This window comes from Rhinoraja longicauda, chromosome 30 (genome assembly GCF_053455715.1).
Source record: "Rhinoraja longicauda isolate Sanriku21f chromosome 30, sRhiLon1.1, whole genome shotgun sequence".
NCBI classification, from domain to species: Eukaryota; Metazoa; Chordata; class Chondrichthyes; order Rajiformes; family Arhynchobatidae; genus Rhinoraja; species Rhinoraja longicauda.
The window spans coordinates 26,069,553-26,184,926 of NC_135982.1; the positions used below are offsets into that span (position 1 = coordinate 26,069,553).

The following is a 115,374-nucleotide window of genomic DNA, read 5'->3' on the forward strand; positions in this document are numbered from 1 at the left end:
TGTGTGAATCAATCAACTAGCAATGGAGTGGGTCAAATCATATATTCCACACATCCTCACTTGATGGCGCTATTTACCAGTCACCGAATAAGACACACAGGATTGTTACTTTATCTGCTTCACCGGAATGTATCCGTTTCCCTGCTTTAATGCTTAAAATTACACAAACGGGATTTTAGTTTAGTTTAGAGATACAGCGTGGAAATAGGCCCTTTAGTCCATCGAGCCCACGCGAACGAACGATCACTAATTCAAATTATTCCCTTTGTCATGTATTTGTACACTGTAAATGGCTTGATTGTAATCATGCATTGTCTTCCGCTGCCTGGTTAGCACACAACAAATGCTTTTCACTCAGTACCTCAGTACATGTGACAATATACTAAACTCAGGTCTGAAGAAGGGTCTCGACCCGAAACATCACCCATTCCTTCTCTCCTGAGATGCTGCCTGACCTGCTGAGTTACTCCAGCATTTTGTGAATAAATACCTTCGATTTGTACCAGCATCTGCAATTATTTTCTTATATACTAAACTCAACTCAACTTCTACGCATTAGACACGTTAGAGGCAGGAAACAAGTTCCCAATGTTGGGGGAGTCCCGAACCAGGGACCACAGTTTAAGAATAAGGGGTAGGCCATTTCGAACAGAGATGAGGAAAAACTTTTTCAGTCAGAGAGTTGGAATTCTCTGTGGAATTCTCTGCCTCAGAAAGCAGTGGAGGCCAATTCTCTGAATGCATTCAAGAGAGAGCTAGATAGAGCTCTTAAGGACAGCGGAGTCAGGGGGTATGGGGAGAAGGCAGGAACGGGGTACTGATTGAGAATGATCAGCCATGATCACATTGAATGGCGGTGCTGGCTCGAAGGGCCGAATGGCCTACTCCTGCATCTATTGTCTATTGTCATTAGGGACGATTTACAGAAGCCAATTGACCTACAAACTTGCCGTCTTTAGAATGTGGGAGGAAACCGGAGCACCCAAAGGAAACCCACATGGTCACAGGGAGAACATACAAACTCTACACAGACAGCACCCGAGGTCAGGATCGAACCTGTGTCTCTGACGCTGAGGCAGCAGATCTCAATCTGCATTCAGTGGTGATGTCCCATATCTGGATGGTCCATCAACACCATCTATACTCGCACGTTAATTGATAGTTCCTGTTATACCCCAGACAGAGGCAGTTTCTTTAAAGAAAGAGAAGAGAAAATTGCCTTTTAAAATAAAAAGAATTGCTGAAAGGATATTTTTAGGAGCAATCTTAAGCTCAAACTGTGATGGAGTTTATATTAAAAATAAAACTTGTATTCGATTGCAATAATTTAAATTTGAACAAATTTGGGTTGCACAGTGGTGCAGCTGGTAGAGCTGCTGTCTCACAGCGCCAGAGACCCAGGTTTGATCCAGACCTCGTGTGCTGTCTGTGTGGAGTTTGCATGTTCTTCCTATCTCAAAGACGTGCGGGTTTGCAGGTTAATTGGCCTCTGTAAATTGCCCCTCGTGTGTAAGGAGTGGATGAGAAAGTGGGATAATATAGAACTAGTGTGAATGGGTGTTCGATGGTCGGCATGGACTTGGTGGACCGAAGGTCCTGTTTCCATGATGCATCTTTTAAACTTGAAACTACTTACCATTTTTGGGGGGATTGAGTAGGAATAAATTTACTGTTGGGACTGTGACCTTGGTTTGGATTGATAGGTTTTTGTGCAATTGCTCAGTAAGCTTTTCAGAGCTTTTGAAGAATGAGGCAGTGTCATGGTGTGAAAGAGATCCCAGATCCTTCCCCTTGTGTTATGTAGCTGCACCCTGCCTCCATCCACCCTCTTGTTGCTTGGGATCTAGATGTGAAGTCCCAGTGTCTAACGAAACAGAGCAGAACGATTTATATGCCGAGGATAGACAGCTGTTAAGTCACACCAGGTGAGTTATGAGAACTCTACTTTCCACTCTGCATGCTTTTCTATTTCACACACCACAGTAAAACATGGAACTTACTGGAGTTTAAACCCTTCATCACCTACATGTACAAAGTCTGCTTTTAATCAGTTCAATTTACTTTCCATCAATTCAATGGAAGACTTTGCTCATATTGATGAGGTGGATATTATGTGTTTCTCTCAGCAGGAATGTCCCTAATTGGTTCTCTGAGCAAAGACAGCAACTATTAACTACCATAATTAACCACTGCACACTGTAAGCAAATGATAGGTAAATATGCATTAGATTTTGCAGTAGAATTAAGTCTGTAGTGAAGATACGACAGACCGTTCTTGCCAAGATGTTAGAATCATATTATGCACTCAATCTTTTCTTTCACTCCACCGATTATACTTGAGTTTGGCTTGCTAGTATTATCTGATTTGATCAGAGAGCATGCAAAACAAAGCTCTTCACTGTACCTCGGTACATGTGACAACAATAGTACACCCTATTTAGCTCAGTCATAATATTCTCATCTGTGAGGTAGGGTGTGATGGAATCGAGTTTTATTGCACTTCATTCCTGTCCGATGCTCAGCTCTGATGCTATGGAACATCTACCTCTTTTCAAAGGCTGCAAGCTGCAATCTTAATAGTAGGGTCCACCTCAGACACAATCTAGGTGCAGACTGGTGTCAAACAAAGCTGCGTCATCACCCCAACACTGTGCAATTTTAAAATTTGTGCAATACTCCATCTCACTTGCAATGAGCTTTGCGCTGGAGTTGAGCTCATGTATAGGAAACTGTTTGACTTACATTGCTTCCATTCCAGAACCTAGGGCACCTGCAACTTAACATGGATGACACTTGTGTCGGTGTAGGTTCAGACGTTCAACCAATCTCCTTGACTAGTTCACTAAAGCATGCGAGGGAATGGACCTCACAGTAAATTTATGTAAAAACACAAGTCTTCTACCAATTGAGTACAAGTGTCAGGAAGTCATGAAACAACTCTGTGAGACTTTGGGGTATTGTGTGCAGTTCTGGTCACCCCATTATAGGAAGGACATGGAGACTTTGGAGAGGTGCAGAAAAGGTTTACCAAAACGCTGCCTGGATTAGTGGGTCTTCGACACAAGGTGAGGTTAGACAAACTCGGATTGTTTTCTCTGGAATGCCGTAGGTTGAGGGGAGATCTGATAGAAGTATATAAAATTATGAGAGGATATCATGCAATTAAAACACAAGTATGAATTCATTATAGAGTCATAGAGTGATACAGTGTGGAAACAGGCCCTTCAGCCCAACTTGCCCACACCGGCCAATATGTCCCAGCTACACTAGTCCCACCTGCCTGCACTTGGTCCATATCACCCGAAACTTGTCCTATCCGTGTACCTGTCTAACTGTTTATTAAACGTTGGGATAGCCCTCAACTACCTCCTCTGGCAGCTTGTTCCATATACCCACCGCCCTTTGTGTGAAAAAGTTACCCCTCAGATTCCTATTAAATCTTTTCCCCTTCACCTTGAACCTATGTCCTCTGGTCCTCGATTCCCCCACTCTGGGCAAGAGATTACTTGAATTTTATTCAAGTATGAATTATACAATATAGATATAAATATTAGTTACTGCAAATTGGCTACTCTGAAACTTGGCGGAACATCCTATTTGAACAAAACATTGTTTTTACTGAGTTAATATGATCAGCTTCATTGGAGACATGTTAGTGATTTATTAAAAACATTCTTTTCAGACATTACTCCACCTTTTACACTTTGTAAACCAAATGCAAAGGGTAGAAACAAGGAGCTGCAGATGTTGGTTTACAAAAAAGATATAAAGTGTTGTAGTAACTCAGCGGGTCAGTCAGCATCTTTGGAGAACATGGATAGGTTTCGAGTCGAGACCCTTCTTCAAACTGAGGGCTGCCATGAAACAAAGAGCAGCTTGCAATTTTCCTGATGGTTAACATGAGCTTTTAGTCGTTTAATAATTCAAAGTTTGGGTTTCAAAGGAAAGAAATGCACTCTTGCTACATTTTACATTGCAACTGTATGGAGGAAGATTCCTGCCCTTATCAACCAATGCAGCATCTGCAACACAAGCGCTCCATTTTGAGATAAGTGTATAGTTGACCGCAATGCCAAATACTTTACTCAGCACGGTCAGGGAAGAGAGATTAAGAAAATACCACGGCAAGTCTTATTGCGTGATAAATGTTGTTCCACTGTACTAATGCCTTATTGGGAAATTCCAATGTTTTGTCAGGATACTTATAATTCAATGGGATGTTGTTGCTGTTACAGATTCAAGCTAAAATATGTCACTGTTGAATCAGTTTGTTTAAATTCTAATATACTTGCAAATTCAAAACACAATGCTATTCTGAGTTTGAGATGACAGAGACTTAGTGGTGTTTCTCATAACATTATTTTATTTTCCTGAGTTCCTTCCACGGTGGCCTAAGCTGCTGGTTATTTCCTACAGCTTTATATTTTACGGTTCTTATATTCCTTTGTCAATATTCTCTCTCTCATTTCAAAGAACTTGTGTTTCTCTGGTCACATTCTCTCTCTATTTTTATTTATTCCTATCAAAAGGATGGATTCGTCCATTACCATGGAAACCTTGGCCCAACCCTGTTGCTGAAGTTCCCTTTGACCTATCCAGTCCTCCCACATCCTCAGCCTAAACTGAACCATTTTCTCTATTTTATCCCACTGCTAATGAAGGACCTACGACCTACAATGTTAACACTGTTTCTCATTCCACGATGCTGCCTGACGTTTTTTGTAGAGATACAGCGTGCAAACAGGGCCCACCGAGTCCACGCTAACCAGCGATCCCCGTACACTAGTTCTATCCTACAGATTTGGGATATTTTACAGAAGCCAATTAACCTACATACCTGTAGGAAAAAAACTGCAGATGCTGGTTTAAATCGAAGGTAGACACAAAATGCTGGAGTAACTCAGCGGGTCAGGCAGCATCTCCAGAGATGCTGCCTGACCCGCTGAGTTACTCCAGCATTTTGTGTCTACCTAACCTACATACCTGCATGTCAATAGACAATAGACAATAGACAATAGGTGCAGGAGTAGGCCATTCAGCCCTTCGAGCCAGCACCGCCATTCAATGCGATCATGGCTGATCACTCTCAATCAGTACCCCGTTCCTGCCTTCTCCCCATACCCCCTCACTCCGCTATCCTTAAGAGCTCTATCCAGCTCTCTCTTGAAAGCATCCAACGAACTGGCCTCCACTGCCTTCTGAGGCAGAGAATTCCACACCTTCACCACTCTCTGACTGAAAAAGTTCTTCCTCATCTCCGTTCTAAATGGCCTACCCCTTATTCTTATGTCTTTGGAATGTGGAAGGAAACTGGAGTACCCAGAGAAAACCCTTGCGGTCACAGGGAGAATGTACAAACTGCGTACAGACAGCACCCGTAGTCAGGATCGAACCCGGGTCTCCAGTGCAGCATTCGCTGTAAGGCAGCAACTCTACCGCTGCGCCCCGATGTACTATGTTTACCTATTCTGTTGTGCTGCTGCAAGAAAGGATTTCATTGTTCTATCTGGGACAGATGACAAGAAAACACTCTTGACTCTTGGTGGTGTTGGTCAAAGCTGATTCTTGTTGGTTGAGAAACGTTGAGCTTCTTCAGAGATGATGAATTGTTGGACTTGGAGCAAATGTATTACTATGTATTATAAATGTATCACATTTTGTTTCATTGTTTAATACTGACTAGCTAATTAAATTATTGCATTGTATGGGAGGTGCATTCCCAATCTCGTTGTACCCCTGTACAATGACAATAAAGATATATTGTATTGTATTGTATCATGACTGTCTTTGCAAACGGTATCAACCCCCCCAAAAAAGAACCCCCCCCCCCCCCCCCCCTTACCTCAAACCACTTGGGACGAGCTGGAAAAGGCGCTGCACGAAAATGCAAGTCCCAGTCTTCGCGCTCGTGCACGAGAGAGCCGGACGCGCGCTCAAGCTCCCGGGCGCGCCTCGTGACCGCGCACGCTGCCCGGGAGCGCCTCGCGCCCGCGCACGCTGCCCGGGAGCGCCTCGCGCCCGCGCGCGCTGCCCGGGAGCGTCTCGCGTCCGCGCGCGCTGCCCGGGAGCGCCTCGTGCCCGCGCGCGCTGCCCGAGGGCGTCTCGTGCCCGCGCACGCTGCCCGCTGCCGCCCGGCCCGGTGAAAGTGAAGGTGGAGGTGGAGGTGGAGGTGGAGGCCGAGCTGAGGCCTGCGGCAGGTAATGGGCGCCTTTCCCCGCAGTCTCTCCCCGCCCCCCCCCCCCCCTGGGCCTCGGCTCCGGCCCCGGGAGCCTCCTCTCTTCCCCAACCCTTCAGGAGCCGAAGCTGGGCGGCATTAATAATGGTGGCACAAACCAACGCACAGCCACAGGGCAGTGAGGAGACTTTGCCCAGTGTGACCTGCTCTCCCGAGTAAATTATAATCCCGGGAGGGAGTAAATACCTGCAATAATAATAACCCCGGAATATCTTCATCAATTTATAAATTGTAGGGGCAGAATTTGGCCATTCGGCCCATCAATTCTACTCCGCCATTCAATCATGACATGGCTGTTCTGTTCTATCTCCCTCCTAACCCCATTCACCTGCCTTCTCCCCATAACCCCTGCCCTCACACCCGCACTCACTGATCAACAAAGAACAATCTAACTATTTCGGTCTTACAAAATGTCCATTGACTTGGTCTCCGCAGCCGCCTGTGCTGTGGCAATGAAATCCAGAGATTCATCACCATCTTGAGTAAGTTGCATCCTCCACAGTAACTTCTGCTTTCACTGGGCAAACATCCAGCGTCTATTCACTCAGAGAGACCAAAAAGGAGGCCATTCAGCCCATCGGGTCAATGCTAGGGAGTAGCCCGATTTCCCCTCACCTTTTTTCATTTTAGAGATGCAGCACGGAAACAGGCCCTTCGACCCACCGAGTTCGCGCCAACCAACTATCACCCTGTACACTAGCATTATCCTACACAATTTACAGTCTTTACCAAAGCTCATCACCTTACAAACCTATTTATTCACAAAATGCTGGAGTAACTCAGCAGGTCAGGCAGCATCTCGGGAGAGAAGGAATGGGTGACGTTTCGGGTCGAGACCCTTCTTCAGACTGTACCAGCATCTACAGTTATTTTCTTATATTACCTTACAAACCTATACTTCTTTGGAGTGTGGGAGGAAACCGGAGCACCTAGAGAAAATGCACGCGGTCACAGGGAGAACGTAGAGTCCATATATACAGTTCCAGTAGTGAGGATCGAACCCGGGTCTCTGGCATGATTTGGGGCAGCAACTTTACTGCTGCGTCACCATGCTGCCCACTTCTCTGTAATTCCTGAAAAATTCTCACACATGCCCTTCGATTCCCTTTCTTAACTTTAATCTACATTAAATGGTAATTTATAGTGGACAGCAGATCTATTGAGACATGAGTGGAAATTAGAGCATTTGGAAAAAAAACACTTGGTCATGGTGAGAATGTACATACTCCAGCCAATGTCACGATCAAATCTGGGTCTTTAGGTGTAGCAAGGCAGTGGCATTAAGTGTGCTGCCTTATAACAACCACCTTTACCAAGATGAATATTCTGAGTGGGAGACACAAGGAACTGCAGGTGCTGGAATCATGAGCGAAATACAAAGTACTGGACAAATTCAGAGATTCAGGCAGCATCCGTGAAGGAATGGACAGGCAATGTTTCAGGTTTGGATCCTTCTTAAGGGTCTGAAGAAGGATCCTGACCTGAAATGTTGTCTGTCCATTCCATCCACAGATGCTGCCTGACTTGCTGAGTTCTTCCAACACTTGATTAATACCTTGTCTCCTCAGCCTGTACAATTGCTGTCCTTATCTAGCTCATTGTTTTGAATATGTCTTTCCTCAACTGCTAAAATAATCATCGATAAGGTAAAATATCCATGTAAAACCTCTCCTCCTGCCAATCTAGTAGCTGCCCCACTTTGGTAAATATCCCAAGTAATACCCAGGCCCTTGATAAACACACGAAGCAAGAGTCAAGAGATTTTAATTGTCAAATCTATCAAAATCAGAACAATGAAATTCTTACAGCAGCTTAATGAACCTGTAAATACAATCCACACAGTTAATATACACCAATCAGCCAAAACATTATGACCACTGACAGGCGAAGTGAATAACATTGATTGTCTTGTTACAATGGCACCTGTCAAGGGGTGGGATATATTAGGCAGCAAGTGAACAGTCATTTCTTGAAGTTGATGTGTTGGATGCAGGAGAAATGGGCAGGAGAAAAGACCTGAGCGACTTTGACAAGGGCCAAATTGTTATGGCCAGACGACTGGGTCAGAGCATCTCTGAAACGGCAAGGCTTGTGGGGTGCTCCCAGTCAGCAGTGGTGAGTACCTACCGACAGTGTGCTGCATATGGGGCTGCACCCGGAGGACCAACAGCATATTAGGCAGGTGGTCATAATGTTTTGGCTCATCGGGTCGTAATGTTTTGGCTCATCGGGTCGTAATGTTTTGGCTCATCGGGTCGTAATGTTTTGGCTCATCGGTGTATAATAATCAAAAATATATTAAATTAATATTATGGTAACCGTAATACTGCATAAACCAAAGTTCCTAGTGCAAGCAAAGACACAGTCGTTAGAAGGTCATAGTTGGCGTGTAGTGTTCAACAGCCTGATGTTTGCAGGGAAAAGGCTGATCTTGAACCTGGTGGTCACGGTATTCAGCCTCCTTTACCTTCCCAATGGTAGGACTGAAATGAGAGTGTGGCCGGGGCGGTGTGGGTCTTAGATTATGTTGGGTGACCTTTTGAGGCAGAGCCTGCTATATAGATCCCTTTGATGGTGGAGAGGTCAGTACCCTTGATGGACTGGGCAAGGTCTACCATTCTCTGTAGTCTCCATCATGGCTGGGCAGTCAAGTTGCAGAACCGGACCATAATACAATCATTCAGTATATTCTCTATCATGCTAACCCCCGGACAAAAATAATATTCCCTGCACCAGAATGTTGCAGGGAAAAACCTAACTAGCACAATTTACTCATGACCCTGAATCCATGTCTAGGAAATCACATTGTCCATACAAGTAGTGTACAAATCTAACAGGAGGAAAAGTATTGGGCTTTGTGAAAACAGGCCCTTCGGCTCAATTTGCCCACGCCAACCAACATGCCCCATCTACACTTGTCCCACCTGCCTTTGTTTGGCCCATATTCCTCTAAACCCAACTTATCCACGAACCTACCAAATGTTCTTTAAACGTTGTGATAGTACTTGCCTCAACTACCTCCTCCGGCAGCTCGTTCCATATACCCACCATCCTTTGTGTAAAAAAGTTCCTATTAAATCTTTTCCCCCCTCATTTTAAATCTATGTCCTCTGGTTCTTGATTCTCCTTCTCTAGGTAAAAGACTGTGCATTTACCTATCTAATCATCCACTCTATATCTATTCTTCTGTGTGCCTGTGGAAACTTATTGTTGTGTATATTGTGAAGCATGCGACCAGATATGCAGCATATGTTTATGATGGCACCATTATTTATGTGTGCACTGAATCTGTTGTGTTTTCACTCAAATAATGAGAATGTGTGAAAGCAAGATCATTTATGTGTTTAATTGCATTTATATGCCAGTTGATAATTTAGCTTTGAGGCTTTGAGCTGCAACTACTTTGCGAAAGAGATAAACATTTAAGAATTCAAGTTTCCTATTGTATAACCAGAAGGATAACATTGTAGTCCATTGTTAAAAGGTGCTTTCCAGAAACATTGGCTTGATCTCATCTTAAGGTCTGTGTGCAGTTCCTGGAGTAATAGTGAAGTGATACAGAAGAATAGCTTAGCTCCAAATGTGCTCTGTCCCTGGGCTAATAATTTAATATAAAACAATGTCTTGCGTAGCAAAGTGAAGATTAGGTTAGCGATGTCTTGCAGCACTAAATGCATATGTTTTGATTCCAGAGCAAATCGGGTCCAAAATTGTTTAGTTTAGTTTAGAAAAACAATTCGGAAACAGGCCCATCAGCCAGCAATCCCCGCACACTAACGTCATCCTACACAAACTAGGAACAATTTACAATTTTACCAAGCCAATTAGGCTACAACGCTGTACGTCTTTGGAGTGTGGGCGGAAACCAGAGCACCCGGAGAAAACGCACGAGGTCATGGGGAGAACGTACAAACTATACAGATAGCACACGTAGTCAGGATCAAACCTAGGTCTCTGGTGCTGTAAGGCAGCAACTCTACCGCTGCACTGTCATGGCTGCTCTAGTATTTTATGAGGGCTGGGAGAAGGTAAAATAATAAAATGAATGTTATTTTCTCTGATGTGGAAGGATAGCAGAGCAGCCAGAAAAAACGTCGCTGTCACAGGGAGAACATACAATCTCCACACAGACAGCAGTCGAGATCAGGATTGAACCCAGGTCTCTGGCGCTATGAGGCAGTTGCTCTACCAGCTGCACCATTGTAACGCTCTTGCGTGAATTAGTCCATAAACTCTTGAATCGGTAGTTGGTTATGTTGGTTATAACTGGAAAACTGCAAATTGTGAATATTCGTGAAGTTTGACAAATGTTGACAACTCTCGGGACAGATGCTCTTAGATGCCTTTTCTCAATCCCAAAGCTCACTTGAGTTGATTTATTAGGCGATAAATCCCCCTTCTCCGTCTGTCTATCTTCTTGCAGCCAAGCAGCATTTGTGTTCTGAGAAATGAATTGCTTATTAATGTATTACAAATTTATTTAATTAAAATCGCTGAAAACATTAGCGACGCAGTGGTGCTGGTTTCCGACGGGCACAATGATGGATGCACCGCACATCTCTGTCCTCCATACAGCTGGCAAGCTCCTCTTTTGTCTTTCCATTTGCGTCTTCCATCAACGTTCTCAGCATCGTCTTGTTTGGTCGTCCCTGGTTCTGTCTTACATGGGTGGATTCCCATTACAAAGGGATGGCAGGATCGGAAGGTATGAGCTATAGGGAGAGGTTGAGCAGGCTGGGACTCTATTCCTTGGAGTACAGGAGGATGAAGGGTGATCGTATAGAAGTGTACAAAATCACGAGAGGAATAGATCGGGTAGACACACAGTGACTTGTTCAGAGTAAGGGAATCGAGAACCAGAGGACATAGGTTTAGGGTGAAGGGGGAAGATTTAATAAGAATGTGAGGGGTAACATTTTCACATAAAGGTGTGGTGGGTATATGGAACGAACAATGGCCAAGTCAATAGATATTTTATATGTGGAGATTGATGATTTCTTGGTTAGTAAGGATGTCAAAGGCTATAGGCAGGAAAATGGGGTTGAGAGGGAAAGATAGATCAGCCAAGATTGAATGGCGGAGTAGACTTGATGGGCCAAATGGTGTAATTCTGCTTCGACAATTTATGAACTTATGAACTATTATTGGTTGCTGAACAGATTTGGATATCCGTCTCAACAATTCTTCTGAACGTGTGGAGATCTAAGCCTCGTTTTGAGCTATTCTTTCCACAGTTAGATCATATTTCATACACTGTGCAGCCTATCTTGCGAATTTGAAGGTCACAACCTACAAAAAGTTAATGAATAACATTCCAAGTGTTTTGTGGTCGCAAGTTTGAGGATTGTTGTAAGGTAATTGCTTCTTTTCTCATGTTTGCCAGTCTGCGTGTTACCTAAAGTGGATGAAAATTCTTATTGTGGAACATTATGTTCTTAAACCTAATGAGAAAACAGGTACTTGCGTGACGTTTTGAGCTCAAGGATCAAAGTTTAGGTTATTCAGTATTGTTAGCTGAGCCATAATTCAATTTGCAATCGGGCCAGTTTGATATTTTCTGAAGTACATTGTATAAGTTTTGCAGTGGCCTTTGTTTCTTAAGATCAATTAATTGTTGACAGCAGCAGTTGGCACCGAGGCTATGTCGTGTATTGTTGACCTGCTGCACTACCTTTGCAGAACAATAATGGTGTGTGATTTATTGCCACCAGTTCACTGCATAGTAGTCTGGAACTCTTTGTCGAATTGTTTCTGCTATTCTTCCTTTACTCTTTGGTGTATTTACTTAATTTTTTAAGCCATATTTCTTTCTGTTAACAGCAGCTGAAAATGAATCGGTGACTGACCGAGACTGTGCGGATCACAGACCAGTGAAGATGAGCTGTTTGGGTGAAGGCAAAGAGCCACTACAATTGGTCGGCCAACTACTGAGTGAGCCGGGACAGTTTGCTTATGGTGGCCTGTGTGGTGTCACTCTGTCACTGCTGTTTCCTGGAGAGGAACACAGGTTAGTTCCCTCGTGTTCGACACAGCATATTAACGACCTATTTAGCGTTTGACATTTGTACACCTGCAGCAGAGATCATTTGGTACCAACCGTCTCGGAAAAGCAGCCAACATAATCAAAGACTTGTCCCACCCCAGTCATTCCTCCTCCACCCTGCTTCTGTCGGGCAGAAGATACAGAAGCTTGAAAGCGCGCACCACCAGACTCGGGAACAGCTTCTTCCCCTCTGTAGCAGGGTTCAGATGCGAGTTGACCTGCTGAGTTCCTCCAGCATTCTGAATTTTGTATTGAATTATATATGTGTGAATCCTTTTAAAGCAGGTCCAATAAATACATTTGTTTGGTTTTGCAGGCTGTACAGAAAGCGATTTATCGAAGGGCTTGTAGAATGGTTGCAGCTTTCAGAATCCGTCTTGCCCGTCATGGAGGCTTTTGCCAATGGATTGGGTGGGGAAGGTGCAGACACATTTGCCGAACTGCTGCTGAAAGAACCAGCTCTGAAGGACAACCCAATTTTAATCACTCAGGTAAATAGTGAAGCTGATAAGGTCCTGACTCAGATTCGAAATGTCATCTCTCCATGTTCTTCAGAGATGCTGCCTGACCTGCTGAGTTACTCCAGCACCTTGTGCCTATTTTTATTCTGTGTAGTTTTATGGTGTACATTTGCGTCTTCTGACTGAGTATTTTTTGTTCTTGAACTCTTTTTGCCTTCGTGTTAGAAGAGTTCAAACATAGAACTGATTTTTTTTTTCTCTCTGTTTCAGGATCTTGTTTCCTTTTCACTAAAAGATGGTAAGTTCTGGGTTCTCTAACCTCACTGGAGATATACTCACTGGGCTGGGGTACTTACTTTCATCTTCCTTGAGCTCCCCTAGTCTGCTCAACCTCTCCCTAGAGCTCAGGCCCTCAGGTCCTGGCAACATCCTCATAAATCTTCTCTGCCCCCTTTCCAGCATAACTACTTCTGTACTTAATCCACTGGATCCTAGAATTAGGAGGCTGTCAAATCTTAGAACCATTTTCAGCATGCTATTTCAGATTTTGAATTTCTGCCATCACCAAAAATGATTCCACACACATGTTTCTCTGGTGCCTGGACAGTTCATGCTGCCTGGACAGTTCCTTACACACTACATTTAAAAGTGTGGACATATCTCACGTTAGTAACACAATAAAAAAAAGTAAAGATCTGATACCCAAAACTACCCTTGTGGTAAATGATAATTGCCCCATCTCTCCTCCATCAATTCAAAAACAAAATAGGCAGCTTGAATATCCCTGTCAGGAAGATTGGCACGCTGGCATCCACTCTTGCTCCCGCACTACTGAATCTGAGCCAAACTGAGCTTGATGTACTAAATCAAAGAAAACTGTACAGAGCTGACATGGGTTATATATATTTATTTCACAAAATGCTGGAGTAACTCAGCAGGTCAGGCAGCATCTCAGGAGAGAGGAAATGGGTGACGTTTCGGGTCGAGACCCTTCTTCAGACTGATGTCAGGGGCGGGACAAAGGAAGGATATAGGTGGAGACAGGAAGATAGAGGGAGAACTGGAAAGGGGGAGGGGAAGAGAGGGACAGAGGAACTATCTAAAGTTAGAGAAGTCAATGTTCATACCGCTGGGCTGCAAGCTGCCCAAGCGAAATATGAGGTGCTGTTCCTCCAATTTCCGGTGGTCCTCACTATGGCACTGGAGGAGGCCCATGACAGAAAGGTCAGACTGGGAGTGGGAGGAGGAGTTGAAATGCTCAGCCACCGGGAGATCATGTTTGTTGAGGCGGACTGAGCGAAGGTGTTGAGCGAAACGATCGCCGAGCCTGCATTTGGTTTCGCCAATGTAAAGAAGTTGACATCTAGAGCAGCGGATACAATAGATGAGGTTGGAGGAGGTGCAGGTGAACCTCTGTCTCACCTGGAAAGGCTGTTTGGGTCCTTGGATGGAGTTGAGGGGGGAGGTAAAGGGACAGGTGTTGCATCTCCTGCGGTTGCAGGGGAAAGTGCCCCCGGGGATGGGGTGGTTTGGGTAAGAAGGGGCGAGTGGACCAGGGAGTTACGGAGGGAACGGTCTCTGCGGAACGCAGAAAGGGGAGGGGATGGGAAGATGTGGCCAGTAGTGGGGTCCCTTTGGAGGTGACGGAAATGTTGGAGGATGATTTGTTGGATACGCTGGCTGTTGGGGTGGAAGGTGAGAACGAGGGGGATTCTATCCTTGTTACGGGGGTTATATATTTGCTGACAATTCATTTCTATGCCTTGGTGTTCTCTAAACCAAGATTGGATCATTCCCAACATCTTATTGAATGGCAGAACAGACTTGAGAATTTCTATGTTCTTAATTAATTTAATCAAAAATAGTTTGAATGACTTTAGTTTAGAGATACAGTGTGGAAACAGGCACTTTGGGCCACTGGGCACGTCGACCATCAATTACTCGTTCATTCTAGTTGCATGTTATTCCATTTTCGCATCCACTCTCTACACACTCTGGGCAATTTTCAGAGGCCATTTAACCTACAAACCCACACGTCTTTGGGATGTTGGAGGAAACCAGAGCACCTGGAGGAAGCCCTACAGTGTCGCAGGGAGAATGAACAAACTCCACACAGATAGCATCTGAGGTCAGGATCAAACCTAGGTCTCTGGTCAAGTTCACTAAAATGCAGAGCAACGCTTCACTTCTGGAGCTGCGCAAGTAGAGTGCATGTGGAGCCAGCCTTCCTGCACCATACTACATCTTCCTTCTTAACTTCAACAACCCAACTAGTGTGAACGAGTGATCGATGGCTTGGTGGGCCGAGGTCATCGTAGGCTTGGTGGGCCGAAATGCCTGTTTCCATGGTGTATCTTTCAATCAGTCAAAGTTACTGTGATGCCGGGTTTATTTTGCTGTGGCAAAACCATTGAACATCTTCTGCTTGATTTGTTTTCTGCGTTCACAGGACACTACGATGCACGTGCAAGGGCTCTCATCTGTCACATCACCTGGCTCCTGAGAATCCCATTTGAGGAACTGGAGATATTTGAGGAATCATTGGTGAAGACTCTAAAAGAACGTAAAGAAAAAGACACAGAGTAAGAGAGTAAACTAGACTTTTTTAAATTTCAGTGTGTTCTATAATTAGATAATGACTGTCTGAGAATATTTAGAACACTGAACATAGAACAGTACAGCACAGGATAAGGCCCATCAGCCCACAATGTTTGTGCCAAACATAATGCCAAGATAAACTAATATCAACCTGCATGTGATCCATATCCCTCCATTCCCTACCTATCCATGTGCTTATCTAAAAGCCCTATCATATCTACCTCCATCACCTCCCCTGGCAGCATGTTCCAGGACCTCACCACCCGGAGTAAAAAAAACTAATAAAAACTTGCCCAAATGCTTTGGGGAAGGCTAATGTGAACTGCTTAATATTTTCCCCACTTAATTTTACTTTTTAACTTCAACGACCAATCTCCAATCTTTTGACTGATACTGATATATCATATCATATATATACAGCCGGAAACAGGCCTTTTCGGCCCTCCAAGTCCGTGCCGCCCAGTGATCCCCGTACATTAACACTATCCTACACCCACTAGGGACAATTTTTTTTTTTTTTTTTACATTTACCCAGCCAATTAACCTACATACCTGTACGTCTTTGGAGTGTGGGAGGAAACCGAAGATCTCGGAGTAAACCCACGCAGGTCACGGGGAGAACGTACAAACTCCTTACAGTGCAGCACCCGTAGTCAGGATCGAACCTGAGTCTCCGGCGCTGCATTCGCTGTAAAGCAGCAACTCTACCGCTGCGCTACCGTGTGGACTCGATGGGCCAAAGGGCCTGTTCATGCTGTATCTTTCAATCAATCAAAGGATTTGAACTGCACATTGACCCTCTTTCTCTGGAACCCAGGGACATCCGATCCCAAGGGATGAACACCAGGAACTTCAGGATCTTGCATTCTATATTGTATTCATATTTCCATTTGGGAATAAATGTTTATTTTTGTCAATTGGAAATAGTATGAACTCTGATCCAGAAAGAATTGTTCAAGATGAACAATGAATATTAACTAAAGAACATCTATATACTAAAACTCTTGTTTGTTTGTTTGTTTGTTTGTTCCTGAACTACAGCCAAAACGGTACACGATAGCGAGACAATTTTAGGCACACCTTACCATCCTTGGTGCTAATGGAAGAAGTTTCATTGTAATGGAAGAAGTTTCATTGTAATATTTTTAAAGTTATTCACATTTAGGGATGGGGGGGAAGGGAGGGAAGGGGGGACGAGGGAGGATAAGGGGGCTTGAGGGGGATGGAGTGGGGGGAGGGGAAGGGAAGGGGAGTGGGGGAGGTGAGGGTGCAGCACCAATGCAAGAGAGGTTTGGGTCCGACGGGTCCACTTGGTCTAGTTAACTAAAAGACTGACCTCTAATGTACCGGCTGAGTCACTGCATGCTCTTTCTGCATATTACTATGTATATATATATATATACTTGCTAATGCATTATCTTTAACATATCTTTGTTCTTTTATGTATATTTGTTCTCCATCCAACCATGCTATTCACACTGCTGAGTAAAGTAGTTTTAAAACATAATGTTCATACCAAGCAATTGCTACTAAGTTGGAAAAACTGATTTATGCGACTATTATTTGAACAGAGAATTCTCTCGGTAGTGTCTTGAAAGTATTTCACCAGATCTTGGCCCATTATCACTGGCCCCTTTATCAAATGAAATGCTGAATTCCAAGGATTTAGAAATTCCAAGAATTGGTGCAGCTGGTAAACCTGCTGCCTTACAGCGCCAGAGACCAGGGTTCAATCCTGAATTCGGGTGCTGTTTGTGTGGAGTTTACACGTTCTCCCTGTGACCGTGTGGGTTTCCTTCAGGTGATCCGGTTTCCTCCTACATTCCAAAGACATGCCGGTTTTGAGGCTAATCAGCCTCTAAAAAATCATCCCTAGTGTGCAGGGAGTGGATGAGAAAGTGGAATAACATAGAACTAGTGTGAATGGGTGATCGATGGTCGGCATGGATTCCATGGGTCGAAGGGCCTGTTTCCATGCTGTATCTTTCAATTGATTGCAGGATTTGACCCGCACATTGATCTTCTTTCTCAGGAACCCAGGGACAACCAAACCTAAGGGATGAAAGTTTCCCTTATTGAAATGAAAGCAGGAATAGCTGGAAATACTCAGCAGGTCGGGCGACATCTGTGGAGAGAGAAGCAGCAAATGGGTCAGCTAATGGGTCAAGTTGATGATCTCTCATCAGAATAGGGAGTAGAAGCAAAACAAGTTATAAGATGTAGAGAGAGAGCGAGATGGAATGTTGGAGACCGCAAAAGGAAAGGTATGAGATACCTCTGGAGGAGTTAACTGTGAAAAGAGCTGTCATTGATAGATAGTGGTGAGAGGAAACAAGAAAACGTTCCAGTGCGAATGCAGTGTAAGTTGCAAGTACAGTGAGTTAAGGAGAGGAGCAGTGAGACAAATGGGATTGCTTGCCTAAGACCTAGTTTGTATCCAGTAGGCAGAATTACCACCTCTTATGTTGTAATAAGCATAATAAAACATTCAGGATCGTTAGAATTTTTTCTTTTGCATTATTTGCTACAAATAGGCATAGCTTTAATTTTGTTTAGAGATACAGCGCGGAAACAAGCCCTTTGCCCCACCGAATCCGGACTGACCAGCAATTCCCGCACATTAACACTATCCTTCACTAGGGACAATTTTTACATTCATACCAAGTCAATTAACCTACAAACCTGTATGTTTTTGGAGAGTGGGAGGAAACCGAAGTTCTCAGAGAAAACCCACGCGGTCACGGGGAGAATGTACAAACTCCGTACAGACAAGCACCCACAGCCAGGATCAAACCCGGGTCTCTGGCGCTGTAAGCACTGTAAGGCAGCAACTCTACCGCTGTGCCGCCCAGGAAAAGATATAAAGAAAGACTGACCGCACCATCCATCAATGATTACTATTGTATAGATACCTATTTTGTATAGGGGCGTATAACTGAATTTATACTGATGACATATTTTTTCTTAATTGCTTTTCCATAAGGATGACGATCACTGTAAGTATTATTTTAATGCACAACTTTTAAATATTGAGACTTCACCACAATTTTCTTTTTGCTCTTTGTTGTTGCTAGTTTACCTTTGGACTCGTAACTGACCTTGTTTGCTCTTCAACTTTTTCAGAGAATTTGAAATATCTCAGAAGAAAAAAGATCGTAAAAAGAAACTGAAGCGATATTTCCTTATTGGGCTTGCTACAGTAGGTGGTGGAACTGTGATTGGTATGTTGTAACCAAGTTTACGTGACCGTGATGTACATGTTGTACATAAAACCAGGTTATACGGAGTCATAGACTCGTATAGCACGGAATCGAGCCCTTCAGCCCAACTTGTCCATGTCAACCAAGGTATCCCATCGACACTGGTCCCACCCATCTGCCTCCGTTTGGCCCATATTCCCCTAAACCTATCTGTAGCGGCAACTTTAGTCTTCCCTATAAACCCCCAAAGCTTACCGTTTGACAAAGGAAAGGGAGCGATATTTCTTCCACGCAGATAACAACAGAAAGTTCTTCACGACGTCTCAGTATCATGAATCGTTTATTGAAGCAATAATACAAGGATTGGCGTATCCACTGTCATCAATCTGTTTGTTAATCTGATAAGATCTTATTATCTTACCCTCGTTTCTTCGCGACCTGTTACTGCTAAGACCCTATATCTCAGCAGTCTTCATCACGATTCGTATGGCCACAAAAATCTTATTATCTTAGCAGGCTTATTATCTTATTACTGAGTGACCTGCTAACCCTATGTCAGCAGGTTTCTGGTGTGTCACTAAAGCATTACGTCAGTACTGGGTAAATGATACTCATGATCTGGCCCCGCCCAAGGCACCTCCCAGTCCATATACATAAACCAAGTATTAAACTCAAGACAACCCCCTGGTGTCCAAAAAATAATACAGCAGGATACAAAGTAATATAATAACACACAAAAATAAGCTCAAAATGGCTCCTACATTATCCAATCACCTGGGGATAGGTTGATGACTGGATCTAACCAATCTGAAGAAGGGGTTCGACCCGAAACTTCAAGTCTAAAGAAGGGTCTCGACCCGAAACGTCACCCATTCCTTCTCTCCTGAGATGCTGCCTGACCCGCTGAGTTACTCCAGCATTTTGTGTCTACCTTGGATCTAACCAGGTTGATGACTGGCTCTAATGTTGCTTCTAAAACCATGTTATAATGGAGGTTGGGACCATGATTGATATGCGATGAATAAACCCAGAGTGTACCGGGTGAAGCATTTGTGATGGCAATTATAAGACAGGTGCAGCTCCACTGATGTGGGTTTGATCCTGACATCCACGATGTCTGTGAAGTTTGCATGGGTTTCCGCCTGGTGCTCGGGTTTCTTCCCACGGCTCAAAAGACATGCGAGCTGCTTAATTGGCCACTGTAAATTGCTCCTAGTGTGGATGGGTGGGTGAGTTGATGAGAACAGGGGTGGAATAAAACAGGATTAGTGCAAGTAAATGCTTGATGGTTGGGCTGAAGGGCCTATTTCCATGCTGTATCTTTCAACCAATTCAGTCAAAAAAGAAGCAGTATGGAAAACATGATCTATTGTGACCAAGACAATCTGTTGAAACGGGGGCTTCTTGGTGAGGGTTAAAGAAATGGTGGCACACAAGCCCACCCTGGTGGATCTTTACTACATTTCTCTTGGCCATGACCAATATCTGACTTTTGGGAGATGTGATTCTGATAATTAAATTTGTTATAGGAAAGAGAAATGTGCTGTGGGTAATGTAGCTGAGACACATTAAACTACATTGAATCCTGTCTGCATTTGCAATTGGACACAGTAATTATTCTGGAAGCTGTTACAGAGTAATAACAAAACTGTCAGCCAACGCCGTGGGAATGACTGTCCTCTGGCTCATGAGAGCTAGTTTCATGCTAACATGTTTCAACTGGTTGGCAAGAGAAAGACAGATACAGATACTTGCTTTGAAACAGCTTCAAGAAGGCCACACTAGTCTCAATTTCAGCAAAACAGTATTCTCAGTACATTTTGCTCAGTCAGGATAGAGATTTCTCAGATCTTTAAACCAGCACTGACATTTATTTTGATTAAAGTCAGCGAACAGTAGGATTCGAGGTTATTCAATAATATAATTTTTTACTTCAGTTTTGAGGAAGATTTGAGACTGAGTACTGAGTACACAGCGTGGAAACAGACCCTTTGGCCCACCGAGTCCGTGCCGACCAGCGATCACCCCTTGCACCAACACAATCCTACACACTAGGGACAATTTACAAGTTTACCAAAGCCAATTCACCTACAAACCTGTACGTCTTTGGAGTGTGAGAGGAACCGAGAGCAACCGGAGAAAACGCACGCAGTCACCGGGAGAACGTACAAACTCCGTACAGACAGCACCCGTAGTCAGGATCATACCCATGTCTCTGGCGCTGTAAGGCAGCAGCTCTACCACTACGCCATTGTGCTGCCCAAGTGAGTAGACCATAACATGCTCTGCAGGCATCTTGTCTATTAGATGCTTCACATTAAAGTAGACCCATGCATCTTTATACAATGTTTAATTTAGTGTGAAAGAGAGGAACAAAAATCATCCGATTCATGTTTTGATTACCCAAACTAAATAACTGGAAAATGGTGTTGGCTGAGATTCCCTCTAACTATTCTCTGAAGTCATCACACTGAAATGAACTAGATAAAAGTAGTGAATGAGATGAGATTATGTTTAAATAGGTTTACCAGGATGCTGCCTCGATTAGTGGGCATTAACTACAAGGAGAGGTTGGACAAACTTGGATTGTTTTCTGTGGAATTCTGGTCATTGAGGGGAGACCAAATAGAAGTCTATAAAATTGTGAGAGTCATACGTAGGATAGACTGCCAGACACAGATTTAGATTTAGAGATACAGCGCAGAAACAGGCCCTTCGGCCCACCAGGTCCGCGCCGCCCAGCGATCCCCGCACACTAACACTATCCGACACCCACTAGGGACAATTTGTACATTTGCCCAGCCAATTAACCTACATACCTGTACGTCTTTGAAGTATGGGAGGAAACCGAAGATCTCGGAGAAAACCCACTCAGGTCACGGGGAGAACGTGCAAACTCCATACAGACGGCGCCCGTAGTCATGATCGAACCGGAGTCTCCGGCGCTGCATTCGCTGTAAGGCAGCAACTCTACCGCTGCGCTGCCGTGGTGGGTGCTGGGACGTACTGCCTGGGGTGGCAGAGGAGACAGATGCCATCATGGCATTTAAGAGACTTGAATAGGCACATGGATATGCAGGGAATAGAGTGATATGGATCGAGTGCAGGCGATTGAGATTAGTTTATCTTGGCCTCATGTTCAGCATGGACATTGTGGGCCGAATGCCTATCCCTGTGCTGTACTTTTCCATGTCTAATTCTCTATGATACACAGTGACTTATATCAGCAGAATGGGGCTTACAAATCCAAATGTGTCAAGCTATTTCCGATTCCACACGAATACCAATAATCTGTGATATTTGCAATTACAAATGAATTTTGTGATTTAATCCTGGTAGGTCTGCTGGTGAGTCATCAGGTAGATGTCAACTGGAAATAAGTATTATGTATGAGATTAGATGCTGCTTCATGCGTGGAAGCTCATTCTCCGGTGATGATTCATTTCAAAGGAAGCCACATCTTTGAGCTCAATAATACAGTGGCATTAGTACTCAGTTTTCTGCGTGAAGCCGCTAAAGCAGTCTAATTGTTATCCACAGGCCTCACGGGTGGACTTGCCGCTCCACTTGTGGCCGCGGGAGCGGCTGCGATCGTCGGGACTGCAGGAGCAGCGGCAATTGGCTCCACAGCTGGTATCGCCATCATGGCTTCTGTATTTGGGGCAGCGGGAGCAGGCCTGACAGGTAGGTGGTTTGTAATTGCAACGGTCCTTTTCAACGTCACACTGACCAGACTCCCCGCCACAGTCACTTCACGCTGCCTCAGGAACACAGCAACATAATCATGGACCTTTCCCACCCCGGTCATTCCTTCTTCACCCTGCTTCCATTGGGCAGAAGATACAGAAGTTTGAAAATGCGCACCAAGGGGAGACACAGGGAACTGCAGGTGCTGGTTTACAGGGGGGGGGGGGAGAACAAAGTGCTGGAGTAACTCAGCAGGTCAGGCAGCATTTCTGGAAGACATAGATACATAGAAAATAGGTGCAGGAATAGGCCATTCAGCCTTTCGAGCCAGCACCGCCATTCAATGTGATCGTGGCTGATCACCCACAAACAGTACCCCGTTCCTGCCTTCTCCCCATATCCCTTGAGTCCGCTAGGCCTAAGAGCTCTATCTAACTCTCTTTTGAATGCATCCAGTGAATCGGCCTCCACTGCCTTCTGAGGCAGAGAGTTCCACAAATTCACAACTCTCAGGGTTGTGACATGGCTAGGTGATGTTTTTGGGTCAGGACCGTCTTCAGGCTAACTTAAACACCCCTGACCCAAGGTGCATAGTACTTTTAGGGCATGTATTACACCAAGTATTCTCAGGTGTGCATACCTATTGCAGTTCATCACAAAACCCTACATGAAAAATAAAGGCAAATAATCTGTAGAAGGCCAATCAACCCATTTCTTTACCAGGACACGGAGGGAAAAATACATCAGCCGTGATCGGATGGCAAAGTAGACTTGATGGACCGAATGGCCTCATTCTGATCCTAGGTCTTATGGTCTAACATTCCCCAAAATAATTCTATTTCCTCACTGCTTCATCACAGTTGCAATCTCGCCTGGAACACCAAGAATAAAAACTTTATCCCTCTGTACAAACTTACCTGTCAAATTCTCTCTTTTTCTCTCTCTCTTATACACACAAAAAAGAAAAGTGAAAAAAATGACCCATCATCCAAAAAAGCAGAAAGAAAAATCTGATGTCAATTTAGAAAAAAATGGGAAATTGTTCCCTGACTCCCTGAGGCAATCAGGCAAAGCTCCAGGAGATTATAGTAATTTATAAATCCTTCTGTTCCCAACTAACTTACAACATACTCTCTACAATTGAAATTGAGGTCCTGTCTCAAAAATGTTTCCTAGCTTCCTCTTTGAAGGACTGTAGGGAATCCAAACTCACAGTGTACTTTACTAATCTGTTCCAGAAGTTGATCACTCTGAAAAGAAATACATACTACCTATTTGCCTTAGGATTTACATTCATATCCCCAAGTCATACTATCTTCATGCTTCTCAAATAACGTAACCAACTGAATGTAATCTAATCCCTTCATCATTTAAAAAAACCTTAATCACGTCCACTTAGTTTGAATGGCTTTAAACAAAAAAAATGTCCAACTTTTGGACACTACATCGAAAACTGCAAGTCCTAAGACTTTATATTATCTTTCTATCTTCTCAATACCTTCCACTGTACGAGTCAAAATGATATGCAGTACTGAAAATGTGGTTGAGCAAATGCTGTGTGCAGCTGAAGTGGTTGTGTATGCAATAATATCTTAAACTAGGCATGCCCTCCAGCGATATTGCCTGACCCACCGAGTTACTCCAGCACTTTGTGTCTTTTTTTGTAACCAACATCTCCAGTTCCTTGAGCCTGTATCAAAAGCATTTTGGCTTCAGGAGCCTGATTAGATGCTTCGAGGACGTGCATGATAAGATTAAGCCTGGAGATTCACAAGGAACTGCAGAAGTGCTGGAGTAACATAGAAACACAATCAGTGAGTCAGGCAGCATCTCTGGAGAAAAGAAATAGGTGACATTTCTGGTCAGAACCCTTGTTCAGACTCTGAAGCAGGATTCCAACCCGAAATGTCACCTATTCCATTTCTCCAGAGATGCTCCCTGACCTGCAGAGTTACTCCAGCATTTTGTGTCTACCTTCGATTTAAACCAGCATCTGCAATTCCTTTTGGTAGACGCAAAGTGCTGGAGTAACTCAACGGCACAGGCAGCATCTGGACAGAAGAAATGGGTGACGTTTCGGGTCTGAAGAAGGGCCTCGACCCAAAACGTCATCCATTCCTTCTGTCCAGAGATGCTGCCTGTCCCGCTGAGTTACTTCAGCATTTTGTGTTTACCTTCGATTAAAACCTGCATCTGCAGTTCTTTCCTCCCCATCTGCAATTCCTTCCTTACCCAAGTGCTGGAGTAACCCAGAGGGTCTGGCAGCATCAGTGAAAGAAATGGATAGGCGACGTTTCAGGTCAGGATTGAAGATCTGAAGAAGGGTTCTGACCATAAACGCTGCTTATCCATTGATGTTTCACTGGAGTTTCACTTGTATGCCAACTTACCCATTAAAACATCAATAATATTTTGATTCCCCTTAATGCTTGTAAATTATTCCAAGAAATTCTAATCTTTCAAATATTCTTCCTGGCATCTGTTTTAAATTTAACTTTTTGCTCATGATTCTACATTTGAGAGATGCTTTATCTGTACATTTTTTTACTTCTGATAAGTTTTCTTTTTAATTCTACGCTTTGTTATCTGACCTTTTACTTAAAGGCAGTGGTTTAGGTTTATCATTGTCATGTGTACTGAGAAGCAGTGAAAAGCTTTGTTCTGCATGCTATCCAAACAGATCAGATATTACTATACAGAAATACAATCAAGTCAAACTCAAACACAATAGATGAGGCAAAGTGGAAGATACAGAGTGCAGAATATAGTTCTCAGCATCTGAAGAAGGGTTTCATCCCAAAATGCCACCGATTCCTTTTCTCCAGCGATGCAGTCTGCCCCGCTGGGTTACTCCAGCATGTTGTGTCCATCTTTGGTGTAACCCAGCACCTGCAGTTCCTTCTTACACATTGTAGCGCCCAAGTTCCATAGACTGAGACCAATGTCCGCCATGGGGTAGAGGTATAATCTGACAGTACTTTGCTGGTGCTGTATATTTTGTTTTGTTGAATATTACCATTATAAAAACCTAAGATGCTAAAATGCTGTCTCTGGTATCTGCCGGACATCCACATTTCTTGCATAAACACACACTGTTCTGGCTGCATTCTTGTTGGCTTTTCATTAGCTTTGCCACATATTGGCTTTGAAATTGACAACTCTGTTATTAAACCTGGGATACTATTCAAATCTTCTCCTGATTTATTCTCACTCATTGTATATTCATATGGGTTAGTTTTCCAATACAATGCCATAATTTATTTTGCAGTGTAAAAATAAGCCATTAAAGGAGGGAAATGAGGGGAACAAATGATCCACCTTAATTACATTTCCAAATACTACTTTGGTGCCTCATAGCCATTTGGCAACCAAACTATTCCTGAGCCCCTTTTCAATGAGACTGGCAGTGTTAAGCAGTTCTGTATGAACCATTGCCAATTTTATGCTGACAACAGCCTGCCAGCAATTAGGAACTGGATCAGAGACTGCCCAAGCTTCCTGCTACAATGAGAGCGGTCCTGAGCTACTATCTACCTCATTGGAAACCCTCTCAATTTATTTGATCGGACTTTACTGGGCTTTATCGGGCAGTAAAGGTTATTCACATTATTCGCTTTATCATGTTTCTGTACACTGGATGGCTCAATAGTAATCATGTATTGTATTTCCGCTGACTGGGTAGCTGGCAACAAAAGCTTTTCACCGTACCTTGGTACATGTGACAATAAACTCAACTCAAACTCAACTCAACCGCGGCAGATGGGAGATCCTTCTCTATGTACCTCCCACTCCCCTGACATCAGTGTGAAGAAGGGTCGCGACCCAAAACATCACCCATTCCTTCGCTCAGCCTGTCCTGCTGAGTTACTCCAGCATTCTGTGTCTATCTTGGATTTAATCCAGCACCTGCAGTTCCATCCTACACAGTTTATCTTGGCATTATGTTTGGCACGGACATTGTGGGCTCAAGGGCCTGTTCTAGTCCTGCACTGTTCCACATTCACTCCAAGTGGATTAAGAAGTCCAGGGAGCCAGCACACCACCTTATTTCAGGCCAGCATGTTTTACATAATGGATAATGAACTAGTGTGTGACTGAGTCAAAGGTGCTGTGCCATTTATATTCAGTGATGTTGTTTGGATGAACTTACTCACCCCTAATGCAATCATGAGGTGGAGTGTCATTTCGGAATGAAGAATCAGAGATGAATTTGAAGAGGAAAACAATGATATGATTTGGTGCGAAAATGAGTTGGTTTTCTCACTTTATATCTCGTGGTACATAAAGGCAGCTGTGGCAAATCTGCTGATTAAAGAAAGTATTTTTACGAGCATGGCCAAATCTTTAACTTGCTGAAATTTATTGCTGTTTTAAAATTTACTGAATTAAGATTAAACATGTTTTAGCTAAAACGATCTGCTGGTGGCTTATACCTGGCCAAAATTATTTCAATCAAAAGTAAGCTTTGATTGTACTAGCATTAAATAAAGCAAAGTAGTGTGAAAACAGTGCAGATGCTGTAAATCTGAAATAAGAAACAGAAAATGTGAGGAACATTCAGTAGGTTCGACAACATCTGTAGAAAGAGATAAAGAGTTAATGTTTCGATCCCTGTTGCATCAGACCTGAAGCATTAACTTTGTTTCTCTGTTCACAGATGCTGCAGGACATGCTGAGTTTAGTTTACTTTAGACTTTAGAGAATACAGAGTGGAAGCAGGCCCTTCGGCCCATCGGGTCCGCACCAACCGACAATCAACCCATACACTAGCACTATTCTACATGCTAGGGACAATTTACAGAAGCAATTTAACCTACAAACCATTACGTTTTTGGTGTGAGGGAGGAAACTGGAGCACCTGGGGAAAACCCACATAGTCACAGGGAGAACGTTCAAACTCCGTACAGACAGCACCTAGAGTCAGGATCGAACCCGGTTCTCTGGCACTGTAAGGCAGCAACTCTGCCGCTATGCCACTTTACTAATTTCCAGGTTTCTGTCATGAAATATTTCCTGTTATTACAGGAGTCTGCTTTTTTCCGTTTTTTTATCATCAGTTTTGGTATGTAATATTTTTGGTGTAATATTCCTCTGTTAAATCTGATTATCGTTCTCTTCCAGGATACAAAATGAACAAGCGGGTGGGAGCTATTGAAGAGTTTGAGTTTCTTCCTCTAACCGATGGGAACCAACTGCACATCACGATAGCTGTCACTGGCTGGCTATGCACGGGAAAATACGGTACAAAGAATGAAAAGACCAGTTGTCTACTACTTATTACAATTGTATTTGTTCCAGAGCCAAAGTGAGCCGAAGGAAAATGTTTGGAGATATGTTTCAGCTTTCCACTCCAATTATTTGAAAAGTGTTTTCACGCGTAATATTAGGACAGTGTTTCCAATTAATGGTAGGCAGCAATAAACTTAGCTGCTCTTTCCCCCAAGCACGCTCTAATATGAACAAAAATCAGGTGCAGTTATCTTGTTATGACACAAAAGGAGGTAATTTAGCTCTTCGGGTTCATTCTGGTGTCCAGGGTACAATCCCTTGGTTGACTCCCCTGGGTCCTACTGCTCCTCCGGTTGCCTCCAAACGGGGCCCTTAATACCGATAACCACTGGGTCCTACTGCCCTTCTCCAATACTAAGCACACCACTTCTCCTACACTCCACTTCTATACCACCACGCACACCCCTCTCACCTCTGAGCCTCCTTCTGCCCTCCTCTGAACCTGGGTCTTGACTCAGCCCCAACCCCTGCTGGGTTTACACCATCCTCCCCTAACCTCCCTTAGATAGCAATCTGAAGAAGGATCCTGACTCAAATCATCATCTATCCATTCCCTCCACAGATGCTGTCTGACCCGCTGAGCACTCGAGCACTAAGTGTTTTGCATCTGCAATTCCTTGTATCTGCAACCCTATTCTCCCTCTCCTCTTCACCTTGTACCTTTGCAACTATTTTCCCTGTCACCTACCCATCATCTCCCTTTTGATTCTTTTGCCAGTGGCCAATTTACCTGCTAAAACCAAAAAGCCTGGAAGAAAATCATGCGGTCACAGAGAATGTGCAAACTCAGCACAGAAATCACCTGAGGTCGGATCGAACCTCTGTCAAGCTGCCACACTAATCGTTGCACCATCGAACCACCCACGTTTTAGGATCATTCTAATCTAATCCCTGTGATTGTGACTTCGTTCCATGACAAGATATTCGGGAAGTTCCAGGGTACTCTCCCTGAAGATGTAGAATAATGTATTTATCTAAACAAGAGAAGGTACTATTCACCCAAGTGAGGCAAGTGACCAGAAAATGTAGCTGTAGACAAAAGGAAATGCAAATGCTGTAATCTTGCCTAGAACACTGAGTGCTGGAATAACTCAAAGGGTCAGGCAGCACAAAGTGCTGGAATAACTGCCTGATCCTCTGTTAGATACATAGAAAATAGGTGAGGAGTAGGCCATTTGGCCCTTTGAGCCAGCACCGCTATTCAATGTGATGATGGCTGATCATCCACAATCAGTACCCCGTTCCTGCCTTCTCCCCATATCCCTTGATTCTGCTAGCCCGAAGAGCTCTATCTAACTCTCTTTTGAATGCATCCAGTGAATCGGCCTTCACTGCCTTCCGAGGCAGAGAATTCCACAAATTCACTTCTGCAGCATATAACATAGCTGCATTGCTCTCTGCTCCCCCAAACTGATTTTTTTCTCTTTTTATTCTATAGTAATTGAGGAATAAATATGAAAAATAATCTGCTCAAACCAATTAAAATAGCAGTGTTTCTTTTTGGTTCGAACAACATTTCTGCCCAAATAGTATAAAAGGATAGTACTATTTAATGTGGTATTTTCAGTTGACAGGCAGAATCAAATTTAGTTTGAAGAGTTTGTCAGTAATCTTGGATGAGTGAAAAAATGTATTTGACAAGGTTAATAACTATTTCATTTTCCCCCCCTTGAGTCATTTTTGCCTTGGCAAATTTTGGAGCCACTGTGGTTCACGTTATTCTTCATAATGGATTAAACTCAATTACAGATGATGCAGCCTGTTTCTCATGGGAGCTGTCACATAGAAATAGCTATCAGAAAGCAGGGCCGCAACAGATTGCAATGTATTAGCATTCCTGTTGTCAAGGCACTGCTTTGCTTCTCAAGATTAAGGTTTCTGGCAGAATCAGTTTATGCGTTTCCAACTGCAGAACGAGAGAGTAAAGAACCTGAATTCACAAATCATTATGTTTCATCAAAGAATTCCCTGCAAAGCACATCGCACACAATGGATTACTTAGAAATGTGGAGATCGCTGCGATGTAACCAAATTGGGGTCAAAGTTAGCATAGTTCGCTATTGAGGGCGTGCAGTGTAGGTTCACTAGGTTAATTCCCGGAATGGCGGGACTGTCGTATGTTGAAAGGCTGGAGCAATTAGGCTTGTATACACTGGAATTTAGAAGGATGAGGGGGGATCTTATTGAAACATATAAGATAATTAGGGGATTGGACACATTAGAGGCAGGAAACATGTTCCCAATGTTGGGGGAGTCCAGAACAAGGGGCCACAGTTTAAGAATAAGGGGTAGGCCATTTAAAACGGAGATGAGGAAGAACTTTTTCAGTCAGAGAGTGGTGAAGGTGAGGAATTCTCTGCCTCAGAAGGCAGTGGAGGCCAGTTCGTTGGATGCTTTCAAGAGAGAGCTGGATAGAGCTCTTAAGGATAGCGGAGTGAGGGGGTATGGGGAGAAGGCAGGAACGGGGTACTGATTGAGAGTGATCAGCCATGATCGCATTGAATGGCGGTGCTGGCTCGAAGGGCTGAATGGCCTACTCCTGCACCTATTGTCTATAAAACAGAAGTTTAAACACCTGCATTGTAACAGTAACAAGTTACAGTGAGTTATCCTGGAATGTGGAACATAGAACAAAACAGCACAGGAACAGTCCTTTCAGCCCACAATGTCCTCGCCAAACATTGTAGCGTCATACAGTGTGGAAAGAGGCCCTTCGGCCCAGCTTTCCCACACCAACCAACATGTCCCATCAACACTCATCCCATCTGCCTGCATTTGGGCCATATCCCTCCAAAACTATGTGCCTGTTTAAATGTTTCTTAAATGTTGCGATAGTCCCTGCCTCAACTACCTCCTCGGGCAACTTGTTCCATACACCCACCACCCTTTGTGTAACAAAAGTTACCCTTCAGGTTCCTATTAAATCTTTTCCCCGTAACCTTAAACATATGTCCTCTGGTTCTCCATTCCTCCACTTTGGGCAAGAGACTCTGTGCGTCTACCAGATCTATTCGTCTCACAATTTAGTGCACTTCTGTAAGATCACCCCTCATCCTCCTGTGCTCCAAGAAGAGTCCTAGCCTGCTTAACCTCTCCTTATAGCTCAGGCCCCCCGAGTCCTGGCAACATCCTCATAAATCTTCTCTGCACCTAGTTCCCTGCATCAACTATGAGTTCTCTGCATCAACTATGCCAAGTTAAACTAATCTCATCTGGCTGCAAGTGATCCATATCTCCATTCCCTGCATAGATGCCTCTTAAGTGCTCCTATCATTTTTGCTTCCACCACCAGCTCTGGCAGCGTGTTCCAGGCACCCATCATTCTCTGTGTAAATTAAAAAAACACTTGCCCTTCACATCTCTTTAAACTACGTCTCTCTCACTTTAAAGCTATGCTCTCTAGTCTTTGATATTTCCATCTTGGTGGGGGGAAAAAATTCCAACTGTCTATCCCGTCTATGCCCCTCATAATATTATATACTTCTAGCATCTAGTCTTCTAACTGGATGCTAGAAGTCTTCTAACTAGATGCCAAATTGGAAGCGTCCTTGCCTCTGAGTGAGAAAGTCGAGATGTGGTCTCACTCCAGGACTTGTCCATGCAATGGCAGCAGAAGTTGGTGCCATGTGCAGGAGGGCTGCACTGTTGGACGAGGGATTAACCTGTTAAATTTTCTATCACAGACAGACATAAAAGATTTTTTGGCGGCGTTCAAAGGAAAACGGGGCAGTTAATTTGTCTCATTACAGACTAAAACCTGCAGTGCGCAAAGTGGCTGTCCTATTTCGAAATACTCCAACTGCTGTGTGACCACACTTCGAAAATGCTTCATTAGCTGTAATGCACTTTGGAGTGCCCTCGGGGCATGGCAAGTGCTTGAAACAAAGACTGCAAACTCTTTAATGTTCTCCCTAAATCATACATTTGTTCTCTACATGCTCCACCAGGAAGTTTTGAGGCACCATGGCGAAGTCTACTACAATCCAAGGAGCAGTACTGCCTGGCTTGGGAGTCCAAATATTTGATGGAACTGGGTAATGCCCTGGACTCTCTGCTGAATGGTCTGGTTAATATCGTTGCACAGGAAGCTCTGAAGTACACCGTGCTGTCAGGTGAGACTAAGACCTGCAAAGACTGTTAGTTTCTCTTGGGATTTTCAAGAAGGTTCAGCCCTCTTAAGGTATTTGGCACAGAAAAAAATAATTACACTCGGTAGATTTAAAAAGTAATAAATGTTATCCTCGGTACAGGTGACAATAATAAACCTAAACCGATCTTCACTTTTGCACTTGGAAGGTATTGTGACTGCATTGTCGTGGCCAGCCTCTCTACTAACCATTGCTAATGTCATCGACAACCCCTGGGGAGTATGCCTAAGCCGGTCGGCTGAAGTTGGAAAGCATTTGGCCCACATTCTCCTGAGCAGACAGCAGGTAAATGATACATTTCATGTTGAGTAGCCGAGTTTTATTAATGTAAGCAAATGCAATGTCTCTAGATTTACCCAGAACCCATTAATACATTTTTAACGTAAAATACATCCAACATTCGTTAGGACAACACAATGGTGCAGCTGGTAGTGCTGCTGCCTCGCAGCGCCAGAAACCCAGGATCGATCCTGATCCCAGTTGCAGTCTGTGTGGAGTTTGCACGTTCTTCCTGTGACTGTGTGGGTTTGCTCCCACATCCCAAAGATGTGCAGGTTTGTAGATTAATTGGCTTCGGTAATTTGTCCCTAGCGTGTAGGATAGTTAGCCTTTGTAAATTGCCATAGTGTGTAAGGAATGGATGACAACGTGGATAACATAAAACTGGTATGAACGGGTGATCAATGGTCAGCGTGGATTCGGTTGGCCGAAGGGCCTGTTTCCATGCTTTGAAAGATAAAGATCAATCAATTCGGCATGAAAAAACTCCAGTGTTTTACTGAAAGCTTCTTATTGAAAGCTTATTATTCCCTTATTAGAAGTACATTTCCACATTTTTCTTGTATCCAGCATCTCACCCAAATGGCTGTTACCTTGGACAGAGTACCAGCAGAGTATGCAACTTTGCAAAGTGTCAATTTAGATTTTTAAGCTGCTTTGTACAAGTATTTCTTATAGAAGTCGATTTACAGCATACGATTTGCATTTATTTTTGTGCCTTTTGTGTAACAAAACATCCTGATGCTCTGCCCAGGAATGAGATGTGTACATTGATGGTAGAGATGTTATTAGTGCTGAAAGGTTAAGAGATTTTTAGGCCAAGATGGTTGAACATTTTTGACAATGAAAGTGATGTTAATCTATATAAATGTCCTATTGTGCTTTGGAGCCTTGCTTTAAGAGAAGATGCAAGGAGATATTGGGGCTCTGAAGCAAATACTTTTGAAAATAAAGTTTGGCCCACTGAGTCTGCACCGACCAGTGATCGCCCGAACACTAGTTCTATCCCAGACACAAAAGAATCATTGGAGGGGAAGGAAATGAAAAGGTGAATGGACGGAATTCCAGGGTGTTAGATTCTCAGCACTAAAGGTACATCTGCCTCACTGTGCTAACAGGGACAGGTTTGGAGGAATATGTAGACCTTAGAGAATTCAAAGAGAACAGGATGTTACAGAGTTTGGGAGGGTTGTATGCAGTTTTGAAATTTAGGTCGATATGCACAGGCCAGAGGTCTGTATACTTTTTAGTAGATTTAGTGCATGCTGTAATTTTCAAAGATTTGTGCTTTAAGCTTCCAACTCTGGCAATCAACAGCTTTTTAAATTGTACCCTTCTAATTTAGTTTGCCTCTCATTTTCCTTCCAAAGCAGATTGCTTCACTATTAAGCACTATTTCAAAATGTGCCGATTTCCCCAGAACATGTTATGTCATTGCTATTATTCCCTTCACTGCTTTGCCCCATCTGAAAAGTTTTGGAATTATCCTTACTATGTCGAAGCATAGGCCATTAAAATATGCAATTTGCAGGTTCACAGTGCAAGGCAGCAAGCAATTTACTCGGAATACCCCTTATTCAACTGCAAGCCATTTAGTTCAAGTAATCTCAGCTGCCGCGTGAAACAGTCATCAACGTGGCATTCCACAAAACAAGATTCCAAGTGCTACATGGTCCCCATAACTGCCCCATAACAATACTGTTCTTTCCTCCAATTGGATAAATTGTTCTGAGTCAGCTATTCGGGCTGTCCACATATCTAATAATCTACAAAATTTTAATCTGCGGATTTTATTTAAAAATTCAATCACAGTGGCACACCCATAGACTTACTGCCTTAAAGTGCCAGAGGCTCGGGTTCGATTCTATGCTGTCTGTACGGAATTTGTACATTCTCCATGCCATCATGTGGGTTTTCTCCAAGAGCTCCAGCTTCTTCCCACATCCCAGTCGGACGGGTTTGTAAATTGTGTAGGAAGGAACTGCAGATGCTGGTTTAAGCCGAATATAGACACAAAAATCTGGAGTAACTCAGCAGGTCAGAAGCATATCTGAAGAAAAGGAATAGGTGACGTTTCAGGTCAAGACCCTTCTTCAGAATGAGAGTCAGGGGAAAGGGAAACAAGAGATATAGACGGTGATTATATAGAGAGATACAGAAGGAATTAATGAATGATATGCATAAAAAATAACAATGATAAAAGGAGCAGGCCAATGTTAGCTGTGGCCAAGGTGAAAACAAGTTACAGACAATGAGACTCAACAAGATGGCTTTGAACGACTTGGGTGGGGGAGGGACGGAGAGAGAGGGAATGCAAAGGTTACTTGAAGTTAGAGAAATCATTATTTATACTGCTTGGTTACAAGCTGCCAAAGCGAAATAAGAGGTGCTGTTCCTCCAATTTGATTTTGGCCTCACTCTGACAATGGAGGAGGCCCAGGAGGTCTGTGGGAATGGGAAGGCAAATTAAAATGTTTGGCAACTGGGAGATCAGGTCGGCCCAGGCAGACTGGGTTAATTGGTTTTAGTAAATTTTCCTTGTGTATAGGATAGAACTAATGCACAGGCAATCGCTGGTCGGTGTGGACTCAGTGGGCCAAAGGGTTTGTTTCCACACTGTATCGCTAAACTAAACTAGGTGTTCTGGAATGTAGGCTGATGGAATCTTGCGTAGCTAAGAGTAAAATATGTTAATTAAGTGCGTAGGTCTGCCTTGAAATTGTTGGAAATAAAATATACATAACCGTTGCCAAACTGAAATTAAAGTGAATAATACTCCAAGTATATGGTAGGTTTGGCAGAAACTACGTATGACTTATAACACAAATCCATCTTTTGTTTTTTTGAGAAAGAGCTGGATTATGTGAGTAAGAAACTGAAAGTGGTACTTGGTGTTTTTCTCTTTGGCATGACACATTAATGATAGTTTAGCAGCTCCAGCTGAGACTCTTTGAGTTGTTAATACTGGGGATTAGATCGTCTGTGCTGCGAAAAACTTTGATGTTGTATTTATAGTGAAGTATTGTGCATCATTGCCTGCGTAGAAATACCTGCAGGTGTTTTCCTGTATTCCCCCGAAGCAATTTGTATCCTCTTGAGAAGTTTACCTTACATCAGCAGCATATCTACTACTCTCTATCATATTCTACCAAATTTCGACCTAATGTATATATAACTCAACCCCTTCTTTACACCCTGCCTTTGATCTCACCATGTACCTTGAAGAAAATGGGCAGCAGGGTGACGCAGCTGGTAGCACTGCTGCCTCACAGCGCCAGAAACCCGGCTTCGATCCTGACTTCGGATGCTGTCTGTGTGGAGTTTACACATTATCCCTGTGACCGTGTGGGTTTGCTCCAGTTTCCTCCCACATCCCAAAGACATGTGGGTTTATAGGTTAATTATCTTCTGTAAAATTCCCCCCAGTGTGTCGGGAGTGGGTGTGAAATTGAGATAGCGTAGAGCTCGTGTGAAAAAGGGTTATCGACGGTCAGCATGGACTCAGTGGGCTGAAGGGTCTGTTCTATGCTGTCTCTTTCAATTAAAAAAAATGTTCCTCAGTCCTCCCGACATCACGATACCTCTCCCTTCATTATGGTAGTAGTTACCATCGACAGGCATCATTGCAGAATTTCAGCAAGGCTTTTGAACAATTCCCTCACAACCTATGATCTTCAGCACTCGGTTGAGGAGTGTGTACACGGGCCAACGTATTCTCTGTCTTCCATTCATCACACAGCTTCCTGATTTGGACATATAGAGACATTCTTCGCTAATGAAACTCAAACTTCTGGTGCCCCTAATAACTCTCCACACAGCAGCTAAGTTTGGAGATGCAGCATGGGAACATTCTCTTCGGTCCACCGACTCCACGCCGACCATCAATCATCAATTCACACTTGTTCTATGTTATCCCACTTTCGCACCCACTCCCTACATACGAGGGGCAATTTTACAGAAGACAAACAACCTACAAACCTGCACATCTTAGGGATGTGGGAGTAAACCGGAGCACCTAGAGGAAATCCATGCATTCACAGTGAGAACATGCAAACTCCACACAGACAGTATCCGAGGTCAGGATTGAACCCAGGTCTCTGGCACTGTGAATCAGCAGCTCTGCCAGCCGTGCCGAACTCAAACACAAAAATCCATGACTACCTTTATTGTCATTGCCTGTTACAGGCTCCACATTTCTGTGCACTTTGGGTGCAAAACTTTCCCCAATTGCTTACACTTCCAATTACTTCATTGTTAGTTGGTGTCTCCTTCTATCTTTTAACAACACTTTTTAATCATTTGGCATGCTTCTATACTCAGTACTCTGGCCTTCATCAGTCAGAGCATTTTGCAGTTATATAAGATGTTGGTGTGGCCACATTTAGAGTATTGTGTTCAGTTTTGGACACCGTTATAGAAAAGATTTTGTCGAGCTTGAAAGGATTCAGAGAAGATTTACCAGGATGTTTCCAGTACTTGAGGAGAGGTTGAGCAGGCTAGGGCTTTATCATGAGAGGAACAGTTTGGGTAAACGCACACAGTGTCTTGCCTAGATTAGGGGAATCGAGAACCAGAGGACGTAGGTTTAAGGTGAGGGGCGGAAAGATTTAATAGGAACCTGAGGGGTAACTTCTTTACACAGAGGGTGGTGGGTCGATGGAACAAGCTGCTGGAGGAGATATTTGAGGCAGGAACTATCGCAACGTTTAAAAAACATTTAGACAGGTACATGGATAGGATTGGTTTAGAGGGATATGGGCCAAACACAGGCAGGTGGGACTAATATAGATGGGATATGTTGGTCAGTGTGGGCAAGTTGGGCCGATGGACTTGGTTCCACACTGTGTCACTCTATGAATTGTTTTTGACCTTTGACGTTCAGAACAATCTGAACCAGATCTCCCTCTCTCCCTCCAATCTTTTACTTCCTTAGTAGATTTTCTAACCAAAGACCTGTCAGTCGATTAGATACTCAACCAGAGCTCGGTAATATATTGAATGACCTGCTTTTGTAGAGTTTCATTTCACACATGATTAGTGAGCAAATGTATTTTCTCATATTCATTGCCACTGAATATTCCTGTGCTTTCATGTGGCGGTGAGTAAGCAGAATATATCTGAGCGTTTTGTTTCAAGTGTTCTCCAGGTGAGCAAACGGTTCTTTCCTTTGCTCTCGTGCTTGTTTACATAAACTCGACGGCTGCAATGTAGCACTGTGACGCAAAATTATATTTCCAAGCAGCTGACTGCACAGCTTGAAAGGAGTGACGGAATAAACTTACGTTCCCACTTTCTCTCTTTATTGATGTTTTCCACAGGGCAGGAGACCGGTCACGCTGGTCGGTTTTAGCCTTGGTGCACGAGTGATTTACTTCTGCCTCCAGGAGTTGCTTCAAGAGAAAGGTACAGAAAAAAAACCTCTCAATTGACATTAAAAAATGAAGCCAGTAATGGAACCACCCCGTAGGTATGAAGCGGTGGCGCAGTGGCAGAGCTGCTGCCTTACAGCGTCAGAGACCCGGGTTCGATCCTGACTACGGGTGCGGTCTGTACGGAGTTTGCGCATTCTTCCCGTGACCTGAGTGAGTTTACTCTGAGAGCTCCGGTTTCTTCACACGCTCCAAAGACGTGCAGGTTTGTAGGTTCATTGCCATGGTAAAATTGTCCGTAGTGTGCGGGGATCGCAGGTCGGCGCGGACTCGGGCCGAACGACCTTTTACACACGCTATATTTCTAAACTAAACTGAACTTTGTTACTGAAAAGGGAGGGAAGATATACTGGTTCTGACGGGATCTTTTATTAAATTTGTAGGTCAGGCTAAAGTTGAGAAACAAGGAAAAGTTGATTCACAAAGCCTGATCATGCAAGTGCCAACATAGTTTCTCCCATGAGATTGTTTTACTTTAAGATCATCATGTCCTGTATTCCAAATGTTCACATAGTTTACTTTAGAGATACTGCAGGGAAACAGGCCCTTCGGCCCACCGAGTCCATGCTGACCAATGATCACCTATTCCCACCAGCACTATATTATTCCACTTTCTCATCTATTCCTTACACACTAGGGACGATTTACAGAGGCCAAAAAACCTACAAACCTTGTGTAACACTCAGTGGAAGGAAAACGGAGCACCCGGAGGAGACTCACGCGATCACAGATAACGTGCAGACTTCACACAGACATCACCCGAGGTCAGGATTGAACCCGGGTTTCTGGCGCTGTGTGGCACTCTACCAGCTGTGCCACTGTGCTGCAATGTTAGCTTGCTACTAAAGATCAATTTTTAAGTACAATTCGTTTAGCCTGGTGAGGAAAAATGTTTTTTTTTATGGGCAGCACATGCTTCCTCATGTAGCTCAACCCAACAGTTCACAGTTTGCCTTTTAAACTAACCATCCGTCTTGAAGAAAATGGGCAGCACAGGTGTCCAACGGGTTGAACCTGCTGCCTCACCACGCCAGAGACCAGAGTTTGATCCTGACCTTCGGCACTGTCTGTGTGTAATTTGCACATCCTCACTGTGACCTCGTAGGTTTTCTCTGAGTGCACCAGTTTCCTCCCGTATCCCAAACACGTGCGGGTTTGTAGGTTAATTGGCCTCTGTAAATTGTCTCTAATGTGCAGGGAGTGGATAAGAAAGTGAGATAACTGGGAACTAGAGTGAACGGTGATCGATGGTCAGCGTGGACTCAGTAGACTGAAGAGCCTATTTCCAAGCTGTATCTTACAATCAATCAAAAACAAAACATTTTTCAGTCTGTGGTGTAATTTATTAAGAGTAACACAGTCGTTTCTTTAACTTGGCACATTCTACTTTTATGTTCTACGTATTTGAGAAACAATGCAAATCAGTAACTGACAGCATGGATATTTGCATTTTGGTTCCGTTTAAAATAACATTTTTTAATGCTTCCTGTAACCTTTTTTGTTGCTCTCTGAGTACCCACTGTCTTTATTTCTCTTACATATCATTTTGGTCATTTCTGCTTTTTCTAGATTTTAATCCTATAGAAATTCTGGTGCAACCAATCCACCTGGTTTAACTGCTTCTAAAGCATGCTATACTTTGATCCAATCATTCACTTTCATTGGAGCTATGTCTCAGATTGTAATTCAAATACTTACAAACTTCTATAGATGCACCATGGAAAGCATCCTTCTGGGTTCCATCGTAGCGTGGTTTGGGAACAGCTGTACCCTAGACTGCAAGAAATTACAGGGAGTTGTAGATGTAGCCCAGTCCATCACACAGATCAGACTCACCACCATTGACTCTATGTGCACGTCATTCAGTCTTGAAAAAACAGCTGGTATAGTCAAAGGCTTGTCCCATCCCAGCCATTCCTTCTCCCTTTATTTATTCACTCACAAAATGCTGGAGTAACTCAGCAGGTCAGGCAGCATCTCGGGAGAGAAGGAATGGGTGACGTTTCGGGTCGAGACCCTTCTTCAGACTGGTGTCGGGGGTGGGACAAAGGAAGGATATAGGTGGAGACAGGAAGATAGAGGGAGATCTGGGCACAGAGGGGGAGCAGCGAGAGAGCATGTTGCTAAACTCTCGTCGAAGAGAGGAGGAGAACTTCTTCAAAGTGGACATACCTCGAAGAGAAATCGCAGTGGAGCAACCAGTAGTATAAGAAAATAACTGCAGATGCTGGTACAAATATTTATTCACAAAATGCTGGAGTAACTCAGCAGGTCAGGCAGCATCTCGGGAGAGTTTAGCAACATGCTCTCTCGCTGCTCCCCCTCTGTGCCCAGATCTCCCTCTATCTTCCTGTCTCCACCTATATCCTTCCTTTGTCCCACCCCCGACATCAGTCTGAAGAAGGGTCTCGACCCGAAACGTCACCCATTCCTTCTCTCCCGAGATGCTGCCTGACCTGCTGAGTTACTCCAGCATTTTGTGAATAAATATTTGTACCAGCATCTGCAGTTATTTTCTTATACTTCCTTCTCCCTGTTTGAATAGCATGCAAAACAAAGCTTTTCACTGTCTTTCGGTACATGGGACAATATTAAACCTAAACCTAAAAGATCCTGTGATCAAGGACGCCTTTAGTAAGACCTTCTCTGTGTTATTTCCTATGTTCATTCCTCTATGGATCTTGCTAATTTGTTTGCCCCGTATCCGTCTGAAGTCCTTCCCAGCAATTATGAAATAACATTTGTTCTGTTCTTGGGACAATGTTCTGGACAGTTGCCTATCCTTAAAGACAGCAGCATTTGTATTGCGCTTCTCCTCTCCACCTCCCCCACCCTGTTATCACTCTGTGCCTTGGTTGTCATTCCATCCACACTCACTGCAGCCAGTCAGTACATAAAACTTACTGGACAGGACCAGATGCTCTAGTTTATTCTTTGCTGGCACTGGATTTCCCCATAATTGCTGTCAGTTCTGTATTCCCTTGTACCTACATTCCTGTTGACGTCATGTATCAAGGTATTCCTTTAGTTTAGAGATATAACACGGAAACAGGCCCTTCGGCCCACCAAGCCCGCCAGTAATCCCCGCACACTAACACTATCCTACACTATAGGGACAATTTACAATTTTTACCGAAGCCAATTAACCTGCAAACCTGTATGTCTTTGGAGGAAACCGGAGCACCCGGGGAAACCCCTAATGGTCAAGGGGAGAACGTACAAAGTCCATACAGACAGCACCCATAGTCACGATTGAACCCGGCTCTCTGGCACTGTAAGGAAGCAGCTCTTCCGCTGTGCCACCATGCCACCCTTATCCTCACTTTATAAGGATGAATAACCTTACTTTGGATTCTAGCTCAAATGTGCCAGAGAAAGTCAAGGTACAAGTGTGGTCAATAGTGAAAGTTTCACTGTCCAAAATCTCCTACTTTCAGCAGTGTTGAATCACGGCCCAATCTACCATTGCCAACTTTCCGTACATATGTTCCAACAGCAGTTATTTATTTATCTATTTCTTATGCCCGTGAACATGTTACTAAATGATGATTAACAGATGGCTTGAATCTTACTTCCCTCATTCGGTTTATACATTTCGCCTGTTACAGCTCTCTGCGATTTTGTTTTAAATCCAGCTCTTTTCATGTTTGTGTGTTGTTTGTGTGTGAGAGAGCTTGCTTTTTATCCTAATAAAATCAGCAGTGAAATCGCTTTAAAGTAGATATTTCCGAATGTTGAATGTTGGTCATGTTTCCTCTCTCAAATAACATATTTTATCACATGCAGGCAAAGGAGATTGTTTTATCTTGGCATAATGTTCGGTACAGACATTATGGACTGAATGGCCTGTTCCTGTGCTATAAGGTTCAACGTTCTATATTCAAAATTACATATATTTAGAACCGTAGTCCTATAGCATGGAAACAGGCCCTTCAGCCCAACTTGCCCACACCGACCAACATTGCCCCCTCTACACTTGTCCCACCTGCCGGCCTTTGGCCCAAATCCCTCTAAACCTGTCCTATTCATGTACCAATCTAATTGTTTCTTAAACGCTGTGATTGTCCCTGCTTCAACTACCTCCTCTGGCAGCTCTTTCCATACACTCACCACCCTTTGTGTGGAAAAAGTCACCTCTCAGGTTCTTCTTCAATCTTTCCCCCTTCACCTTAAACTTATATCCTCTGGTTCTCGATTCCTCTACTCTCGGCAAGAGATTCTGTGCATCTCCCCGGTCTATTCCTCTCATGGTTTTATACACCTCAAAGAGGATCATTTCTGGTACTTTTTTCTTTCGTTTGAGCTCTTTAGAAGGATTCGAAAAATCCATTGTCCTAGTTTGAAAATCTGAGTTTATAATTGAAACATGTGGGCGATCACCAATTATTGGTCAGGTTGAGGCAGACTACAGCCTTCTGGTTAATTTAAATCCAACGCACCTTGGGAGTGAAGCACTTCCAGCTGATAATATACAGCAAAGTGCTCCTGACCGGCAGAAACCAGCATTTTTCTTGATATTAATGTCCGGCTTTTTCCCTCTTTTGTTTTTGCTTGTGTGTTCCCTGAGATTACAGAAAGTCTGGATTTTTTTTCCAGGCTCACTATGACAGATAGTGTTACAGTTGTTTATTGGCCTCAAAGATAATAACAGCCTGACCTTGAAAGTAATATCTTCCTGATGGTAAAGAGCCATTTGTCCCGAGGACTCTTTGGGAGCTGAAATGTCAGTACACTCCAGGCAGGGTATTATGAAATAATTAGTAAAAATAGCTTGAATTTAATGATACTGCAATTTCTATGAGACTGCGAGGCGGTATGCAGATTAACTAGTTAGCAGTTTTATATTTTCAGACTGGATATTCTATCCCGAATAGCTTTCGCCCTTATTTATCTTTGTGTTGTTCGTTGTAGTAATATGGAGTCTGCGTGCCACAAAGCATGCTTTAATGCCTTGCCAGATGGGGATCAATTGACTAATAATAAATGCTCTGGCTCTCATTTGACTTTGTAAACAGCTGAAAGCAAACAGAATAAAGTTAACCAAAATCCATTGCTTCCCACTTCACTGATTCTTTCCAGCAATAGTTTTGTGTTTCTTAATTCATCGGTGGGGTGCGCGGCCATCCTTGGCAAGAGGGGTACTTATTGCCCATTCCTAATTACCCTTGAACTAGAGCTGCTTGGTCAACCACTTCAAAAGATCTTGAAGGGTCAACCGCATTGGGTTTGATCCTTGGAGTCTCATCCACGTCAGTCTCGATAAAAATGGCTGAAAGGAGCAATTTGTTAGTTTCATGGTTACCGTATCAGATGTTAACTTTTTATTCCAGATTTATTCAATTAACTGAAAAATTCCCCAGCTGTCATGGCTGAATTTACACTCTAGTCTCCAAATATTAGTTCAGGTCTCCATGTTACCAGGCCAGCAACATATTTACTACTTTACCATACTCCGATAGTGTGGCGAAAATTAGTTTTCTGTTTTTGTCAAAATTTTGCCATTTTTAATCTTTTAGCTGGAACATCAAAAACTATTAAACTTCAGGAGTTGTCAAGACGATTTTGTGTGATCATTCCTCTCCAGTTTCAGATCAATGTGGATGTAATGGATTATGAAATAAGGTTAGACTTTAGAGATACTGCGCAAAAAAGGGCCTTCGGCTCACCGTGTCTGTGCCGACCAGCAATCACCCTGTGCATTAACACTATCCTACACACTAGGGACAATTTTACAACTTACCAAAGCCAATTAACCTACAAACCTGAACGTCTTTGGAGAGGGGGAGGAAATGGGAGCACCCAGAGAAAATCCACGCGGTCACAGGGAGAACGTACAAACTTGTGCAGACAGCACTGGATGGAACCAGGGCCTCTGGCGCTGTAAAGCAGCAATTCTACCGCTGCACCACCATTCCCCCCGCTAAAGTTTGAATTAATTTACAATGCTATTGAGTTTCCTCAGCAGTTGTGAAATGCCCCATCTGAAACTGGTGGAAACATCACAAATGCACGATGTTTCTGCCCATTTCAGATACATCACAGGGAATGGCAAATCCTGGCTCAACACTAAACCTTGCCAATGTCAAAACCTTTCAAGGGCATTTCAGAGATTGGAGGAACCTCTGCATTTGTCAGATGAGGCAGATTTGCCGTCTGGAGTTGGCAGCTCTGTTCAGTGTGATTTGCCCTCTGGACCCAGTCCATTGACTGCAGGTATGTGGAGGTTACAAATGACATTCCTGACACATTTCAATAATATCCAACCTAATATCCATGCTTGACGGAAATCAATCGATCTCTGAATAAAAATACATCAATTGATCTGGCATCAGCATCAGTTTGTGCAAATTACATTTTTCTAATTATCTTACAGTGTAGAAGTGTTTCCTACCTGTATTCTAGAAAGTTACACACTTACAGGGGCAGCACAGTGGTGCAGCAGTAGAGCTGCTGCCTTATGAACCAGAGACTCGGGTTCGATCCTGACTATGGGTGCTGTCTGTATAGAGTTTGTACGTTCTCCCTGTGATCACGTGGGTTTTCTCCGGGTGCTCTGGTTTCTTCCCGCATTCCAAAGACTTGCAGGTTTGTAGGTTGATTGGCTTCTGTAAAATTGTCCCTAGTGTGTAGAAGAGAACTAGTGTACAGGTAATTGTTGGTCGGCTTGGACTCGGTGGGCCGAAAGGCCCATTTCCACGCTGTATCTCTAAACTAAATTAAGCTAAACTAAACTAAGCTCTAATGTCCCAAGGTCATAGATTTTGCAGTTAATGGTAATCAATTTTCTCTATCTAGCTTTACAATCCCCCGAAACAGGTGGATGAACGCCTATGGGAATGAAGTAGGTAACCATAATTGAAACTGATTGCTTGCATGCAAGGTAAATCCTGACACCTGTTCGTTGTTCCAAGTACTCTGCTTCCCCTGATGTCATTTCTGTGTATTCCTCGGATAGGATACATCTGTCGATTCCAGGCATTTACATTCAGGCTTGTATGGGAGGCTCTTGTGACCACTAAAATAACAGCTGTCTGGTAGAATCTAAATATTGACTGTCCATGAATTAACTCGTATTGATGGAGTAGGTACTGAATGAAGCAGCTGGGGTGTATATAAACAAATCTGTGGAAGTTAGAACTCTCTCCCCCCTCTGCCCCCTCCCTCTCCCCCCTCTGCCTCCCGCCCTCCTGCTGAGTTACTCTAGCACTTTGTGTTTTTGTTTTGTAAGCCACCATTTGCAGTTCCTTGTATCTCTAAGTTGAGCGATGCTCCATTTTACATTTCAATTGTTTTCTTGCCTGAGTTTAGAATCACAGACGTAACGTCATTAGTGTTGATTTGCTATGAAAAGGTCTCATTTTGGCTTTTAAGACTGCTTCGTATTGAATGAAGGTAGACACAAAGTGCTGGAGTAACTCAGCAGGTCAGGCAGCATCTCTGGAGAAAAGGAATAGGCAACATTTCAGGTCGGAACCCTTCTTCAGACTGAAAGATAGTAATAAGTATGGTGTTACAGTGAAAAGAGATCTTGAATTGGCTATTAATTTTGATGAATTAACAGTGAACGTTAAACATTCCGAAAATAATTGATGTGATCACTCTAATAAGTGACATGTTTTTTTAGACTGAAACAGGGCAAAGATGAAATTGGGATTGGTGGAGTTTAGGTCATTATCAAGCAGAATTCACTTACAATCCATTTGGAATGCCTCACGTGGTGGTGTATAGAGGTTTAGCTTGCCAACTACTTTTTGTTTGTTTGGAAAATTCAAGTTTTGTTCCAGTTTTTGCCTTTTTATTAGATTTTTCCACAAACATTGGCGGTTGCTAGGTTCCTTAGCTGCTGACCTCCCAGCATTCTTGGGGACATCGTCCATATGCTTCGCTTAATTTGTTGACTGGGGCCCTGAGCAACTCGAGGGTAGCACAGCCATGCCCAGTATTGTCCTGTGTAGGAAGGAACTTTTGTTTACACCGAAGATAGACACAAAATGCTGGAGTAACTCAGGGGACAGGGAGCATCTCTGGAGATAAGGAATGGGTGACATTTCAGGTCGTGTGTGAAGAAGGGTCCTGACCCGAAACCTCACCCATTCCTCCTCTCAAGAGATACTGCCTGTCCAGCTGAGTTACTCCAGCATTTTGTGTCTATCTCCAGTATTGTCCTCATTCATTATCCACACAAGACCAGAGTGCTGCCTGGATTGGAGGGTCTCTGCTTCAGGGAAAGGTTGGATAGACTTGGATCGTTTTCTCTGGAACTACAGAGGTTGTGGGGAGACTTGATAGAGGTATGTAAAATTATGAGAGACAGAGATAGGGTGAGAGTCAGAACCTTTTTCCCATGGTGGTAATGTCCAACACTAGAGGGCATAGCCATAAGGTGAGAGGGGAAAAGTTTAGTGGAGATGTACAGGGCAAGTTTTATACAGAGTAGTGGGGGCATGGAGCGCATTGTCAGGGGTGGTGGTGGAGGCTGATAGGATAATGCTGTTTAAGAGGCTTTTAGATAAAGCACATGGAAGTGCAGGGAATTGAGGGATATGGATCATGTGCAGGTAGATGAGATCAGATTAACTTGGCATCAGATTCGGCACAAACATCGTGGGCTGAAGTGTCTGTTCCTGTGCTGTACTGCTCTTTGTTGCTTTGTGCTAATTTCCAGCAGAAGTATTTGAACATTACAATTGGGATCATGAACTCTAGCTAGTTGAGAGGGGCAAAGTTTAAAGGAAATGTCACACAGAGTGGTGGGTGCCTGGAATGCACTGCCAGGGGTGGTGGTGGAGGCAGATACGATAGTGGCTTTTAAGGGACTTTTGGATAGGTACGTGGACATGCAGGGAATGGAGAGAGATGGGTAGGTGCAGGCAGATAAGATTAGTTTATCTTGGCATAATATTCAGTATTGGCAACATGGTCTGAAGGGCCGGTTTCTGTGCTGTACTGTTCCATGTTCTGTATTCTGGTGCTTCTGCTCGTCAGTAATGGGTGCTGACTATTGTGAAATGGAAAACAAGTTTTTTTAGTTTTGGAGATAAAGTGTGGAAACAAGCCCTTTGGCCCACCGAGTCCGAACTGACCAACAATCACCCGTTCACACTAGTTCTATCCCACACGCTAGTGACAATTTATAGAAGCCAATTAACCTATTGACGTGCACGTCTTTGGATAGTGGGAGGAAACCAGAGCACCCGGAGAAAACCCACACAGTCACAGGGAGAACATACAAACTCCGTACTAACAGCACCCGTAGTCAAGATTGAACCCGGGTCTCTGGCGTTGTGAGGCAGCAACTCTATCGTTGAGCCACTGTGCCGCCTCTCAGAGGAAACCCTCCGTAAAACACATACACGTGTGGATGTTGAATCAGGTTGGATTGGGCTTTGCCTGGATAATCTCACGTCCTGGAGAAGTTCCTTACTGTACAGCTGTGACGTCCCTTTGGAATCCAAAGCCCAGGCAGGGTCAACACAGCTGGGAGAAGGTGGGGGAGAAAAAGAGGTGATAAAACTAGTTAATACTGCTTTAAACCTTTATTGTGTCTAAGAGGTACACGTGGATTAAATATTTTACAGAACATAATGATACAAGAGATTTCGAAGAACATAATAATTGGCAGAAGTAAGCCATTCAGCCTCTCGTGTCTGCCACATTATGGCTCTCAGCCTCCAGAGTATTCTTTGACAGAGAGTTCTGAAAGCTCACCACCCTTTGGACCCATAATACAGTAACAAATGCCTTTTATAAACCCAAAAGGGACACATCATTGCGAACTGTGAAGCTCTTTAAAGGACATTTGGTGGGGTGGGAGGTAAAAGTCGGTGCAAGGTCAGGATTCAGGGGTAGAGCGTGTGTGTGGGGTGGGAGCGGGGGTGGGGGGGGGAGGGGAGATGCCGGGGCAAGGTCAGCCAGGATTCAGGGGAAGCGGTTGTGTGTGTGTGTCGGGGGGGGGGGGGGGAGGAGTGCTGGGGAGGGGGAATGAAGGTGTTTGTAGAAATTATCTAAAATTGGATAATTCAGTGTTCATATATCACACTAGTTCTATGTTATTCAATTTTCTCATCTGCCTCATACACACTGGCAACAATTTACAGACACCAAGACAATTTACAGACACTAGATTTAGATCTCTAAATCTAAAAATCAATTAACCTAAAAATCTGCACGTCTTTGGGATGTGGGAGAAAGCATTTTTCGTAGATGCTGTGTAAGTGCAGCTTGTTGCTGGAGTTGTGTGTTACTATCATTACTAATATACTGGCTGCTTATAGAATGCTTTGAAGATCTTGCACAGTTGGCTTATTTATCGTTGGAGATAATCATAATTTCCATACTTCAGCCAAGATAGGTTTAAACTAGGTCCTAGAGCAAAGTATCATCTTCACATGCAGTCACCATCCTTCCTCCTGCTATACACGATGTAAAGAGGCAGTGGAAAATGGCAAGAAAACAAGTTTGTAAATTGCTGCTTAATTTATAAAAGATGACCCACAAAGTTGAACCATAACAGTGATGATGCGTTGCAGTAAAGGGATATGGGAAAGTTATGTATCTCAAATATCTCCTGTGACCACATCAGTACAACAACTCTTGTGTGACGTGTGCAGTATTATTGGGAAACCTCTGATTAAAATGTGAAGCCATCTCACTGCCTGGTGTAGTCACTAGTTCCATTAAATCATCCAAAAATAAAATCAAAAACACTCTTGGCTGCTGCTTTCCCAGTGCCCTTCATTGTTCTTTTCTCCCTGTTCCAATGTTTAACCTCCCCTAATGTAGCAACACTCTTTAAGCTTTAGTGATATAGCACGGAAACAGACCTCCGGCCCACCAAGTCCGCGCCGATCAGCGATCGCCCCACACACTAGCACTATCCTACACACTAGGAACAATTTACAAATTTACCGATGCCAATTATCCTACAAACCTGCAGTTCTTTGGAGTGAGGGAGGAAACTGTAACACCCAGAGAAAACCAACGCGGTCACAGGGAGAACGCGCAAACTCTGTATGGACAACACTCGTAGTCAGGATCAAACCTGGGTCTCAGACGCTGTGCAGCAGCAATACTAACCGCTGCACCGCCTTATCCCTCCATTTCTTTCTTTCTTCTTTGTCCCTCTATACCATCCTCCTTGCCATGTTCCCTCCTTCTCCCGATCGTCTCCCTCTCTCAATATCCTCCTACAGTTCTTAGTGAACTCCTTATCATGGTGCAACACATTTTTCCTCCTCTACAGGAAATATGTGGTCGCATTAGAAAGCGCAGAAATTGTGGCATGGTGGCACAGCGGTAGAGTTGCTGCCTTACAGCTCCAGAGACCCGGGTTCGATCCTTACCGTGGGTGCTGTCTGTGCGGAGTTTGTACGTTCTTCCCGTGACCGCGTGGGTTTTCTCCGGGTGCTCCGGTTTCCTCCCTCACTCCAAAGACATGCAGGTTTGTAGGTTCATTGGCTTGGAAAAATTGTGAATTGTCCCTAGTGCGTAGGATAGTGTTCGTGTGCGGGGATCGCTGATCGGCACGGACTCAGTTGGCCAAAGGCCCTGCTTCTGTGCTGAATCTCTAAACTAAACTAAACTAAAGAGATTTGCCAGGATGTTGCCTGGAATGGAGGGCTTTACTTATAAGGAGAGAATGGATGGTTTATTCTTAGAACATAGGGGCCCAAGGGGGGACCTAACAGAGGATTATAAGAGGGGCATTGGCAGGGTATATAGAGTCTTTTTCCTGGAGTGGCGAGTTGAAAGCATAGGTTTAAAGGAAGAGGGTGGAATTTTAAAGGAGATCTGAGGACAGATTTTCCCACATAGTATTTTGGTTATATTGGAAAAAGTTGCTGGAGTGGTCGAGACAGATAGAAACAAAAACATTTAAAAAGCAAGTGTCAGGTCTTTGGATCGGAAGGGAGTAAAGGGATTAAGGTCAAATGAGATTAGTAAATAGGCATCGGGGTTAGCATGAATGAGTTGGGCCGAAGGGCCTGTTTCTGCGCTGTGCAACTCCAAGACTATTTATTAGCCCCACCTGTCATTGAATGCGAAGGATTTATGGAAATACTGACTAAACCAGGCGATGAAATGGCTTCACATTTTCATCCGAGGTTTTGTGGCCACAGGAGATATTTGAGATAAATACCTTTCCCATAACCCTTTAATAGTCAGGGCTTTTTAAAACTGATCTAATGGTTATGGGGAAGAGTTGAAATTATGCTGGCGCATAGCTGGGTTATATTTTACATCAATATCTGGGATATTAAGTCACTCCCTCACACTTTCCCTGTCGAGCCAAACATGTCTGAATCTGCAGCCAGGTCACAACTCCCTCAGGGTTCGTTTGCAGAGGCAGTGATTTACAACTTGGCAACTTGTACAGTAAAGTTGTCTGCCTGGTTTGTGTAAGTATGATTGTATATTCAGGATCAGATTCTCGCTTTTTCACATGAAGAGAAGTAGCATTCTGTTCCTGAAACTCATGAGCCTTCACATGAATAAAGTGAAACTGAAGCGGACAAGTTTGAATGTAAAATGACAGCTAAGTGGAGTAATCATACAATGTTTATCTATAGAAATGTTATACTGTGACTGGGCTCTGCTGTTCAAACTCTTTCTACAGCAGTGTTATAAGTACAAATGGTATAAGTACAGCCTGCTTGTTACATCATAGGCATTCCACAGCCAACGCCTCTTTAACATTTGGATGCTGTTCTTCCCAACATCTATTTTGTTTAATTATCTATTCTTGTCGAAGATCAAATACATTGTGTGTACTGGGCGGCACGGTGGCACAGCAGTGCCAGAGACCCGGTTCGATCCTGACTATGGGTGCTGTCTGTATGAAATTAGTACGTTGTCCCTGTGACCACGTAGGTTTTCTCTGGGTGCTCCAGTTTCTTCCTACATTCCAAAGACATGCAGGTTTGTAGGTTAATTGGCTTCTGTAAAATTGTCCCTATTGTGTGGGATAGAACTAGTGTAGGGGTGATTGTTGGTCGGCATGGACTCGGTGGGCTGAAGTGCCTGTGTCCATGCTGAATCCTTAAACTAAACCAAACTAAGCTGCTGGTTTTCCCTTATCCATTCTGTTACAAGCAGGAAAAGCTTGCAGGGTTTTCCCAAACATGATTGCCCTTTCATAAATCCATGTTAACTTCGCCCACTTTTCTAAGTGCCTTCAACCACAGTGGAGCAGCTGGTAGAGCTGCTACCTCAGAGCGCCAGAGACCCGGCTTCGATTCTGACCTCATGTGCTGCCTGTGTGGAGTGCGCATATTCTCCCTGTGACCATGTGGGTTTCCTCCGGGTGCTCCAGTTTCTTCCCACGTCCCAAAGACGATTGATTGATCTCTGTAAATTGCCCCCAGTGTGTAGGGAGCGGATGGGAAAGTGGGCTAACATTGAACTACTGTGAACGGGTGATCGATGGTCAGTGTGGACTTGATGGGCCAAATGGTCTGTTTCCATGCTGTATCAATCAATTCAATTAATAAAGAAAACAGCATAGAAACAGGCCCCTCTCGCCCACCGAGTCCAAGCCGACCATCGACCACCCGTTCGCATCAATTCTACGTCATCCCACTTTCTCATCTACTCCTTGCACATCACATCTATGGCATGTTGGAGAAAACCGGTTTTAATGCGGTCATGGAGAACATTCAAAATTCACACAGACGGAACCAAAGGTCAGAATTGATCCCTGGTCTCCACCAGTTGTGCCATTGTGCTGCCTTATTTCCTTGATACTCCTTTACTGAATTCTATTGTGTTTCCATTCCTTCGGCTTACCGCTGTTTTTGGAAACATTATATGTCTTTTCCTTTCATTGTCTGCAATCCTCTTGTAAGCCACAGCGAGACCACTTCTTCCTGTTGTGGTTTAGTGCCTTAAAACAAAATACATATTCCATATGTCACTGAATTATTACAGCATGAACAGAAACCATTCAGCCATCCGGTACCATATTTTCTATTAAAATCAAGAGATAACTTAGAAATACAGGAGAGAGCATTGCTATATCTTCACTAATTCCCCTTCATCCTGTGCCATCAAGGAAAGATTGATGGCACAAAGATTTTATTGCCATTTGTTGGGTTTTATGTATAATTGGCATTAGCATTTGTATTATTTAACAGCACTATTTAACATAGCGCAGTCTGGGTTACATTTATTCAAGAGCTAAACATTTGCCTTACATCACATTCAATATATTGTACGACCTCCTCATAATCAAGAGATTTTCTTCTGTAAGTGGTTGAACTAATTTCGTGAATCGTGATGGTGTTCTTGATCTACAAGATTCACCCCCCGGGCAGCATACATATTGGCATACCAGTTCAGAAGTCCACAGATTGTCAATAATTTATCCGTAAGGTTTCATCAATCCTTCCTTTTGTCTTTTTTTTACAGATAGTGAAGGAATTATTGAAGATGTCGTGTTGCTCGGAGCACCAGTGGAGGGTGGGGCCAAACACTGGAAACCTCTCACAAGAGTGGTTGCAGGTCGTATCATTAATGGATACTCTAGGTACGCAAGAATATCCTGCCCATTAAGGCTACATCTGTGCTAACTCATAACTTTGTTTTGTTTAATTCAAAACTAATAAAATAGAATAATGGATTAAGATAGGAAAGCAAAGCATTGGGATCTAGGGAAGGAAGACAATTTTTGCTTAATAGGATCATTACTTATGGAAGGCAAGGAACTTTACATAGTTTAGCTTAGAAATGCAGCACAGAGAAAGGCCCTTCGACCTGAGTCTGTGCTGACCAGCGATCCCTGCACACTAAAATTATCCTGCACACACGAGACAATTTCCAATTTTACCGAAGCCAATTAACGTAAAAATCCATACGTCTTTGGAGTGTGGGAGGAAACCGGAGCACCCAGTGAAAACCCACGCAGGTCACGGGGAGAACTTAGAAACTCTGTATAGACAGCACCCGTTATCAGAATCGAACCAGGGTCCCCACTAGTTAGTTGAATTAAAAATTTTAAATGAACCATTTGTACAGAAAATGGTGTGCCCTTAATTAGAATGATTTAGGTATTCTATAATAGACATTACATTAAAACAAGAGTGTAAATTTGATGGATTATATTTAATTATATTGGTTAAATATGAATATTGGGCAGGATTATATATATTTTGATGAAACAAGTATTGGAAAACTTCTTGAGGAACTCAGTGGGTCAGACAGAATCTCTGAAGGGAATGGACAGGCAATGTTTTGGGTCGGGACCCTTCTTAAATCTGAATTCCTCCAGCACTTTGTGTTTTCCTCAAAATTCCAGTTCCTCATGCCTCCACAGGAAAACCTCTGGGCTTTTCTTTGAAATAGTGCCTTGTCATCTTCTGCAACCACTTGGGAAGGCAGAAAAGGCCTCATGTGAAAAGATCTGCCACCTTGGAAAGGCAGTTGTATTTCTGAGCTCGAGTCTCTGGAGTGGGTCTTGGAACATGAACTGTCACGTGAAGGCTAGGTTGTTACCGAATGAAGTTCAGCAGATATCCTTGAAAATGTTTAGATGTGCAGAGATTATTAGAGCATGGAATGCTTTGGCAAGGAAGATGAGGTAGAGGTTGCACATTTGTACACGAAATACAAAGGACACAAGTTTAAGTTGAGGGGGAATAATTTAACAGCAACCTGAATGGAAACTTTTTTACACAAAGGGTGGTGGATATATATTTGAACAAGCTGCCAGGGGAGGTAGTTGAAACAGTTGAGGTATCACAACGATTACGAAACATTTGGACACGTACATGGATAGGAAAGGTTTGGAAGGATATGGGCCAAACGCAAGCAGATGCGACTAATGCAGATGGGGTATCTTGGTCGGAATGAGGAAGTTCATAAGTGATAGGACCACAATTAGGTCATTCGGCCCATTAAGTCTACTCCGCCATTCAATCATGGCTAATCTATCTCTCCCTCCTAACCCCATTCTCCTGCCTTCTCCCCATAACTCCTGACACCCATACTAATCAAGAAAATAAAATGGGATGGAGGGAGTTGGGCCGAAGGGCCTGTTTCCACATTGTATGACTCTACGTAAGTCAACGTTTTAAGCAATGGAGTGCACAAGATTGTGTTGCCTGGGGTGGTGGTGGAGACAGTTATGATAGTGGTATTGACGAGGCTTTAAGATAGGCACATGGATATGGAGGGATATGGATCACGTGCAGGAGATTAGTTCAACCCGGCATCATGTTCGACATGGACATCGTGGGCCAAAGGGGCTGTCCATTTGCTGCACTGTTCTGTGGCGCATGTGATAGTTTACTTGAAAAATATGCTATTGTTGTTGAGCTGAGAATGAGCTCAAAGCTGACCTCATTTCAGAAAAGAATATTCAGGCAAAAATTCTTTTTGAGATTCTGCTGATCTCCAAACCATTTAAAAAATAATTACTTTTTCTCTAACAGGGGAGACTGGCTTCTGAATTTTGTCTATCGGAGTTCTTCAATACAGCTGAATGTAGCGGGTCTACAGCCAATTGTTATGAATAATGACAAAATGATTAATGTGGACCTTTCATCCATTGTGAGTACCTTTCTCCTCTTCATAGGATGGCTGTTTTTTTTCTGATGTATTATACTTATTTTAAACTTGTTTAAAATTAAGTTTAGGATGTAACTTGGAGCACTGAAGTTTCGGATGCAAGGACCTTTTCTTTCATTTGAGGCAAGGACTTCATCTCCATTGCAGGTGTTGAGTGTTATCTTCCAGCTGTAGGTAAGAGGTGGGGTTGCAACTGTCCCGTATTAGCTGGGACATCCCGTATTTTGGGCTAAATTGGTTTGACCCGTATGGGACCGCCCTTGACCTGTATTAGGCCCGGGGGGCGCTGTAGGCCCGGACAGTGTAGGTGCAGAGGCCCGGGCGCCGCCTAACGGAGGTTGCGTAACATCCCGGCCCGGGCCGCCACCGTTGGTGGAGCGGAAGCACGTGGCCACTGGCTGGGTGAGGTCACATGGGGCGCATGGCGGTGACGTCACCTTGTCCCTTATTTAGGAGTGAGATAGTTGGCAACCCTATTCAGATGCCACGTTAAATGATTGTACACCAAACACATTTCCTTTGTCCCAGCCTTAGAAGATCCCTGGTGTATTGACGTGAATGTTTCCCACTTCCACTGCTGTCACTGAATTGCAGTTGAAGTTGTGAGCTGCTGAGTTGGGATGTAATGCTGAGGCTTTATAAGGCACTAGTCAGACCACATTTGGAATATTGTGAGCAGTTTTGGGACCATATCTGAGTATGGTCCAGAGAAAATTTATGAGAATGATCCCGGGGATGAATGTGTTAATGTATGATGAGCGTTTGACAGCTCTGGGCCTGGCATAGAGAAGGATGAGGGGAGGATCTCATTGAAACTTACCGAATGATGAAAGGCCTGGATAGAGTGGATGTGTAGAGGGTGTTTAGAACGGAAAGCACTGCGTTGCGGTGCAAAGACCAGCTGTCCGCTCACTCCAGACCTGTGGAGAGTTTGTACATTTGCCCTGTGACCACAACACAAAATGCTGGTGTAATTCAGTGGTTCAAGCAGCATCTGTGGAGGGAATGGATCGATGACATTTCAGATTGGCACCCTTCTGCAGTTCCGACTTGAATCATCATCTGTCCATTCCCTCAGATGCTGCCTGACCCACTGAGTTGCTCCAGCATTTTGCCTTTTGCTCAATATTCCAGTTTTTTTACGTTTTCCTACGACTCTTTGGGTTTCCTCCCATATCCGAAAGACCTGGTATGTTAATCTTCTGTTGCCTGATTGCCAGTAGTGTAGGTGGGGGGTGATTTTGATGGGAATTTGGGGGAAATAGATTACAGGGACTACAAGGTAGATGCACAGAGTCTCTTGCCCAGGGTAGGAGATTCAATAAAATACATGGATAGGACAGGTTTAGAGGGATTTGGGCCAAACGTAGGCAAGTGGGACTAATGTAGATGGGACATTGGTCAGGGGGCAAGTTGAGCCAAAGGGCCTGTTTCCATGCTATGACTCTATGACTCTATGAAAAGGATATCAATGGGGAATGGGATTGCTCTGTGAGCCAGTGTAGACTCAGTGGGGCGAATGCCCTGCTTTTTCATATGGAAATGATGTGAGATTAGAGAGTTGGATAGAGCTCTTAAGGATAGCGGAGTCGGGGGTATGGGGAGAAGGCAGGAACGGGGTACTGATTGAGAATGATCAGCCATGATCACATTGAATGGCAGTGCTGGCTCGAAGGGCCGAATGACCTCCTCCTGCACCTATTGTCTATTAGTTTCTGGTTTGTTTTTTAATTGTTTTTACAGTTAACAAACTGAAACAAAAGTTTCTTTCAAATGTTTCTAAGATTGACAGTAGCAATGCCAGAAATGTTCCCTTTTGTATAGGGGTTCAAATCCATTTGTTCCCAATGGAATAATTACAAACAACACCCAGATAATAACTACTGGAGACATGTTTTAGAAAATTTTACTATCGGTCACCCTCTACGCATTTTATTCACCTTTTAGCATTAATCAGAAATATCTTCATGTACCACATTCTCAAAGTTATTTCCATTTTCATTATTATGTTGACTTCCAAGATTTCTGTTGTAAATACATTAAGCATCAAAGAACATTGGAATAAACAGAAAATCCATTCACAGAAACATTCACAGTCATATCACACCAATAACAGCAAGAAAATATTTTGGAAAATCAAAAAAAAACCCAGTTGCTGTAAATCTGAATAGAAAGCAGAAAATGGTGGAAATGCTCAATGGGTCAGTCAGCATCTGTTGGGAGAGAAATGAGAGGAATAAATTGGGTAGACACACAGGGTCTCTTGCCCAGAGTAGGGGAATGGAGAACCAGAGGACATAGGTTTAAGGTGAGGGGGGAAAGATTTAATAGGAAATTGAGCAGTAACCTTTTCACATGGAGTGTGCTGGGTGTATGGGTCGAGCTGTCGGAGGAGGCAGTTGTGGCAGGTAGTATTGCGAAGTTTAAGAAACATCTGGACAGGTACATGGATTGGACAGGTTAAGAGGGATATTGGCTAAATGGAGGCAGGTGGGACTGGTGTAGATGGGACATGTTGGTCAGTAGAGGCAAGTTGGGCAGAATGGCTGTTTCTACACTGATTGACTATGATTCTACGGATAGAATTAACTGAGGGTCTATGAACTCGGGGAAAATATTGAGACACAAGGAATTTTACGGACACTGGAATCTTGAGCAAAACACAAAGTTCTGGAGGAACTCAGTGGGTCAAGCAGCATTTGTGGAGAGAATGGTCAGATGATGTTTCGGGTCAAGACCCTTCTTCAAACTGAAAAAGCGTCCCAACCTGAAACATCGCCTGTCCATTCCTTCCCCAGATGCTGCCTGGGCCGCTGAGTTACTCCAGCACTTGTGTTGTTCTCGGAAAAAAATACTGTAGATTTCCACAGTTTGAGCTTTCCCAGTGGTATTGTTACCACTGCAATTCCTTTCCCTGACTCAGGCTCAGAGTGTTCCTTTTAACTTAAATCCAGCACGTGTAAAGTTTCTGAATCTTTCAAATGTGGTGCTAAGCGGTAACAGATCCCTGGGCAACGTTTGCAGAAGCAGGAGGATAGTTTGCCAACATTTATCATTCCACCAATTTCACTGAGAGCAGAATATCTGATCGTTTATCTCATGCTTCCAAAAGTGCTGCACTGACTGTAAAACACTGACTTGTCCTGAGGTCATAAAAGACACTTTATAAAAGCAAGGAATTGCTGCTTTCTTTGGTTTTATCAGTACATCATTGGAATGTCCATGAAAGGATCAATATATATGGTGATTATTTAATTGGAAACTATTATAACTAACTGTCCAGTCCATTATATTACCCAATTAGGTAATTAAAATTTGACTATGAATCTGAAGTTAATTGCAATTACCTGCTATTTTTAATGCCATTTTAGACACCAACAGCTTGGGGGGAAAATAGATGTTTAATGGAGGTTATAGTGCACCTTAAATTTTAAGCATACAGTGTATTAGGTAGCCAGGTAAAATAGCAAAGATAGACACAAAATGCTAGAGCAACTCAGGAGGTCAGGCAGCATCACTGGAAAGAAGGACTAGGTGACATTTTAGGTCAAAATCCTTCTTCAGTCTGAAATCCTTCTTCAGCTGAAATGTCACCTATTCCTTTTCTCCAGTGATACTGCCTGACCCGCTGAGTTACTCCAGCATTTTGTGTCTATCTTTGGTATAAACCAGCCTCTGCAGTTCCTTTCCACACACAAAACCAATAGCAACTTTGGAAGCTTTGAAAATTAATGAACAGTCGCAGTTGACGTAGAAAAATTGACAGACAAAAACCAGCAAAACATAACCGAGTAGAACCGCTGCCAGAGACCCGAGTTCGATCCGGGATTGTAGCTTAACTGGCCTCCGCAAAAAGAAAATTGCTCCTAGTGTGTAGAGAGTGGATGAGAAAGATGAGAGTATCTCGGGATAACGTAAAGCTAATTGTGAACGGGTGATCGTTAGCCTATGGGCCTGTTTCCAGGTTGTATCTCTAAAACTAAAGCTAAAATATACTGGGATGAAAAACAAGCCAAGCTGTGACAGCCAGAGAAAAACAGACTTGTTAAAAGAGAAACTCATTATTGTGATGTGAAGACAGGCAGTGGAGGAGCAGGACACCTGGGTCTGATGTGATCTCTCACTGGATAATAAAAGGCAGAGAGACAATGAATGCCTGACACATTGAGAGTAATCTTTATTTTCTCTGTCAAACCTTTCAGTCCTTTTGTGTTAAATAACTAACATTCAGTATTTGCAGTAACAGTCCAGCTACCTTGGCATGTAAATTCAAACCAGTGATTCATAGAAGATTGAGTCACAAGTTAAAATTCACACCTACAAAGGGAATACATTACAGCTCATTTTTCTGAACATGCAAAGGAAATAATAGAAATGCTACAAATGATCATTTTTCCTCCTAAAGAACATATCCCAAAGAGGCCAGACAGGAGAGAATATAAATAATCAGGTATCCCCACTGCCAGAAGAAACAATTGCCACTCTCATTCTCCAAGCAGGCACCTAGTACTCCATCTGACCTGGTCAGACCTTAAAACCTTATTAGCAAAATTTAAAGAACGCCATTTGACACAGATGCTATTTCGTTACTGTGGCAGAACAATGACTTACCAAGCAATTCATTAACAAGCCTGTTCCTTCATCTGTGTGACTACCTGCCTATTAACCAACCTCACTTCGCTCTTTCCAGTGTTCAAACCTATTTTTGCTTCCCAATATATTTCTGACTCCTTTTTTGATCTCCTTCCCAAGGAGGGTGGAATTATCAAGGACTAGAAGGCATAGTTTTAATGTGAGAGAGGCAAAGTTTAAAGGAGATGTGCGGGATAAGTCTTTTACACAGAGGGTGATAGATGCCTGTCCAGGGCTGGTGATGGAGACAGATACGATAGTGGTGTTTAAGATAGGAACATGGATATGGAGGGATATAAATCACGTGCAGGCAGAGGAGATTACTTTAACATGGCATCATGTTTGCCATGGATATTGTGGGCCAAAGGGCCGGTTCCTGTGCTGTACTGCTCTAGGTTCCGTATTCTTGTTAATTTAGGTTTTGGAATTTGCAACAAGCACCAGATGGCAGAGTGGAAGTTGAACATTAAAAGAATGCAAGGGTGATGGAGTGAGGCTTGATTCAGCTCAGTGAACTGACTATTCCTGTTAAACAGCAGGGAAAGCATGTTGGCTTAATGAGCAGAAAAATGCGGCACGTGAAAAAGCTTCACTTAAAAAGGCAATTCATCTGGGTATTCTTCTAAAGTACAATAGGAAAATTAACTCAGTCAAAACTGAATTGAATTATAGGCTAAAGGAACCATGTGAAATATAATTATCAATTCATATGGCTGGACCTGATGCAATTACTATCTTATTAACAATTAATGAAAGGCATAGCAATTAACACAAGGCATAGATAGGGTAGATAGTCAGATCCTTTTTCCCAGGTTGGAAAAGTCCATCACTAGAAGGCACAGCTATAAGGTGAGAGGGGGGAAGTTTAATGGAGACTAGCTGCTGTGGACCCGTTGGGTCCAAACCTCTCCTGCATTGGTGTAGCACCCTCACCTTCCCCACTCACCCACTCCATCCCCCCTCAACCCCCCCTTATCAACACGTAAGTACAGGTGCACCTCAAGTTACGATGGGGTTATGTTCCGAGAAACCCATCGCAAACCAAAAATATTGTAGGTCAAAATGCATTTAACCATTCCAAAGTCGAAATATCGTAAGTCGAAACATCGTAAGTTGGGGAGCACCTGTATTAGATCAACGGGCCCCAACTGCACCGGCGCAGACCCATTGGGTTCCCATTGTGACGTCGAACACGGAGGTATTACTGCACAGGCGCGGCTGATGGGCAGGGCAGGTGGAAAAGGGATTTATTAAAGTTTAAAAAGTGATTTCTAAAGTTTAAAAGGTGGATAACTTTTAAAATATAACAACCATTTGAACCGCCAATGGTGAGTAAGGTGGGTCTAAAATTGTTGCGCTATCGTGTCCCATTCTGGCTGTATTTCTGGTATAAATAATCAAATAAACTGATTAATATACAAGATGAGAGTTTTAGATATATATATAGATAAATTTGCAGGGCAAGATTTTTTATACAAAGAGGGACCTGGAATGCATTGCCAGGGGTGGTGGTGGAGGCAAATGTGATAGTGCTATTTAAGAGGCTTTTAGATAAGCACACAGAAGTACAGGAAATAGAGGGCTATGGATCATGTACAGGCAGATCAGATAAATTTAACTTGGCATCAGGTTCGGCACAAACATTGTGGGCCGAAGGGCCCGTTCCTGTGCTGTACGGTTCTATGTTCTTTGTTCTATTAGGCTCTGGACCCAAGTACACAATGGTCAATATAGACATGGTGGGCCGAAGGGTCAGTTTCTGTGCTATATGACTCTGTGCTGAATGACTCAATGATTCAATTAGTCTTTTATCTTTCTGTTAATGATGCCAGTAAAACCCAGCAAATCAAAGGAGTCGGTCATTTAGGGTGGCATGGTAGCGCAGCAGTAGAGTTGCTGCCTTACAGCGCCAGAGACACGGGTTCAATCCTGATCCCCTCCCATTCCCAATCTGACCTTTCTGTCCTGCCCCCTCCCATTCCCAATCTGACCTTTCTGGCCTGGGCCTCCTTCATTGTCAGAGTGAGTCCCAGCGCAAATTGGAGGAACAGCACCTCATATTTCGCTTGGGCAGTTTACACCCCAGCGGTATGAACATTGATTTCTCTAACTTCAGGTAGTCCCTGCTTCCCCTCTCTATTCCCCCCCCCCCCTTCCCAGTTCTCCCACTAGTCTTCCTGTCTCTGACTACATCCTATCTTTGTCCCGCCCCCTCCCCTGACATCAGTCTGAAGAAGGGTCTCAACCCGAAACGTCACCATTCCTTCTCTCCCAAGATGCTGTCTGACCCGCTGAGATACTCCAGCATTTTGTGTCTACCTTCGATTTAAACCAGCATCTGCAGATTTTTTTTTCCTGACTATGGGTGCTGTCTGTACAGAGTTTGTACGTTCTGTCTGACCGCGTGGGTTTTTCCCGGGTGCTCCAGCTTCCTCTCACATCCCAAAGACGTACAGATTTGTAGGTTAATTGGCTTTTGTAAATTGTCCCTAGAGTGTGAAATAGAACTAGTGTGGGGGCGACACTAGTCAGAGCAGACTATGTAGGCCAAAAGCCTGTTTCCACGATGTATCTCGAAACTAAACTAAACTAAAAGCCAGCAAATCAAGGGAGCTGGTTATCAACCTCAGGAAGTGCACTCCCCATTATGTTGCAGAGTAGATGTGAGCGGGCTTCAGCTTTCAAGGTGTAAATATCACCAACAATTTGTCCTGGTCCAACGACATTGATGCAACAGCCAAGGAAGCACACCAACACTTCTACTTCCTCGGAAAGCTAAGGAAATTCAGCATGTCTCCAATGACTTACAAGTCTACAGATGCAACATAGTAAACATCCTATCTGGATGCATCGCAGCTTGCTATGTATGGCAAGTGCTCTGCCCAAGACCGCAAGAACTTGCAGAGAGTTGTGAACGCAGCCCAGACCGTCACACAAACCGCATCGTAGACACAATCTACACTATGCTGCCTTGGAAAAGCAGCCAACAACATCAAAGATCACTCTCACCCCAGTCATTCTCTCTGCTCCCCTCTCCTGTCAGACAGAAGATACAAAAACTTGAAAGCACATACCACCAGATTCAAGAAAGGTTTCTTCCCCGCTGTCATCCTATTGAAGGGACCTCTCGTATGCAAGGGATGAATTTCCCGATCATTCAACCTACTCCATTACACCCTTTGCACTTTATTATCTGCATTTTCTGTGCAACTGTAACACTATATTCTGCACTTTGTTTACTTTTTCTTTTACCGTATGTACCCCACGGTATGGTTCAACTGGATAACACACAAAACAAAGTTTTCCACTATATCTCAGAACACATGAAATTATTAAACCAATATCAATTTCTTGCTCTTCTACAATGCATCAACTATGCTATTTAAACTGAGGTATTGCCAGAGTCTAACTCAAGCCCAAGCATTCTGGCAGCATACGGAGTTCACTACTACCTCCTAGACAACATTCATTGTTCTGATACAAGAGCCATAAGCTCTTTTTTTTAACTTTCGTAGTTTCATCTGTTTCCTATCACACTTTAGCATCCCAGCTTTTATTCCCACCAACATCACTTGTATTTCACTGCAACGCTTTACCACAACACTGAATAATACACATGTCTTGCATCTGATGTGATAGAAAGAAGCTGTGACACTGGGGTCATAATTGGTGGCACAGCGGTAGATTTGTTGGCTTACGGGTGGGTGCTTGTCTGTACGGAGTTTGTACATTCTCCCCGTGACCTGCACGGGTTTTCTCCGGGTGCTCCGGTTTCCTCCCACACTCCAAAGACGTACATGTTTGTGGGCTAATTGGCTTGGTAAAATTGTATCACAAAATGCTGGAGTAACTCTGCAGGCCAGGCAGCATCTCTGGAGAGAAGGAATGGGCGACGTTTCGGGTAAAATTATAAATTGTTCCTAGTGTGTGTATGATAGTGTTAGTGTACGGGGATCGCTGATTATAGAATCTACATTTTTTTCTTTAGAAGGTCACCAGTTGAATCTGCTTGTAGACACATTTTGAAACCGGAGATTGTTAGTAATTATTGCAAAGTTACGGGCTTTTGCTGCCATTTTTCCACGAGATTCAGAATTTTTGTCCTGTTTTTAAAATCATTTCATACTGGTTTATGGTTTGCATTGACCATAGATTTCCCCTGCTTTGGTCGTGTCTTCTTACATTGTGCACCACACAGAGAGAGCTTCACAGTACAGGACACCACAGGTGGCACAGCGGTAGAGTTGCTGCCTTACAGTGCTTACAGCGCCGCAGACCCAGGTTCAATCCCGACTACGGGTGCTGTCCGTACAGAGTTTGTACGTTCTCCCCGCGACCGTGTGGGTCTTCTCCGAGATCTTTGGTTTCCTCCCGCACTCCAAAGACGTTCAGGTTTGTAGGTTAATTGGTTTGGTGTGTGTGTAAATTGTCCTTAGTGTGTGTAGGATGGTGTTAATGTGCGGGGATCGTCGGTCGGTACAGATTCAGTGGGCCGAAGGGCCTGTTTCTGTGCTATATCTCTAAACGAAACTAAACCAGTGGCACGGTGGCACAGCAGTAGAGCTGCTGCCTCACAGCGCCAGAGACCCCGGTCCAATGTTGACTGCGGAGTTTATACGTTATCACTGTGACCATGTGGGCTTTCTCCTGGTGTCCTCCCACATTCCAAAGACGTGCAGGTTTGTAGGTAAATTGGCTTCTGTAAATCGCTCCTCGTGTGTTGAGAAAGTGGGATAGCAGAACTAGTTTGAACGGGTGATCGATGATCAGCATGGACGTAGAGGGCCGAAGGGCCTGTTTCCACGCGGTATCACTAAACTAAACTAAACCAAACATGTTGTGCATGTCTCTGGGAGGGAGGGAGAGCTGCACAACTGGCCCTTCTCCTCCATCTGGTTGATCTCCATCTGATTTCCAGCCGTTCTGGTGTCAACAAACTGGCTGCGCAACAAACCGCATTAAAAGATTGCCTCCTAGAATTCTTCAATTAGTTTTATAAAGGATAAATCAAGCGCTAAATAAAGATCAGAATGTAAACATATAATTAGAGTAGCAACTGAAAGATAAATAATATTTGTGGAAAAATAATTTAAAAAACCCATTTGCTGGTAGTTTTTGCCCATTTGTGGCTGGGTTTAATTTAGAGATACAGAGCGGAAACGGGCCCTTCGGCCCACCAGGTCTGCGCCAACCAGTGATACCTGCACATTAACACTATCCTACTATCCTACACACACTACGGACAATTTTACATTTACCAAGCCAATTAACCTACAAACCTGTATGTCTTTGGAGTGTGGGAGGAAAGCGAAGATCTCGAAGAAAACCCACGCAGGTCACGGGGAGAACGTCCAAGCTCCATACAGACAGCGCCCGTAATCAGGATTGAACCCGGGTCTCTGGCGCTGTAAAGCAGTAGCTCCACCGTTATGCCACCGTGCCGCCCCATAATGTCAAAATCCTGATGATGTGGGCATTAATCAGCATTTGTCCACAGACTACACTGTTTACGGCCTTCTCCATCGCAATCTAGCTGAAACCACTTGAACTATTGTGAATATAAACCCTATCTAAAATGCCCTAGAGTAAACGACCCAGAAAATCTATACATAGACATGTTTGGGTAGTTTACTGTGGAGCATTGTCAATGATTAGAGGGCATGGCTTTAAAGTGTGATGGGCAAAGTTTAAAGACAGCCTATAAGGGGCAAGTTATTTTGCACAGAGGGTGGGGGGAACCTGGAACATGCTGCCAGTGGTGGTGGTGGAGGCAGATACGATCATGGCATTGAAGAGGATTTTAGATAAGCACATGGATAAGCAGGGAATGGAGGGAAATGGATCACATGCTGGTAGAGGAGATCAGTTTAACTTGTTGGGAACAGACATTGTGGGCCGAAGGGCCTGTGTGCTGTACCATTCTATGTGATTTAAATTTTTAATGGTGTATTTAATTACTGCAGTGGAAACTATGAGCCTTAGGAAAATTGTAATATGCACACATGATTTTCTAATGTGAAATTGTTCCGCACTGTTCCGCAGGGAACAGTGCTAGCTAGCTCCATTCTTGTTCACCCTGTACACTGCGGGCTTCAGGCACAGCTCTGCAGACTCCTATCTACAGAAGTTCTCTGACATCTCTGCCATCGTCGGCCTCATCACGGCGACGAGGACAGGGCGTACAGAGAACTGATCAAGGAGTTTGTGGACTGGTGCCAGCGGAACTGCCTCCGGATCAACGCGGGGAAAACCGGGGAGATGGTGGTAGATTTCCGCAGGCGCAGCCAGGTCCCCCCGACACCGGTGAACATCCAGGGAATGGACATCGAGAGGGTGGATTCTTATAAGTACCTGGGTGTCGACCTCAACAATAAACTGGACTGGACTGAAAACACCGATGCGCTATACGGAAAGGGCCAGAGCAGACTTTATCTGCTAAGGCGACTCAGGTCCTTTGGAGTGCAAGGACTTTCTACAATACGGTGGTTGCATCGGCCATTTTCTATGGAGTGGTCTGTTGGAGCAGCAGCATCTCAGCGGCGAAAGGGAAGAGACTCGACAAGCTGGTCAGGAAGGCCAGCTCTGTCCTGGGTTGCCCCCTCGACTCAGTGCAGGTGGTGGGAGAGAGGAGGATGATGGCAAAGCTAACATCGCTGCTGGACAACGACTTCCACCCCATGCAGGACACTGTCACTGCACTGAGTAGCTCCTTCAGTGACAGACTCCTTCACCCCAAGTGCGTGAAGGAGAGATATAGGAGGTCCTTCCTTCCCGCTGCTGTGAGACTGCACAACCAGCACTGCTCCCAGCAGACGAGTCAACAATAACAGCTAAGAACACACAGAAAACTGATGACAATTTATGTATCTTTTATTTATAATGAATGATCTCTTGCTCTCCACTTTGCTGCTGTAACACTGTAAATTTCCCCGGTGTGGGACGAATAAAGGAATATATTATTATTATATTATAAATTCAACTGCCTTTAATTGTGTTAATATTTATATTTCAGCTGCTACTCTAATCATATATTAATGATCTGATCTTTAGCACGCAGTTTAATGTGTAGAAGGTTAATTTGCTGCTCAGCCACTTGGTTATAACAGTGTGGCTGGTGTCCAGGTCCCTTTCACTGAAGGGCACTTGGTGAATGGCCAATTCCTACACTGCCAGGTGCCACCACAGATCAAAGGGACGGGAAAGATGACGAAGTCCATCCCTCCCTATGGATTAATGACGCCATCTTGGGTTTTAGAAACTTCAGTCATTGGCGAAAGCAAAGAGTGAAGGAGGTGAGGAATTTCTCAGTGTTGGATAACTGAGAAATCAGGACTGGCAGGAAATGAAACTAAGCGTTGGAGGTTTTAGATGAATGATGATTCACAGTGAAAATCGGTGCTGGACACTGCAGGACTCCCAGTAAATACACTGCAGGACTCCCAGTAAATACACTGCAGGACTCCCAGTAAATACACTGCAGGACTCCCAGTAAATACACTGCAGGACAGCAGGGATGAGAGCTACACACTGCAGGACATTTGAGGAGAGATGGAGTTAAGCACACAAAGTTTGAAACAAAGCTGCACGGTGCAGGACAACAACAGAGAGAGAGAGATACTCCCACCACACGCGGTCTCTGGGATACTCACACCACACGCGCGGGTCTCCGGGATACTCACACCACATGCACAGCTCTCTGGGTTATTCACACCACACGCGCGGATCTTCGGTATACTCCCACCACACGCGCGACTCTCCAGGATACTCACACCACACACGCGGCTCTCCAGGATACTCACACCACACACGTGGCATGTACTCTCTTGTTCGAGCAGCATTAAATATGCTGAAGAAATCTAATCTGTTTCCAGGCACACACAGAAAGTTGAAGTACTTCCCAACCAGTTTGTTTTGCAAATTTAATGAAACGACTATGGCAGCCTAGGGAAATACGATTCGGTCTGTCTCCAACGACTTGTCTGAATGCATCATTGAAACTGTCATCACAATCTCTGTCCCTGTGGGGAGCTTTAGTGCTTTCCCATAAAACTAATTTATAGCTGAGAAGGGACTGTCAGCTCTATCTTTCCTCAAAGTACACTCTATCCTATCGTGGACCCTACTATCATTATCATTATATAAAAATAACAAGCAAACAATAATAGTGCAAAGACAATCCAAGTCTCTGTAGTTCAGAACTTATTTGGAGATTGTACTGTTTAGTAGCCTGATGGTTGTTGGGAAGAAGCTGCTCCTGAACCTGGACATTACAGTTATTAGGCTCCTAATGGACATTACAGTTATTAGGCTTCTTCCCGATGGCAGGAGTGAAATGAGAACATGGCCAGAATGGTGTGTGTCTCAACAATGATGCTGGCTGCCTTTATGAGACAGCGACTCCTGTAGATCGCTTCGATGGTGGAGTGGTCTTTTACCAGTGATGGCCTAGGCCGTGATGCAACTAGTCAATGTACCCTCTACCGTACACCTGCAGAGGTTCAAGAGCGTATTTGTTGACATGCTGAATCTCCTCAATCTTCTGAGGAAGTCGAGGTGTTGATGGACCACAGACGGTGCTCATTGAGGCTGTCGCCTTACTCTTTTTCCTTACGTTCATTCTGTCTGCCGTTGCATGTTTAAGATCTATCCATTCATGAACTCTACCCCCTACATTTCATCTACCACATCACAGACTTGATACAACATGGAAACAGGTCCTTTGGCCCACTGAGTCCATGCCAACCATTGATCATCCGTTCACACCAGTTCAATGTTATTCCGCTTTCTCATCCACTCCCTACGCATCAGGGGCAATTTACAGAGGCCAATTAAGGTACAAACCTGCACGACTTGGGATATGGGAGAAAACTCAGAGGAAACCCATAAAGTCAGCACCTGAGATCAGGATCGAACCCGGGTCTCTTGGCACTCTGAGACAGCAGCTCTACCCGCTGCACCACAGTGCAGTCTCCTCCTTCGGCCTAAAGTGATCGAAGAAGAATAGAATAGAATAGCCTTTATTGCCATCCACAAACATGTTTCTGAACGAAATTACTTTACCCACAGTCAACAATGAGAGGCAATAAAAAAGAAAGAAAACACACAATCACAAAAACCAACATAAAACAAAAAGAAGAGTCTCCTCAAGTCACCTCCTCACTGTGATGGAAGGCCAGAATGTCTTTCTCTTTCCTGTCGTCTTCTCCCACGGTCAGGCAGTCGAAATTCCCACGTCGGGGCGGTCGGGGCTCCGATGGGTAAATACCTCCATGAACCTAGTCTCAATAAAGCTTAAGTCCATTTACGCCACTGAATCCTGCTTCCTGTAAATCAACAAACACTAATTCTCCATCCCCCAACCCCAACCTAATACGATCCTCCCTTCCGAAAAGTACAGAATATCCAACAGATAACTGATTACACTGGAGACACAAGCAATTGCAAATGCTGCAACCTTGAGCAAAAAACAAAGTGCTGGAGAAACTCAGCGGGTCAATAGATAATAGGTGCAGGAGTAGGCCATTCGGCCCTTCGAGCCAGCACCACCATTCAATGTGATCATGGCTGCTCATTCTCAATCAGTACCCCGTTCCTGCCTTCTCCCCATACCCCTTGACTCCGCTATTCTTAAGAGTATCTAGCTCTCTCTTGAATGCATTCAGAGAATTGACCTCCACTGCCTTCTGAGGCAGAGAATTCCACAGATTTACAACTCTCTGACTGAAAAAGTTTTTCCTCATCTCCGTTCTAAATGGCCTACCCCCTTATTCTTAAACTGTGGTGACTGGTTCTGGACTCCCCCAACATTGGGAACATGTTTCCTGCCTCTAACGTCCAACCCCTTAATAATCTTATATGTTTTGATAAGATCCCCTCTCATCCTTCTAAATTCCAGTGTATACAAGCCTAGTCGCTCCAGTCTTTCAACATATGACAGTCCCGCCATTCCGGGAATTAACCTAGTAAACCTACGCTGCACGCGCTCAATAGCAAGAATATCCTTCCTCAAATTTGGAGACCAAAACTGCACACAGTACTCCAGGTGCGGTCTCACTGGGGCCCTGTACAACTGCAGAAGGAACTCTTTGCTCCTATACTCAACTCCTCTTGTTATGAAGGCCAACATTCCATTAGCTTTCTTCACTGCCTGCTGTACCTGCATGCTTCCTTTCAGAGACTGATGCACTAGGACACCCAGATCTCGTTGTACGTCCCCTTTTCCTGACTTGACACCATTCAAATAATAATCTGCCTTCTTATTCTTACCACCAAAGTGGATAACCTCACACTTATCCACATTAAACTGCATCTGCCATGCATCCGCCCACTCACACAACCTGTCCAAGTCACCCTGCAACCTCATAGCATCTTCCTCACAGTTCACACTGCCACCCAGCTTTGTATCATCTGCAAATTTGCTAATGGTACTTTTAATCCCTTCATCCAAGTCATTAATGTATACTGTAAATAGCTGCGGTCCCAGCACCGAGCCTTGCGGTACCCCACTAGTCACTGCCTGCCATTCTGAAAGGGACCCATTTATCCCCACTCTTTGCTTTCTGTCTGCCAACCAATTTTCTATCCATGTCAGTACCCTACCCCCCAAGCAGCAGCTGTGGATGAAAATAGACAGACACAATGTTTCATGTCGGTCTGAAGAAGAATCAAGACCTGAGACGTCATCTACCTTTTTCCCTCCAGCACATTGGGATTTTTTTTGCTTATTGATTACCTTAATCTCTAAGCACCCCTATAATCCTCCATTCTGTTCACAGGCAAAGATTGTTCCCGTTTCCTGTATCTGAAACTTTGATAGAGATCAGTTTAGTATTTCTCATCAGTGAACTCAAATCAGTCCAATTGTCAACTCAAAACAAAATAGTAGACCAGATTACAGCTTCGGACACCAGTATAGGAAAATAGTCATCTGAGATTTACCAGTCATTGACGTCACATTCATGAAGCAGTCACTAACTAGATGGCAAATATCTAATTGGAGACCCTTGGACTATCTTTAATCGGACTTTACTGGACTTTATCCTGTATCTGTACACTGTGGACGACTTGATTGTAATCAGGTAAAGTCTTTCCACGCAACAAAAAAGATTTTCACTCTACCTCGGTACACGTGACAATAAACGAGACTAAACTAAATAGGATAGCATGCAAAACAAAAGCATTTCACGGTACTCCAGTTCATGTGATTATAATATTCAATTCATACAGTCACACAGCTCGAAAACTGGTCTTTCGATCCAACTCGTTCATGCTGACTAAAATAGCCCATCTAAACCCTTTTTGCCACGTTTGACCCACATTGCTCTAAATATTTCCATTCCATGTACCTGTCCAAATGCCTTTTAAATGTTGTTATTGTACCTGCCTCACGCATTATATTTAAAAGGTTGTGTTCGCTTTTTTGTTCTACCCAACCTTTCTGGCAGAGCAAAGTTTCTAGATTCTTGGAGCTTTCAAAAGTCTAGAAAACCAGCAGCCAACATTGAAACCCGTGGATCATTGATTGTTGTTAGTTTCCATGGGGGATGTGTGTGACTGGGCCAACTCTGCTGGAGTCAAGCTGTCCAGCACATTTTTCTTATTTTCTGTGCTGCTTCTAATTACAGATTGGAAGAGGGAGGGCGATTTAATGTCACTCAGCAGAACTGATGAATTAATACGGAATATTTTGTTGAATCATTTATTGCTCACAGTTCAAATTAGTAACAAAATTCAGAGCTCAAGCAAAATGCTGCATGTGCGAGAAAATTGTCTTCCCTTACACACGTTCAAATCCACCTCCTCAGTGCTGACTGATATCTAGTCCATCTCAACGTCCACTTCTCCTTACTGACCGACACTGGCCCCTTATGACCCAGCTGATCAAATTCAAGGTGTATAGGAAAAAAACTGCAGATGCTGGTTAAAATCGAAGGTAGACACAAAATGCTGGAGTAACTCAGCGGGTCAGGCAGCATCTCGGGAGAGAAGGAATGGGTGACGTTTCGGGTCTCGACCCGAAATGTCACCCATTCCTTCTCTCCCGAGATGCTGCCTGACCCGCTGAGTTACTCCAGCATTTTGTGCCTACCCCAAATTCAAGGTGTACCCTTTCACACAAATTTCTCTGCAGATTTGTCCCATTTTACATTTTGGAGGGCACAACTTTAATAATAATAAAAAAAATTATTTGACATATGTAGGTTGGCACAGGATCAACGGTACAATGAAATGTATTTGACAAGACAACGGGTCACCTCAGCAGTAATATTCCAAGGATAAATAAGATTTATAAAATGACATTAGTAAGGTAAAAAGACAATATTAAAAATAGGTAAAAAGACAATATTAAAAATAATCAACATATATGATTTGAGATGTAAGGTTCTGATGGGCAAAGCTTAAAGGAGATGTGCTGGGAAAGTTTTATTTTGTTACACAGAGGGTGGTGTGCGCTTGAAACACGCTGCCAGGGATGGTGGTGGAGACATATGACAGTGGCGTTTCAGAGGCATTTGGATAGGCACGTAGATATGGAAGGATATGGATCACATGCAGGCAGAGGAGATTAGATTTTCTTGGTGTCATGTTCTGCACAGACCTTGTCGGCCGAAGGGCCTATTCTTGTGTCGAGCTGTTCTGTGTTCAATGTCCTTCTGTCGCCTGACTCACATCCCTTCCCTTGGCCTCCACTGCTCAATTTATGAACTTCTTTAGAATTCCACCCACTCTAGCCCACTCCACACTGATGAGAGAACTCACTTGTCTCTAATAACATTTAATAATTCAAACCATGAACCCCCGCTGGTCTGTTTCCTCTGGCTTGAAAAGCTACTTCATTTTGCCCAAGTATTTTTTTTACCATCCCTCTCTGCACTGCAGCAAGAGCCATTCACTTCCCTTTCATCGTACAGCATCGTACACTTTCTATGTGCTTGAGGCTGTGCAAACACTAACTGTATTTTGATTAACCTTGCAACAGAAATTTAAAGGAACTTGTTTGTATTATTGAGGCACACACAACTTTTAACTGTCTCGAATGTTTAATACAAGTGAATTAACCAGACACAGGAATGTGCACTTAAGACACCAGTGACTACAATAAATATATATCCTGTTGCAGCACAGTTGGCACTTGACAGTCATTTAGGTAATGGTTAGTGTAAAAGAATAATTATTTTAGAACAGAAGCAAAGAGAAGCAAAGAGGGTCACCAATGAGGTGAACTACTATCTACTTTATCTGAAGAAGGGTCTCGACCCGAAACGTCACCCATTCCTTCTCTCCCGAGATGCTGCCTGACCTGCTGAGTTACTCCAGCATTTTGTGAATAAATACCTTCGATTTGTACCAGCATCTGCAGTTATTTTCTTATACTATCTACTTTCATTGGCGGCCCTAGACTATCTTTGATCGGACTTTGGGTGAGAAGGACTTTATGTCTGAAGAAGGATCTCGACCCAAAAGGACACCCATTCCTTCTCTCCAGAGATGCTGCCTGTCCCACTGAGTTGCTCCAGCTTTTTGTGCCTATCTTTGGTCGGACTTTACTGGCTTTACCTTGCACTGAACCTTATTCCCTTACCATGTATCTGTACGCTGCGAATGGCTCGATTGTAATCATGTATTGCCTTTCCACTGACTGGTTACCACGCATCAAAAGCTTTTCACTGTACCTCGGTACACATGACAATAAACTAAACAGAACCGAACTAAACTGAACTAACTACGGTGCTGCCTAATCTTTCCTGAATTGTGAATGATCAATACAAACCAGGATTGTGCGGGGTTCAAAAGTTGGGTGGTTCGGTTTAAAGGACAGCTATAGGATTAATACAAGCATCTCACATTAATGGATGACGGAGAGCAAAACAGCCCAGGAATATCACTGCCGATTACTACCCAATAACACCATTTAACTAATGCTTCTAAGGGCCAACATTGTGTTCTGCAGTACTGCCACAGTAATTAAATAATCTGCTGATACTCAATATCCAAATTCATTTGTGTTAGTGCACAACAGGCACGATGCCAAAACTCAGACTAGTATTCTGGACTGAACCCAAGACAAATAGTCGTTGTGGAAAAGGACTTTTCTCAGGATGAGACTGTCCCTCAGATACACAGGAAAAAATAGAATAAAATTAATAGATGATTTTATCTCATTCAAATTGTTGGTATTTTTCCTTTTTATAACAATGAATTTGCAACCTGTTCCAAGATGCTTGATAGTAACTCGGCAGTAGTAACTAGCAAGGTGGCACAGTGGTGCAGCGGTAGAGTTGCTGCCTTACAGCGCCGGAGCACCCGGAGAAAATCCACGCAGATCACGGGGAGAACATACAAACTCTATACAGACAAGCACCCGTAGTCAGAATCAAACCCAGGTCTTTATAAGACAGCAACTCTCCCACTGCGCCACCGTGCCCCCCGTAAACATAGAACGTAGAAAATAAGGCACAGGAATAGGCGTACAATATCTGTGCCAATCTCATCTGCCTGCTCGTGATCCATAGCCCTCCATTCCCTGCTTATCCATGTGCCTATCTAGAAGCCTCTTAAATGCCACTAATGTATCTGTCTCCACCACCACCCTGGCAATGCGTTCCAGGCACCCACCACCCTCTGTGTAAACAAAATATTTACCCCGCATATCTCCTTTAAACTCTGCTAACATTCTACCGTGGGGGGGAAAAAGATTCTGACTGTACCCAGTCCATGCCTCTCATAATTGTATATACTTATCTGCTGTTACTTGTTTCTGTTTTGCAGGTGAACGGACATTTAGATTATATGAAGCAAATGGACACCATATTAAAGGCTGTCGGTGTGAAAACTAAGGAGTGCCGACAGGAGGACAAATGGGACATTAGCGCCTGCTTTAACCCAGGCGAGAGGCCTGGAAGTAAAGGAGAGGAGCCTTCAGACAGCTCGGAGATCAAGTGTGCTGGAAAGAATGGGTCCCATGTGGCCCTCGCTGAATCCTCTGGTTCCTTGTCAGAAGATGATGTTTTGGAGACATCAAAACCAAGCCAGCACTCCAATGCTGCAGAGGATTCAATATCCATGGTACAATCCACACTTTCTCCTGACAAAGATAGAACTGCTGACCATGGGTTATCATCTGGAACCCCAGAGCTTGCCAAAGACCAAGAAGAACGTTAATTACAAATTAAAAATCTGCTACTAATCGATCTGATATCAGGTATTTTCACCAAAACCTAAGAAATTATTATTTCTTAGGACAATAATATATATTGTCCACTGCTTGTTTCACTGCGACACAAGGAACTTAAATTAAAGTACAACGCACAGCCACTTTTGTAGATCAAGAGATTTGAGATTATTTCCAGCCGCCAGGTTTGCAGTAATGGAAAACTGGACCTATTGTTGATTTGTGCACATTTGCTGTGAAAGCCTTACTAATTAACTAATGTAATTTAATTTTGAATTGGAATATTATTTAATTAAGTGCGATAACATTGCTGTGTTCGAAGGGAGCTGCTAACAAAAAGGAACCTCGTCCTTGATGTCACCCTGTGCTTTCCCTTCCTGCAGACTCTAATTAGGTTTTGGAGTCAATTTAACCCCCGTTCTGTATTTAAGTCAGATTCTGAATCATTCATTCAAAACCTCTTCCAATGGCATTCCTATGATATATTGCTTTTTTTAAATACAATGAAACTGCCGTCACAAATAAAGTACCATGATTATGGATGTGAAGTTTTCTTGACTATAATCTTGCATTGTTTAAGCATTCTTCTGACACTTCAGACTTCAGAGATACAGCGTAGAAAAAGGCTCTTCGGTCCACCGAGTCCACGCCGACCAGCAATCACCCCGTACACCAGCACTATCTTCCACACTAGGGACAGTTTTTTTTAACCAAAGGCAATTAACCTATAAACCTGTACATCTTTGGAGTGTGGGAGGAAACCCACAAGGAGAATTTACAAACTCTGTACAGACAGCATCCGTAGTCAGGATCGAACCCGGGTCTTTGATGCTGTAAGGCAGCAGCTCTACCTCTGCGCCGCTGTGCCACTTGCCTCAGTTTACTTGGATATGGAACCAGCTGCAATCCTTGCACCGTGAACTGGTATTTTCAAAGAAGATGTGCCAGGATATAAAAAAACATGAGATATTCTTGACTGAAAAGGATAAAAAAAGCGGTCTGGGAACAGTGTGTGATGACATTGACGCTGGGATGATGTGGATGATATAATTGAGATTCTCATTACCGCTAGTGTAGGAGGGTACAACATTGTCAGTGAAACAATTGCTGGAGTAACTCAGCGGGTCAAACAGCATCTGCGGAGTGAATGGATAGGCGACGTTTTGGGTCAGGACCTTTCTTGAGACTGGTTATAGCCAAGATTCAGTCGTTGCCTGTCCACTTCCACCACAGATGCTGTCTGACCCATTGAGTTCCTCCAGCACTTTGTGTTTTGCTCAAGATTCCAGCACCCGCGGTTCCTTGTGTCGTAGTGAAACAAGTAGTGGACAATATATATTATTATCCTAAGAAATAATAATTTCTTAGGACAATATATCGCCTATTCTAAGAATATATAGCCTAATCTAAGGCTGTATACTACTGTAATAGAGACAGAAACTATATATCAGAGAGGACGAGCGAACAGGCTATAACATTGAGAAGGCAGAAGACAACCAAATATCTGCAAGGAAGCCAACAGCAAATTATGGTATTAGGAAAGAGAGAATAGAACATTTCAACATTTCTGACAGGATAACAACACATTGTGTAGAAAGATCACAGTATCAGCAAAATTATTGAGCTAATTTGTAAATGATATTGCTGTTGGTTTATGATTATCACGTGAATGGAGATACAGTGACAACTTTGTTTTCCGTGTTATCCTGTCAAATTATAACAGACATGAGTACATCAGGTAGTGTAAAAAGGAAAATAGTGTTACAGGGCAGAATATAGTGTCACAGCTACGGGGAATGTGCAGATGTAAAAAATGTGCAAGGGCTACAACGAGCTGAATTGGAAGATTGGGAATTTACCCTTTGAGCAAACAGATCTTGGATCTGGTGGTATGTTATTTCAAGCTTTTATATCTGAAGGATGGAGAGAGGAGAAAATGATTAGAGTGCACGTGGTCCTTAATTATAGACACAAAGTGCTGGAGTAACTCAGCGGGTCGGGCAGCATCACCAGAGAAAAGGGATAAGTGATGTTTCGGGATGGGACCCTTCTTTGGTGGCCGTTTTCTTGAGGCAGTGTAAAATGCAAATGGGGGTGAGGCTGTTTTTGTATGATGGACTCAGTTGGTAAAATAAGTGTGTGCATTTTGATTTTAAAGCCTGCTGCCTTCATAGCCAGTCTGAAATTCTGTGGAATAATTGTGTTAATGCGTAAATGTGTAGTAAAAAGTTCCCATCTAATTTACAATTAACTTGATCTTTCAAGGGCTCTTTAGTTTAGTTCAGTTTTGGGATAGAGCGTGGAAACAGGCCCTTTGGCTCACTGAGTCGCACCAACCAGCGGTCCCTGCACACTAACATTATCCTAAATAATGTTTAAACTTATACCAAGCCAATTTACCTACAAACCTGTACATCTTTGGAGTGTGAGTGGAAACCGAAGATATCTGAGAAAACCCACCCAGTCACCTGTCCCGCTGAGTTATTCCAGCATTTTGTGTCTATGGTCAGGATACACTCTGGAGCAGATTGGTCATAATGATGCTTGATGGAGTATATGCGGCATTTGCAATCCATACGTGACAAGGATTGTTGCAAATTTTGAATTGTGCTGTTCCTCTCAAATGTCAGACATTTGCACTAATCTGAACTATATAGATGGATATTTATAAATGATTTGCGAACTATAAATGATTTTTCTCAATCCTTGCATGTTAAAATGCATTTGTTGTTTACATGAGCCAACCTCATGTTCTGCCGATGTCTAGGCTCTCTTTGATATTTCAAGTAGAAAGGGAATTGTTTCTCAGTAAATTCAATACTCTACCTGTAATTTTGAAGAGTTGCTGACTAATGGACAAGCAACAAAACTCCAATATACTAATGTGTAAAGGGGAAGAACAATTATAATTAGAAATCACATTGGGAATTGACAATGAGTACTCGTCACCCCTTCAAACACAGTAAGTGTCAAGTTGTGAATGTGAATGAACCACCTCTGCCCTTATGGGAGTCAAAGAAATATATCAACTGTGGCTTTGAAAGCTCTAGAAAGCATACACCGATCAGCCAAAACATTATGACCTGATGAGCCAAAACATTATGACCACCTGCCTAATATGCTGTTGGTCCTCCATGTGCAGCCCCATACGCAGCAGGGTGCGATGCACTGTATATTGTGACACATTCCTCCCGTGACCACCATTAAAATTTTCTGTGACTTGTGCCACAGTAGACCTGTCGGTTCGGACCAGACGGGATAGCCTTCATTGCCCTCGCGCATCAATGAGCCTTGGGAGCTTGGGTTTGTGGTTTGTTCCTCCTCGGACCACTGTTGGTAGGTACCACTGCTGACCGGGAGCACCCCACAAGCCTTGCCGTTTCAGAGATGCTCTGACCCAGTCGTCTGGCCATAACAATTTGGCCCTTGTTAAAGTCGCTCAGGTCTTTACTCCTGCCCATTTCCCCTGCATCCAACACATCAACTTCAAGAACTGACTGTTCACTTGCTGCCTAATATATCCCACCCCTTCACAGGTGAAATTGTAACAAGATAATGAATGTTATTCACTTCACCTGCCAGTGGTCATAATGTTTTGGCTGATCGGTGTATGAGCGGAGGTCAAGGTGATGAAGATGATGAGGCTGGTACAATTGCTATAATGATTGGGCATGTTTTATAGTATGCTGTGTAATATAAGTGATTCATTTCTCAAAACAGACCCTGAAATTACTGTTGGTGACGTTTCGAACTTGAACACATTCATGTGACATTCGGTGACTACTTTCTCTCAGCAATGGCCAAGTCTGGATAATAGAAGAACACAGAACATGGAACAGTACTGCACAGGAACGGGCTGACTTTGACTTTGGCTCACAAACCTGGTGCCCTGTTAAACTAAACTCATCTGCGTCCAAGTGATCCATATCCCTCCATTCCCTGCACATTCGAATGCCTATCTAAAAGACCCTTAAACACCATTATCTTATCTGCCTCCACCACCACCTCTGGCAATGCGTTCCCGGCACCCATCGCACCATCTGTGTAAAAAAAGCTTGCCCGCACTTCTCCTTTAAACTTTGCCCTTTTCGTCTTAAAGCTAGCCCTCTAGTTTTTGCCATTTCCACCCTGGGGAAAAGGTTCTGACTGTCTACCCTATCTATTCCTTTCATAATTTTTTATACTTCTATCAGGTCTCCCTTCAACCACTAGTGTTCCAGAGAAACTAGTCCAACCTCTCATTGTAGCTAATACCTTCTAATCCAGGCAGTATTCTGGTAAACCTGCCCCACTCCAAAGTCTCCACATCTTGGACAATAGACAATAGGTGCAGGAGGAGGCCATTCGGCCCTTTGAGCTAGCACCGCCATTCAATGTGATCATGGCTGATCATTCTCAATCAGTACCCCATTGCTGCCTTCTCCCCATACCCCCTGACTCTGCTATCCTTAAGAGCTCTATCTAGCTCTCTCTTGAATGCATTCAGAGAATTGGCCTCCACTGCCTTCTGAGGCAGAGAATTCCACAGATTCACAACTCTCTGACTGAAAAAGTTTTTCCTCATCTCAGTTCTAAATGCCCTACCCCTTATTCTTAAACTGTGGCCCCTTGTTCTGGACTCCCCCAACATTGGGAACATGTTTCCTGCATCTAACGTGTCCAACCCCTTAATAATCTTATACGTTTCGATAAGATCTCCTCTCATCCTTCTAAATTCCAGTGTATCTTTCCTGTAATGGGGCGACTAGAGCTGGAAGCAATACTACAAATGCGGCCTCACCAAAGCTGTATCAAGTATAAAGAATGAGTGGTTACTTTCTAACCACTGGAGGACACAAAGTGCTGGAGTAACTCACCAGGTCAGGCAGCATCTCAGGAGAACATCGACAGAGATGCTGCCTGACCTGCACTTGGTGTCTTTTGTGTAAACCGGCATCTACATTTCCTTGTTTCCATTTTCCATCCACTTGCTCCTTGTCTCCGCACATTGCTCTCCGACTTCCCTTGGTACAAATTTAACATTGGGTTGTGGACATATTTTATGGGGGTGCGTAAGATCATGAGAGGAATAGATAGGTTAAATGCAGTCTTTTACCCAGAGTAGGGGAATCAAGGACATACGTTTAAGGTGAGGAGGGAAAGATGTAACATGAACCTAAGGGACAACTTTTTTTACACACAATCTCTCCTCCCCCACCCCATCCCCAATCTGCTCTCTTCCCCACCTCCACTCTCCCCTGCTCCCCCTAGTATATAGTATATATATGTATGTGTGTATGTACATATATCTCTCTGAAATTTTGAAATTTGAGATTGTGGGTGGGGGGGGGACTCAAATTGGGGGAACGGGGGGTGGGTGGGAGTGGGGGAGGAGGGGTGGGGGGAGGAGGGGGTGCGGGTGGGAGGGGAGAGTGGGGCTGGGGAGGAGTGGGGGTGGGGAGGATGGAAGATTGGGTGGGGGAGAGTGGGGTGCAGGCAGGGAGAGTGGGGGTGGGGGGAGGGGAAGGAGGTGGGGTTGAGGGGAGGGGGAATAGGGGTGGGGAGGGGGGAATGGGGTGGAGACAGGGCTGAGGGAAGGGGGGAGGGGGATTGAGTGGGTCAGTGGGGGGAGGAGGGGGGATAATGGAGATTGAGTGAGGGGCTTGAGGGTGCTACACCAATACAAGAGAGGCTTTCGATCCAGGACTCCTCAGTCACACCCTCTCCCCTTCCCTGTCCCCCCTCTACGAGGAATGGGCCCAACGGGTCCACTTGGTCTAGTATGTTATAGGAGCAGAATTAGGCCATTGGGCCCATCATGTCTACTCTGTCATACAATCATGGCTGATCTATCTTTCCCTCTCAACCCCATTCTCCTGCCTTCTCCCCAAAACCCCTGACCCAGCTGCCGGAGGATGTAGTTGAGGCAGCTACTATCGTAATGTTTGAAAAACATTTAGACAGGTACATGGATTGGATAGGTTTAGAAGGATATGAGCCAAACGCATGGAGGTGGGACTAGTGTAGATGGGATATGTTGGTCGGTGTAGGCAAGGTGACCGGTGTAGCCGGTTTCCTTGCAGCATGACTCTATGACATGACTACGCCACGTTAAAAGTTCTTGCCTACATTGGATCTACCTGTCGATGTGAGTTACTGATTGATACATCCAGAGCACAAATAATTGACATCACAAAAATCGAGACTTACAATGACAAATGTGTTTACAATTACAAGAAAAAAAATCCTCTCAACTCAAAATGTGAATATCAAAGTATCTAAAGATATTAAATTAGTTTCGTGACTCAAGCAGGATTTACCTTGGAGAGTTAAAACTCAAACAATATCATTAACTTGAAACATTATCTCTGTCTCTCTCTCCTCAGATGCTGGTTGCCCAGTATTTCCCGCGTGCTGTGTTTTTATTGCACGCAGTAACCCATCTGAATTATTTTCCTGAAATTTTCAACAGCCTCCCAGTGTTTTTTCTTGATGCCAAGTTCATGTGTTGGACTTGCTGCTGGTTGCAATTCCTTCCTGTGCTTTTGCAGAAGGGATTTGCAGTTTGTCTATTTTCTAAGAGAGCCGAGGGATGAATGAATCCAATTAATACTTTTGCGCGCGTTCGTTGAATGTGCAGTTGAACATGAAGCCCAGATCAGCCATGATCACATTGAATGGCGGTGCTGGCTCGAAGGGCCGAATGGCCTATTCCTGCACCTATTGTCTATTAAGTCTTCCGTTAAGGCTGCAATCTCTCCTAGGGCCACATGAACGTTGTCCATAGGAAGTTCTTGTCCCCCTCAGAACAGCGGAGTCATGGTTCCCAGCCCATTTGGAGCTTTGAAGTGCAGGAAAGAACTGCAGATGCTGGTTTACACCGAGGATAGACACAAAAAGCTGGAATAACTCGCCGAGACGAGCAGCATCTCTGGAGAGAAGGAATTGGTGTCGTTTCGGGTCCAGACCCTTCTTCAGACTGAGAGTCAGGGCAGAGGGAAATTAGATATATAGACGGTAAATAGAACAAATGAATAAAAAATATGCAAAAAGCAATGATGATCAAGGAAAGGTGGAGCCCACAATGGTCCATTGTTGGCTTGGGGTAGGTGAGAACAGGTTATGCAGACAATGAAACTCAACAAGACGACAGTGAAACTAGTTGGAGAACTAGGGCGGGGGATGGACGGAGAGAGAGGGAAAGCAAGGGTTATTTGACGTAGGAGAAATCAAGATTCATACCGCTGGGATGTAAGCTGCCCAAGCGAAATATAAAGTCTGTTCCTCCAAATTGCGCTGGGCCTCACTCTGACAATGGAGGAGGCCCGGGACAGAAAGGTACTTGTTTGGGGGCATTTTCGAGTCAATTAGCCCTGACTCCAGTCAATTGCTGCCCCGCTAATTCGGGTCAGCGATCTGATCTCTGGGTATGATTTGGATATCTAATCCATTGGGTCCCGATTGGAAATGTCTTCCAGAGACGCTGCCTGACCCGTTGAGTTCCTCCAGCGCCTTGTGCTTTAGTCCATTGGCGTGTTGAGCTGGTTTATGTGGAGTTCTTGCTCCGTCTGTTCCAGGTCGAAGAGATGCAGTGAGTCCACCCCCGCGGTGTCGGTCAGCTTGTCCTCTGTACTCTTGTGTTGTTGGCCGCTCGGAGTCGGGATGTGATCGCTCCGCTGGATGACAGAGTCGCCCGAATCAGTCTCGGGTTGGAGAGCGAGCATGTTTCTGAGGGTGAGGGGCAGCCGCGGGCCACTGTTGGAGTTTCTCCCTGTAAACGACACGACGCTCGGCCGCCTATCCCACCAGCGCCGGAAACACGGCAGGTACCCGGCCATGGCCAGCTTGAAGTCCCGCATGAAGAGCGGGTAGATGATGGGGTTCATGGTGCTGTTGCAGTAACCCAGCCAGGTCAGCACATCAAACAGCAAGGCCGGGACACAGTCGCAGACCGCCTGCGGGACACAGAGCACATGGTGGCAACAACATCAAAAACTGGCAGAGATCTGCAGAGATTTAACGAACTTGGAAATCCGTTACCACAGAGCATTAAAGCGTTGCTGTTGGTAACAGAAAGTTTAACAAACGATGAGCGTTTTACGGCACTGGATCTCATTGAAACTTACTGAACGGTGAAAGGCCTGGATAGAGTGGATGTGGAGAGGATGTTTCCGCTAATGGGAGAGTCTAGGATTAGAGGCCATAGACTCAGAATAAAAGGACGTACCTTTAGGAAAGGTATGAGGAGGATTTTTTGTAGTCAAAGGGTGGTGAATTTGTGGAATTCATTGCCACGGACGGCTGCGGAGGCCAAGTCAATGGATATTTTTAACGGTGGGGATTGACAGATTCTTGATTGGTGAGAGTGTCAGCAGTTATGGGGAGAAGGCAGGAGAATGGGGTTGAGAGGGAAAGATAGATCAGCGATGATTGAATGGTGGAGTAGACTTGATGGGCCGAATGGCTTAATTCTGCTCCGATGACTTATGAACGTGAAGAAAGCCCGAGACCCAGGGATAATGTCCAATGTTTCAGTCAGACGTGACAACTTGGAATCGCTTGGTGTGCTCGGTTGCGCCGAGGGCATCGATCTAGTGTGCAGACACCAGCATGCGTTACAAGTATCGGAGTGAACGGTAGGGAAGAGGCCAGGGACAGCGGTAATGCGGGGCAACACTGAGGCAGTGCCATTGGTGGTCAGCACTAACGCACGAGGCATATTTCATAAATTCGTAAGTGATAGGAGCAGAATTAGGCCGTTCGGCCCATCATGTCTACTCCGCCATTCAATTATGGCTTATCTATCTCTCCCTCCCAACCCTATTCTCCTGCCTTCTCCCAATAACCCCTGACAAAGGACAGAAAGCATGAGATTTGGAAGTACATAGATAAGGCATGCAAATACTACGGGTGTACAGGGAACATGGATTTGTTATTAAATGTAGAAACAAAGAACTGCAGGTGCTGGTTAATACACAATAGGACACAAGTGTCGGAGTAACTCAGCGGGTCAGGCAGCGTCTCTGGAGAACATGGATATGTGATGTTTAGGGTCTGAAAAAGGGCCTCGACCCGAAACGTCACCTGTCAGTATTCTCCGGAGATGCTGTCTGACGAGCCGAGTTACTCCAACACTTTGTGTCCTTTTGTGTATTAGATGCATCAAACGGCAATTCTTTCGTTTTCTGTTTAGTTTAGACATACAACATGGAAACAGACCATTCGGCCCACCGAGACCATACTACCATCGACCATCCGTTCACACTAGTTCCATGTTATCCCACTTTCCCATCCGCTTCCTACACATCAGGGGCAATTTACAGAAACAAAATAACCTCTGAACCCGCACATCTTTGGGATATGGGAGGAAACCGGAACAACCGGAGGAAACCCATGCGGTCACGGGGAGAACGTGCAAACTGCACACAGACAGCACCCGAGGTCAGGATCGAACCCGCGTCTCCAGCGCGACGAGGCCTTGTTTCTGGAATTAGGCTGAAGAAGGGTCCCGACCCGAAATGTCACCCATCCTTTTCCTCCAGAGATGCTGCCTGACCCGCTGAGTTTCTCCAGCACTTTGTGTCTACCCTTAGTGAAATGTAATCCGCAGTGGGTGACACGGTGGGCGAGGGTAATGTTTCCAGTATGTATATCCTACCGCTCTCACTGTTTGCCAAATCACTCAGGGGGTTTTGTTGAGTTCTCTGATTTTTGTCGTTTTGGGTTCCGACTCCTGACTCCTGAGATAAGGAACCGGATGAATTATTTTCATTGAAGATATGCACAATATTCTGGAGTAACTCAGCGGGACAGGCAGCATCTGTGGAGAGAAGGAACGGGTGATGTTTCGGGTCGAGACCCTTCCAGAATTTTGTGTCTATCTTCGGTGTAAAACAGTGTCTGCTGTTCCTTTCTACACATAGAGATAAGGAACTGGGTTGATTATTTTCATTCACATCCCGCCCCGTTAATCTGTCACGGTGCAGCGGTCGGACGCTGGACGGTTCCAGAGGCCACGGAATAACTTTGCGACCAGCGACAGACTGTGGGAGATTGCAGTCAGCAATAACAGGCTGTGGTTCGCGTCCTGGTCCAACGCTCACCTGCGTCACGTTCGCCACAAAGAATGGCAGCCATGCCACGAAGAACATCCCCAGTAAAACCCCCAGCGTCAGGCTAGCTTTCAGGGCCCGCCTGCTGTGTTTGCTGGCGAATTTCCTCCCGTCGCTCCCTCCAGCCGACGGATTCCGAGTCCCCCCGACCTGCAAATGAGAACAGACCCAGCGTGAACGGCGCCGGCTTCGGACACGGGCACTTCCCCGGGGTAACCCGAGCGGGTGCCGGAAACAACCAGTGAATCAGTCAGGAATAGTCACAAACAAACCTGCCAGTCTTGGACTGCGACAGACCGGGACAAAACAAAACGTCAAACCCCTTAAGCCGGAGTCGAAATCCGTACTCCAGCTTCTAAATTACTTACAACCTTTTAAAAAATTGCGTTAAAATTCTGACAGCACCCACCCCCTTAACAAAAATAATCAAGCGGTGGATATTTTATCTTTTTTTTAAACATTGAGGGTTTTTTTTTAACTGATTTGTGGACGCGAGTCAACATTTTTTCCCCCAAATGCGAGTGGATTTCGGGCTAGAAAGCCCAGCAACGAGCCTGGCTCTCCCCGGCGGTTCCAGGCTGCTTTCTGTTGCTGTTCTGCTCGGAGCAGCGTCCATCCCCGGCGCTCGCACAGACCGGGCGGCAGCGACTGGGACCAGCGCGCTGTCCAAGGTGCTGAAACTTAACCGCTCCCGCGGCCGACAGCGCTGCGGGGAACGGGTCTCTCGGCCCAGAAACAACACGCCAACTCCGACTGTATCCCTTCTCCGCGTTCACAGCCAGTTGCTCAATAAACGATAACCCGCCTTGTGGACAGCGGCAAACTGAATATCAGACGTGGGCAAGACTAAGGTAGACGCAAAAACACTGGAGTAACTCAGCTATTGAGGGCGTGCAGCGTAGGTTTACTAGGTTAATTCCCGGAATGGCGGGACTGTCATATGTTGAAAGACTGGAGCGACTAGGTTTGTATACACTGGAATTTAGAAGGATGAGAGGGGATCTTATCGAAACGTATAAGATTATTAAGGGGTTGGACATGTTAGAGGCAGGAAACATGTTCCCAATGTTGGGGGAGTCCAGAACCAGGGGCCACAGTTTAAGAATAAGGGGTAGGCCATTTAGAACAGAGATGAGGAAAAACTTTTTTAGTCAGAGAGTTGTGAATCTGTGGAATTCTCTGCCTCAGAGGGCAGTGGAGGCCAATTCTCTGAATACATTCAAGAGAGAGCTATATAGAGCTCTTAAGGATAGCGGAGTCAGGGGGTATGGGGAGAAAGCAGGAACGGGGTACTGGTTGAGAATGATCAGCCATGATCACCTTGAATGGCGGTGCTGGCTCGAAGGGCCGAATGGCCTACTCCTGCACCTATTGTCTATTGGGTCAGGCAGAAGCTCTAGAGAGAAGGAATGGGTGACGTTTCGGGTCGAGACCCTTCAGACTTCTTTAGACCATGGACAAGACTAGCCTCTTCCCGCTCATTATTGTGGGGTAACGTGGTTTGAACCTAATTTGTTCCAACATGAGTGCCCGTGTGCCCACCTGTTTGGTTTAGAGATCCAGCATGGAAACAGGCCCTTCGGCACACCGATTCCACGCTTGCCATCCATCACACGTTCACACTAGTTCTATGTTATCCCACTTTCTCGTCCACTCCCTACAAACATGGGGCAATTTACAGCGGGCCAATTAACCTACAACCCCGCACGGGCACATCTTTGGGATGTGGGAGGAACCCACGCGGTCACAGAGAGAAAACTCAGTGCAAACCCCACACACGCTCACACTCACATACGCGCACACACACTCACATATACTCACACACACACGAACCATACACACACATACACTCACACATACAAACCCACACGTACACACCAACACACACACACTCACACATACACACACACTCACACACGCACACACACAGCACCCGAGGTCAGGATCGAACCCGGGTCTCAGGCGCTGTGAGGCGGCGGCTCTACTGGCCCCGCTGGCTGTTTACAATTATCCCGAGAACAACCTGTAGACTTCACTCTAATTAACCAACTATCCCGAGCGGCTCCGTTACCTGCGCTGCCTGGTCAGATGTGGTGGCCACATTGCTGGTCAGAGAAGCCACCTGTACAGCCTGTCGCCGAGCGGCCAAGAGGATCTGACAGTAGGTGAAGGAGATGGCGACGGAGGGCAGGAAGAAGGTGAGAGCCGAGGCGATGAGGGCGTAAGGCAGACTGACCAGGAGCCTGCACTGGCTCCCTTCATCCTCCGCCTCGGACGTGGAATTGGCCGCCTGGACCTCAAAGTCCACCTCATGCCACCCCATCTCTATGGGCAGGAAGGACGCCAAGGCGGCCAGGGTCCAGGTGGTAGAGACGAGGAGGAAGGCTCGGCCCGAGGTCATCCTCAGCTTGTACTTGAGGGGAGAGGTGATGAGGAGGAATCGGTCCAAGCTGATCACACACAGGTTCAGGATCGAGGCGCTGCAGCACAACACGTCGAAAGAGGACCACACGGAGCAGAAGTCCTGGTCGAACACCCACCTCCCGTACAGTTCGTTCAGCATGGCCGGCGGCATCACCACCAAGCCCACCATCAGGTCGGACATGAAGAGGGAGACGAGGAAGTAGTTGGAGGTGTTGCGCAGGGAGCGCTGCGTAAAGATCAGGAGGATGAGCAGGAAATTGCCGGCGACGGTCAGTACGATGATGAGACAGAGGAAGGACGCGATCCACGCACTGCCATCCCGGGCTGCCCGCTCCTCACGCCCGGTATCGTTCCCCTCGGCCCACGCTCCCCTCTCCATCTGCACTGGAGACCAAGCGCTGCGGTAACCCGGGTAGTGGGAGAGAGAGAGAGAGATTGTGCGTGATTGTGTCTGTGTGAGTGAGAGAGAGATTGTGTGGGTGCCTGTGAATATGTATGTGTGATTTAGCGAGTGTGTATGAGAGCGTGTGTGTGTGTGTGAGAGAGCGAGAGAGAGAATGTGTGTGTGAGTGTGTGTAAGAGACTGCGTGTATGCGAGTGTGTGAGTGTGTGTGCGTGTGAGAGAGAGAGTGTGTGTGTGTGAGAGAGAGTGTGTATGTGTGTGTGTGTAAGAGACTGTATGTATGCGAGTGTGTGTGAGAGAGAGAGTGTATGTGTGTGTGTGTGTGTGTGTGTGCGTGTGTGTGTATGTGTGTGAGTGTTATGGGGAGAGAGAGATAGATGCTACAGTTCGATTAGTCGAGCGACGCACGCTTAGCGAGGCGGCTGTCGGCGACTGTGTGTCCACTGCTGCCGCTCAGCATCTGGCGAGGACAGTGGCGGTGACGCGAAGACAAGCGGACCACCCGCTCTAGAAGAGGGAGTCCGGTCAAATTCCCGAGCTAACTCACGCAAAGATTCATTTTGATGTCGCCTGTCCATTCCCTCCACAAACGCTGTCTGACCGACTGAATTCCTCTAGTACTTTGTGTCTTGCTCAAGGTTCCATCACCTGCAGTTCCGTGTGATGGACCGATTCACGTCGCTGGTCAGAGACCACCGTGCGCCAGTCGAGCCCCGACTCGCAGGTAAATGGAAGAGGCAACCGAGAGTTAATGAGACTTATTCAAAGTTAAAGATTTTCTTTCAAAAACAGGCCAACTTTACCTTGGTCACCTCCTGGGGCCTTGGTGAGTTCAGCTGTCTGGAGGTATAGACCCATTGAGTCATAGAGCCCCGAAAACAGGCCCTTCAACCCATTTTCTCCATGCAGACCAAGATGCCCCATCTAAACCAGTCCCATATGCCCAGATCCCTCTAAATCTTTCCGATCCATGTACCATGTCTAGTAGTCTCACCAAGTATCACACTGGTATGGATTAAATTCCATCTCCCATTTCACTGCCCACATTTCCAACTCCCAGGATCCCAGGTTCAATCCTGACTTCAAGTGCTGCCTATGTGGAGTTTGCACGTTCTCCCTGGACCGCATGGGTTTCCTTCAGGTGCTCCTTGTTTCCTCCTACATCCCACAGACGTGCAGGTTTGCAGGTTAATTGATTTCTGTAAATTGCCCCTCGCATGTAGGTATTGGATGGGGACGTGGGATATCATAGAACCACTGTGAACGGGTGATCGATGGTCAGCATGGACTTGGTGGCCTGAAGGACCTGTTTTTATGCTGTATCTTTCAATCAGTTCAATCAATCACTTAAACCCATTAACTGGCTTTTCTCAAATTCCTTCTATTCTTGCAAACTTTAGTTTTCAAACCTGTCCTCAATTATGCTGAAAATCCTTAATTGTAACTTTCCAATTAGATTCTGCCTTTGCTTTTGATCATACCTTCCTCAATATTTCTGTAACGTGATCCAAATGCTTGGATCTGTGCTAAGATTCGGACTCCATATCTCACTCAATGTAAATACTGTTTCATTCTTAATATTGCCCATCATAAGACTTTGGAAGAGCAGCAGATAATGTTGGCCAGTGAGGAATGGGGGTGTCCATTGGGATGAGGTGCAGGAGACTTTGTTTCCGATCAATCTGGCAGTCTGGGAAAGGTGGGAGGTTAGGCCAGCAGAGTATTAGTGTCGTCTGGCATTTGGTAACCAGATGAGCCAAGGCAGGGCGGAGAAGAGTCTTGTTGCAGAAATAGATCAAGGTGAACTTGAAAGTTCAAAGACAATCAATAGTGCAATTAGGATATTTCTGGTACAAAACAATGTTTGGGGTGTTGATAGTTATGGACATACAGTAGCCCAGATCTTCACGGAAACCAACTTCCCTTCCATTGAACATCTACACTTTACGCTGTCTCGGCAAGGCCACCTGCATAATCAAGGACGAATCTCACTTCAGTCGCTCGCACCTCTCCCCACTCCTACTAGGCAAGAGTTATAGAAGTGTGAAAACCCACAACTCCAGATTCAGGGATAGTTTCTTCCCATCTGTTATCAGGCAACAGAACCATCCTTTCACCAACTAGAGAGGGGTCTTGACCTCTCATCTACCTCATCGAAGACCTACCAACTATCATTAATCAGACTTCACTTGACTTTATCTTGCACAGAACGTTATTTCCTTTATCCTGTATCTGTAAACTGTGAACGGCTTGATTGCAATCATGTATTGTCTTTCCACTGACAGGATGGCATGCACCAAAAACAGCTTTTCATTGTACCTCGGTACTCGTGACAGTAATAAACAAAATTAAACTAAATTTATGAAATTGTAATTTCCACAATGGATGCCAAAATGAATTGGAAGGTCAAGGCTTTGATTATATTGAACAAAGAGTCCCAACAGAATAATGAAGATTACACATTCCCTTCCTTCTGAGTAAGAAAATATTAATTTCATGCTTACAAGGTAAGTATATTTGAAGTCTTCCCATGATCGTTCTATTTCATCCAATACAGCCTCAACAAGCAGCAATGTGATAATCGTATGATATTTTTTCTTAGTATTGTTGGTTCAGGAGTCAACAGTCACAAGTGTTTTATTGTCATTTGTGCCAAAACGGAACAATGAAATTCTTACTTGCAGAAGCCCAACAGATATATAAACATAAACACCTCCCATTGGGCAAAAGGTATAGAAGTGTGAAAACGCACACCTCCAGATTTAGGGACAGTTTCTTCCTATCTGTTATCAGGCAACTGAATCATCCTACCACAACCAGAGGGCGGTCCTGAACTACTTTTGGACTATCTTTGATCGGACTTTACTGGCTTTACCTTGCATTAAACATTATTCCCTTAACATGTATCTGGACACTTTGAATAGCTTGATCTTAATCATGTATTGTCTTTCCGCTGGCTGGTTAGCACGCAACAAAAGCTTTTCACTGTACCTCATTACACGTGACAATAAACTAAACTAAACAATGGCGCAGCGGTACAGTGACTGCCCCACTGCAAGGGTATTGGTATTGGTATACAACTCACTATTGGTATACAACTGACTTTTAGTAAACAGCTTACTATTGGTATAGAACTGACTTTTAGTATACAACTCACTATTGGTATACAACTGACTTAGCATTGGTATACAACTCACTATTGGTATACAACTGACTTCTAGTATACAACTCACTATTGGTATACTAATCACTATTGGCAAACAACTCATTATTGGTGTACTAATCACTATTGAGGGGTACAGTTTTTTTAATGGAGAGTGTCTGGGACATGCTGCCAGAGAAGTGTTAGTTTTGTTTAGAGATACAGCATGAAAAAAGGTCCTTCGGCCCACAGAGACCACGCCGACCATCGAACACCCATTCACACTAGTTCTATGCTATCCCACTGTCTCATCCACTCCCTACACATTTACGGCAATTCACAGATGCTAATTGACCTACACATGTACAAGTCTTTGGGATGTGGAAGGAAACCGGAGCACCCTGGGGAAACCCACACGGGCACAGGGAGAACGTGCAAACTCCACACAGACTGCACCTGAAGCCAGGATTGAACACAGGCCTCTGGCACTGTGAGGCAGCGGCTCTACCTGCTGCACCACTGTGCACCCATGGAGATGAAATGAAGTACAATCACTATTTTTAAGAGGCATTAGAGTTAGACAGACCACTAAATAGGTAAGGCATAGAGGATGTGGGTGTAATGAGGGGCAAACGCGATATGTGCAGATGGACATAAAGGTCAGCATGGATGTGGTGGGTCGAATGGCCTGGTTCTGTGCTGTACCTTTCTATAACTGGTTTTGGAACCCAAAATGCATATTTGTAATTGCATGAGCCTTGGTCAGGCAGGGTAGAGTTGAGCTATTCCCATACTCCACTATGTCACCAGGTTGCTACAATAGAAATAAAATTTCACCCAAATATTGTTGGCTTTAACTTTAGAGTGAATTGCAAAAGGGAAATAACATTTGATACATCAACATTTAATCCAACAGTTTATAAAAAGAAAAACTATAAGTACAGAATTTGAGCGGAAGAACACAATGTTATAAACAAGATGAGAATGATTTACAAACTGCTCCCCAGTTTCCAACCCTTACTCATCAATACATCCTTTAACAGAGATAGGTATCTGGTGTATTTGATTGATTGTCCTTTTGGATGTGATTGTATGTATCCTCTCTGGTCAGTCTGAAGAAGGGTCTCGACCCGAAACGTCACCCATTCCTTCTCTCCTGAGATGCTGCCTGTCCTGCTGAGTTACTCCAGCATTTTGTGAATAAATACCTTCGATTTGTACCAGCATCTGCAGTTATTTTCTTATACTCTCTGGTACTGTGTCTGCCTTTGTGTATGTGCAGGAAGGAACTGCAGGTGCTGGTTTAAACGGAAGATAGACACAAAAAACTGGAGTAACTCAGCGGGACAGGCAGCATCTCTGGAGAGAAGGAATGGGTGACATTTCGGGTCGAGACCCTTCTTCAGGCTGGTGAGGGATAAGGGAAACGAGAGATGTAGGCAAGGCTATAGCGAGATAAAGAACAATGAATGAAAGATATGCAAAAAAGTAACAATGATCAAGGAAAACAGGCCATTGTTAGCTGCTTGTTGGGTGAAAGTGAGATGCTAATGTGACTTGTGTGGGGGAGAGATAGAGAGAGAGGGAATGCCAGGGCTTCCTGAAGTTAGAGAAATCAATATTCATACCACTGGGCTGTGAGCTGCCCAAGCGAAATATGAGATGCAGTTCCTCCAATTTGCGTCTAGCATCACTCTAACAATGGAGGAGACCTTGGACAGAAAGGTCTGTGTAGGAATGGGAAGGAGAATTAAAGTGTTTAGCAACCGGGAGATCAGGTAGATTCAGGCAGACTGAGCGAAGGTGTTCAGTGAAACAATGGTGCAGGTGTATGTGTATGTGAGAGAGGCTCGCTGATGTCAGTATCTCACCCGCTGTGTTAGTTGCTCTAACCCACCATCCTTATGGCTGTGATTTAATTCCTTCCCCCCTGTGTTAATCGCCCTGTCGTTTTTCCCTCTAAATGTCGAGAAAGATGATGGTCAGAAAATTAAATGCAAAGATTTTGAAAAAAAAGTTTACACAGATTTACAAACTATAATTTTATATACAAACAGTTATGTGTTTGGAGTGGCTACACACTGTGGCTTACAAACTTGATTACTGGTTTCGTGAACTCAACACTGATCATCAAATTCCAATTATACTTTGCTGGACCGTGGTGAATTATATATTATTATCTGAATGGGATTTCTACAACAAAGTGTTACTCTTTAAAGACTTTCTCTTTAAATAAGTCTGCATGGTTTTAAAAAAGAATTGTTATACTTTGATTTTTTTTCTTCTTCTAGGAACTCGACAAATAGAACAAACTGAAATTTTATACTGCATCTTTGCTATTTTTCTATTAAAATGTCCATTTTATTAGGCTTCATCTCTGGCAGGTTTGAGGTCAATCTCTTTCTCGTGGTGGATGATCTGATGAGTTTCAACCATTCTCAGAGATGCTTCCTCCTCATGTAAAATCCCGTTGAAAAGCTGGGAATCTTGATGCTGTTCCTTCCCACAGGCCTGGCAGCTGCAGTGCAGGATTTTCTCCACCAGCTTGTCTACTCTGGGCATTTCCTCGTTCCCTGGACATTCCAGCTTGATCTGTAATTCACACCACTGTTTGATGCATTGCCAGTAAAACACCCACAACTCAAGAGGCGAGAAACATCAGAAAAAACAAACCCGCAGATGCCCACAATCTGAAACTAAAACCAAGAAGGCTTGAAACACTCAGCAGGTCAGGCAGCATCTGTGGTGAGGGAAGTGAAGTTTAGGGTCCGAGATGCAGTTCCACCTAACCTGCTGAGTCTTGCCGGCATTTTCAGTTTTTAATCCTAATGCAAGTGCTTTGTGAGGGCAGGGAAAGGGAGGGGGGATGGGGGACGCGAGGGGGAGTAGAGGGTGTGGATGGGGGAAGGGGAGGGGTGTGGGGGGAAGGGTGTGGGGGAAGGGGAGTGAAAGCAGTTCATCAGGATGTGAGGATTAGCTTCCTCAGTCTTGGGTTGCGGGAGGATTGATAGGTGAGTTTTGGCAAAAAAGATAGAACTGCTGGAGTGACTCAATGGGTCTTGCAGCATCTCTGGAGAACATGGAAATATAGAAAATGGGTGCAGGTGTAGGCCATTCCAGTATGGCTGGACAGGTGATGTTTCGGGCAGCTGGTTGTAGTCACAATCAGTCTGAAGAATGGTCCCGACCTGAAATATATCCTGTCCATGTTCCCCAGAGAGATGAGTCACTCCAGCACTTTGTGTCTTATTTTGTAAACCAGCATCAGCAATTCCTTGTATCTAGGTGACTTTTGACATCCTGGACAAGAACGTTAAGAGAAAGAGACAATGAAATGATTCTTTACATCAGGTACATTTAGGGCGACACAGTGGCGTCGCGGTAGAGTTGCTGCCTCACTGCTGTGCTGTCTGTACGGAGTTTGTACGTTTTCCCTGTGACCGCGTGGGTTTTCTCCCGGTGCTCCGGTTTGCTCCCACACTCCAAAGACATACAGGTCCGTAGGTCAATTGGCTTTGGTAAATAAATTGTAAATTGTCGCTAATGGTGCTAGTGTGAGGGGTGATTGCTGGTCGGCATGGACTTGGTGGGCCATAAGGCTTGTTTCCACGCTGTATCTCCAAAGTCTAAATCAGAACAAATAGTCTGGTGCAGGGAGTGTGAGATGGCGGGGGCAGTATTTCAGGAGAAAGGATGAAGGAAAAGGTCAGTGATCTCCTGGCCAGGCTGGGAAATAAGATGGAAATTTATACGTGTAAGAAAATAACTACAGATGCTGGTACAAAACGAAGGTATTTATTTCACAAAATGCTGGAGTAACTCAGCAGGTCAGGCAGCATCTCAGGAGGGAAGGAATGGGTAATGGTCTCGACCCGAAACATCACCCATTCCTTCTCTCCATAAGATGCTCCAGCATTTTATGGAATGGAAATTTATAAGAAAGGCTGCTGTGTGGAAAATGTGATAACATGTGGAAACGTGAAAGCTTGGAATAAAATGTGAAAATGTGATAAAATGTGGAATAAGGTGGAGAGGGATCAGAAAAGCTGTAGTGTGGAAAATTTGAGTGCATTGATGTAGATTGAAGGGCGATTGGGATGGATGTACTGAGAGAGAGAGTGACTGTACACGTTCAGAGCGCCCTTGTGTACAGAGATGGGAAGGTGGAACACGAGAGGTGCTGGTTGTTACTTACAATTTCCCACATAGACTGTGCTGGCATGCAGGAGTCACAGTGAACCAGAGATTCAGTGGACTGTGGAAAAGTGTTGGGCACACTGTAGCTGAAACACTGGCCAAGGCAAGCTCTAAGGAAAAAGAGAACAATTTAGATTAGTTTATCATTTAACATTTTCTTGTCAGCCAAAAAGTTTATTTGTGTTTGACTGGGATTGATCACATCAATTTCAAGGTGAGGAGGAGTTCTTAAAGCCTTTTCTTTATTGAAATCTCTCTGTCACCCAAATTACGTGGAGGCTCTGGTGAAGGTGCAGAAGAGGTTTACCAGGAAGATGCCTGGATTAGAGGGTATTACCTCAAAGGAGGTGTATAAAATCATGAGAGGAATAGATTGGGTAGACGCACAGAGTCTCTTGCCCAGAGTAGAGGAATCGAGGACCTGAGGGCATAGGTTTAAGGTGGTGGGGGAAAGATTTTATAGGAATCTGAGGGGTAACCTTTTCACACAAAGGGTGGTGGGTGTATGGAACGAGCTGCTGAAGGAGGTACTTGAGGCAGGGACTAACACAATAGAAGCAATTAAACATGGATAGGACAGGTTTAGAGGGATATGGGCCAAACACGGGCAAGTGGTGTAGATGGGATATGTTGGTCAGTGTGGGCAAGTTGGTCCAAAGGGCCTGTTTCTACGCTGTTGGACTCTATGACTCTATGAAAGGTTGGACAAAGTTGGATTGTTTTCTCTGCAGCGTCAGAGGCTGAGGGAAGACCTGTTAGAAGAACCTTAAATTATTAAAGGCATAGAAAGAGTAGATGTAGAACCTTTATTTTCCCCAGAGTGGAGATGGCAAAGACGAGAGGGCATGGCATTAAGGTGAGAGGGATAACGTATAATGGAGATGTGTCGGGCAAGTTGTTTTACTGAGAAAAAGGACACAAAATGCTGGAGTAACTCAATGGGTCTGGCAGCATCTATGGAGAACATAGATAGTTGACTTTTCAGGTCAGCACCTTTCTTCAAACCTTCAACCCCAGCCTGAAACGCCACATATCCATGTTCTCCAGAGATGCTGCTTGACCCGCTGAGTTACTCCAGCACATTGTGTCTTTTATTGGTAAACCAGGGTCTGCATTTCTTTGTTTCTCTTTTTGTACAAAGGGGGTGGTGGGTGCCTGGAATGCGCTGCCAGAGGTGGTGATGGAGATAGATATGATAGTGGTTTTAATGAAGGTTTTAGATGGGCGCATGGATATGTAGGGAATGGGCGGACATAGATCACATGCTGGCAGAGATCAGTTGCCAATATATGGCATCATGTTTAGCATGGATGTTGCTGGCTGAATGGTCTAGACCTGTACTGTACTGTTCCATATACTATGGAACCGAAAGTCACCTCTGATACGAGTTGTGTCAGAGACAGCTGGAAAAGAAGAGTGGGGCCGGGACAAAGCCTGGCGAGTGATAGGTGGATACAGGCAAGGAGGTTTAACTAGAAGGTTAGTTTAACATATTGATTTTGCGTCTACCTGTTCTTGATGGACTTTGACTCACATCCAGTGTGGCCAACGATCTGGGTGATGTTCTTAGCTTCACACCAGGCGCTTTTGTCGGGAAACAATGCCAGTTTATTGATGGGAGGAGGCGCAGCCACGACCAAAGATGGCAGCAGAATGCCCAACGTGAACCAACACATTCTGGACAAGTGGTCCACAATGGCCCTGGAGAGAGAAAATAGCAATTAGCAATGAAGGATCTCCCTAACAATTAGCAATGAAAGATCAACTCAATAATTAGCAATGAAAGATCAACTCAATAATTAGCTGGATGATTGATTAGCTGGTCGACCTGCTGCCTCACGGCACCAAAGACCCTGGCTCAATCCTGACTTTGGGTGCTGTCTGTATGGAGTTTGTACTAATAGTTTAAAAAAATAGGATGGCACGGTGGCGCAGCGGTAGATCCTGACCTCGGATGCTGTCTGTATGGAGTTTGTTTGTCCTCTTTGTGACCACGTGGGTTTTCTCCGGCTGTTCCGATTTCCCCCCACATTGCAAAGATGTACATGTTTGTTTGTGAAATAGCTTTGGTAAAAAATTGTAAATTGTCCCTAATGCATCGGATAGTGTTAATACGGGGTGGTCGCAGGTCTGCGCGGTCTCGGTGGGCTGAAGGGCCTGTTGCCGCGCTGTATCTCGTAAGTAAAAATGTTTGTAGGTTAATCGGCCAACACAATTAAAAGTTCTGGTCATATCTGAAGCATAATCCACTTGCAGGGCTGCGTTGGTGTGAAGCTGAGAGCGACTTTCAAACAGTCCGTTGCCTTGTTCGTACTGTTTAATTGGAATTAGGGTGTTTGACCGCATATGTCCATGTGTCCGTGTCTGTGAGTCAGTGTGTGTGTGTAACTGTGGGTCAATATGCTTGACCGCATATGTCCATGTGTCCGTGTCTGTGAGTCAGTGTGTGTGTGTAACTGTGGGTCAATATGCTTGACCTCTATATTTGTGTGTCTGTGTGTATCTGTAAATGTGTATGTGTGTGTGTGTTTGTATTCATATTGTCAGTGTTGCATGGGGTGGCAGCTGCTTTATGTCCTCGTCGTCCACCCTGGGTAGTTCTGCGGAACTGGTAAAATTTGCAGCAAAGCGTCATCTACGGTACTCTGAAGCACCAATTGCCACTTTTGATTGTTGTAGTTGATATACGAAAGAAGAAGTGTAACCATGTGTGATTCTGTGTCTGTGTATGTGAATGTATATGCGTTTTTGTGTGTGTGTGTGTGTGTGTATGTGTGCCTGTGTCTGTGACTGTATTTGTGTGTGTGCATGTATATGTGGGCGTGTTTATGACTGTGTGTGTCTATACGAGTGTGTGTGTGTGTGTGCATGTGTGTGTGTATGTGTGTGTGATTGTTTGTGTGTGTGTGTGTGTATGTGTGTGTGTGTATGTGTGTGTGTGTGTGTGTGCGCGTATACATGTGCACGTGTGTGGAGACCCACCCTCCCGCCCTGTGTAGTTGGAGTCGGGTGTTTGATCCCATTCTGGGCAGCTTCCAGTTCCACCTCCTGCTGCCTCTCATCATTAAGTCGTTTGGCAAATGTCGATGCTGTGGGTCAGTGATTCAGGTTTGACATTGCCCAGCAGATGGCAGCGTTTGTGGAGCCGAGGGAATTATCTCCCTTGTCTGTAATTACTGAAGCGCTACCTGCAAACAGTGACAGGTGGAATGCTGACATAAAGATGACTCCCCCCCCCCATTCACTGTACAAAACAAAATAAAATGCAAACTAATTGGTGCCAGACGGAGACAAGCAGCTGTATTTCTCTCTATGAAGATTCATGCTCAGCCGATCACCAAGATTGATTCAGTTTAGTTTATTGTCACATGTACCGAGGTACAGTGAAAAGCTTTTGGTTGCATGCTAACCAGTCAGTGGAAAGGCAATACACGATTGCAATCGATCTATTTACACTGTATCGGTAAATGATAAGGGAATAACGTCTCGTGCAAGGCCGTTAAAGATAGTCCGAGGGTCACCAAAGAGGTAGATAGTAGTTTAGTACTACTCTCTGCTTGTGGTGGGATGAGTCAGCTTAGAGCAGAGAACAGTACAGCACAAGAACAGGCCCTTCAGCCCACAATGTCCATGCTGAACCTGATGTTAAACCACTCTCCTCTGCCTGCACATGATCCATATCCCTCCATTCTTTGCATATTCGTGTGCCTGTCTAAAAGTCTTAAACACCACTATCGTACCTGCCTCCACTACAAGCCCTGGCAGCGTGTTCCAGGCACCCACCACCCTCTGTGCAAAAACTTGCCCCGTACATCTCCTTTAAACTCTGCCCCTCTCACCTTAAAGCCGTGCCATCTGGTCTTTGATGTCGGTATATGTGGAACATGTACAATCTTATTTGACATTCCCTATTCAAAATCTGCTCAACATAATTCCACAAGTGGCCTCTTAAAATGAGCTCTTTCAATAACATATCATTTGGTGCCATTTCAGTCTCAGTACGAATACATTAATCTATTTCGGTCAGCTTTCTTCCCCCCCCCCCCCCCCCCCCCCGTCACACCACAATTAGACTGAAGAAAGGCCTTGACCTGAAAGGTCGTCGCCCCTCACCCCCCCATCTCCCCCACCCCCACCCCCACCCCCGTCTTCCAAATGGTGGAAACATCCTCTCCACATCCACTCTATCCAAGCCTTTCACTATTCGGTAAGTTTCAATGTGGTCCACGTCTACCAGGGATGCTGCCTGCCCCCGCTGAGTTACTCCAGCACTTTGTGTCTTTTTTTGTGAACTAGCATTTGCAGCTCTCTATGTCTCCATTTTTTTAATTATAAACCTTTCCGTTCTTGTGGAAGACACGTTTGCAGAGAAGGTGCACTTTAAAAGGGAATTAATGAGAGAAGGGAATAATAATGGACAAGTTAAAACAGTCCAGACATGTCCTTTTAGAGCAGGGTGGGTTCGATAGTTAACTAGCCCTATATCTGAGGAATGATGTGCTGATGTTGGAGAGGGTCCAGAGGAGGTTTATGAGAATGATCCCGGGTGTTATTGGGTTTACGTCTGGTGAGCGTTTGACGGTTCTGTATCCACTGGAGTTTAGAAGGATGAAGGGGGAGGCTCAGTGAAACTTAACGAATAGTGAAAGGCCTGGATAGAGTGGATGTGGAGAGGATGTTTCAACCAGTTAGAGAGTCTAGAACCAGAGGGCACAGCCTCAGAATAAAAGGGCGTATCTTTAGAAAGATGAGAAGGAATTTCTTTATTCAGAGGGGGATGAATCTGTGGAATTCATTGCCATAGATGGCTGTAGTGGCCAAGCCATTTGGGTATTTTTAAGGCAGAGATTGACTGATTCTTGATTCGTTCGGGTGTTAGGGGTTATGGGGAGAAGGCAGGAGAATGGGGTTGAGAGGGAAAGATAGATCAGCCGTGATTGAATGGCGGAGTAGACTTGATGCGTCAAATGGCCTAATTCTGCTCGTATAACTTATTAACTTATGAAAGGGGGGCACCGCCAGGGGGTTTCTGCAGTGCATATCACCGCCAGAAGGATCTGGCCGCAGCTCCTAGAGAAGCAGCGATCCAGGCAAGAAATCTGGGCCCTCCCATGGACCAGAGTGGAGTAAGGGCAGGTCCCTGGCTCAAGCTACAGGTCACTGGGAGGATGACAAACATTACAGAGTGAAGATAAACAACTGTTTGTGAAGCGATAGAAACATACTGACGATAATTTGAAAAAACTTGTTCGGGCAGACAATCGTAAAATCCCATGCTTTATGCCAAGAACATAATGAGTTATTATTCCCAAGCAAGTTGTGTTATGTGCTCTTCAGATGGGGTCCCGCCATCTGAATTGGCAGGGATGTACAGCTCAGCCTTTACATTTCATCGGACTGAGAGGCTTTTTAGTTTAGTTTAGAGATACAGCGAGTATCCAGCGATCCCCGCACACTAACGCTATCCAACACACACTGGGGACAATGTTATACAATACAATACAATAATACAATACAATATATCTTTATTGTCATTGTACCCAGGGGTACAACGAGATTGGGAATGCGCCTCCCATACGATGCACTAATTTAGGTAATTTAGACAGCAGCAACCCAACGAAACGAACAGTTGTAACAGTTTTGGACAGGGTAAAGTGCAAGTTGATCTATGCGTTGTGGCCATCCGGCTCAGCAGGACCGGTTCATAGCAGCTATGGCCCTGGGGATGAAGCTGTTCCTGAGTCTGGAGGTGCGGGCATAGAAGGCCTTGTATCGTCTGCCCGATGGAAGGAGTTCGAACAGACTGTTGCAGGGGTGTGAAGAGTCTTTGAGGATGCTGGTGGCTTTTCTGAGGCATCGTGTGTTGTAGATGCCCTCCAAGTCTGGTAGCTGTGTTCCGATGGCCCTCTGAGCTCTATGGACTACCCGCTGTAGAGCTTTCCTTTCTGCCTCCGTGCAGCTGAGGTACCACACAGGGATTCCATGCGTTAGGATGCTCTCTATGGTGCAGCGGTAGAAGGTCTTCAGCAGCTGTTGGGGTAGACCAGACTTTTTCAGTGTTCTTAAGTAGAACAGTCTTTGTTGTGCCTTCTTGACCAGCGCAGCAGTGTTATTGGACCATGTTAGGTCCTCCGAAATGTGAGTGCCCAGAAACTTGAAGCTGGACACTCTCTCCACACTGACCCCATTGATAGAGATCGGGGCATATTCCCCGTTATGTGACCTACGGAAGTTGATGATCAGCTCCTTGGTCTTGGTGGTATTTAGGGACAGGTTGTTATCCGAGCACCAGTCCGCCAGGTTCTGCACCTCCGCTCTATAGTTTGTTTCATCCCCGTTGGTGATCAGCCCGATCACCGTTGTGTCATCTGCAAACTTGACAATGGTGTTGGTGTCGAATGCAGGAACACAGTCGTGTGTGAAGAGGGAGTAGAGCATGGGGCTCAGAACACAGCCCTGTGGTGTGTCGATTAACCTACAAAGTGTGGGAGGAAACCGGAGCTTCCCGGAGAAAACCCACTCAGGTCACGGGGAGAAGGTACAAACTTTGAACAGCAGCACCCGTGGTCAGGATCGAACCCGTGTCTCTGGTGCTGTGAGCTTTGCCGCTGCGCCACCCGAGTGTATTTTTTAACTGAACTGGGCCTCAGTGCAGACTCTTACATCTGACGGACTGAGTGCCGCCACGGCTGAGGTACAATCACGTAACTCATCTGCCAACTGGAACAAAAGGGCACGAAGCAACTCTCCAAACAGGCCAAAGTAATCAAACGTGGGGATCTGCTTGTTCTTTAACAGTCAACAAACAAGCTGGAACCACGGATGAAAAGTTTGAACAAATAATGTCAACTCTTCCAGGAACTTTCCCAAATAAAACATCACGGTGTGCCAGAATTCCCAATCCAAGATATCCATTCCATTTTAGCAAACCATCCCCTGCACTCCGCCAGCAACCATAGTTAGTGAAGGTAGACACAAAATACTGGAGCAACTCAGCGGGTCAGGCAGCATCTCTGGAGAGAAGGAATGGGTGACGTTTCGGGTCGAGACCCTTCTTCAGACTGAAACGTCACCCATTCATCTCTCCCGAGATGCTGCCTGACCCGCTGAGTTACTCCAGCATTTTGTGTCTACCTTCGATTTAAACCAGCACCTGCACTTTTTGTCCCTACACCATAGTGACTGAGTTTAGTGGGGCTCTTTGTGGTCACATGTACAGAGATACAGCCTGAAGAACGGTCCCGACCAGAAACATCCCTTATCCATGTTCTCCAGCGATGCTGCCTGACCTGCTGACTTGCTGACTTACGTTGTGTCTTTTTTTGGTAAACCAGTTTAAGCAGTTTCTTGTGTCTACAGTGAAATGCTTGTTCTGAACGCTCTCCAGTCAAGACACGCCAGAAACTAGTTCAAACGATGCTCTTCTGGAACAGCACGCAGATAGTCGCCACATTCTGGCGCTATTTTGCAGCTTGAAGTGGAGATTGATTGGTAAAGGCGTCAAAGGTTGTGGGGAGAAGGCAGGAGAATGGGGTTTAGAAGAAAAAATAGATCAGCCACGATTGAATGGCGGAGTAGACTCGATGAGCTGAATGGCCTAATTCTGCTCCTGTATCTTTGGTTGCACTAAGGACATTGTTTTTGGTACTACAAATATTACTGAATATTATTGAATGTATGTATTACATTCATTGGGTTTACGGGCCCATTAAGATGCTGTGAGTACAAGTCTCATTGGTGTGTGTTGGTACATATGACAATGTTGGGCGAGGGGGCGGCTCGGTGGCGCAGCAGTAGAGTTGCTGCCTTGCAGTGCTTACACCCGGGTTCGATCCTGGCTATGGGTGCTGTCTGTATACGGAGTATCTCCAAACTACACGAGTTACTAAACATTCTTAACTTGAACTCTCTTTATTACTAATCTCAATCTAGTTTAGTTTAGTTTAGAGATAGAGCGCGGAAACAGGCCCTTCGGCCCACCGAGTCTGCGCCGCACACTAACAGCACCCTACATATATGCTAAGGACAATTTACAACTATTATCAAAGCCAAATTAACCTACAAACCTGTACGCCTTTGGAGTGTGGAGGGAAACTAGAGCACCCAGAGAAAACCCACGCGGTCACGGTACGATATAGCTCCTTACAGACAGCACCCGTAGTCAGGATCGAACCCGGATCTCTGGGTTCTCTGCCGCGCCGCCCCGTCCCTCTTGCCTCATTAGTGAGGAAGCTTCAGAAATGTTATTCTGACAGATCTGGGCGAACAGGTCATTGTTTCAGACAGTTACTGCTCCTTTCAAAATGCTTTGGTTTTGACTATTTTTGGCTGTTTGAAAGGTCAACTAAACTCCAAACTCTTCCCAATCAACATGTCAGCAACAAAGTTGGCTGCAAGTCACAAATTTGAACTTTCCAGTTGGAAGACGGTATTCTCACAGAAACAATTTTCTCCTGACACCATGAGGCTCCTTTTTTATAGCTTTAGAAAAGAGAGTTGGTCTGTCTCTGAGTGCTTAGCGATAGACGTGCTTGTGTTCGTTAGCGTGTGTGTGCATGCTTCAATGAGAACACATATATGATGCGTGTACGTGTCCATGTGAGAGTGGCCGTACATGTGCATGTGTGTGCCAGAAACCCAGGTAGGATCCTGACTACGGGTGCTATCTATGCGGAGTCTGCATGTTCTCTCTGTGACCGCGTGGGTTTCCTTTGGGCAATAGACAGTAGACAATAGGTGCAGGAGGATGCCATTCGGCCCTTCGAGCCAGCACCGCCATTCAATGTGATCATGGCTGATCATTCTCAATCAGTATCCAGTTCCTGCCTTCTCCCCATACCCCCTGACTCCGCTATCTTAAGAGCTCTATCTAGCTCTCTCTTGAATGCATTCAGAGAATTGGCCTCCACCGCCTTCTGAGGCAGAGAATTCCACAGATTCACAACTCTCTGACTGAAAAAGTTTTTTCCTCATCTCAGTTCTAAATGGCCTACCCCTTATTCTTAAACTGTGGCCCCTTGTTCTGGACTCCCCCAACATTGGGAACATGTTTCCAGCCCCTAACGTGTCCAGCCCCTTAATAATCTTATACGTTTCGATAAGATCTCCTTTCATCCTTCTAAATTCCAGTGTATACAAGCCTAGTCGCTCCAGTCTTTCACCATATGACAGTCCCGCCATTCCGGGATGGTCCGGTTTCCTCCCACATCCCAAAAACATGTGGGTTTGTAAGTTAGTAGGCCCTCTAGTGTGTAAGGAGTGGATGATAAAGTGGCATAATATAAAACTAGTGTGAATGGATGATCAAAGGTCAGTGTGGACATGGTGGGCTGAAGGGCCTGTTTCTATGCTGTATCTTTCCATTAATCAATCAATTCCCCTGTGGTTCAAACTGGAATGACGACCCTCTCGTCGTTCGATGTGGGATGAGGTTGTGATGTTCATAAACGCATAAGGTTTCGGAGTAGAATTAGACCATTCAGCCATCGTCTATTCAACCATTCATTCATTCACGGCTGATCTATCTTTCCCTCTCAACCCCATTCTCCGGCCTTCTCCTGGAAGTACAGGAGATGCCTTCTCTGGAGAATTACATACAGCAGGTTCAAACATCAAATCGAGAATGATCCCAGGAATTATTGTGTTAACATATCATGAGCGTTTGATGGCACTGGGCCTGTACTTGCTGGAGTTTAGTAGCATGAGGGGGGACCTCATTGAAACTTACCGAATAGTGAAAGGTCTGAATAGATTGGATGAGGACAGGATGTTACCACTCGTGGGAGAGTCTAAGACCAGTGGGCCACAGCTTCAGTTTCAAAAGGACGTATCTTTAGAAAGAAGATGAGGAGAAACTTCTTTAGCCAGAGGGTGGTGAGTCTGTGGAATTAGTTGTCAGAAGGCTGTGAAGGCCAAGTCAATGGGGTATTTTTAAGGCGCAGATTGATAGATTCTTGATTAGTAAGTGTGTCAGGGGTTATGGGGGTGAAGACAGGAGAATGGGGTTGAGAGGGAAAGATAGATCAGGCATGATTGAATGGTGGAGGAGACTTGATGGGCCGTATGGCCCAATTCTGCTCCTAGAGCTTATGAACATGAAAACAGCCCGCTCCACTTGTGAGCTCTTGCACAGACGCCAGGAGTGGCGAGTTCAGGGAATTGCCAGCAGCTCGGAGTCGGCAGGTACGGAGCAGAATCTTACCCAAGCTCGGAGAACGGGAACTCAAAGTTAATCGAGGAAATGTGAAACTCCCATGACTGGCGCAATGATTGCCCGGTCTGAAGAAGGGTCTCGACCCAAAACGTCACCCATTCCTTCTCTCCAGAGATGCTTCCTGACCTGCTGAATTACTCCAGCATTTTGTGATACCTTCGATTGTCCAGTGCAGCTCATAAGTGATAGGAACAGAATTAGGCCATTCGGCCCATCAAGTCAACTCCGCCATTCAATCATGGCTGATCTATCTTTCCCTCTCAACCCCATTCTCCTGCCTTCTCTCCATAACCACTGATCAAGAATCTATCTATCTCTGCCCCCAAAACTTCGCCAAACAATACATTTGTCCACTCTGGACCAGGTTCAGACCAGGTGAAACTTTACTTTGATCAGTAATGGGCTAGAAGCAGTGGGGTGTTTGCATCTGTCGCCCAGATTTTAATGAGGAGGATCAAGTCTGTGCTTGTTTCAAAATGTTTAAAAAATCCAAACTCATAGTAAAAGACGACTGCTTGCACATCACAGCAGGGGCTGGTGCTCCATGCCAAGTGAGTCAACTTGTGGCTCCTGAACGATTTTCCATCTGCAAGTCAGGAGCGTGTTGGAATATGCTTCGCTTGCCCAAATAAATTTCACGCCAACAACACTCGGTGAAGTTCAACCCAATCCAGGTGTAAGCAGTGACTTTGATCCGCAATCCAGGGATTCATCCCTCTTGCAGCCCTGCATTGTGCAAGATTGGGCCATCTTGGCCTGTTTCCATGCGCTATGACTACGCACTGTTGCAAATCGCCAAGGCTTCATCCATAACAGCTCCTCAATCTCTGCCACTTGGAAGGACAAGGCCACCTGGCACCAATATCTCTCCAAAGCTCGCCACATCCTCTCCGTTCCTTCATCAGGGACCTTCGCCAAACACGTTGTCCTAATTCAAGGAGACGACTCACTACCACTTACTGGTGGCTGAATAAACAAGCAGTAAACTGGCAACAAGACCTACTGGTGTGACCCACAACCTTGAATGAATCAGGCAGTTCATGCAATTAATGTTACAAAACATCACCTATCCATGTTCGCCTGAGATGCTGCCTGACCCGTGGAGTTACTCCAGCACTTTGTGTCTTTTTTTGTAAACCAACGTCTGCAGTTCCTTGTTTCTGAGAAGAAAGTTTGTTTTTTGTTTTTCAAAATGATATGCTGTTGAAATTTTGCAACAGCTGACGTGAAATTTTGAAATCAAATGCATGAAGTCCATCTGCAATCGTTATTTAGTTCCTGAGCTTGCATTAGTGAGGTTAAAACAGTCAAAGCTCCTAAATAAAACCAGCAGTTTCCAATCACTAACGAGCTCACTCAGCTACACTCCTATACTTGTGATGGTTGTGGTATAGCTAACTCAATTGAACCTTAGAACATAGAACAGTATGGTAAAAGAAATAGGCCCTTTGGCCCACAGTGTCTGTGACGAACATGATGCCAAGTTAAATTAATCTCCTCTGCCTACATGTAATCTATATCTCCTCATTCCCTGCATATCCATATGCCCATCCAAAAGCCTTTTAAACACCACTATTGAATCTGCCACCACAACCACCCCTAGAAGTGCGTTCCCGGCACACAACAGCCTCTGCGTAAAAAAATATGGCCCGCACTTCTCCTCTAAAAGTTGCCCATCTCACCTGAAAGCTATACCTTCTAGTCTTTGACATTTCCATCCTGTCTACCCTATCTACACCTCCCATAGTTTAAAAGAATTCTATCAGGTCTCCCCTCAACCTCCGGCGTTCCATGGAAAACAATCCAAGTTTGCATCCATGATGCAGAGTGTAGCTGTAATATCCCACACCAAGACCCAACCAGTTCTTAGGTTACAGGTCTGTTTCTGATACAGCATTTCTTGCTGAGGGTTCCATTCTATTTGCAGCTGATTGAATGCAAGCAAATTCTGCCCCGTGTCCTAAGGCATCATGACACAGCCTCAAATGGAAATCGCTTCCTTACATCCCCAGAGTCATTCTGTTGCCTGACGTCAGAACACTGGTTAGATAAATGTTTAGCACTCAGACCAACACAGCTGAAAGGCACAGAACTGCATTTTATTTTTAGCAAGTTAAAGCATGGAAACAGTCCTTCAGCCCACCCTGTCCACGCCGACCATTGATCACCTATTCAGTACTATGTTGTCCCTCTTTCTCATCCACTCCCTACACACCAAATCCCTTCAAATCCCCCTCCCATTCCCAGTCTGACCTTTCTGTCATGGGCCTCCTCCAGTGTCGTAGTGAGGCCCACCGCAAATTGGAGGAACAGCACCTCATATTTCGCTTGGGCAGCTCACAGCCCAGCGGTATGAACATTGACTTCTCTAACTTTAAATAGCTCCTCTGTCCCTCTCTTCCCCTCCCCCTTCCCAGTTCTCCCACTGTCTTCCTGCCTCCAACTATATCCTTTCTTTGTCCCGCCCCCCCCGCTGACATCAGCCTGAAGAAGGGTCTCGACCCGAAACGTCACCCATTCCTTCTCTCCAGAGATGCTGCCTGACCCGCTGAGTTACTCCAGCATTTTGTGATACCCTACACACCAGTGACAATTTTACAGAGGCCAATGAACTTGCAGACCTGCATGTCATCGGGATGTGGGAGGAAGCCGGAGTTCCCAGAGGAAACCCACATGGTCACAGGGAGAACGTGCAAACTCAGTAGACAGCACCCGAGGTCAGGATCGAAACTGGTCTCTGGCGCTGTGAGGCCACTGTGATGCCCTTCAAGTTAGTGAACAGAACAATACAGTGTAATCAGAACCATTCACCAGAATGTAGATCAGAACCTCAACTGGCTCTTTATCTCAGTTTACATTATTGTGGGATATATGCTCAGTTTATTAAAATTTCATTTCCTCGTCTAGACTGTGTGGTATACATCAGAAATTGACCCAAAACTTCTGTCTAGAACATAGAACCGTACAGTACACCACAGAAGCAGGCCCTTCGGCCCACTATGGCCATGCTGAATCTGATGCCAGGTTAAACTAACCACCTCTGCCTGCATGTGATTTATTTCCCTCCATCCCCTGCATATTCATGTGCCCATCCAAAAGTCTCTTAAATACCACCATGATATCTACCTCCACCACCACCCCTGGCAGCAGGTTCCAGGCACCCACCACTCTTTGTATAAAACAAAACCTGCCCCACACATCTCCTTTAAACCTTGCCCCTCTAACCTTAAGTATTTGCCCTCTGGATCTTGACATTTCCAGAATAAAGATTCTGATTACCTACCCTATCTATGCCTCTCATAATTTTACACATTTCTATCAGGTCTCCCGTCACCCTCTGACACTGCAGAGAAAACAATCCGTCTGCCTAACTTCTCCTTATAGCTAATACCCTCTAATACCCTCAATAATGCCCTCTAATCCAGGCAGCCTTCTGCTAAACCTCTTCTGCATCTTCTCAAAATTCCCCCACATCCTTCCTAGGTTTAAATTTAGCTCTTCGGGCTAAAGGAATCAAGGGATATGGGGAAAATCAGGAACGGGGTACTGATTTTTGATGATCAGCCATGATCATATTGAATGGCGGTGCTGGCTCGAAGGGCCGAATGGCCTACTCCTGCACCAACAGCATTTTTCTATGTTTCTATGTTTCTACAATGGGCTGACCAATATTGCAATCTAATCAAAGATTCAAATTAAAGTAACATTTCTTCCAAACAGATTTTGTGTCAATTATACTTTATTGCATTGGAGTATTTTAAATGCAAGATTTTGATCCGAGCTGCTCACCTCATCTCCATTCAGAGTGATTCTGCTGTAACAAGCCTCAATCTGTCTGCTGTCTAGCTTGTTTCCAGCACAGTTTGGAACCTGGCAGGGCCTTGATAAACTAAATTTGTTTCATAAAAGTCTCTACTGCATCCAACTTTGTAAAACATGGAGGGTTCCAGTGCTTGGGATGAGTAGCTAATGCCGATGGATCAGTCCCAGGGGAATAGCGTGCAGGGATCTTATAGATGTGCATAAAATCATGAGAGGAATAGATCGGGTAGATGAACAGATTCTCTTGAGAATCAAGAACCAGAGGACATAGGTTCAAGGTGAGGGGGCAAACATTAAATAAGAATCTGAGGGGTAATATTATCACGCAAAGGTGGTAGGTGTATGGAACGAACTGCTGGACGAGACAATTGAGGCAGGGACTATCGCAATGTTTAAGAAACATGTAGTCAGGTACATGGATAGGACAGGTTTAGAGGGATATGAGCCAAATACAGACAGGTGCGACTACTGTAGATGGGACATGTTGGTCGGTGTGGGCAGGTTGGGCTGAAGGCCCTGTTTCCACGCTGTAAGACTCTGTGATATTGTGACTCTGTGTCTCAGTGTCTCAGTGACTCAGTGACTCAGTGACTCAGTGACTCTGTGATTCTGTGTCTCTGTGACTCTGTGTCTCTGTGACTCTGTCACACTGTGACACTGTGACTCTGTGACACTGTGACTCTGTGACTCTGTCACACTGTGACTCTGTGTCTCTGTGACTCTGTGTCTCTGTGACTCTGTGTCTCTGTGACTCTGTGTTTCTGTGACTCTATGAATTTGAATCCCCGGCCCAGACCCTGGGTGACCTCGGGCGATGAGACGAGTCAGTTGCCCCCACAGTGAACTAGCTCGTCTCATTGCGCTGGTATTTTATGACAAAGGGCTGGTTCTGTCCGGACTGGATCCGGCAACCACAGACCACATCATGCGTCACCCGGCGGGATGTGATTCATACATCAGACTAACTTGCGGCAGCGTTGCAGCCAAAGTCATGGACAGTTTGAGTGGGAGTCGAAGCAACACAACCACAGCTCAGCGCTGGAGCACAGACCCATCTCCTGGCTTCAAAGAGAAGAAAACACATGCATTTACATGGCACCACATTAGAGTTAGGGTTAGGGTTGCACCTATACACTGCGAATGGCTATATTGTAATCATGTATTGTCTTTCCGCTGACTTGTTAGCAATCAACAAAAGCTTTTCACTGTACCTCGGTTCACGTGACAATGAACTAAACTCAATTGAACTGATTTATATGGTCGTAAAAAGGGTTCACTTCCTGGATTGCAATCCAGGGGGCTGGATTAATTGTCCACAGAAAGGAATTTAAACCACAATGCAGCAGCTGTGGAATTGAGTAGATCATTAAATAAATCTGGAATTTTAAAAAACTATTATCGCGATTGGAGACCATCAGACTTGAATTGTTGTAAAAACCACCCTCTGAAATAGCCAAGGTCATCATTCTAGGCACGGTGGCGCAGCAGTAGAATTGCTGCCTTACAACGCCAGAGACCCGGGTTCAATCCGAACTACGGGTGCTGTCCGTATGGTCTTCGCACGTTTTTCCTGTGACTGCGTGGGTTTTCTCCAGGTGGTCTGGTTTTCTCCCACATTCCAAAGACGTGCAGATTTGTAAGTTAATTGGCCTCTAGTGTGCAGGACACAGAACTAGTGTGAACGGGTAAACGAAGATCGCCATGGACTCGGTGGGCCAAAGGGCCTGTTAACACACTGTATCTCTAATCTAAAGGAATTGAGTAGTTCATTTAATAAATCTGGAATTTAAAAAAACTATGATTGCAATTGGTGGCCATCAAATTTGCATTGTTGTAAAAACCATCCACTTAATGTCTTTTGAAATAGCCAAGCGAGTGATTCTTCTCAAGACAATAAATGGTGGCCTACTAATCATGTCCACATCCGACAAATTACCTAAAGAGAAACTGCATTACAGCCGGAGAAATAACATACAGTAGGAAGCAGTTAATTTGTTGGCTATACCATTCCAAAAACAGCAATAACCAAATAATAGGTAACAATCGGCCAGGAAAGCATGGGTAGGCCCCTCGTTGTTCTTTAAAGGTGTCCTGGAATGTTTAATATCCATTAGTAAGACAACTGTTTGATGTCTTATCCAAAAGATTGCAACTTACAGCAGCACACTCACGTCTGAGCGTCATAGAACATAGAACAGTACAGAAGATAGACACAAAAAACTAGTAACTCAGCGGGGTAGGCAGCATCTCTAGAGAGAAGGAATGGGTGACTTTTCGGGTCGAGACCCTTCTTCAGACTGGTCAGTCTGAAGAAGGGTCTCGACCCGAAAAGTCACCCATTCCTTCTCTCCAGAGATGCTGCCTGTCCCGCTGAGGTCCTCCAGCTTTTTGTGTCTATCTTCAGTTTAAACCAGCACCTGCAGTTCCATCCTACACATAGAACAATACAGCACAGGAACAGGCCCTTTGTCCCACAATGTCCGTGCCAAACATAATGCCAAGATCAACCCTTATCTGCCTGGACATAATCCATATCCCTCCATTCCCAGCATATCCATATGCCTATCCATAACCTCTTAAATGCCAATGGTTGGCATGGACTTGGTGGGCCAAAGGGCTTGTTTCCCCGTTGTATTTATTATAAAGTCTAAAGTTGCATCTTTTCCTGTCCAATATTCGCCACCCACTCTCTGCAGATCCCACTTCCCAAGTATCGTTCACAGCTGACTGGGCAAAAGGTGGGAAATCTGTGCCAATCTGTTCCCGACTACCAATCTCTCTGATCAGTGCGACAGAACCTCCACATTTTCCCTGCTCACAGTAATCCCTGGCTCTCAGTGCAGGGCCAAGAGCTCAGATCTGCCAGTTTTGGTGAACAAGCTTAGAAAACAACGGCTCTTTGTGTAAGGAGAATCTAATTCAGCCAGGATTTGATGGTTAGTGAGGCAGAGTCCAAATACAAATCCATGTCTGATGTTGTGTTCGATAGCAAATCATTGGAGCAATGCGTACAGTCAATGCATTTCAGACAAACCCACTGTGTAGGTACAGCAAGCAGTGAAGAAAGATAATGGCATGTTAGCCTTCAGAACGAGAGGATTTGAGTATTGGAGCAAAGAGGTCCTTCTGCAGTTGTATAGGGCCCTGGTCAGACCACATCTGGAGTATTGTGTGCAGTTTTGATTTCCTAATTTGAGGAAGGACATCCTTGCTATTGAGGCAGTGCAGTGTAGGTTCACGAGGTTAATCCCTGGGATGGCGGGACTGTCATTTGAGGAAAGATTGGAAAGACTGGGCTTGTATTCACTGGAGTTCAGAAGGATGAGAGGGGATCTTATAGAGACGTATAAAATTATAAAAGTACTGGACAAGCTAGATGCACGAAAAAATATTCCCAATGTTGGGGGAGTCCAGAAGCAGGGGCCACAGTCTAAGAATAAAGGGGAGGCCATTTAAAACTGAAGTGAGAAGAAACTTTTTCACCCAGAGAGTTGTGAATTTGTGAATCTCTGCCGCAGAGGGCAGTAGAGGCCAATTCACTGGATGAATTTAAAAGAGTTAGATAGAGCTCGAGGTGCTAGTGGAATCAAGGGATATGGGGAGAAGGCAGGCACGGGTTACTGATTGTGGATGATCAGCCATGATCACAATGAAGGGCCAAATGGCCTCCACCTGCACCTATTTTCTATGTCTATGTCTATGTATCGTCTTCCAGTTTTAGTTTTAGCTTCAGCTTAGAGATACAGCATGGAAAGGCCCTTCAGCCCATCAAGTCCTCGCCGACCAATATCCATTCGCTAGTTCTATGTTTTTCTATGTCTTTCACATCCACTCCCTGCACACTCGGGGCAATTTACAGAGGCCAATTAACATACAGACCCACACGTTGTTGGCACCTTGAACTCCCAGGAATGAAGGAGATTACAAAATGCAGTGAACACTGCCCGGTCCATCACAGGTACTGATCTCCGCACCGTTAAAGTGATATACTTGTATAGGAGGCACTGCCTCAAAAAGGCAGCCAGCATCATCGAAGACCCTCACAACCCTGACTAGGCTCTCATTTTACTCCTGCAATCGAGAAGAAGCTCTAGGAGTCTGAAAACTATGACCTCCAATTTCTTCCCAACAACCATCAAGCTCCTGTGCACTACACAACACTGACTAAACTATGAACCATGAACTGTCTCGGTTGCATCATCTAGTTTTTTTTAAAAACTAGACAAAGTGGACCCGTTGGGCCCAAACCTCTCCTGCATTGGTGCAGCACCCTCTCCTCCACCCCCCCTCCCCTCTCTCCTCAACCCCCCCTCCCCTCCCCTCTCCCTTCTCCCCACTACCCCCTTCCCCTCCTTTTAAACTTTAAAATGTGAATAACTTTAAAAATATAACACGGATTTCAATAAAACTACTTGCATTATCACTAAAGTGTCGATGGTGAGTAAGGTGGGCCTAAAATTGTCGCGCTATCGTGTACCGTTTTGGCTGAAGTTCAGTCACAAACAAGATAACAAACGAAAGTTTTAGTATATGGATTAGTATTGAAGTTTTTAATTTACCAATTTTTATATGTTTATTATGGTATCTATAAACACTGCGCTAACAGGCCTGTTATAGATAGAATTCCATTCTTCCCTGATGGGTACACATGACAATTAAAACCCTCTTATTTCTTTTGACTCCTTGTTTTTGCCCTGCAGTAGTCAATGAGAACTAATAGTTTAAGGTCGCATTAAAGATGTTGGTAGATTGTGGCACTATCTTATACGATTGTCGGCCAGTTTTCTACATAAACTTGAAGGTAACATTTTCCCAATGACGCCAGGTCACACGCTCGAGTTATCGAGTCAGATACACCGTGTCAGAAGGATCTCGACCCGAAACATTACCTATTCCTTTTCTCCACAGATGCGGCCTGACCCGCTGAGTTACTCCAGCTTTTTTGGTGTCTGTCTTCGGTGTAAACCAGCGTCTGCAATTCCTTTCCACACACCGTGTGTTAAAAGAGTTTAAAATAAGTCAGGAGGCGGGCAGGAAACTCGGAGAGCTGCAGAGGGCGCCAGACGCGCTATTAACAACTTACAATGTGCCCAACCAAATAAAACCTTCCAATTTGGCCCTCATTTCGCTGCTAAATTCTACTTACATCAGAGCATCAAAATCTGAAACCGTTCTTCTGTTGTTTTAAAAAGTAAAACGATGTTAAAAAAACCCCAGTTGCAATGGGATTCTTCACAACATACAAAAACAAACAAAATCAACTGGAGCTAAATAACTGAAAGTCGCGTAACCAGCCCTGAAGTAACTGTTCAAGTGTGTTAATTTATCTGGCAGGTCTGCTTATGTGCTGATAGTTTTCTCAAGAGTCTTGTCAAAAGTTGGACAACGGTTCTGACGCCTAGTTATCAGAGTTATGTCTAACAAACCTCAGAGCTTGCACGACATAGTTATTACAAAGCAGAACACAGAGTGCTGGAGTTTAAAGCCGCCTGTCCCGCTGAGTTCCTCCAGCATTTCGTGTTTTGCTCAAGATTCCGGCATCTGCAGTTCGTCGTGGTCGACAGTTATCACAAAGAACCTCCTCCATTTCGGTCTATTTTAATTTAAAACTGTGTCGATTTTTTTTTTGCCTCCAAATAAACCAAGCACGCGTGGCGGATGCAACATAAAGGTGAACGGTGTAGGAAGGAGATACAAAATGCTGGAGTAACTCAGCAGGGGCAGGCAGCATCTCTGGAGTAGGTGATGTTTCGGGTCGAGGCCCTTCATCAGATGAGAGTCAGTGAGGGGAAGGTACAGAACAAAGCAGAGCCTGTCTCGATGAGGAAAGGTGGAACTTCACAAAGGTCTATCTTCGGTGTAAACCAACATCTGCCGGTTCTTCTTACACATCTCTGGGGAAATATTCCTTTTCCCCAGAGATGCTGCCTGGCCCTACTGAGTTACCCCTGCCCGCTGTGTCTGTAAACGTGAAGGGGTTGTTTAGCCGCCGAGGGGGGGCAAGTGTATCCCAACATATCTGCAGGGATTCGCGGCGAAACAAAAACTATTGGATAGAAATGAAACAGGGAACAGTAGACAGGGAACTGGAAACTGGGAACAGTCCTGGTTTGCGAGACAGCTCAAGGCGACGTGTTCCCCAGAAGAGATCAATTTTAAGAACTCTAAATTAAGCATCCTTTCGCACTCCTTGCAAATTTTATCCCGACGGTGTGGGATAGAAACAGAAAATGGCTGGGGAAATCCCCTCAAACAACAACTCCCTTCTCCACGGTCACCTGCCCGGTCACCTGAGTATTTCCAGCCTTACGCATTCTTATTTCAAGATGCATCAGCATCACTTTTGAATTGAACGAGACAGCAAGGAAACAGACCCTTCGGCCCACCGGTTCCATGCCGACCATCGCTCACACTAGTTTTATGTTTTCCCGCTTCCAACAGAGGGACTTTGTCACTTGTTCCGAGGTACATTTCTGTCTACAGGTATCACTTTCAGAGACAAATTACAGAGGGGCAATTAACCTACAAACCCGCGCGTCTTCGGGATGTGGGTGGAAAACGGGTCACCCGGAGGGAACCCACGCGGCCGCGGGGACAACATGCAAGCTCCACACAAACAGCAACCGAGGTCGGAATCGATCCTGTGGCAGCCGCTGTGCCGAACTTGTGGGAGTGGGTCGTACACGCCATCCGCTACTGGTGGCACCTCCGGAGAAAGATTTTAAAAGCGAGGAGTTTGTTGAACTTCTTCTCCGGGTAGGAAATGGCAAATTCTTGACGTCGTGGCGCAACGTGAGAGGGACAACATTTGAAAGGAGATGCGCGGGCGAGGCTTTTACACGGGGGGGGGGGGGGGGTGCCTGGAGCTCGCTCTGCCGGGGGGGGGAGGGGGTGGGGTGTGTGGTGGGGGTGGGTGGGGGGTGTGTAGTGGGGGTGGGGTGGGTGGTGGGGGTGTAGTGGGGGGGTGGGTTGGGGTGGGGTGGGTGTAGTGGGGGATGGGTGGGTGGGGGGTGTAGTGGGGGTGGGTGTGGGTGGGGGTGTAGTGGGTGGGGGTGTAGTGGGGGGTGGGTGGGTGGGGGTGTAGTGGGGATGGGGTGGGGTGGGGGTGTAGTGGGGATGGTGGGTGGGTGGGGGTGTAGTGGGGGGATGGGTGGGTGGGGGGTGTAGTGGGGGGTGGGTGGGGTGGGGGTGGGGGGGTGGCGGGTGCCTGAGCTCGCTGCCGGGGGGGGGGGGGGGGGGGGGGTAGGCAGATACGCACAGGGCCGACCAGGTCTGAATCGAGCAGCCTCCGGGAAACCAATAAATACAGGGCAGTAAAATTGAGACGTTTAGTTTGAAGAAGGGTC

General features: G+C 44.7%; 3 protein-coding genes across 6 annotated transcripts in view; 1 reads left to right on the forward strand and 2 right to left on the reverse strand.

Annotated features, from left to right (window-relative positions):
* The first annotated feature begins 6,091 nt into the window (after positions 1-6,091).
* On the forward strand, positions 6,092-76,343 carry tmco4 (transmembrane and coiled-coil domains 4). Of its 3 annotated transcripts, XM_078425298.1 has the most exons (14): positions 6,092-6,197; positions 12,056-12,242; positions 12,595-12,769; positions 13,010-13,037; positions 15,189-15,321; positions 18,461-18,558; positions 22,078-22,221; positions 27,346-27,465; positions 31,461-31,625; positions 31,810-31,946; positions 37,259-37,343; positions 51,776-51,893; positions 53,797-53,914; positions 73,334-76,342. In XM_078425298.1, exons 2-14 carry the CDS (start codon positions 12,112-12,114, stop codon positions 73,724-73,726), a joined length of 1,845 nt encoding a protein of 614 aa, XP_078281424.1. In that variant the 5' UTR covers positions 6,092-6,197; positions 12,056-12,111; the 3' UTR covers positions 73,727-76,342. The 3 variants fall into 3 exon arrangements, with proteins under 3 accessions (XP_078281424.1, XP_078281426.1, XP_078281425.1); XM_078425299.1 differs by lacking the exons at positions 6,092-6,197; positions 13,010-13,037 and having other exon boundaries at positions 12,107-12,242; positions 73,334-76,343; XM_078425300.1 differs by lacking the exons at positions 37,259-37,343; positions 51,776-51,893; positions 53,797-53,914; positions 73,334-76,342 and having other exon boundaries at positions 31,461-31,693; positions 31,810-31,940.
* A 3,620-nt stretch (positions 76,344-79,963) lies between these two features.
* Positions 79,964-86,630, reverse strand: htr6 (5-hydroxytryptamine (serotonin) receptor 6). Its single transcript, XM_078425418.1, has 3 exons — positions 85,899-86,630; positions 83,819-83,977; positions 79,964-81,670 (listed from the first exon to the last, which is right to left on the reverse strand). The coding sequence occupies exons 1-3, from the start codon at positions 86,628-86,630 to the stop codon at positions 81,236-81,238; spliced, it is 1,326 nt and encodes a 441-aa protein (XP_078281544.1). The 3' UTR covers positions 79,964-81,235.
* Positions 86,631-90,698: 4,068 nt separating this feature from the next.
* nbl1 (NBL1, DAN family BMP antagonist) overlaps positions 90,699-115,374 on the reverse strand; it is a 30,739-nt gene continuing 6,063 nt past the window's right edge. For both annotated transcript variants that reach the window (XM_078425083.1, XM_078425082.1), the window contains exons 2-4: positions 95,503-95,694; positions 93,992-94,103; positions 90,699-92,388 (exon numbers count right to left, since the gene is read on the reverse strand). In XM_078425083.1, coding sequence (XP_078281209.1) covers positions 92,161-92,388; positions 93,992-94,103; positions 95,503-95,669 — 507 coding nt within the window. In that variant the 5' untranslated portion in view covers positions 95,670-95,694 and the 3' untranslated portion in view covers positions 90,699-92,160. The remainder of the gene's footprint in view (positions 92,389-93,991; positions 94,104-95,502; positions 95,695-115,374) is intronic.

Coding starts and splice junctions, on each gene's coding strand:
- htr6 (XM_078425418.1), bottom strand. CDS start 86,630: ATGGAGAGGGGAGCGTGGGCCGAGGGGAACGATACCGGGCGTGAGGAG. Junction 83,978..85,898: donor CATCTGACCAGGCAGCGCAG/GTAACGGAGCCG, acceptor TCTCATTTGCAG/GTCGGGGGGACTCGGAATCC. Junction 81,671..83,818: donor TTGTGGCGAACGTGACGCAG/GTGAGCGTTGGA, acceptor TGTGTCCCGCAG/GCGGTCTGCGACTGTGTCCC.
- tmco4 (XM_078425298.1), top strand. CDS start 12,112: ATGAGCTGTTTGGGTGAAGGCAAAGAGCCACTACAATTGGTCGGCCAA. Junction 13,038..15,188: donor TTCCTTTTCACTAAAAGATG/GTAAGTTCTGGG, acceptor CTGCGTTCACAG/GACACTACGATGCACGTGCA. Junction 53,915..73,333: donor ATGTGGACCTTTCATCCATT/GTGAGTACCTTT, acceptor TCTGTTTTGCAG/GTGAACGGACATTTAGATTA.